Source organism: Nomascus leucogenys, chromosome 15, assembly GCF_006542625.1.
Source record: "Nomascus leucogenys isolate Asia chromosome 15, Asia_NLE_v1, whole genome shotgun sequence".
In the NCBI taxonomy this organism is placed as follows: Eukaryota; Metazoa; Chordata; class Mammalia; order Primates; family Hylobatidae; genus Nomascus; species Nomascus leucogenys.
The window spans coordinates 31,962,900-32,082,251 of NC_044395.1; the positions used below are offsets into that span (position 1 = coordinate 31,962,900).

At 39.2% G+C, this 119,352-nt stretch overlaps 3 protein-coding genes, 1 long non-coding RNA gene and 2 pseudogenes across 5 annotated transcripts; 4 read left to right on the forward strand and 2 right to left on the reverse strand.

Moving 5' to 3' along the window:
* Positions 1 to 6,853: 6,853 nt before the first annotated feature.
* LOC100591001 lies at positions 6,854 to 7,418 on the reverse strand (annotated as a pseudogene).
* Positions 7,419 to 12,894: 5,476 nt separating this feature from the next.
* On the forward strand, positions 12,895 to 24,742 carry MMP12 (matrix metallopeptidase 12). The gene is made up of 10 exons (XM_003253054.3): positions 12,895 to 13,042; positions 14,721 to 14,968; positions 15,873 to 16,021; positions 16,106 to 16,231; positions 19,778 to 19,939; positions 20,456 to 20,579; positions 21,401 to 21,534; positions 21,913 to 22,072; positions 23,588 to 23,694; positions 24,642 to 24,742. The coding sequence occupies exons 1-10, from the start codon at positions 12,941 to 12,943 to the stop codon at positions 24,740 to 24,742; spliced, it is 1,413 nt and encodes a 470-aa protein (XP_003253102.2). The 5' UTR covers positions 12,895 to 12,940.
* A 26,295-nt stretch (positions 24,743 to 51,037) lies between these two features.
* Positions 51,038 to 58,836, forward strand: MMP3 (matrix metallopeptidase 3). Its single transcript, XM_003253051.3, has 10 exons — positions 51,038 to 51,205; positions 51,733 to 51,977; positions 52,070 to 52,218; positions 52,353 to 52,478; positions 54,030 to 54,194; positions 54,371 to 54,515; positions 55,380 to 55,513; positions 55,913 to 56,072; positions 57,226 to 57,329; positions 58,415 to 58,836. Exons 1-10 carry the CDS (start codon positions 51,101 to 51,103, stop codon positions 58,513 to 58,515), a joined length of 1,434 nt encoding a protein of 477 aa, XP_003253099.2. The 5' UTR covers positions 51,038 to 51,100; the 3' UTR covers positions 58,516 to 58,836.
* On the reverse strand, positions 57,876 to 116,541 carry LOC105737593. The gene is made up of 8 exons (XR_001113286.2): positions 116,153 to 116,541; positions 106,391 to 106,507; positions 104,432 to 104,508; positions 101,536 to 101,637; positions 63,843 to 63,921; positions 61,743 to 63,183; positions 61,081 to 61,193; positions 57,876 to 58,203 (listed from the first exon to the last, which is right to left on the reverse strand). It is a non-coding gene; the product is annotated as an uncharacterized LOC105737593 (long non-coding RNA).
* On the forward strand, positions 91,792 to 92,763 carry LOC100584075 (annotated as a pseudogene).
* Positions 101,498 to 110,138, forward strand: MMP1 (matrix metallopeptidase 1). Of its 2 annotated transcripts, none has more exons than XM_003253049.3 (10): positions 101,498 to 101,559; positions 102,198 to 102,401; positions 102,495 to 102,643; positions 102,868 to 102,993; positions 104,049 to 104,204; positions 104,365 to 104,482; positions 106,918 to 107,051; positions 108,554 to 108,716; positions 109,242 to 109,345; positions 109,527 to 110,138. In XM_003253049.3, exons 2-10 carry the CDS (start codon positions 102,250 to 102,252, stop codon positions 109,634 to 109,636), a joined length of 1,212 nt encoding a protein of 403 aa, XP_003253097.2. In that variant the 5' UTR covers positions 101,498 to 101,559; positions 102,198 to 102,249; the 3' UTR covers positions 109,637 to 110,138. The 2 variants fall into 2 exon arrangements, with proteins under 2 accessions (XP_003253097.2, XP_003253096.2); XM_003253048.3 differs by having other exon boundaries at positions 101,504 to 101,673; positions 102,157 to 102,401.
* Positions 116,542 to 119,352: the final 2,811 nt, after the last annotated feature.

The following is a 119,352-nucleotide window of genomic DNA, read 5'->3' on the forward strand; positions in this document are numbered from 1 at the left end:
CTAGTTGGTTGGCCACAGCCAGTTATTAGGATGCTTTGAGCTTTGTGTTCCCTAATACCAACACCTCAGGGTCATTATGAGCTTGAAGAAATAATGTGTATAAAGTGTCTGGCCTACTTTTTGCCATACAAAATGCCCTCATTCATCTCATTCATGTGAGGTCCTCATTTTCTCCAATTTCCTTATTTTACACTTCACCAGCTTTTTTCTTTTTTTTTTTTTTGAGACTAGGTCTCACTCTGTTGTCTAGGCTGGGGTGCAGTGGCATGATCACAGCTCACTGCAGCCTCAGCCTTGACCTCCTGGGCTCAGCTTCCTAGTAGCTGGGACTACAGGCGTGAACCACCACATCTGGCTAATTTTTGTATTTTTTGTAGAGATGGGGTTTTGCCCATTGCCTAGGCTTGTCTTGAACTCTTGGGCTCCAACAATCTGCCCACCTTGGCCTCCCAAAGTGCTAGAACTACAGGTGTGAGCCACCGCACCTGGCCTTTCACTAGCTTTCTAGGTCTGAGTTCCTAATAAAGTCAAAGGGAGATACTGCTGGACCCGATGCACCCACCAAAGGCTGAAGAGCAGAAGACAGAACATCTGTGCCTTCAGGAGGAGCCAGTGCCCTGGGACTCCTGAGTAATAGGGAAAATGCGAAAGGATCCGTCATAATTGAAACACAGCCAAACACTGCTGCTGAGGTGCCAATGATAATACAACGATGGGCAGCTGAAATTACAGGATTTGCTCACTGTGCAGACTTTCCCCACAGAAACGTAGAGGGGTAAGTCAAACAGATGGCAATATGAAATATCAAAACAGTGGGTTTTCCCAGGGATGATTACAGCAGGGAATTTGGGTTTACTTTTTGGTACCAGTCTTACAGGAAGAGTTTGGTTGACTCATTAAAATCCAATCAATGGCTCTTTTCGTGTGTGCCATCTTCTGACACAGGATTTGGGGAAATGGACATATTCTGCTGTCAGCAGCATGTGGTGTTAACTTGCTTTTCTTAACAAAGTTTCTATTCTGAGTTTTCTATTCACCCTAGTTTGGTGCCACCGAAGGCAACCTGATCAATCAATGCTCACCTAGCAAGAAAATTTCCATGCTCTAAAACTTCCCCTGGGTTACTCCCTCTGTGGCTCAGGAACCCACCTGTTCATTCACCTCTGCCCTTGGGTGCCTGAGGCGGCACTGTGTGGTGCTAATGTGGTTACCGCAGGGATCCCCTCCATGTCACACATCATTGATTCAGTGTTCCCCCATTAACATCCCATCTCTTTAGGGTAGGAGGTTCTGGTTTCCATGCATACCGTGCCACCTTAGACACATGTGGGTTGTATTTTGTTCTTTGCAGATTTCTGTTTTTCTTTTCTTTTCCTTTTCTTTTGTTTTCTTTTCTTCTTTTTGACACAGGGTCTCGTTCTGTCCCCCAGGCTGCAGTGCAGTGTTTCAATCACGGCTTACTGAAGCCTCAACCTCCTGGGCTCAAGTGATCCTCCCACCTTAGTCTCCTTAGTAGCTGGGACCTCAGGTGCACACCACCACACCTGGCTAATTTTTTTTTTTTTTTTTTTGAGACAGAGTCTTGCTCTGTTGTCCAGGCTGGAGTGCTGTGGCACAATCCTGGCTCACTGCAACCTCCGCCTCTTGGGTTCAAATGACTCTCCTGCCTCAGCCTCCCGAGTAGCTGGGAATACAGGCACCTGCCACCATGCCCAGCCAATTTTTGTATTTTTAGTAGAGATGGGGTTTCACCCTGTTAGCCAGGCTGTTCTCGAACTCTCAACCTCAAGTGATCTGCCCACCTCAGCCTCCCAAAGAATTTTGGTATATTTTGTAGAGACAAGATCTTTCTATGTTGCCCAGATTGGTCTTCCAGGCTCAAGCAATCCCCCTGCCTCAGTCTCTCAAAGTGCTGGGATTTCAGGTGTGAGCCACCAGCGCCCAGTTGTTCTTTGTGAGGTTTCTTAAATGTAAAGTAACAATTCCATCCACCTGTCACTTAAATAAGAGGACATTTATTGTTTAAAACTACATATTAAACAAAAAGCTACTTGCTCCAAATGTGACAGCATATGTGTGGTTGGGTGACAAGGTTCCAGCCTTGGTTGAGCAGAACATCTAATATTGTCTGGTCCTGATGTCTTATGGTCTTGGGCTTCCCTCTGACTTTCAGGGGACAGTGATGAATGAGACACAGATGTAGGAGCAGTGATATATGGAGTTTGAGTCCCTAACCTCAGCATCTCCAGCCCATTTCTTTATTATTACTACAGAAACAGGTGTGGCACTTAAAAAGGTTTCTGTTCTCTCGCCCCTCAGTCTGAGCATATGACATAACTGCTCTTCCTACCCTATGAAGGTGGGAACAGACAGGGGAAGACTGCTCTTGGCTCGGGTTTGGGACTGATTTCTGCCCTTGAAACATAGACTCACAGGCAAACATAAGGGGTGTAGGGAGTTAAGACTGCATGCATCATCCAAGGAATGATTACACCCATTATTTCTATAAGATTGAGAACTGGCCAGCCCGGCATGGTGGCTCATGCCTGTAATCTCAGCACTTTGGGAGGCCGAGGCAGGTGGATTACCTGAGGTCAGGAGTCTGAGACCAGCCTGGTCAACACAGTGAAACCCCTTCTCTACTAAAAATACAAAACTTAGCCAGGCGTGGTGGTGCACGCCTGTAGTACTGGCTTCTCGGGAGGCTGAGGCAGAAGAATAACTTGAACCCAGGAGGCAGAAGTTGCAGTGTGCTGAGATCGTGTGCTACTGCACTCCAGCCTGGACAACAGAGCAAGACTTTGTCTCAAAAAAAAAAAATAAAAAAAATAAAAGAGAACCACTGCAACATTAACAATGGCAAATGGCAAGCTTATAAGTCAAGTGATATATGAATGATAAGCACTTGATAATTATGTGACATGTAGGTTGACAATCACTTCCATATTGGCCCTCAAACTCACCCAAGTGAGGAGGTAAAGAAGGAATGTGTTCAGTGGACTGTGAAGTGCCTTGTCCTTTCTACAGAGAAGGGTGTGGACAATTGTGGCCTGGTTTCACCTTCTCAGCTGCCTGCCTTTACCATGCTGAGTCCATAATCTGTTATGGATCATCATGAGGAGGAAGAGTTTTGGAAATCTGGGGGATGATTACAACCATAAAAGAATCTTCTTTGTTGTGCAAAATTTTTCTCAAATTCAGGAAGTTCTCACCTAGGTTCAAGGACACTAAAATTACATGCAGTTCTTAAAAATGTCAGTACATTTTTGGGGAGAGGTTTGATCACTTCCATGAAATTTTCAAAGGGACTCATGATCTCCAAAAGATTTTGAACCATGGCACCAGTCAAGTCACTTGACAGTGGGACAGAGAAGAAACAGAAAATTACCTTAGCAAATCTTCAAAAGTGAGATAAGAAAATTGCTACAGTAGAGTAGACTTAAGATTTCCTTTCTATTGTGGAGGTAAAAAACTGGAAACAGTATATGTTCATCAATGCAAAAAGCCTTAAATTTTATGGTATATTAAAACTATGAGATTAATAATGAAGATATTTTATTAGGATGAAGACATTTATTCTATACCAGTTGATTTGTAGGATTTTCCATGCTGTGATCAAAAAGTGAGAAGAGCAAGAATCAGAGAAGTCTTTGTAATGTAATTCCATTTTTATAGAATAAATCATGACGAGCTTCCTTTCCCCTTACGTATGTGTATATGTATGTGCATGTGTGTGTGTGTACATACAATACAAACAAGGAGAAAAAATCTAGAAGACCAGATATCAGATTGTTAATGAAGGGGAACCAAGAGCAGGTGAGGGTGAGTTATTCAGTTAAAGGAGTAAAGGAGAAGGGGGATGTGTATAAAACAAATGAACAAACAAGCGAGCAAATAAATAACAGCAAAAAGACCCACTATATTGAAAAAGGAAGACTTATAATAAGAACTGCAGACATGATAGGAACACAGTTATATAAAATTAAATATATGTACATATATGCATAAGGAGAGGCATGGAAGAATGATGATTCAAATGGTGGTTATCTCAGAAAGAGAATAGCAGTTGATATTTTATTCTGTTTCTCATATTTTCTGATGTTATCTCAGAAAGAGAATAGCAATTGATATTTTATTCTATTTCTCATATTTTCTGAAGTTGATTCATTTATTTTTTATAATTTTTTTAAAAATAAATAGAGACGAGGGTCTCACTATGTTGGCCAGGTTGGTCTTGGACTCCTGGCCTCAAGTGATCCTCCTACCTCGGCCCCCCAAAGTGCTGGAATAACAGACATGAGCCACCATGCCTGTCCCCTGAAGTTGATTCTTTACTCTTTTTCTTCTTTTTCTGTAATTCAAGTATTATATGACTGATATGTATTATTTATATAATCAGAGAAAACTTAAAATTTGATGGTGATAAAAATTATTTTTATTTCAGGTGGCATTTTTCATTCTCTGTTGACATTCATTATTTTCAGAAATGAAACATGGAAAGCACATAAGTCGTGATTTCTGTATCATGCACCCTAGTTGAACAGATTTGGCAAGGATGTGGCATGTGGGTAGGTGCCAATGTGAGTGGCACCAATGGAGTAGCCTAGTAGTTGGGAGGAAAGAGACCCACTAAATTCAGTTCAGTGGATTTAGGCTCTGGGAAAAAGGTCAGAATGTGAATATTCTGTTTAGGGTCACAAATGCTGAGGCAAGAAGCACAGAGCCTGCTAGCAACTTGAATGGGGCTTCAAGTGAAGGAGTGGGCCATGAGATAAGGCTTCATGGGAGTTACCATACCAGATGTGGGCCTGGGAAGACAGACTACACTTTGATTAATGAGAAACAGGATCAAAGTCCTTCCAGAAACAGACATGAACATGGCTAAAGACATGAAAGATTTTCTTGAACTTCTTGAACTATGCCGAAAACACAGTTGTTTAGACATATTTGTCACTCACCATGAGATATTTTGCATTTACAAAATGAATTCTAAGAATGATTCACTCTTCTTTACAGGGCTTACTAATCACCTGATGGACTTGGTATTAGAAACAAGGAAGTTCCTTGCTCTCTCCACAGTGTGGATGTTCTCAGAGCTGACTTGGGTTGGAAAATCCCAAGAGATTTGTTGTTCATAATGAAACTAAGATGTGGAACTTGAGCTCATGAAATGCCCTGGTGCTAAGGAAGGACCTCTCTTTTTCATCTGTATATCTAAGATATGTTAGATGACCACTTTGGGCAAAAAAGAATTCTACTTCGATTTGATAAAGCTATGCTCAAGTGACTTCATTGCGTTCCTCTCTCTCTCTTTCTCTCTCTCTTTGTGTGTGTGTGTGTGTGTGTGTGTCTTTTACTTTTCTCTTTCCCTTCCCTGAATCACCCGCCTTCTCTTCCTCTGTATGAGCTCATCTGATTCGCCAGCAGAACATGCATGGTTTATTTTTGGTCAAGACACTAGCAAAAGCAGGCAACCTGGGATAATAACAGGGCTTCCAGTGCAAGAGTCCTCGCTCAAAAATCTTTTTTTAAATCTCCATTCTTTTCTTTTTTTTTTTTTAAGTTAGTGGTGACTTCTTCTTCTTTTTTTTTTTTTTTTTTTTTTTTTGAGATGGATTCTAGCTCTGTCATCCAGGCTGGAGTGCAGTGGCTCACTGCAACCTCCACCTCCCAGGCCCAAGTGATCCTCCCACGTACTTAGGACTACAAGTGAATGCCACCATGCACAGCTAATTTTTTTGTATTTTCTGTAGAGACGGAGTTTCGCCATGTTGCCCAGGCTGGTCTTGAACTCCAGAACACAGGCAATCCACCAACCTTGGCCTCCCAAAGTGCTGGGATTACAGGTGTGAGCCACTGCGCCTGGCCTCAAGAACTATCTCCCTTGCAAACTAGCCATGATGCCCCCAAGACCTCCAGCAGACAGTCCATGCATGGCTCTCCACATTTTTCCAGTAGAGGGTCTTACTTCAATATTTTGAATTTATGTCTTTCAGAGTTGTCTATGACAATGAAAATGCCCACAATATGGGTATCTCTTTAAGGAGCCATCGAACAATACTTTGTGTAAGGATTGACTGAAAGGTACCTGAGACAGGGCATGGTGGCTCCCGCCTATAACCCCAGAACTTTGGGAGGCCAAGGCAGGTGGATCACTTGAGGTCAGGAGTTCAAGACCACCCTGGCCAACATGGTGAAATCCTGTCTCTACTAAAAATACAAAAAATTAGCTGGGTGTGGTGGCAGCTGTGGGTGCCTGTTGTCCCAGGTACTTGGGAGGCTGAGGCAGGAGAATCACTTGAATCCCACAGGTGGAAGTTGCAGTGAGCTGAGATCGCACCACTGCATTCCAGCCTGGGCAACAGAGCAAGACTCTGTTTCAAAAAAAAAAAAAAGTCAGCTGAGAGAAAAAGAGGCTTCTGAGAATGCTGATTTATTTGGAAAGTGGACTACCTGCTGGAGAAAAGTGAGCATGTGCCTGTACTAGCCAGTGATAACATCTCCATGCTTTTGTTTCAGTTTATTTAAAGTCTATTGCCTCTTTATTAACTGTCTAGTGGTACGATTTTTTTTTGCAGTCTTTGAAGGCTAAAAAAGGGACTGCAATCCATGAAGTTTATATACTTTCTTGAAAAATGAGGCAAAACATACTATGCTTAAAATATACTAATAGTAACCATAATAAGAATAATATTAATGATAATACAGCACACCTACTATGTAGAAAGTACCATGTTAAGTATCTCTCCTGTGTATGTAGTATGTGTGAATCTCAGTCCAGCTGTGCCACATATATTGCATTTTCTTCCCTAAAATTATTTTTTTATAGTTTTATTTTCATTTTTTTACATTTTTATTTATTTTTTATTTTTTTGACCCTTCAAAACTTCAGTTGTTTGTTTCTTTTAATTAACATGTAAGTGGATTACACATCTTCTATAATTATAACATGGAAATGTATATGAACAAAATATACACATTTTTTGGTGAATGTCTAGAGAAGAATGGTGTCAGTCAAGTTCATCCAAGGTTTTAAGCAGCAGCATCCATGCAGCCAGGGCATGGTCAGCATTTGGGGACAGAGGTAAATATCTATAATCCATGCATCCCTTTGATTTCTTCTTTTAGTGCCTGATTAACCATGCAGTACTGCTAAACAGTTCTCTTCTGCTTAAATTCTTCTGATTCAATTTTAATTTCATTTTCAATTCAATTTAAATTAATTAATTAAATTAAATTTCTATTTAATTTCAACCCCCTGAAATGTCGGTGACTTTGATCACTGTAGCTCAAGGAAAATTTTCTTTGAGAATTTGGGTCACTTTGAGCTCCCTTTCATTCTGGGAGGCAAATATCCTATGGACATAGTGGATCCTGCAGAGCAGAGGTGCTGCCGTGGCCGGGCTTCACGCCACCATGTCTGGCTGACACCTACATTTTAAAATAGAGACAAAGTCTCATTATGTTGCTTAGGCTGGTGTCAAACCCCCGGGCTCAAGCAATCCTCCCTCCTTGGCCTCCCAAAGTGCTGGGATTATAGGCATGAGCCAACAAACCTGGCCAAATTTTATTTTCATTTTTAAAAATAAAGATAAGGTCTCCCTTTGTTGCCCAGGCTGGTCTTGAACTTGGCCTCAAGCGATCATCCCACCTCTCCCTCCCAAAGTGTTGGGATTACAAGAGTGAGCCACCATGCCCAGCCACTTCCTGAAAATTTAACTTCTATTCTGAGCCTCCATCCCTTTTAGTTGGAAGGAAATTCAGCCGTAATCATGTGGAGTTCCATCTCCTCCCTACTGGTCCACCCAGCCTGCATATCTTCTCAGTTCTGCTCACTGCTGCTTTTGTGGCATACTTGGTTCATGGAAGTTAGAGGCACCAGGCCCTGCATCTCACTTCCCTGCAGCATCCTGTGATGATTCCTTCTGTGGTCCCACCACATCCTTGCAGTGCGGCCATAGAGTGGGGCTCAGTTCTTCCTGGCACCCAGAACCCATGGACTCTCCCACCACTCTATTAACTCACTTCAGGAGAAATTACTCCCTTCTTAAACTGTATTCACTTTAGTGGATTTAGGCTCTTGGAAAGAAGTAAGAATGTGAATAATGTGCTCAGGGTCATAAATGCCGAGGCAAGAAATGTGACTTTTCCCCAGCATTTCTCTGAGGCTGGGACTCCAGGAGAATAATTCTCTTCTCAAGTAGAAGAAAAAGAGGCCCTCTGCATAGTCCCTGGCATCCACCTGCAAACCCTACCTTTTTAAGTTCTGTGATCTGACCTCTAGGACCCTCTGGTGTTTCCTTTGATAATGAGGATAATGGCTGGGTGTGGTGGCTCACACCTGTAATCCCAGCATTGGGAGGCCACGGCGAGTGGATCACCTGAGCTCAGAAGTTCAAGACCAGCCTGGCCAACATGGTAAAACCCCGTCTCTACTAAAAATACAAAAGTTAGCTGGGTGTGGTGGTGTGTGCCTGTAATCCCAACTACTCGGGAGGCTGAGGCAGGAGTATTGCTTGAAGCCGGGAAGTGGAAGTTGCAGTAAGCCAAGATCATGTCACTGCACTCCAGCCTGGGCAACAGAGGGAAACTCCACCTTTTAAAAAAATAAGGATAATAACCTTTGCCTGTGCTGGTGCACACATGTAGTTCCAACTACTTGGAGGCCGAGTTGGGAGGATCACTTGAGCCTAGGAGTTGTAGTGAGCTATGATCGTGCCTCTGTACTCCAGCCTCAGCAATAGAGTGAGACCTCATCTCTAAAAAAAAATAAGTAACCTTTGTCTCTTTATGCTTTAGTGATGATTAAATGAGGCAATGTATTATAAATACTAGGACATACTATTGCTGCTCACTAATATTTATTCTCTTCCCCTTAGCCCGAGAGGAGAACATCGTGCATCTAAGTCTGCAGCCAGATGAGATTCTGGTTCTCCACCACTGTATTCCTGGTGCCTAGAACTACCTTGAAGTTAGTAGGTGCTCGGTTAACATGCATGAATGAATCTAGCAAGACAATAGGGCCCAAAGGACATCAGGAGTGAACTTCCCTTGTGGAACAGTCATTACAGGGAGGATGTGTTCCTAAGACTCACTGAAAGCAAGAACTGGCCTTAAACACGCAGGAAGGAACCTGTTTTTGGAAGATTGGCGGGAAGTCTCTTGAGAGAGTAGTAGGATGCAAGATACAGAAAAAAAGCTGCTAAAGATACAAAGAAGTGAAAGAATGTCCTCATTGGAAATAAAAATAGGATATTACACTCAAATTTTGATTCTCTCTAGGCCTTGACTTACCAACTGTCCCAGATAGTCAAGTATGAGGAGATCAAGACCCCTTGGGCAGCCATGGAACACTGAGATGGTTACAAACTAAGGTCGTGGAGTCAAGATGACCACTTTGGGCAAAAAAGAATTCCACTTCGATTTGATAAAGCTATGCTCAAGTGACTTGCTTAATAAAGCTATGCTCAAGATGACTTGCCTTGGAATCTTAGCTCCGACATTTTATGACCTTGGGCAATCACTTCAAGCTCTTTATCACTTAATTTCTTCATTTGTAAAACTGGAATAATAATGGTAGCTACTGGAAAAGAGTTGTTACAATAATTCCATTAAATAATAGGGAAAAGTATTTAGTCTACGGCCTGACACACTTTGAGGGGTCAATGATTGCTATCTTCCTTTACTGCACTCTTAGGTAAGCCTCTAAAAGAGGTTGGTAAAGGGAATGAGAAGGGAGATCAACTATCTGCCCAGATCTCTCTCCTGTGGTAGAAAGGAGCTATGAGATGATTCTGACATAGGCCCAGACTGGAAGCTGCGGGTCCCAGCAAAGACATGGCAAGAATCAAGGGATCATTGTCAATGCTCTGTGTGAAGAAGAGCACGTTTATGAAAGTGTAGAAAGTAGCTGACTTCAGAGTTTCTTGTGAGAAAGCGCTGAGAGCAGTTTCCTTATCATAAGGCAGATTTTGTAGCACCAACCTTCCAAAAGCATCTATTATGTTTTTCCTTCTTTAGCCAGACAGACATTCCAGGATATATCCCTGATACAATCACCTGAAGTCATTTGTGGTATCATCCCCAGGAATCCAGAGGCAAATCTAAGTATGTCATCAGCAAGGACCAGAAGGGAAGAATTCTTCCAAGATATACAAAGAAATCCCTTTCACACGCCAAGAGTCTGTCCATGGAGGAAGAAAACTTCAGCTAGTTCACCTTTTCCTTTTATGGATGAAGAAATGGAAATTCAGAAAAGGGAAGTGAATTGCTTAAGGAGACATCTGGGAGGTCTCCTGACCCTATCCTGACTTGTTGCTACAACACATTTCATTTTGTCATTTTGATTTTTTTTCAAATTTGGGTCTTCTTATGAATATCTTTCTTTTTAAAGACAGGGTCTTGCTATGTTGCCCAGGCTGGCCTCAAACTCCAGGGCCAAGAGATCCTCCCACCTCAGCGTCCTGAGTAGCTGGGACTACAGTTGTAAGCCACCCTTCCAAGTTCTATGAGTATCTTATTACTGCAAACACTACAAAAACAATACTGTGATACATACTTTCTTGCTTTTTAGTTAAAGCCATGCTATCCCCTTTGCTCTTGCAGGTGCCAGGAGTAAGCAGACAGTCCTAGCAATATTGTAGGTGGATCTAGGTTCCCCAGGGTGGTAGCAGTTCTCGTCTGTTCTCTGGAGGATAAACTTCTGCCATCTCCTCCCCTGCCATGGCCTGAGCAGTGCCCTGCTGCTAAGGTGCCTTCAGCTGCTAGGGCTCCCCAGGAATTGGCCCAGAGCACCTCTGAGGAGCATAATGTTTGGAGCCATCTTAGCCAGTTGTGTTGACATAGACAAATTAACTTGTCCTATGTGTACATCATAAGGTAGAGACAATGTGATGACATATACATATGTACTGTTAGTGATTTGTTTATTTTCCTGTTCTTACTCTCCAGCAACAAGGTAAATATCTGGGGGCAGAGAGAATGACTCAAGCATCTCTGAACTGACTTTGACTTTGCAGCCTGGTTTAATGGAAGCAGAAAGGCTTTGGAAACAGATTTGGTCTCAAACCTCAGCTATGCCACCTACTAGTTGTGTGGCTTTGGGTAAGTTATTTGAGTTCAGTTTCCTCATCTATAAATGACTATTGTGAGGATTAAATAAGATGGTGCATGAAACTGCTGGCAGCTGTTACAACCTCTCCATAAATTTTAGTTCTGTTTCCTTTGTAATACATAGATCGGGGTTTCTCAACATTTATTACTACTCCTGGTAAAGAGGCTTTGTAGACACTTTAGAGATTTCCCCCATAAAAATTTAATAGCAGAGATAAATTGTATATCTGCTCATGTGCTGTATGCATATCTGTCTTTTATACACACAAATATATTTTTTTGCCTTTGATGACCAATTTTTCACCCAGTTGGGGTGATATCGCCCCCATTGAGAATGGACATCTTAATGGAGTAGCCTGTAATCTACACTAGCAGATCAGTAAGTGACCCACGACACCAGTTTCACCTGGTCTGATGTGGCATCTCACCAGAGGATTGATAACAATTTTCTGGAAAACATTTATAAAACCAAGTGATCTGGATTTAGAGATACTATTTAGATCACAGAAGGCAAGTCTGTTAAACTTTGTGTCATTAAAAAGTGACATTCTCACAGCAGAATGAGCAGCTGTATTTGTAGGTTGGATAGACACAGAGAAAACAAATCAATGGCTAGAGAGAGGAGAACAGACCAGCAAGAATCTGCATAGTTCTCTGCAAGAGTGCGGCAAGATAATTTTTAAATTGGAAAATTATTTTTTTCTATATTTTTCTCCTTTTCTTTAAGCCTCACTCAAGCAGCCAGCAGACTGTTTCCCAGGCCACTGAGGCGGGTAAGAGCAATGGCTAAATCTTAACACGCTTTTACGTGCACCCTACCCCACCGTCCAGACCGTCCCCATACAATCAGGAGGCAGTGAACTTATCATGTGATTTGAAGGGGTGTTGAGTAGAATCTACCCTCACACTGCAGCACCACTGCTTGCAGTTCTACCTTTGAAATTTTATTCCCTGACTTGTAAAAGTTTTTAGCGCTTAAATATTCTCTATTGAGTAAGAGACAGATTCTGTGCAATGGGACAATTAGGTCAAGAGGGAAAGAAGCTGAGGTGATAGGCAGATAGATTCCAGAGGCAAACTTTTCCCATCTGCTAATGTTGAAAAGAGTTAACCCACATCCTACCAATGCTAGACAATCTAGGATGTAGGGAAAGTTTGCCTCTGGAATCTATCCAGGTACCCAGTTGGGACTGAGCTTCAGCTTAGATGTCTGAAGATGTTAAGTTACAGAATCAGGATCTGAGCCATACAACACATGGAATAAACAATGAAGTATCACGATATTACAAATTTTTGTTTTGCTACATATAAAATCTCTGTATCACATTTCTCCAGGGAGCTGGATTCCGTTTAGAGAGCACTCATGTACTGCAGCAAAGGGATTTTATCTAATCTTTCAACATTTACTTTAAAAACTTTTTTTATCTATACTGAATATAAGGAAAGTATTATAATGAAAATCGAGAATATCAGGCTTTAAGAAAATATATTTTAAGTTCTCCTTCTCTTTTAGTTGCTTGATATTTCTTTTACAAGGGCTTATTTCGTAGGATAGGTGGAAGTAGGGGCCTATTTATAATTTTGAAGGTACATACTCTGAATTGCTTGAGTGATGGACTAGATGCTAATTGATCCATTGTCGTCTAAATAAGGTCATGCTTTTGTTTGCATGTTTTTGAGATAAATCAAGGGATGATATCAACTATGAGTCACTCATAGGATTCATATTCACAGAGCCTGGACTAAGGGCTATATAAAGAGGAACGGTTCAGGAACTTAGGCTAGAAAGGAACAGAGTAAACTGAGTTGATCCATTTAGAAGTTTACAATGAAGTTTCTTCTAATACTGCTCCTGCAGGCCACTGCTTCTGGAGCTCTTCCCCTGAACAGCTCTACAAGCCTGGAAAAAAATGATGTGCTATTTGGTGAAGTAAGTATGGACACTACAGTATTTATCGAGCTTGATGTTTGTCTTTAAGATTTAATTGCATTAACCAGTTTGTTTGTTTGCTTTTAAGTATCAGCTGAAAATTGCTCTAGGAGGCTGTCTGCTTTCAGTATTAAGTTTTTCTTTGCCAAAGAGGAATATTAAAAAGAGGTATTGGTTTTGAAGGAGTGTTGTGAAATTGGCAAATTAACTTGTTTCTTCTTCTAAAAACCTTTGGCCAAGAAATTTCCATTCAATATAATTGGAGTTCACTTCTGTTATGGTATTTTACACTAATCATTAAATGCCAGTTAATAATCTGAGATCTGAACAACGGCAGGATTAATATAACCACTTCAGGCTTCCATGATAATTTAAGCATATTCTCTTTACCCTCAGTCATCTCAGATATATCTTTATAGCTTTTCTTTTTCTTTTTTATGGGGATGGGGTTCCACTATGTTGCCCAGGCTCATCCACAATTTCTGGGCTCAAGCAATCCCCCGCCTCAGGCTCCCAAAGTGATAGGATTACAGGCGTGAGCCACCATGCCAGGCCCATCTTTATAGCATTTTTTATGGATTTTTTTTCAATTCTTAAATTCTTTTCCTTAATTAAAAGAGTTTGGTCTCCATATTTTCTAAGATTATTTTAACATTGAATTTATCATAGTTGTCCATTTTGTTTAGCTTTGAGTTTTTAAGCAAGAAATTTGTGTCCCAACTTATATTAATAACATTAATAATTCATGTATCCTTTTATTTCCTTTTTTTTTTTTTTTGAGACAGGGTTTTACTCTGACACCCAGGCTACAGTGCAGTGGCATGATCTTGGCTCACCGCAACCTCTGTCTCCTGGGCTCAGGTGATCCTACTGCCTCATCTTCCCAAGTAGCTGGGACTACAGGCTTGTGCCACCAATCCTGGCTAATTTTTGTATTTTTAGTAGAGACAGGGTTTCACCCTGTTGCCCAGGCTGGTCTCAAACTCTGGGGCTCAAGCAATCCTTCCACCCTGGCCTCTCAAACTGCTGGGATTACAGGTATGCACCACTGTGGCCAGCCTGAGTGACCAAGAGAAACTCCTGTCTCTTAAAAATGAATAAATGACGTTTTAAAAAAGATACTTCCACTGGGATTCCGGGAATAAATCTAGCTAATAGTTTATGACATGTCTTTGTTTTTTTCTTTTTTTTTGAGACAGGGTCTGTGTCTGTCATCCAGGCTGGAGTGCAGCGGTACAATCACGGCTCACTGTAGCTTCTATCTCCCAAGCTCAAGTGATCCTCTCACCTCAGCCTCCTGAGTAGCTGGGACTACAGGCATGCACCAATGCTCTGGGATAATTTTTGTATGTTTTGTACAGAGGAGGTTTTGCCATGTTGTCCAGGCTAACCTCGAACTCCTGGGCTCAAGCAATCCTCCTGCCTTAGCCTCCCAAAATGCTGGGATTACAGGCCTGAGCTACTGCTCCTGGCTGACATGTCTTTGATAGTACAAAAAATTAAGATTTTTTTCCTGATTATAATTAATTGTCAAACAACAATAATCTAACCTGTAAGTAAGATGTGCAAAATTCCTGGTCCAAAAGCATCAGTGTGCAATTGAGTCATATATGTGGAGCTCCCAAAAGAAACTTTTCTGTGCATAATTACGCATTGCTGAATGTATTTTTTTTTCCAGAGATACTTAGAAAGATTTTATGGCCTTGAGATGAACAAACTTTCAATGACAAAAATGAAATATAGTGGAAACTTAATGAAGGAAAAAATCCAGGAAATGCAGCAGTTCTTGGGGCTGAAAGTGACTGGGCAACTGGACACAGCTACTCTGGAGATGATGCACGCACCTCGATGTGGAGTCCCCGATGTCCATCATTTGAGGGAAATGTCAGGGAGGCCCGTGTGGAGGAAACATTATATCACCTACAGGTAATGTTGGTGTATGTCGCCCTGTATTTTTCTACTTTCCCATAGGTCTGACTTCTAACCTGAACCAGTTAGACAGCCCTAAATCTGGAAGTAGATAAAGTAACCTCCCTCAGTTGTTAATGCTATCTCTGTTAAAATTCATTTTCTCTAGAAGGAAGAATTGTTCACTCAGGGGAGAATTGTTTGGCTTGTCAGTCCAAAGCAGATCTTAAAAGCTGCAAATAGGCCAGGCACGGTGGCTCACACCTGTAATCCCAGCACTTTGGGAGGTTGAGGTGGGTGGATCACAATGTCAGGAGATCGAGACCATCCTGGCCAACATGGTGAAACCCTGTCTTTACTAAACACACAAAAAAATTAGCTGGGCATGGTGGCGGGCACCTGTAGTCCCAGCTACTCGGGAGGCTGAGGCAGGAGAATGGCGCGAACCCAGGAGGCGGAGCTTGCAGTGAGCGGAGATCGTGCCACTGCACTCCAGCCTAAGTGACAAAGTGAGACTCCATCTCAAAAAAAAATTTGCAAATAAAAGGAGAATTAAGCTAAAGTTACTATAAATAAGATAATTTACTATAAATAAGAGACAGGGGGAAGTTTATAGAGTAGCCAAGATGGATAAATGCAGAACCTGGGAGCAGGAGCAAAAAGCATAACTTCTATGAAAGCAAATCCTTCACAGTGATGATCTGTGAGTTTTAAATAGGAAGAAATTAAGTTAGATTTTGGTTAAGGAGGAAGCTGTCCATGAAAAAATGTTTCTGTACTTAATGAAGCAAGTTTTAAAATCTGGACTCTTGATTTATGAAATGATCCATTTTCCAATTGTGCTAGCAAAAATGAAGTATTGTGGTAAGACAAAATTAACACTGCCTTCCATACATTTTTCTCTCTCTTTTTGCTGATAAAGAATCAATAATTACACACCTGACATGAACCGTGAGGATGTTGACAACACAATCCGGAAAGCTTTCCAAGTATGGAGTAATGTTACCCCCTTGAAATTCAGCAAGATTAAAACAGGCGTGGCTGACATTTTGGTGGTTTTTGCACGTGGAGGTAGGGAACTTGTACTTCATCTTCGTCATTTGGCATGATCTATAGGATGTATAGAAGGACTAATTTTCTTTCCTTTTCCAAAAGCTCATGGAGACTTCCATGCTTTTGATGGCAAAGGTGGAATCCTAGCCCATGCTTTTGGACCTGGATCTGGCATTGGAGGGGATGCACATTTTGATGATGATGAATTCTGGACTACACATTCCGAAGGTGGGCAAAAAAAAAAAAAAACCACAACTAAGCAAACAGGAAAACAATAAAAACCCTAACAAATTCAAAATTCTGGTTTCGAGAGATTACATTCTGACAAATGATTATATGATGGAAAATCTTGTTCTGATTATAATTTTGCCTCTAAATCAAATTTAACACTTTGTATGGGTCTCAACTTCACCCTCTGTAAATTGAGGATATTAAACTAGATCATCTTGAAGATCAGCTCTAACAATTTATGAGGATGCTATGAACTATGAGCTAGTTCATTAGCATAAGCTCATAGGAACCTTAAGAAGCATAATGTGAAAAGGTAAAAGCTGTTAATTAGGTGGTAAGTTTTATTTTTTGAGACAAGGTCTTGCTCTGTCACTTAGGCTGGCATGACGTATCATGATGCTAACTTACTATAGCTCTGGACTCCTGTGCTCAAGCAAACCTCCCACTTCAACCTCCCTAGTAGCTAGGACCACAGGTGTGCGCTACCCGCTGGGCTAATTTTTTAATTTTTTGTAGGGACAGGATCTTGCTGTGTTGCCTCGAGATCCTCCTGTCCCAGCCTCCCAAAGTGTTAGGATTGCAGGTGTGAGCCACTGTGCCCAGCCTAGATGATAAGTTTTTGACCTAGTGAAATCCATAAACTCAAAAGCAAACACATACTAATTCTGTGTGTGCCAACAATTAGAGGATAAGATCGTCATCTGTATGATTCATAATATGCTGACAACTTCTTAAATTCATAGTGACCAAGAAAGAAAAAGTTATAGAGAATCTAGGTATCCCTATAGAGAAACACAAGATTATACAGTCATGTACTTTCATGTGGTCTTGGGATAAAAATTTCAGAATGCCCAACTGAACATTTAATACCTTGGGGGCATTTACATAATGACTGTAACTTACCATCCCCCTCAGATAGTTGACATGGGGTTAATTAAACTCCCCTGTTATTTAGGGGAATCACTAGCATGGGAAAACCCTAACCATCATGACAGTGCCTTCTTAATTTTTCTATTGGAAATTTTAGATTCTATGACTCCCTCGTGTGGAAAGTAAATGAGGAGAAAGTCATCAATAATATTCTCTACTCAGCATCCTCCTCTCTAGCTGATATTGCACAAGTTGGATGGCAATACTTTTATAAATACTATGTCCACCAGAAAGACCATTTGTTTTAGTCTAACACATAGCCTAAGGCTTATAAAGTTTTTGATAAGAAGAGGACTTTTGTATTGTCAAAAGAGAGATCATGTAGGATTAGGTAGTTGTTGAACAGCAAATCCTCAGTCAGACATGTTATATGTGCCTAAATTTTATCCAAGGTTATTTGGGGTATTGTAATTCCTTCATCTAAAATGGGATATGTGTGCTAGTTAGCCTCAAAAAAATGTTTTGGAATTCTAATGGACCTTAGAAGAGTAATTTAATACAGCTTTCTGTAGGTAGAGGAAATTAAGACCAAGAGAAGGTTAGTGGCTAGTTTGTGGTAAAGCTGGGCCAGAATATGCATTCCTACCTCTTAACCCAGTATTTTCTATCTGTCCATATTGCCTTATTTTTTAATTGGATTGATTCAATGCTTTCAAAAAGTGAAGTTATTTATGACAATTATAACTTAAAAGGCTTATTTTCAGCCGTTTTTGTTGTTGTTGTTGGTGTTGCTGTTATTTGCTTTTTTTTGAGATGGAGTCTTGCTCTGTTGCCCAGGCTGGAGTGCAGTGGTGCAATCTCAGCTCACTGCAACCATTGCCTTCAGGGTTCAAGCAATTCTCCTACTTCAGCCTCCTGACTAGCTGGGATTACATTACAGATGCTGGCCACCACGCCCTGCTAATTTTTTTTTTTTTTTTTTTTTTTTTGGTAGAGACGGGGTTTCACCATGTTGGCCAGGCTGCTCTCAAACTCCTGACCTCAGGTGATCTGCCTGCCTTGGCCTCCCAAAGTGCTGGGATTGCAGGTGTGAGTCACCGCATCCAGCCTCAGCCTGTTTTCTTTCACCCAGTAAATCAAATAAACAAATAGGTCAATGCTTGCTGACCTATTCTATTATGGTATTGGGTGATGAGGTTACTTGAGTACAGAGATGAAAAGGACACAGTCCAACCCCTGAGCACACAATCTAGTGAGAAACAGAATACAAACATAAACCCATTATTTCCAGATGAGGATCAATGGTGGTGGCTCATAGGCATATTATAGGAATTGAGAATAGTTCAGGTTAAGGCTAAATTGTAAAAACTTTGCTTACTCTTCCCACTCTTGCTGGGAAGGTTACTGGACCCATGATACAGAAAATTCTTGAAGGATTTGTATCTAGACACTCCCCGAGAGAGGTGTAGACTCTTTGCACTTGGGTATGGGACAGTATTCCGAGGCCAGGCTCTGCAGCTAAGTGACGTGTGACTCTGGGCAAGTCAGTTCTTCTGAACTACAATTTTGTCATAGAAAAAGACAAAAATGAAGGCATTGGACTAGGAAACAAAAATGTTAGTTAGGAATTTAAACTATTCTGCAAATTGAGAAATTTGAGAGAAGGGACACACCCCTCTCTCTTCTCTTACCTACAAAGGTGCATTCTCTAGGACATAACACAAAAATGAACAAGGATTTCTTATGGGACTCAAAAGAAAAGACAGATACAAAACCAGACTATTTTAATCACAGATAAAAATGGTGAAGTCTGAATGGCGCTCAAAAAAAAAGACAGGAAACACTGTAACTTGGTAGTCCAAATATGTCTAAATTACAAGTATAAACTTTTAAGAATTATTTATTTTTTCTCTTTTTTGTTTTTTATATTCTTTCCTTGAGTCATATAGACTCTTTAATTTTATTTAGAATCATGTGTAGTAAAAGCAGAAACATTAATCTTGGCTCAAGCATTTAATTTGATTAATCTTATAAATACTCTTTCCTCATCCGTAATGGAGAGCACAGTGGCTTCCTTTCAATTGTATGATAATTAGACATAATGTGTTACATTTCTCAGTGACTCACAGTACCTGAAACTTAATGATAGCCTTATATTTGGGTTTACGAAAAGACGGTTGCTAAAGACATTTTTTTCTATATCTAGTAAAGCTTCATGAAGACTAAAAACAGAATTGAGTCATGAAAGTTGAGAATTATTTAGGAGCAATGAAAACTGTTGAACGCAGCTGTGAGTTATTCTAGGAATTTTTACAACAGAATATATTTCATTTGTCTACTAGTGCAGAGGTCCTTAACCCGAGGCAATTTTGTCCCCAAGGAGATATTTGACAACGTCTGGAGACATTTTTTGGTTGTCAAAACTAAAAAGGATTTGCTACTTGCATTTAGGGGTAAAACCTGAGATTTCTAAACAACTATAATGTACAGGACAGCCCAGACTACTGGCCTATAATGTCAGAAGTGCTGAGATTGAGAAACCCAATTCAAAAGGGTAGAGAAATAAGTAAAAGATTGTCAAATCTTTCTTTTTCACTGTGTCAGATATTGTGTTATTGTCCAAGATGATAATGCATTTCACAGCTTTCTGTCTTTTGATCGGTTTCTTCTTAGGCACAAACTTGTTCCTCACTGCTGTTCACGAGATTGGCCATTCCTTAGGTCTTGGCCATTCCAGTGATCCAAAGGCCATAATGTTCCCCACCTACAAGTATGTTGACATCAACACATTTCGCCTCTCTGCTGATGACATACGTGGCATTCAGTCCCTCTATGGTGAGTTGAATTTCTTTATCATTTTGCCATATAAAGATATTCACTTTTATGAATAGTCTAACAATATCTATATTTGGATAAAATGATAATATCTGTCTTTATTTTAAGCCGCTTGAGAACCCTGTGTGGCAGGTGACACAGGTATTATCTTCATTATACAGATGAGAACAAGAGACCTAGTATGTTAATGTCAGAGCCAGAGGCAGAACCAGAGGCCTCAAGTCTGGTATTCTTTCTATCCAAGATACCATGGCCTTACTGATGAAGGCCCACACATTAAACAATCTATTATAACTGGAAAAGGAAAGTAAAGATAATCAGATTTTCTTCCTCCACCATATTGCAACCATATGGAAAAAAAACCTTACTTTATACTTCCTGTGAATGTTATAGAAAGCTTAAAATGATTTTGATGCAATGTTCATTAAGAAAATTGAGTATTTAAAACATAACAGTTCCTCCTCTGAACTAAAATGCAGATTTTGTTTACTAATGCTTCTTGAAATGTATTTTCAGGATACCCAAAAGAGAACCAACCCTTGCCAAATCCTGACAATTCAGAACCAGCTCTCTGTGACCCCAATTTGAGTTTTGATGCTGTCACTAGAGTGGGAGATAAGATCTTTTTCTTCAAAGACAGGTAGGATCATTTTCATATCTAATCAATATTAAAGTTTCTGCCTTAAATTTTTTTTGTCAGAAAACAGTAGAAAATAATTGAAAATGAAGTAGATGAAACTTGTAAGCAGGAACTTGGACTCGATTCTGTAGGCAGTGAGGAGATCTTAAAGGTTTTGAAGCAGGAGACAGGTGTAATTACATTTGTGTTTTAACTAGAAAACTGGTGTGTAAAAAACGATTTGCAGTAGGAATCTGGGATGGGGATTTAGAAGACAGGAAACAGAAGCCAGACTATTTTAATCATAGATAAAAATGGTGAGGTCTGAAACCAAGACTGTAAAAAGAGTTCCTATGCAAGAGACTTGATTTCCTGGTTATGGAGGAGAGAATTCCAGGATAACTTATGGTATCTTTCTTAGAACGCAGACTAAAGCAGATATTGGTGGTAAGGAGGGGCAGTTGGGAAGATTAACATTTGTCAAGTAGGACAAATATTTCCCATTTTTGAGATTATAAGACTGAGACACTTGAGGATAGTGACTTCCTTGAGGTTACAAAACTGGCGAGTGGATTTTAGGGTCAAACTAGAAGCTTAGATCCCTGGATTCCAAGCTCCAGGGTATTTCTGTATACCAGATTGCCTGTTAAAGTCATTGTTATTATCAAAGAGTTGATTGATATTCTTTTCTTGTGGATCCATGAACATCAGACATCCATGGAACAGAATGTGAAGACAATGGAAAGAGACATTGGGTCTTTTCACAGTTCCCTCCCATTCACATGCCATGGTTCTTGAGTCTACATTGTTTTTTAACATGTGTCAAATGTCTTTCATGTCAGGTTCTTCTGGATGAAGGTTTCTGAGAGACCAAAGACCAGTGTTAATTTAATTTCTTCCTTGTGGCCAACCTTGCCATCTGGCATTGAAGCTGCTTATGAAATTGAAGCCAGAAATCAAGTTTTTCTTTTTAAAGGTAATTCTAATCTTTAGTTTTGCCATTGAGTTTACTTCAAGGAAGAGAATAAATTGAGAAGAGACTAATATTTTTTAATAGATATAGACCAAGAAAGCACTCTTGATTTTCTTAATAGTGGCTCGCTCTGAACTGTAAACTAAAATAGCCTAAATACCTAAGTAATACATACAACTTCTGGGAAAAGTTTGTAAACTATAAAATAGTAGTACTTGTGAAAAAAAACCATAGGAACCATAGAAAAGAGACTATGTTTAAGATCAATAAGCAATACATTTTATAACTGTTGGAAAGGAATTATGTTGTTTATAGTAAATCAATATTTTCTTATTACTCTTTCTATTTAATTCAAATTACCCTATTTCTTTGTCTTTACAGATGACAAATACTGGTTAATTAGCAATTTAAGACCAGAGCCAAATTATCCCAAGAGCATACATTCTTTTGGTTTTCCTAACTTTGTGAAAAAAATTGATGCAGCTGTTTTTAACCCACGTTTTTATAGGACCTACTTCTTCGTAGGTAACCAGTACTGGAGGTGAGTTTTAATGGCTGGTCATTTGACCCCTCAGATTGTGAAACAGGCATGGAGTGAGGTTTTCTAGAAGGCACATTTTCTGTGCAAGTTCCCAAAGCTCCTTGACCTTCCAGGGAGAGAGATTAAGAGAATATAGGACTGAAATAGTTATTGTCAACCTAGTTCTTTGTGTTTTTGGTTTCTGATACATGAAATAGTAGATAATGTGTGTTTTTTTTTTAAAAAAAAAACACTTTAAATGTCATCTTATTATCATAGTGGAAACACATTGGAAAATAGTGTCATAGATGTATGAGACCACGTATTTAATCCGCAGTCAGTTTCGAGGGTTATGGATTTCCAGATTCCTTTCTGTAATCACTGGATTCAAAAGACAAAATGAGAAAACCATCCTCTAAATGACAGGAGGTCAGGAGGTCCTGCAAGGTCTTCCTTAAAAGAAAGTCATATGGTCAAGTGAGGATAGGAGCTCATTTGAGTGTCTGCCTCTGTTGTCTCAATTGTCTACATTTTGAAGAGGGAGGGGATTCTTTATTCCTTCTTCTGAGTAAGCCAGTCATTTCCTAGATTGCTTGCCTGGTTGACATGAGACATAACATATATGTTAAGCTTACATTTACAACTATTATTTATTCTTAAGCATTTAAAACTCAACATCTAATTCCAGTTGAATACTGGATGCTTATGACTTGAATTTGTCCACCAGCCCTTAGCTCTGTTTGAGAAACAAAACTTGATTTTAGCAAATAACACATTCCAAAGAGCTCACAAATGGGCGTAGTTTGCTGTAGCCTGTTATTATGAACATTGGCATTTCAACTCTGAACAGTGTTTCTGTTTAGTTTTCTGCTCCTACTTGGCCCAGGATTTTTCCCTTAAAGGCCATTGAGAGAGTGCTAAGCAAGCCATAAATATTTAGAGAACCAAATTGATAAAAACAAGGTAACAGTTAGATTCAGTTGCCACTTGGAAGTCTAGAGAGACACAAAGCTCTTTTCACTTGCTGGTAAAAGAGAATTTAAGAGAGAAACTAGGATATGACCATATAGCCTAGAAACAAAAGTGTTTATTTTCAATTTCTCTCAAACATGTGTGTATAAAACCCTTTGGTTCCCTGGCTCTTAGCCCCTTGACCTGTTTATTATCTTCTTAGGGGAAATGGATATTTTTGTCTCAGTGAATAGCTTTGAAAAGAAGGCAATGACAGGCAACTGAAGAATTGGTCACTGGGGCCTGTGCGGTAGCCAAATCACCTTCTATGCCAGACTCGATAAAGCAGGACCAAGCACTAGTGGAAGTATTATGGGAAAAAGACTTAACCAGAGTCAGGAAGCATAGGTTTGAGTCCTATAGGGACTTAGAGGAAATCAGTGAACTGTTTAGGTCCTTGGTTTTCTTCATCAGAACATCTTAAGTCCTTTGGGGAAGAGCTCTTCAGTAGAGAAGGTGGGTTGGTGGTGCATGTCAGGAAAGCCACTTTCTGATTGAGTTCCTGCTGGTTACTTCTTTGCTCAGGTATAATGAAAGGACACAGATGATGGACCCTGGTTATCCCAAACTGATTACCAAGAACTTCCAAGGAATTGGGCCTAAAATTGATGCAGTCTTCTACTCTAAAAACAGTAAGTAGATGAGGAAACCATGAAGATACTGGAAATAACATTTCAAAACTATAAATCCTCTAAGATTAGAGAATAGAGCTCCAAATTGGAAAGGGACAGGTCTCTGCAGTTCCTCACAGGGCCACAAGGAAAAACTCACACTGTATGTGGCTCTGAATAGGAGAGCTACAATGAGCAGGAGCTGGTGGCACAAGTGGTATATTCCCAGGGTTGTCTGGCAGACAGAGGGAATGTGATTGTTCCTATTTCTCATGTACCTGAGTCTCTGGAATTTCCTTTTACCACATCAGCCACACAGTATGTGCAAGCGAGCACACGGCAGCCAAGACTCAGGCAGTCTGGAGTCTCACCCTTTCCTACACCTTGCACTCTTGACCTTTCCTGTGGTCCCTTCTGCCCTTACAGGCCCTCATGGACTGGGGACTGAGGGTGGGTTAAGAAAAGCTTGAGTTTGTATCGTATGTCTTCAAACAAGACCAGCCTAAGCAACTGTTCATGGGGCCAAGATTTTTTGTTTGTATTCCCTCCCCTCCCCAGTGTTGTTTCCTCCATCAAAGCCCCTGTGTGCCCTAGCTGGGTCCAATATCCTGTCTCATGAGTCCTCCACTTGGAGTATGACTGGCTGTAGGTAGATGTTTTGGGGGCATGACACCAAGGGCCCTCAACATTTATATTCTCGAATCACATCTCATCTTTTTTTTATTTGTTATTTTTTGATTAAAAAATAGAGATGGGGTCTTGTGATGATGGCCAGGCTGATCCCAAACTCCTGGCCTCAAGCAGGCTTCCCATCTCAGCCTCTCAAAGTGTGTAGTTAAGGGCATGAACCACAGCCCATAGGTCATCTATTATAGATAATCTATGAGAAGAGATTTGTGTTGTTGTTTTTGTTGTTGTAAAGAAATACAGGGAGGGAATTAAACTATTTAATTTGTTTTCATTTTCAGAATACTACTATTTCTTCCAAGGATCTAACCAATTTGAATATGACTTCCTACTCCAACGTGTCACCAAAACACTGAAAAGCAATAGCTGGTTTGATTGTTAGAAATGGTGTGATTAATGGTTTTTGTTAGTTCACTTCAGTTTAATAAGTATTTATTGCATATTTGCTATGTCCTCAGTGTACCACTACTTAGAGATATGTATCATAAAAATAAAATCTGTAAACCATAGATATGGTTATTTTATATATATATTTTATATATCAATGATTATATAAAATATATAATATTTTTCAATTTTGAAAACTCTAATTGTCAATTCTTGCTTGACTCTACTATTAAGTTTGAAAATGGATACCTTCAAAGGCCAAGAGAATTCTTTTTGGAGCATGCTCTGTAAGTTGGTTCCTAACATCCTTGGACTGAGAAATTATAATTACTTCTGGCATAACTAAAATTAAGTATATATATTTTGGCTCAAATAAAAAAACTGAAAAAAAAATCATTTGGTTTTTAATATATTTTTCTTGAGAAACAGAATGTGTATTTTGAAAATAACTCTGAACCTACTCCTAAATAAAAACAAGTCTCTCTGACTGTATCAAGAGATGAATAGAAATATGGCAAGTAGAAAAAAAAAGCTTAGATTTCTTTTGGTCACTTGGGTAACACCACTTGTGTCCTTGGTCTCAAGGCAAAAAAACATCCTCTAGGCTACACATGACCCCAAGGAGTACTTATAGAGTATAGACACAAGACTGGAGAGAAGGGATGAAATGGGAATTTCCCGTTCTGGTAAAATCCAGTCAAGTCTCACAGTGTAATTGCTGTGTGACCTTAACAAGCAATTAAATCTAAGCTTCCTTAAATTTAGGAGGAAATAAACTTAGGTGGTACCCACCTCATAGGTTTATTGTGAAAAACCACACAATGCTTGGTAAGCACATCATTCTGGCAGTGTGGCCTGTCTTGTGTCCATTTTCTCCACTACCCTGACACATAGTTCCCCTATTTTCTGGGTTGTATACATTGTAGAGCTCTCACTTATAGCTTACGGGTTTGTGGAATGCTTTCAGTTTTCAGTTCATTGGTAAATCATTGCTGATTGATGTACTTAAGTTTGCAGAAATGGCCAAGTCCATTTCAAGCTGGATGATCATTTTTGGCTAGTGAAATGAACTGAAATTAGGGGAAATATGAGGCTCAGAAAGTATCTAGAGGGAGATAGAGCTCTTTGTCTTTCATGTCTCAGATCTTTTTTTTTTTTTGAAACGGAGTCTCACTCTGCCACCCAGGCTGGAGTGCAGTGGCGTGATCTCGGCTCACCGCAACCACCGCCTCCTGGGTTCAAGAGATTCTCCCACCTCAGCCTCCCGATTAGCTGGGATTACAAGTGCCAGCCACCACGCCCATCTAATTTTTGTATTTTTAGTAGAGACGGGGGTCTTACCATGTTGGCCAGGCTGGTCTTGAACTTCTGACCTCAAGTGATACCCCCAACCTAGGCCTCCCAAAGTGCTGGGATTTCAGGCATGAGCCGCTGTGCTCAGATCCGTTCTTAACTCAAGTATGTGCTCCTTCAGTATTATTAGAGTTGTCTTTGCAAAGATTAGAATCAATTCACCACTATAAGAAATGTTATTCCCCACAGGTTACTAAATGCTGGATTTCCCTCAAAAGAAGAAAATTCCCTCCAGAATCAGCATCAAAAGAAAATTGAATGGTATCTGCGTGAATTGTCTTTGGCCTTAGGTAACTCAGGAGGGAGGCATTTCTCTTAAATGACGACTGAATAGGAATAAAAGTCCAGAGTCGCTATCATGAATGTTCATAAATATGTCTTCAAAGACTTAAATGTGAACCTTTCTTCCTTTTCTTCTACCCGTGGTGTACTTTCGAATTTTGTTAAACAAATCCTTATAATGTTAACCATGTGCCAGGCACTGTTCCAAGGCTGTATATATACAAAATATAAAATGAAAATAGCTCATTTAATCCTGATTACAAACATGAGGTAAGTATCGTCATTCTCATTTTTCAGATGAGAGAACTAAAGCATCAACAGTTTCTACCTTGCTCTAGGTCAGGTAGCCTTGGAGCTGTGATGCACGGTCAGGCAGCCTGACACCAGAATCTATGTTATTAACTACCACAAGATTGTGCCTTTTAGATTTATAAAGTGGAAAAAGTTAAAGCTAAAACTTCTGGCATTTCACTCTATAAAGGTTTGCATTTTTACTTTTCAATTAAAAGTCTTCAAAATGTCTTAAGAGTTGCATGTATGTCCCTTCTGGGGAATATCACTTTTTCTCTGGGAAATGGAGGAGTATTATTTCGTTGATGTAAGGAAAGAAAATGTTCAAGACTTGGAAATTACAGGTGTCTTTACAATTAAGGGCTGCACAGTGTGTAGCTAATATTCTGGAGTAACTGATTTTATGAGGGTATGCATCTTTGACTTTTTATTGGGTAGAATAGTTTATAAACCTTTAAGGGTAGAAATAGAGAACTGACAGTTACATGAAAGGTTCTATATCAATGCAAATAAACCTTACCTGTTAGGGATAAAATTGATTTGTGCCAGATAGAAGAGATACTCTCAAACATTACATTTTACTGTCCTATAAAGATATTACCTATTTATATCATTAGGAAATTTCTTTCAGCATTCCTTACTGTATATATATATCTGTTCTTCAGGCCCTTCTTTGAACTGATTCCCTCATTACTAGTGAGTTAAAGAATATCTTTAACAAGTTCATTTCATACTTGCATAAAATCATATTTTTAGCCTTAAAAAATTATACTTTAGCACAAATCAGTCAACAAGGAAGAGAACATGACTGTCTACCTTGTGGACTACAAGTACAAAAAACATTAAATTAGTGGACAATTTCTCAAGCCTTCCAGAACTGTAGTTTCGTCTTTCTGATTCTGCCTCTCCCCTTATCCTGTAATAGGATAGTGAGGAACCCTGTGCCTTTACAGAAGAAAGGAAAGGATGTACCATGTTTGGACTGCATAAAGTTTCCCAGATTCACATTTTTGATGTTGATACTAGATTTGAGTCACTGTGATAGGCATGGGGGATTCAAAGATGACTGGGAATCTATGTCTTCAAAGGCACAAAATATGGTAAAGACAAACAAGACATATAAACAAATTATAATGCAATATAATAAGTAGATCAATAGAAGCATTTGCAAAATAGAGGTGTAATTATATCTCTGCAAAAAGATTTGGGGGCCACAGAACATTTCCTATGGGAAACAACATTTGAGATGTGTTTTTAAAATATGGGAGGGAATTGTTAGGTGGAGACGTAGCTAAAGGGATTCCAGGTGGAAATGGAGCCTCCTCAAAGACTCACTAAAATAATATTTTTGTAAAATTGGAGCATAAAATAAAAAGGGAAAAGAGGAGAAGGAGATACCAGGTCATTAACAAAATTTATTGTCATGAAACTTTACGTTTATCTCATAAATGATATGGCTTTATTGAAAGGATTTTAACAGGGATAAAGACCAAATTGCATCTTAGAATATCTTTTGAATGGAAATATAGAAGATAGGTCAGAAGTAATTAAGGCAATGTGCAGAGAAGAACAACTACCATAGTACTGTACTAGTCCATGCAAAAAATACCAGAAACCTAAATTATAGATGTGGGGAAGACATGTGAGCAACAGCTAGAAGGGAGAAATAACAAGATTTGGTGACTGCTTTGCATATGGAGTATGGCTGAAAAGGAATAATATAGGGTGATTTTTTTAAGCATCTGGTTTAAGAAGTGACTTTGAATAGAGAAGAAAAATCTGGTTGCAGAAGAGATGGTGGTGTGATTGATGGAAAGGAAATAACTAGGTCTATTGAAACTGGGGAGCCAGGGGGAGATGTCTAGTAGGTAATGGGATGGGGTCAAGGCCCAATAAAAGTGTCTGAACCAGAAATTAAAATGTTGGAGTGTTTAGTGTGTAGGTAGAAGGTCGCAACTTGGAAGTTAATGGGATATCTTAGGAGGACCATAAGTAATAGTCTTTCCAATATGTATCATCTCTGGGGTGATTTTCTAGATTATAGCATTATGGTATAGGAACACCAAAATATTTTAAGGAGGTCATAATATACCACAGAAAAAGGATTTACTGATTTATGCAAGACAGCTCCCAGTCCATGAGGATTAAAATCTAAGCTCTTGTCTCTTTTTGTGTTAGTATATAAATATAATATCCCAGGATCACTTTCGTTTCTGGTCATATTGCAGTAACTAGTACTGGATTTTGCTTCTTGCTGTGATTAACTATAAAACTGAACAAAATGTATGAAAAAGATGGTTTCATTCGTTGAGCACTAGGTAGTGTAGGAAATAGTCCAGGAAGGAAGAAAATTGATGGTGCAAGCCCCCAAGTCTTCCCTGCTTTCTACCTGTAGGTAATTTCCAGGACACAGCACAGGGGAAAGGAACCAAGCAGAATGCAGTGGTCTCACTGAGTTGAGAGATAGAGATAAAGTTCAGGGAGGAGGAGGTGGCTATAATTTTCAGGGAAAAGTAAGGAAGAGGAGGAAGTTACATAGAGAATGCACTCCAGAAATTGGGAGAGAAGTCCCCTTGAGTCTGCTGATGAATACTAAACTGCATATGCACCACCAAGGAACTGCAGACTGAACAATTCCCAGAGATTACATAGGGCTAGGAGAGGTTTGAATTTCATCCAGCCTGAATGGCAAGATATCTTTTAACACCTGGGGAAATCAGTGAAGCCACTTTAATAGTAGGACTCACTTAGTCCTACAGTTAAGGGTACACTAGACCCACCCTAAAAAAAACTTAAAATCAAACTTTGAAAAGATCAAACTGATCTGTAAATCACTTGACTAATCCCAATACTTTGGGAGGCTGAGGTTGGAGGATGGCTTGAGCCCAGGAGTTTGACACCAGCCTAAGTAACATAGGGAGACCTTGTCTCTACAAAAAATTAGCCAGTAGCAGTGGCACACACCTGCGGTCCCAGCTACTTGGGAGGCTGAGTTGGGAGGATTGCTTGAGCCTGGGAGGTCAAGGTGAGCCATGATTATACCACTGCACTCCAGCCTGGGTGACAGAGCAAGACCCTGTCTTATATATAGAGAGAAATATATTTATGTATAAATATATTTCTAAAATATATATATTTTAGAAACATTTATTGACTTTTTTCTATATATGTAGAGAAATATATATATACTTATAGAGATTCATTTATATTTATAAAATGTAATCTTATATAAACATAATCTTATTAAACATTATAAAATTTATATAAACATTTATATTTACATAAATAAACCTCTCTCTCTAAATATATATATATATTTACATATCGAGAGAAGACAATGGAGTGACACATTTAATATGTTGAAAGAAAAAAGGCATTATCAATTTAGAATTCAATATCTAGTGAAAATAACCTTAAAAATAAAAAATGGTGCAGATGTTTTCAGACAAGCAACAATTGAGAGAATTGATTGTCAGAAGACAAAGCACTACATGAAATATTAAGGGAAATTCTTCAAGTAGAAGGAAAATGATAACGAATGGTAACATATCAATACAAAGAAACGAAGAGCATCATAATGAGTAAATATATAGGTAAATATAAAAGGCAGTTTTCTATGTTTAATTATTAAAAATAACTATGTGAAGCAAAGAAAGAAAAATGTGTTATGGAGTTGACAGAATATATACAAGTAAAATAAATGTATGACAACAATAGCACAAAGGATGTGAGGAAAAACATAGATGCGAGATTCTTATAGGTATAATTGAAGTGGTATAATTCTGTATGAAGGTAAACTCTGAAAAGATAGAGATAAAAATTTTAATTCTAAAAAAATCCACTAAAAATAGACAGAAGTATAATAAGCCAATAATGTTAATATAATGGAATACTGAAAATTATTCTATTAATCCAAAAGAAGATACGAAAAGAGGAAAAAGGAAGAAAGAACAGATGGGACGAATAGGAACAAATAGCAAGCGAGTAGATCTAAGTCCAATCATATCTATAATTACATTAATTATAAATTGTCCAAACACTCTAATGAAAAGAGATTGTCAGACTGAAACTATTTCCTGTCTCTAAGAAAACCACTTTATATATAATGACATTTATGTTAAAAGTAAAAGGATGAAAATAATATACCATGCAAACACTAATCATAAGAAAGATGGAGTGGGTACCTTAATAACAGCTAAATTACATATGAAACTGGTTTTCCTAATGTGGTTCCTTATCCAGGAGCATCAACAAATCAGGAACTTATTAGAAATGCAAATTTCAGGTTCCATTTTAGACTTACTGAATCAATTTAAAATTGAATTACAGAAGTCTGTTTCATCAAGCAAGCCCTCCGAGTAACTTTGATTCATGCTACAGTTTGAGACTCACTGTAGAAAGACCAAAGTATCCAAGATGAATTTGGATACCAGTGCTGCTACTCATCTGACCACCTCACTTTGTGAAGGTCACTTAATCTGCTGAATCTTGGTTTACTCATCTGTGAAGTATGGCTATTAAATGCTAGAGATTTCATATAATATATGTATGTATCTATATCACTGACACATAAACAGTGACTGATAAATGTACTGTTAGAGTTGTGCAATGATTTGATACGTTTGTATTGAATCTCTCCTGTCATACCAATGGCCCCCTCTGCACATTTGCTCCTCATGTCTTTTCTCCTTAACTGTTGCACTCTTGGTCTTATATACAAATCCTAACTACCTTTCTAGTCACAAGCAAGTCCAGACTTCACTGGTCTTCATCTCCCCAGATGTACTTTTTATATCTCATATTTTGGTTCTTAAGTAGATAATAGTTCCTCCCTTTAAAAAATTCATATATATTTTATTTTTGTAATATTTGATAATACTAAGTATAGTTGTAGCATTTTATATGTTTGAATGCTTAATAAAGTTATAAAACATTATATGAATATACTACAATTAATCCACTCTACTGTCCAATGACCATCTGGGTTATTTCTGGTCTTTTGCTATTACAGATGAGGCGGTAGATTTCCGTCCAACTTACAAAACATAAATGCAAGAGTTTCTCTATGGTATATTCCTAAACGTGGAATGACTACATTTTGGAATTATCAAATGTTTAACTGTTCAGGCAGCTATGATGTTAAACAACTACTGCTCATTGTTTTTGACAAATGACCTGGGAAAATGTTGATTGCACTGGGTGTGTTCTGAGTCAGATTAAATAAAAACAAGCCTTGTGAGTGGTGTTTTCCAGGAAACCAGCAGACAGGTCAAATAATGACAGTTCTTCGGATAGGGCTTTGAAAGAGCTCTTACCTTATTTGGACTCCAGCAGCTGCTAGGTTGCTTGTTTTCATTGTAATTGTGGGTTGTTGGTTTACAAGACCACCATTGAGCAGCTCTCTGAACATTCAGCCACTTTTTTTGCTGCCAAGATTGTTGTACGCAGTTGATTCATTTTCAGGATTCTGAAAAAGTTGATTTTGACTTTTTTTTCTGCCAATGTTCTTGTTTTTATGGAAAAGGACATTTTGAAGGTCCTTACTCTACCACCCCAGCTGACATCATTTGAAATTAATTTTGATGTCCTTAATCAGCCTATTATTCTACAGTGCCATGTTTAAGAAGTTCTTTTCTGTCACAGGCTGCTGAAAATATGGCAAGCTGACTTTCTGGAGAAATTCTGATGATACATACAAGCTCTGCAAGAGGATCTGAAGATTGCATTATAGTCAAGAATGTACAATGAAATTACTGTATGCAGCAGTGTAGAAAAATTCCTTTTTAAAAGAATTATAAAACCATAGCTTTATATATCAGTGGACAGTGGCTTACAGAAAGCACTATCAGATATGTTTACATCACATCTTATCCACTTTTTTTTTTTTTTTGAGATGGAGTCACCAGGCTGGAATGCAGTGGCATGATCTCAGCTCACTGCAGCCATCACCTCTCAGGTCAAGTGATTCTCCTGCCTCAGCCTCCTGAGTAGCTGGGACTACAGGCACCCGCCACCACACCTGGCTAATCTTTTATTTTTAGGAAAGACGGGGTTCCACCATGTTGGCCAGTACGGTCTCGATCTCTTGACCTCATTATTCACTTTTTTTTAACGGCTCAAATGCTTTGGCATTGCTATGTTCATATTTGTGTATTCTTTTTTGTAGCTCTGATAGCTTTAATTTTCTAAGCAGTCTGTCTATCAGATATGCACATCTACTGTGCTTGAAGTATAGTGGAACTCATCAGTAATAATGTGTACTAGTTATGACTTGTTGACATTTCCATTATAGACTTTAATTTTGCATTGTTTATGCATTATAACTGTGGATTTCTATAGTATTGGGCTGAAAGTTGACAGGATTTCAGCCACCACTTGTGAATATTGATTTAGATTCATTATGTGTATCAGAATCTTTTTTTAAAAATAAGAGATGGAAAGCATTTCTTCTAATATGCTCTTTAACAAAGAATATTTTTAAAAATAGTTTGCTGGGCAGCTAATAGTGTGAACCAGGTCATTTTTGTATTAAATAAAAAATAAAACTTTGAGCAACTTGAATTTTAAAAGTAATGACAATGCTTAGGTTAGTATTATTTGTAATTCGAATCATTTACATCTAATAAGAATGTTAGTTGAGAATGTTTCCGTAAAGTTTTATACCCTATAAATGAAGGCCCAGGAAAAATAATGTATAAAATGAAACAGCAAACGCTTAAAATTCCTTCTTATTTTATTAGATAAAAGTAATTTGAGTGCTTACCTAATTAAAAAAAAAGACTGTAGTTGTTTTATGGTGAAATAGCCTTTCAGAATATATCGTCTGCTCTATTGCAGGAAGTGAAGGTGTGGCTTGTCTCAACCTGTTGCAAATATCCTGAAAGGCAGAGTTCTGGGCAGTGACTGGTTATACAAAGTCCACAATTTTGATAAGTTAGAAAATCTGCTCTGTGACTCAGTGTGTGATCTTAGGCAAGTTATTGACCTCTTTGACTCTCAGGGAAAACAATATCTGCCTTTTAGATTTGTTCTGAGAATTAAGTAGGTGAAGCCTCTGACACTTAGTAGGCTGAACTAAATAATGAAATAAACTTATTTCTTCACATCTCAACTTCTTCTGGACCCAGAATTTCCCAGTTTTGCTGCTCTCCTCCTGAGTACATTCATCCCCTAATAACCACTCTGACTTGTCGAGAAGGAAGAGAACTCATGTGGTCACTCTTCGTTTTCCCCATATTGCCCTCATTCCCAACTACTTAAGCCCATCCAAAGTTAGACATACCTCATTTTTTTTGCCCTCTTTCTAGCTATCTAATTGCTATGAATAATCATGTTTATTATTTTCTGAGAAGTTCTCACATAATTTGTTACCTATATCAAGCCCATAAGATAGACATTTAAATTGCCATTTTAAGAGTGAAGAAAAAGGGGCATAGAGAATATAAGCAATTTGTGAGGTGGAGACAAGATGGCCGAATAGGAACAGCTCCAGTCTACAGCTCCCAGCGTGAGCGGCACAGAAGATGGGTGATTTGTGCATTTCCGTTTGAGGTACCGGGTTCATCTCACTAGGGAGTGCCAAACAGTGGGTGCAGGACAGTTGGTGCAGTGCACTGGGCACGAGCCGAAGCAGGGTGAGGCATTGCCTCACTCGGGAAGTGCAAGGGGTCAGGGAGTTCCCTTTCCTAGTCAAAGAAAGGGGTAACAGACGACACCTGGAAAATCGGATAAGTCCCACCCTAATACTGTGCTTTTACAACGGGCCTGGAAAACGGCACACCAGGAGATTGTGTCCCACACCTGGCTCGGAGGGTCCTATGCCCACGGAATCTCCCTGATTGCTAGCACAGCAGTCTGAGATCAAACTGCAAGGCAGAAGTGAGGCTGGGGGACGGGCGCCCGCCATTGCCCAGGCTTGCTTAGGTAAACAAAGCAGCCAGGAAGCTCGAACTGGGTGGAGCCCACCACAGCTCAAGGAGGCCTGCCTGCCTCTGTAGGCTCCACCTCTGGGGGCAGGGCACAGACAAACAAAAATTCAGCAGGAACCTCTGCAGACTTAAATGTCCCTGTCTGACAGCTTTGAAGAGAGTAGTGGTTCTCCCAGCATGCAGCAGGAGATCTGAGAATGGACAGACTGCCTCCTAAGTGGGTCCCTGACCCCTGAGCAGCCTAACTGGGAGGCACCCCCCAGTAGGGACAGACTGACACCTCATTCGGCCAGGTACTCCTCTGAGACAAAACTTCCAGAGGAACTATCAGACAGCTGAATTTGTGGTCTCACGAAAATCCACTGTTCTGCAGCCGCCGCTGCTGACACTCAGCCGAACAGGGTCTGGAGTAGACCTCTAGTAAACTCCAACAGACCTGCAGCTGAGGGTCCTGCCTGGTAGAAGAAAAACTAACAAACAGAAAGGACATCCACACCAAAAACCCATCTGTACATCACCATCATCAAAGACCAAAAGTAGATAAAACCACAAAGATGGGGAAAAAACAGAGCAGAAAAACTGGAAACTCTACAAAGCAGAGCACCTCTCCTCCTCCAAAGGAATGCAGTTCCTCACCAGCAATGGAACAAAGCTGGATGGAGAATGACTTTGACGAGTTGAGAGAAGAAGGCTTCAGATGATCAAACTACTCTGAGCTACGGGAAGAAATTCAAAACAATAGCAAAGAAGTTAAAAACTTTGAAAAAAAATTAGATGAATGGATAACTAGAATAACCAATGGAGAGAAGGGCTTAAAGGAGCTGATGGAGCTGAAAGCCAAGTTTTGAGAACTACGCGAAGATTGCAGAAGCCTCGGGAGCCGACGCGATCAACTGGAAGAAAGGGTATCAGTGATGGAAGATGAAATGAATGAAATGAAGCAAGAAGGGAAGTTTAGAGAAAAAAGAATAAAAAGAAACGAACAAAGCCTCCAAGAAATTTGGGACTATGTGAAAAGACCAAATCTACGTCTGATTGGTGTACCTGAAAATGACGGGGAGAATGGAATCAAGTTGGAAAACACTCTGCAAGATATTAGCCAGGAGAACTTCCCCAATCTAGCAACGCAAGCCAACATTCAGATTCAGGAAATACAGAGAATGCCACAAAGATACTCCTCGAGAAGAGCAACTCCAAGACACATAATTGTCAGATTCACCAAAGTTGAAATGAAGGAAAAAATGTGAAGGGCAGCCAGAGAGAAAGGTCGGGTTACCCACAAAGGGAAGCCCATCAGACTAACAGCTGATCTCTCAGCAGAAACTCTACAAGCCAGAAGAGAGTGGGGGCCGATATTCAACATTCTTAAAGAAAAGAATTTTCAACCCAGAATTTCATATCCAGCCAAACTAAGCTACATAAGTGAAAGAGAAATAAAATACTTTACAGACAAGCAAATGCTGAGTGATTTTGTCACCACCAGGCCTGCCCTAAAAGAGCTCCTGAAGGAAGCACTAAACATGGAAAGGAACAACCGTTACCAGCCACTGCAAAAACATGCCAAATTGTAAAGACCATCAAGGCTAGGAAGAAACTGCATCAACTAACGAGCAAAATAACCAACTAACATCACAATGACAGGATCAAATTCACACATAACAATATTAACTTTAAATGTAAATGGGCTAAATGCTCCAATTAAAAGACACAGACTGGCAAATTGGATAAGGAGTCAAGACCCATCAGTGTGCTGTATTCAGGAAACTCATCTCACGTGCAGAGACACACATAGACTCAAAATAAAGGGATGGAGGAAGATCTATCAAGCAAATAGAAAACAAAAAAAGGCAGGGGTTGCAATCCTAGTCTCTGATAAAATACACTTTAAACCAACAAAGATCAAAAGAGACAAAGAAGGCCATTACATAATGGTAAAGGGATCAATTCAACAAGAAGAGCTAACTATCCTAAATATATATGCACCCAACACAGGAGTACCCAGGTTCATAAAGCAAGTCCTGAGTGACCTACAAAGGGACTTAACCTCCCACACAATAATAACGGGAGATTTTAACACCCCACTGTCAACATTAGACAGATCAACGAGACAGAGAGTTAACAAGGATATCCAGGAATTGAACTCAGCTCTGCACAAAGTGGACCTAATAGACATCTACAGAAATCTCCACCCCAAATCAACAGAATATACATTTTTTTCAGCACCACACCACACCTATTCCAAAATTGACCACATAGTTGGAAGTAAAGCTCTCCTCAGCAAACGTAAAAGAATAGAAATTATAACAAATTGTCTGTCAGACCACAGTGCAATCAAACTAGAACTCAGGATTAAGAAACTCACTCAAAACCACTCAACTACATGGAAACTGAACAACCTGCTCCTGAATGACTACTGGGTACATAATGAAATGAAGGCAGAAATAAAGATGTTCTTTGAAACCAACAAGAACAAAGACACAACATACCAGAATCTCTGGGACACATTCAAAACAGTGTGTAGAGGGAAATTTATAGCACTAAATGCCCACAAGAGAAAGCAGGAAAGATCCAAAATTGACACCCTAACATCACAATTAAAAGAACTAGAAAAGCAAGAGCAAACACATTCAAAAGCTAGCAGAAGGCTAGAAATAACTAAAATCAGAGCAGAACTGAAGGAAATAGAGACACAAAAAACCCTTCGAAAAATTAATGAATCCAGGAGCTGGTTTTTTGGAAAGATCAACAAAATTGATAGACCGCTAGCAAGACTAATAAAGAAGAAAAGAGAGAAGAATCAAATAGATGCAATAAAAAATGAAAAAGGGGTTATCACCACCAATCCCACAGAAATACAATCTACCATCAGAGAATACTACAAACACCTCTACCCAAATAAACTAGAAAATCTAGAAGAAATGGATAAATTCCTCGACAAATACACCCTCCCAAGACTAAACCAGGAAGAAGTTGAATCTCTGAATAGACAAATAACAGGTTCTGAAATTGTGGCAATAATCAATAGCTTACCAACCAAAAACAGTCCAGGACCTGATGGATTCACAGCCGAATTCTACCAGAGGTACAAGGAGGAGCTGGTACCATTCCTTCCAAAACTATTCCAATCAGTAGAAAAAGAGGGAATCCTCCCTAACACATTTTATGAGGCCAGCATCATCCTGATACCAAAGCCTGGCAGAGACATAACCAAAAAAGAGAATTTCAGACCAATATCCTTGATGAACATTGATGCAAAAATCCTCAATAAGATATTGGCAAACCGAATCCAGCAGCACATCAAAAAGCTTATATACCATGATCAAGTGGGCTTCATCCCTGGGATGCAAGGCTGGTTCAACATATGCAAATCAATAAATGTAATCCAGCATATAAACAGAACCAAAGACAAAAACCACATGATTATCTCAATAGATGCGGAAAAGGCCTTTGACAAAATTCAACAACCCTTCATGCTAAAAACTCTCAATAAATTAGGTATTGATGGGATGTATCTTAAAATAATAAGAGCTATCTATGACAAACCCACAGCCAATATCATACTGAATGGGCAAAAACTGGAAGCATTCCCTCTGAAAACTGGCACAAGCCCTCTCTCACCACTCCTATTCAACATAGTGCTGGAAGTTCTGGCCAGGGCAATCAGGCAGGAGAAGGAAAATAAAGGGTACTCAATTAGGAAAAGAGGAAGTCAAATTGTCCCTGTTTGCAGATGACATGATTGTATATCTAGAAAACCCCATTGTCTCAGCCCAAAATCTCCTTAAGCTGATTAGCAACTTCAGCAAAGTCTCAGGATACAAAATCGATGTACAAAAATCACAAGCATTCTTGTACACCAATCTCAGACAAACAGAGAGCCAAATCATGAGTGAACTCCCATTCACAATTGCTTCAAAGCGAGTAAAATACCTAGGAATCCAACTTACAAGGGATGTGAAGGACCTCTTCAAGGAGAACTACAAACCACTGCTCAATGAAATAAAAGAGGATACAAACAAATGGAAGAACATTCCATGCTCATGGGTTGGAAGAATCAATATCATGAAAATGGCCATACTGCCCAAGGTAATTTATAGATTCAATGCCATCCCCATCAAGCTACCGGTGACTTTCTTCACAGAATTGGAAAAAACTACTTTAAAGTTCATGTGGAAACAAAAAAGAGCCCGCATTGCCAAGTCAATCCTAAGCCAAAAGAACAAAGCTGGAGGCATCACGCTACCTGACTTCAAACTATACTACAAGGCTACAGTAACCCAAACTGCATGGTACTGGTACCAAAACAGAGACATAGATCAATGGAACAAAACAGAGCCCTCAGAAATAATGCCGCATATCTACAACTATCTGATCTTTGACAAACCTGACAAAAACAAGCAATGGGGAAAGGATTCCCTATTTAGTAAATGGTGCTGGGAAAACTGGCTAGCCATATGTAGAAAGCTGAAACTGGATCCCTTCCTTACACCTTATACAAAAATTAATTCAACATGGATTAAAGACTTACATGTTAGACCTAAAACCATAAAAACCCTAGAAGAAAGCCTAGGCAATACCATTCAGGACATAGGCGTGGGCAAGGACTTCATGTCTAAAACACCAAAAGCAATGGCAACAAAAGCCAAAATTGACAAATGGGATCTAATTGAACTAAAGAGCTTCTGCACAGCAAAAGAAACTACCATCAGAGTGAACAGGCAGCCTACAGAATGGGAGAAAATTTTTGCAACCTACTCATCTGACAAAGGGCTAATATCCAGAATCTACAATGAACTCAAACAAATTTACAAGAAAAAAACAAACAACCCCATCAAAAAGTGGGCGAAGGACATGAACAGACACTTCTCAAAAGAAGACATTTATGCAGCCAAAAAACACATGAAAAAATGCTCGTCATCACTGGCCATCAGAGAAATGCAAATCAAAACCACAATGAGATACCATCTCACACCAGTCAGAATGGCGATCATTAGAAAGTCAGGAAACAACAGGTGCTGGAGAGGATGTGGAGAAATAGGAACACTTTTACACTGTTGGTGGGACTGTAAACTAGTTCAACCATTGTGGAAGTCAGTGTGGCGATTCCTCAGGGATCTCGAACTAGAAATACCATTTGACCCACCCATCCCATTACTGGGTATATACCCAAAGGATTATAAATCATGCTGCTATAAAGACACATGCACAGGTATGTTTGTTGCGGCACTATTCACAGTAGCAAAGACTTGGAACCAACCCAAATGTCCAACAATGATAGACTGGATTAAGAAAATGTGGCACATATACACCATGGAATACTATGCAGCCATAAAAAGTGATGAGTTCATGTCCTTTGTAGGGACATGGATGAAACTGGAAACCATCATTCTCAGTAAACTATCACAAGGACAAAAAACCAAACACCGCATGTTCTCACTCACAGGTAGGAATTGAACAATGAGAACTCATGGACACAGGAAGGGGAATATCACACTCTGGGGACTGTTGCGGGTTGGGGGGAGGGGGGAGGGACAGCATTAGGAGATATACCTAATGCTAAATGACGAGTTAATGGGTGCAGCAAACCAACACGGCACATGGATACATATGTAACAAACCTGCACATTGTGCACATGTACCCTAAAACCTAAAGTATAATAATAATAATAATAATAATAATAATAAAAAGACCAGAGAGCATACAGGAAAAGATTGATAGATTTGACCATATAGAAACTTAAAACTGTATTGATATTTTTTAAAAAATTCAAGCTGGAAAAAGAAAAAAGAGAAGATAAGCAATTTGTTTGGTGTCAGAGCTACTGAGTACAGAAACTAGGATTCTAACTGGGGGCTATTTAACCCCAAAACCCATGCTTTTTCTACTATAGCACTTAGATTCTTTTGGCTGATAATCTTCTAGTTAACAAGGAATATGTTTTGATACTATTTGGCCCAATTATTAGGTACAAAATGTAAAAGTTGGCAAATTATCAACATCTTCTGTAATTTTTGGAGCAGTGAAGTTACCATGAAAATACTAAGAAAGATGTGAACGTAAGTGAGGTTTGAGGAGACGTTTTTCCACTTATACTCTAAATTCATGATCTTGAACAGCATGTTCCCATTTATAATTGAATAAAATATGACTTTCAAAACAAAAAGATTGTGAAATGTGTATCAAACCACAAAGGTACTGGATTGGACGTGTATGCTCAGAACCTTAGAGTTGGATTTTGTTGACGTTGACGAGTGCTTACAAATTCACAGCCAGTAAGATTTTGTTCTTTTCCCAGGATTTAGAACATTTACCAATCTTCGTGAATGAGGAGACTTTGTATTTTTGAATCATAGTGACCCATAATGACTGCTCATAGACTTGGGTCCTAACTGGGTCACATCTGGGCAGCACCAGTGGAAGATGATGGGCAGAAAAGACCAAGCTTAAAGAGAGGGGAAGGAAGTTAGAAAAATGATGAGAGGTACCCCAAAAATTGATGCTAATTATCCATTAGACAGTGAGTTAAGAGACATTTCCAGGTTTCAGTTTTCAAGAATATGAAAATTTGAAAGATAAAATTTATAGAAAGGGTTAAGTCCAGGCCAAGAGAGTGTTATAAACATTTAAGAAGCAGGAGTTGAGATAAGTCTAAAGACTGCAAACTCTTAGTTCTGTTTGTTCTGGTTTTGATTGGACAATATTTGTACATCTCTGCTGCTTACTGTCCATGTGGACTTGAATAAACCTTTTGACTTTTTCTGATCTTCAATTTCTTTATATGTGAAATGGAGATACTAATCTTTACCTTGCAATGTGGGTGTAAAGATTAGACATAATGTATGTAACGTGTTGGGTACACAGTTGATGATCAATATATGGTGGTTGTTTTCCTCTTTCTTAAAGGACAGTTGTATATGCATATAACTTGTGTGTGTATGTGTGTGTGTGTGTGTATATATATATATGTTGGGCATGGTGGCTCATGCCTGTGATCTTGGCACTTTGGGAGGCTGAAGCAGGCGGATCACTTGAGGCCAGGAGTTCAAGACCAGCCTGGCCAACATAGTGAAACCCTGTCTCTACTAAAAACACAAAAAATTAGCCTGGAATAGTGGCACATGCCTGTAACCTCAGCTACTCGGGAGGCTGAGGCATGAGAATCTCTTGAACCCAGGAGGGGAGGCTGCAGTGAGCTGAGATCCTGCTGCTGCACTCCCGCCTGGACAACAGAGTGAGATTCTGTTTCAAAAAACAGAAATAAAATGAAATAAAAAATAAGTTATATATATATTTATGTTCTTAAAGTTATATATATATATATAACTTGTGTGTGTGTATATATATATATAGTGCGAACCAGGTGGGTATATATATAGTGTGTATATATATTATTATATATATAGTGTGTATATATATTATTATATATATAGTGTGTATATATATTATTATATATATAGTGTGTATATATATTATTGTATATATAGTGTGTATATATATTATTATATATAGTGTGTATATATATTATTATATATAGTGTGTATATATTATTATATATAGTGTGTATATATATTATACTATATATAGTGTGTATATATATTATACTATATATAGTGTGTATATATATTATACTATATATAGTGTGTATATATATACTGTGTATACATATTATAATATATACTTTGTTATATATAATATATACTGTGTATACATATTATAATATATATACTGTGTATACATATTATAATATATATACTGTGTATACATATTATAATATATATACACAGAGTATATATAATATGTATACACAGTATATATAATAATATATATACTCTGTGTATATATATTATAATATATATACACTCTGTGTATATATATTATAATATATATACTCTGTGTATATATATTATAATATATATACTCTGTGTATATATATTATAATATATATACTCTGTGTATATATATTATAATATATATACTCTGTGTATATATATTATAATATATATACTCTGTGTATATATATTATAATATATATACTCTGTGTATATATATAATAATGTGAACCAGTTCATTTTTGTATTAAGTAAAAAATAAAACTTTGAGAAACTTGAATTTTAAAAGAAATGACAATGCTTAGCTATATATATATAGTGTCCTTTAATAAAGGAGAAAACTATCATGTATATATGTACATGTACATGTACATGTATGTGTATATGTGTGCATGTATGTGTACACATATGTAGCTATATACACACATATATATGTCTGTATATACATATACAGACATATATACACACATATATGTATGTATATAAATGTATATATGTCTGACCACATTACACACTCTGAGAAGATTCAAAGTCATTAATTACCTAAAATTATAAAATATAATGAAAGTTTAGAACCCTGGTTCCATTCTTTCCACCGCATGGGTTTAATGTGGAATAAGCTGGCTCACCAACAGCAGCTCTATGGAGTTGTATGAGTGAGCTCTGCCTTGGTGTACATCCAACCTTAATTTTAGCTGTTACTACAACACAAACTTTCATTCTGTCATTCTTACATAATGTGACCCATTCAAAGGATGTGTCAGCATTCATGAAGTCGTGACTCAGAAGATGATGAGCTGTGTCAGAGCTGAGGTGAAGCAGCGCCTAGGACAATTACCACAGATTTGTCAGGGCAATGAGCATTACTGGTTATAACTATTTGAAGAAACCTAACCTCTGGAATGAAGCACTTATGAATTCCAGGGTTTAAGCAAAAATTATGTGGGTAGCAAAAGAAGAGGTCATTGAGCCAAGGAAATACCCAGGACTCATCCATTACAGAGATACTTAAGCCATGGAATTAAGAGACAATTTTCCAGTGAGAAACTGAATGTACAAATGGACAATTGCCAGATCATATATATATAACTTTGACCCACAACCTGTGGCAAACTACCCAGGAAACCAATCCTCTTGTCTATAATAAATAGCCGAATTTATTGTCTACAATAAATAGGCCAGCCTGGTGCAAGTCAGATTTGCACACTGCCAGATTGTTACCTCTACTGACAATCCAGGAAGCCAAACAATAATTTCTACCACAATTGGCCCCAAATGACCAAGAGTTGATTAACAACTGACAGTATCCCTAATTTTTGTCCCTGCTTCCAACTTAGAGAAAGATATGCACTCCTAACCAATCACACAGGATGCCTACAGCTAGGTAGCCTCCAGTTTATCCCTCTTTTTTTCCACTATAAAGCTTTCCCTGTCCTCCACCTGTCTTTGAGTCTCTGCCAAAACACAAGGAACAGTAGCTGACACCCTTGCTATGGCAAGCTCTGAATAAACAGCCTTTGCTTCTTCCTATTTAGTTGGTGTTTGTTTATTTCCACACCAGACAAAGATCTGCCAAGTCACCAAGAAAGGACCCCAACCTTAACTACAGACTAGCTCATTCCAATTCTTCCCAATTCACAAGCCTCGATGGCAAGCCATGCCTTTCTCATCTTGCCTGTCCTTTTTCTGCCTGTAATATCACTTTCCTTTCTTAATTCTTTTTACTTATATCTGCAGTCCTTCGGGTTGCCCTTGTGCCTCACTTGGAAGATTATAACAGCCCCTGAAATAGTCAACTTCACTTGCTTCACATTCTAATCCGTCTCAATCACTGCTACCAGATAAATCTCACAGAAGCACAGTTCTGATGTCACTTATCTGATCAAGAGCAATACATAGAAAATTTTCAGTTAAAAGGACAATTCCTTAGGAGCCACTGAAGCAGCCCTTCCCAAACTTGCACTAGAGCACATAAAATGAAAAGCTTTTTTTAAGAATGATTTTTCCAGTTTTTATAAAAACAGTGAAGTTATATTAGAAAAAATATTCAGAAGCCTGTCTATGTTTGTCTTACTAAACCTGAAGAACCTCTTGTCATCTGAAAGATCTAGAAAGATATTTGTTCTCAGGGGCCAGGACATATATTTTTCTATCACCTATAATAGAAAACATTGAAGCTGTATCTCTACTGAACAGGTTTTGATTTTGGAAGACAGAAAAACAATTGTGAACTGAGTTTCATATTCACCTAAGATATTTCCCATAGGATATTTTTTAAAAAGACATGCTCAGACATGCTGGAATCAGTAAATTTCACTCCTGAACCACCTTTGGAAAAAATTTACATAAAGACATACAATTGCCAGCTGGCCAAAAATGAACAATTCCAGAATGCATACGTCAGGCTATGAAAAGCTTAATGGAGCTACCTTTACTAAACTTGTTTGAAAAAGTCTGTTTTCTGATTGAAAAGTGTCTTTTCAGGTGGATTTGATAGACTGGAGTTAAGCTTTATCCATGATGTTTTTCATACCTGTTCTCCTGCTTCCAATCTAATCCTCATATGGGAAAAATTGTTTATTAAGCATCATTATTTTACCCTACAACCAGATGAAATATACTGCCTGTTGGAGAACCACTGAAAACTTTATGTTACTCTGTTTTACATAACTGGAATATTTGTGCCAAGAATATTGCAAAATGCTCTTTCCCTCCATAAAAACAGAGTTGCCTGGAGCCATGTAAAAGCTATTGTCATTCCCAAAGAATTTAAGTGATAGATTTTGACATTTTTACCACTCATGTGGAGTGATCTGAGTCATTATACTTTTATAAATGAAAAAAGACTGAGCCATCACGTGCAGAAATTACCTGTGCCTAATCCCTTTTCTATTCTAATTCTCCTTCCAACTAGAATGTTCGAAAGTTTCTATGGCAAATAGGCATAAAAATCAGAATATATAGTCTGATTTCAACTATGAAAAGCTATGTGATACGAAAAAGTGCTCAACGTCACTGATTATCAGAGAAATGCAAATCAAAACTACAATGAGATATCATCTTACCCCAGCAAAAATGGCTTTTTTTTCCCCAAAAAACAGGCAATAACAAATTCTGGCAAGGATGTGGAGAAACAGGAACCCTCATACATCCTTGGTGAGGATGTAAATTAGTACAACCACCATGGAGAACAGTATGGAAGTTTCTCAAAAATCTAAAAATAGACCTACCATATGATCCAGCAATTCCACTACTGAATATTTATCTAAAGGAAATGAAATCAACATGTCAAAGAGATATTTACACTTCCATGTTAACTGCAGCACTATTCACAATAGCCAAGATTTGGAAGCAACCTGTGTCCATCAACAGATGAACTGATGAATAAAATATAGTACATATACACAGTGGAGTTCCATTCAACCATGAAAAAGAATGAGACCTGTCATTTGCAACAACACTGATGGAACTGGAGGACATTACGTTAAGTGAAATAAGCAAGGCACAGAAAGACAAACTTCACATGTTTTCACTTATTTGTGGGATCTAAAAATTAAAACAATTAAACTCATGGAGATAGAGAGTAGAATGAGGGTTACTAGTAGCTGGGAAGGGTAGTGGGGGGTGGTGGGAGTGGGTATGGTTAATGGGTACAAAAATATAGTTAGAATGAGTATGTATAGTATTTGGTAGCACAACAGGGTGACTACAGTCAACAATAATTTATTGTACATTTTAAAATAACTAAACAATAAATTGGAATGTTTTTAACACAAAGAAATGTTTTTAACACCTCAATCACATTGAGGTGATGAATATCCCCATTCACCCCAATGTGATTGCTACACATTGCATACCAGTATCAAAATATTTTATTGTTAGGCATAGTGGCTCATGTCTGCAATCCTAGCACTTTGGGGGGCCAAGATAGGCAAATCACTCAGGCCCAGGAATTCGAGACCAGTCTGAGCAACATGGCCCTATAATTCAGATGGAATATGTTGCCTTATTAGTACTTCTGTCCAGCTAGTGAAATTCAAAATTGTGGAAAATATAAATGAAATTTTATAAACTCCCATGATCAGCATGATGTGAAAAACAATACACAGGTATAAAAAAATTAGAGGAAATACATAGTGAATAGTGTTAGTAGTGTTTCTCTTTTTGGGTCAAGACTATAAAAGATTTATTTTCTTCTTTGTACTTTTTTATCTATTCTAAATTTTCTATAATAAACATTTAACATTTTATTTAAGTATGTAAAATTTATTTAAAATGTTTTGTAGAAACTAGTGTATTAGTTTGTTTTCACACTGCTGATAAAGACATACCAGAGACTGGGAAGAAAAAGAGGTTTAATATGGACTTACAGTTCCATGTGGCTGGGAAAGCCTTGTAATCATGGCAGAAGGTAAGGAGGAGCAAGTCATGTCTTACATGGAAGGCAGCAGGCAAAAAAAGTGCTTGTGCAGGGAAACTACCATTTTTAAAACCATCAGATCTCATGAGACTCATTCACTATCATGAGAACAGCGCAGGGAAGACCCACCCCCATAATTCAATCACCTCCCACCAGGTTCTTCCCATGACACGTGGGAATTGTTGGAGTTACAATTCAAGATGAGATTTGGTTGGGGACACAGCCAGACCATATCACATGGCTTTCCACCAACAATGGAATAAACTCTAAGCACCTTAGCTACAGACTAATGGTCTTCTATGACTGGACTCCAACCTATCTTTTCACAACTTTATTTTTTATTTTTCATTATTACCTTTCACATACCTTTTATTTCAATAAAAAGTAACTCTTGACTCTGCATACTTGTATACTCTGTTACTGAATTTTCCTCCATTTCCACCCTAGTTCTTAGCCAAAAGGCCAAGAAGTGATTTTTCCTCCATTTCCAGATCATTCCAAGCTCACTTTATCTGCTACTTTATCTATGAGTTTTTCTAAAGGAAACACCTAAAGTAAGCAAGCACCTTCTGCTTAATTCCTGTACAACTTTTTACTTTTTTTTTTTTTTTTGAGACAGGGTCTTTCTCTCTTGCCCAGGCTGGAGTGCAGTGGCCTATCACAGCTCACTTCCAGGGCTCAAGTGATCCTCCTGCCTCAGCTTCCCAAATAGCTGGGACTACAGGTGTGCACTGCCACAAGTGGCTAATTATTTTTATTTTTTTGTGGAGCTGAGGTCTCCCTATGTTGCCTAGACAGGTCTTCAACTTCTGGGCTCAAGCAATCCTCCTACCTCAGCCTCCCAAAGTGCTGGGGTTATAGGCAGGAGCCACCATACCAGACCTATTTCTTATAGAATTAATTATGTAGGGGATTCTTTCCTTGGCTAGGTTATGTTCCCTTTTTCCCTCCTTCCCTCCCTGTCTCCCTCCTTCCCTCCCTCCCTCCCTCCTTCCTTCCTTTCTTCCTTCCTTCCTCTCCCTCCTTCCCTTCCTTCCTTTCTTCTTTCTTTCCTGCTTTTAAATAGCTAGTTTGTTCACTTTTTTTATTTAATTAAAATTTTCTAAACTTTATCTCCAAATCTACACTCTTAGTTTGGGTATTCTGAAGCCCTTGAGACTCAGACACTTGATAAATGAATGTATAGCTGAAATAATGATTGTGTCAGTTATCAGCTAGAGGTAGCAAGGATCCTGCACAATCATGTCTGATTAGTCATGGAGAAGTGTGACAAATAGGAAGACAAATGTGAAAAGTTACGAGATAGAATATTACCTGGGATCACTGCCAGTTTTTAAATCCAAGGATTAGACTGAACGTAAATTTAATTCTAAGCCTCTGATCCCTAGGAGGTCAGATTTATAAAACTAGCCATTATCTGACCCTTGTATTTATTTAATCATATAACAAATGATTGTTCTGTGGAACAGTCATTTTCATTTCTTGCTGGAAATGCCCACTTTTTTCCCCTGGTATTCAGTTCCTCCCTCTACACCTGGAGTGTTTTCTCTCCTCCTCCCCTCACCTCCTCTTCCTCCCCACTTCTCTTCTCCCTCCTTCTCCCTCCCTTCCTTCTTACACTCAGTTGCTCTTTAATTTTACCTATTCCTTCTCGTTACGGCATTGGTTATTAAAACATACTCTACAAAATGCAATTTGACTATCTCATGCACGATTAGAAAACTACAAGATTAGTTTGAGTGTTATGCAGACATATGAATGAGGACTTCAATTATATATTAGAGAGGCTTTAGATGATAGCTTGATCTTTTCTTGTGGAAATACAACTTTTTAAAAATTTAGTTTTTAGAGTATTTAGTATATATGACATGTAGAATCTGCAAATCTAGAAACATCTGCATGATTTGTGGATTTTTTGACTTTTAATTTACCTGTTTGACATTTGCTGTGAGCCTTTCACTCGTAACTAATATATTATTAAATTCTCTAAGTAATTTTTGGTTACCTACTATGTATCAGATACCATGCTAAGTACTGGAAGTACAGAATCAAATGAGGCATGGTCCATACCCTCAAGTAGCTTACATTAGAATGAGAGAGACAGATAAACCATTTCACTACAGTTCAGTGTGGAAAATACAGTAGCAGAGGCAGGTACAAGGTACCATTGAACAATAATTAATGACTCTTCCTGGGACTTGGGAAACATCTTCCAGGGAAGTCATTGAAGCTGTTTTAAAATATGGCAAACTTTTGTATTTAGTTCAGGAACAGCATGGCCCATTTTGCCAATCACATCTTAACAGTTGGAAAAGCAAACACATTATCTATCAGGCTTTCCTCTAAACTTTAAATATGTTTTATAAGTTATAACTCCAGAGAAAATTTACAAAGGATAAACCTTAATCTAGAAGGAATTAGAGCTGCCACAGCTCCTACGCTTTTAACCTCTCAATATTTTATCTGTTGGGCTCCACTGTTTCTTCCTGGAATTCACATCACTGCCACCACTCTGTTCTCCTTGTCCTCATATCAGTGTGGCCAAATATTTTCCCTTTATTTCAATCAGGACAAGACATGTTCTTTTTTCCCCCTCAAAGGAATGGAGAACCATAGGATACTAGTTTTAAAATGTCTTTAGGCAAGGTGCAGTGACCCATGTCTGTAATCCTAGCACTTTGAGAGGTTGAGACAGGAGAATCACTTGAGCCCAGAGCTCGAAGCCAGCCTGGGCAACGTAGTGAAACCTCTGTCTCTATTTTTTAAATAAAATTTGAAAAAGTCTTTAGACAGAACTTAGTCTAAAAATGAAGGCTTAAATGTGATGTATAGCCCCCTGCCAAGTGGCTATCACCTGTGTGGGCATGTTCAGTCATAGGGATCTTATTGCCACAGAGAAATCCCTTTAAACTTATTGGGTAAAATCTCTCCAATGTTTATTAAGAAACACACAAAAAATAAAGCAAAGAAGAAAATGCAAAAGAGATGTAAATGAGAGGAAGCAAAATGGGGACTTATTAAAGGTCTAATAAATGCACATTTGTATCCATCATTCTACTGAGTTCTTACTCCCAAGATATTCTTCCCTTTAGCAAACAAATAAGCAAGTCAGCAAAGAAAGAAAGAACAAACAAAATGTGATCAGGGAAGCGTTGAGGAGATGGATGGTGGCAGGTGGCAAAAGGACTATAAAAGTTTTACAAAATGTCTTCCTCTGAATATGTTTAGAGTCTTGCGTTCAAGGATTTATTACACACCAATAATGTGAGCAACACTTTACTTGACAAAGAAACAGAATAGAAAGGAAAGGAAGAAAACAGAAGAGCTTGAGGAGAGAATTTAGGATGGATTCTGTTCTTTAACTTCAAAGCATCTGCTAATTTGAATTTAGGGAGGAGGGGAAAAGATTGAAAGAGAATAAGACACGTATAGAAGACAAGGACAGAGAGAATTTCAGTCCAGTGAGCAATGTAATTCATTTCAATTCTACAACTATTTATGGAGCAGCTACATGGGCCCATCACCCATTAATAAATTGGGTACAGAATTAAAACCAACCCAAAGGGAATATACTTCCTTCTTTTTCACAGACCCTCTTTGTTCTATACTGCCCATGAGGTTTTCCTCCTCAAGAACCAGCAAATCCAGCCACAGTCAATAGCAGGCATTACAAATCAGATTCAAAAAAATAAATCACCCCTTCTAAATTTCTTCTAGATATTATCTTCTATGTTTTGAGTACAATTGTATACAGTACAGACTATAGCTATATATGTACACTTTCCACTTCTTTTATTTGCTTTTATAATGTCTTTCTTAAAATAAAACTGCTTTTAGAAGTTCTGCACAATTCTGATTTTTACCAAGTCAACCTACTTCTTCTCTCAAAAACACAAACATAAATTGTCTAGTGAATTCCAGTCAATTTTTCCAGAAGAAAAAAATGCTCCAGTTTTCTCCTCTACCAAGACAGGAAGCACTTCCTGGAGATTAATCACTATGTTGCCTTGCAAAATTGGGAAGGTTGAGAGAAATTAGTAAAGTAGGTTGTATCATCCTACTTTGAATTTGGAATTTTTGGAAATGGTCCTGCTGCCATTTGGATGAAAGCAAGGATGAGTCAAGCTGCGGGTGATCCAAACAAACACTGTCACTCTTTAAAAGCTGGGCTCCCGAGGTTGGACCTACAAGGAGGCAGGCAAGACAGCAAGGCACAGAGACAACATAGAGCTAAGTAAAGCCAGTGGAAATGAAGAGTCTTCCAATCCTACTGTTGCTGTGCGTGGCAGTTTGCTCAGCCTATCCGTTGGATGGAGCTGCAAGGGGTGAGGACACCAGCATGAACCTTGTTCAGGTAATTAACACTAACTGATCTGGCCAGGTGGGGAGCTTCCACAGTAAGCTCAAACCATTCCATGTGTCTTAAAACCCACACAGAATGGTTGAGCTTACTGTGTAGGAACAGTTCAAGAATAGAGTTATAGGGTGTTGGAAGTGGAAAAGGTCTCATTATCACACCATTTGGGCTTCTCCTCTTATGTAGGAAGAAACAAAGGCCAGAAATGTTAGGTGTTTTCTTAAGATCACACAACACCATAGCAGTAGCAGCACTGGGGCTTAAGGCACATGAATAACAAGTGGAGAGTGGATGAACCATATCTTGCTTTGGAACAGCTTCAGTTTTTTTTTTTTAATGCAACGTAATTTTAGCTAAATATTTATGTTGCTAGTATCATATTATAAAATTTGGCATTATTTCAGCAAACTAGAGAAATACTCCAAATAGATTAAGAAAAGTGAGCAACTGCAAAAACTTATTATAAATAGACAGCTACAGTAAAAATTGTAAGAATGACCTAAAAACTATACTTATTCTGTTAGAAATATCTAGAAAACTACTACGACCTCGAAAAAGATGTGAAACAGTTTGTTAGGAGAAAGGACAGTGGTCCTGTTGTTAAAAAAATCCGAGAAATGCAGAAGTTCCTTGGGTTGGAGGTGACGGGGAAGCTGGACTCTGACACTCTGGAGGTGATGCGCAAGCCCAGGTGTGGAGTTCCTGACGTTGGTCAATTCAGAACCTTTCCTGGCATCCCGAAGTGGAGGAAAACCCACCTTACATACAGGTAATGGTTCAGAGAGGTTTTCACATAAGATTGGAATTTTATAAACTATATCATAGGAGAAAATAGCATCCGCTTCAATTTTTCTCCTACAGGATTGTGAATTATACACCAGATTTGCCAAAAGATGCTGTTGATTCTGCCATTGAGAAAGCTCTGAAAGTCTGGGAAGAGGTGACTCCACTCACATTCTCCAGGCTGTATGAAGGAGAGGCTGATATAATGATCTCTTTTGCAGTTAGAGGTAAAAAAAAAAAAGCAAAACAAAATAAAAAATATGTGAAGCATATCCATTCATCTATCTGGTGGTGGTGTACTGGAAAAGGCCCAAAAGGGATCCTCATTATGTATCTTTCCAATAAATTTTTTTCCTACTAGAACATGGAGACTTTTACCCTTTTGATGGACCTGGAAATGTTTTGGCCCATGCCTATGCCCCTGGGCCAGGGATTAATGGAGATGCCCACTTTGATGATGATGAACAATGGACAAAGGATACAACAGGTTAGTTACACATCTCTCAGAATGATTTTGGCATTAATTTTTTTATATGTAGAAATCTCTTAATAACCAAGAATGCTCAAGAAATGAGATGTTCTGGATTTTCCAGTAGATCAGAGATCAGCAGAATATATTTTTGTTTTAATTATTATTGAAAATATTTTCAGATGCTTTAACAGTTTTCCTACATTGGTAAGCACAATATAGGAAATATCATTAAGTATTTCTTTAATGACTGTGGATCTTTGTGATCTAGGGGTAACCATTATTAAGAAAAATTTCTCATATCAAAATGCAAACATTCAAGGGATAGTATATTGCACTGAATCTACATTAAAATGTGCTCTGGATGTTGCTTATGTAATTTCCTCCATTTACTTCTTTACTCTTCAAACCAGAAATCAGAATTAAATTTCAGAAACTGAGATTCTCTTTTTTTTTTTCTGGCTGAGGCATTATTTTAGTACATTTAGGTTAAAAGAAAATTATGGGCTTGTTCTGAAGGAAAAGACTGACTCTCAAATACAACGTTCAAACTGTTTAGGTAGAAGAATGTTGCTCAGTTTGTAACTGCATATTTTGGGGAATGACATCCAAAGTTTTCCAAAAAATCAGCTAAAACAATTAACACTACTTCCAAAAAAATAGAAAAACAATTAATACTATGTCTGAGCTTTAATTGGGATTTATAATGAAAATGTAAACCTCTGTAGGACGTACAAATGTGAGTTTAGTCCTGGATAAAATTCTTGATTTGGTTAACGAATTCTTGTAAAGAAACCTTCCTGTAAACTCTCAAATGAGATTGTTCCTAGCATCACAAGTTACACAAGTAATACTAGCAAAAGTAATATAGATTTACTTACTATATTGATCATAATTACCCAAGGCCTCCCAATTTTAGCATTGCAGGTGTTTTTAAAAAATGGAGGAAAAAATTTTGAATAAAGCCAGTGTTTATGTATTCTAAATCTGTTGTGTGACAAATGCTAGACATGATTGGGCATACTGTGTTTTAAACCAATTTTGCAAATCCTATGACATATATCTTTATTCATGTTTTTAGTCTCAACATGTACTTCATGATGATGAGGCTGAGACATTATGAATTAATATGAATATAGTTTCCTTTAACTGAGACTGCAAATGGCAAATGTAAATATATTAAAACTGTTTAGCTTTGCATTGACAAATGAAGGTAAATATTTGATACGCTAAACAAGTGGGTTCATTCCATTCCTGAGTACAAGAAAAGGGACGTGGTTCTTCTGGAGTTAATATGCTCGTGAGGCTGGGGGTGGGTTTGGGGCTGTGGGGGGCAAGTGGATGTAACTGGGAAATCAATCTCAAAGATTGATTTCAGGTATGAGTTTTAAAATACACTTAGCTTTCCATTAAGTGTGTAATTAGTCAATTGTTCAATTAACCAACAAACAAGGCGTAAAAGGCCCTGTGTGGTTCCAAGAAGTAAAATCCAATACAATGCACAGCAGACCTGTATAATGTACATGTATTTAAAAAATAAGTAACTATTGTTTTTGATTTCTTAAATAGGGACCAATTTATTCCTCGTTGCTGCTCATGAAATTGGCCACTCCCTGGGTCTCTTTCACTCAGCCAACACTGAAGCTTTGATGTACCCACTCTACCACTCACTCACAGACCTGACTCGCTTCCGCCTGTCTCAAGATGATATAAATGGCATTCAGTCCCTCTATGGTGAGTGACACTGGGGAAATCAGCCATTGTAGTTTTGCAACGATGGTCTTCAGAAGAGCTTTCAAATGCTACATAAAGTATTTATGATTTAGTTCAAAGCACCGTGAGAATGTTTGGAAAGCATACAAATGGGCATATATTGAAACATATCACATTTCCCCTAATGTTCGCTTTAGGACCTCCCCCTGACTCCCCTGAGACCCCTCTGGTACCCACGGAACCTGTCCCTCCAGAACCTGGGACGCCAGCCAAGTGTGATCCTGCTTTGTCCTTTGATGCCGTCAGCACTCTGAGGGGAGAAATCCTGATCTTTAAAGACAGGTCAGGTTGAAAAATTATATTTTCCTACCATTTTAATCTACAATGATTAGAAAGGAAAACATGCAGAAACTTGATAGAGATTCTTAAACATTTAAAACAAAAACGTTTCTTCTGAGCTTGGGATCATTTAGATCTGGTGCTGCCTTTTCCCACATTTTCCTAAAATTGTCAGGTTCATTTTTGAAGGCACAGGCTGATCTGGTTCTTATCTTCTAATTGCTGTTTCCAAATGTCTTAAGTCATGGTTACTTTTCAAAAGGCATGAGTAGATCTTTCGAATAATAATTTTATTTTTACTGCCTTTAAAAATGACATCAGGATCAACATTACATTTAATCAAGTAATTTACTTACTGATGGATCAATATGCACATGACAAACATTCAAAGAGCACAAATGAGAAGAAAATTAAAAATTTTAGTTCCCAGTTCTCCCTGTATTCATCCAGAGCCAAGACTCATTGTGCATCCTTCCAGAATCTTTCTGCACACATACAAGAATATATTTATACAGCACATACACGTATACACACACTGCCTAGCTTTTGGAAGAGGGTATAGCACACACACTGTTTTGCACACATTGCAGGTAATTAAAGCTTATGCTGGGCTAATTCATTTGCACGATAGAATAATTTTTCTTTCATAGAAGACATTACTCTGGAAATCTATGACAGGAGACTCACTGCAGTCTTCTGAAGAAAAAGGAAAGAAATTTTCTAATGGCAGTATACCTGATTTCTATCTGTCATCCAGCCTAGAAGATGAGAGAATGGGGGAAGCTGGGTGAGGCAAGACGGTGAGGAAAATATTCTAAAGGTGAAAGACTGTTTTTCAATTTACATTTCTTTTTACATATATTTTAGGCACTTTTGGCGCAAATCCCTCAGGAAGCTTGAACCCGAATTGTATTTGATCTCTTCATTTTGGCCATCTCTTCCTTCAGGCGTGGATGCCGCATATGAAGTTACTAGCAAGGACCTTGTTTTCGTTTTTAAAGGTAATTATTGTATCATCATTTGTTTAACTTGCCAAAGTAAACCCTCTCATAAGAAATTGAACAACACTTTAATTTTCCCTACTACAAGTTCTGACTAGTACAGTAGTTAAAGGTAATGAAGAAATAACCAGGGCTGATATCATTGTATTTATATTTTATAGATGATAAAAATAAAGACAAGAAGATAAATTACCCCGAGTTGTAAATTCTCTCATTTGACCTTAGATCATTCATTCAGTCTGCAAATTTTTGTGAAAAGCCCACTGTGAGCTGGTGACTAAATCTAAAATTTGGGCTACTACTTTACCATGAAAATCAAAGATGCTAAAGTGTATTTCTAAAGCTAAAGGGCTTAACTGTTATAGTTCAATATGACTGTGAATTATTTATATTTAACAGGAAGTCAATTCTGGGCCATCAGAGGAAATGAGGTACAAGCTGGATACCCAAGAGGCATCCATACCCTAGGTTTCCCTCCAACCGTTAGAAAAATCGATGCAGCCATTTCTGATAAGGAAAAGAAGAAAACATATTTCTTTGTAGAGGACAAATACTGGAGGTGAGATGCAAGAGAAACGACTTTGTATGGAGCCTAATTAGGGAAATTAGTTTCTTTTTCTAAGGAAATCCCCCACCCCAACCTTAGGCCTGCTTCTTTCTTAGTAGGAAGGATGGGACTTCAGACAACTGTGGGAAAGTTCTTACTTTAAAACAGCAGCACCTTAGGCTCTCCTGCTTTCAGTCCCAAGTGCAGTTGGCTGGTGCTTCCCTTGGTGCTGTCACCCCACCTGCCTGCCTGGAGCCCCCTCTTCTCTCCTCAACCTATTCAAATCCTGCCCATCCTTCAAGTCCTGGCTCAAGTCTCATCACCTCCATGCAGCTTTCTCTCGTGGACTTTAGACCCATTGGGAAAATGTTCTGAGAACCCAGACCACCATTTAGCATTCCCTTCCCATTGTCTTATAGTTTGGCTCACTGTCTCACTGTGTGTTTGTCACTGTCTCATTGTGTGTTTGTTTTGTCTTCCTAACACTACTATATGATTTTCAAGGGCTACCTCGAACCTCACCCATTTGTTACCTCTACCTGATAATGATGGCACATTTAAGAGATGATGATCAATAGCAGTCCGGTTTATGGATACAACCCAACACTCACAGACAGGTTGATTCCTGGGTCATTTGGCCAGACTTTGAGACATCGAGGCCGACCATCTGCTATCCAGCCAATGGGCTAAAAACACACTTACTGTGCTTTGCTTCTAATCCTAATCCCTTTTCCCAGGAGGCCACCATAGAAGACTTAGATGTGCAGGGGAGGGGATGGCAGGTATATATGGGCCAATTGTGGTAGGGAATTAAAATTGCATTTTAGATATTGATTCAATTCACTTTATATATATGTTCACACTTTCATGTCTTTGTGACAGAAAGATGATTAAGGTTCTTTCTGTCCAGGCTTAAGAAATATGATGACAAACAGCATGTGCTACATACAGCAGGACGCTGCCCCTGTTCCGGATGGAGATATGGCTTTCAGAACTCTTTGCAGTACCATTAAAGTCACATATTTCTATAGTCCCAAATATGCTTGGCATTTATTTGCAGTACTTATAAAGTTTAGTAAAATTGCACATTAAACCTAACATGATCTAAGATGTTTGGTAACATGGCCTCTATGCAATGCTGAGCTGTTTCTTTTACTTGGTACAGATTTGATGAGAAGAGAAATTCCATGGAGCCAGGCTTTCCCAAGCAAATAGCTGAAGACTTTCCAGGGATTGACTCAAAGATTGATGCTGTTTTTGAAGAATTTGGTAAGAGGATACTTACTGTGTTGGCCATAGAGCACTTGAAACATTTTATATCAGAGGGAAGAGGAGCATTGAAACTTTTTAATAACAAGTGTTTCTTAGGGCCAGTTCCCTCCTCAAAATTTTGATTCGCCTACATTTGTACTCATTATAGAACTACTTCACAAAATAACTTGTTTGGAACCATAAAGATAATTACACAAATCTCGCTACTTTATCTTATACATGCATATAAAACCGTGCATATAAAATCAAAGTACTCGAGTGTCACTTACTCACATCTCGAGCTAACAAGTGAAGTCAAGCTCGACTTTCAGATTACCATGTTAGCATAAAAATCCCATCAAGTGGTGTGGCCAGGTTTAATATTGGTTAGCTGGCCTTCTCCTCCACCCCATCTTATTGCTGCTACTAATTCCCAGGGAGATTTTTTGTCTGTCTTTCCTGAGTTGTCAGTCATTGCCCATGCCAGTCATTTGCAAATACTTACCTTTCCATGTGCCCAAAGTTTAAAAAAAAAAAAAGATTTTGTTTCTACTCAAGGTAAGTAAGTGGAGGCTGATGATCTTTATTGAAAGGTAACCTGATCACCATGTTTGCAGAGCACTAAAGTGTCCTCTGGTGTTTTGAAATAGTTGCTGTGCTTCCTAGGCTGCAATGCAGGGAAAAGGGAGGAGGATTTTTGGGGAAGAAAGAAATAGGTGATTAGAGTTTCCAAGCAAGTGGAGAATTTATCTGATTGGAAGCAGAATAACCTTGTAACCTGGAACCTGTCTCTGTTGTCAGACAGAGCTGGCACGGAGTGCTGTCTCCATCCTTCCTTGCTGAGTAACCTTGAGGAAGCATCAAAATCTGTCTAAACCTCAACTTGCTCAATCTGTAAATGGAGTTAGACATACAACCTCATAGAGTTGTTGCAGAAATAAATGAAAATAAATTCACGTAACAGGCTTGGCATAGTCCCTGACATAAAGTAAAATTCTATAAACACTTTCTATTTTTAGTTCTCTATGATTCTGAGTTTTGTATATTGTCAAATGTCTTTATTTGGAAAAATATCTTACTATTTCCCTTGTCTGTATTTGCAGGGTTTTTTTATTTCTTTACTGGGTCTTCACAGTTGGAGTTTGACCCAAATGCAAAGAAAGTGACGCACACTTTGAAGAGTAACAGCTGGCTTAATTGTTGAAAGAGATATGTAGAAGGCACAATATGGGCACTTTAAATGAAGCTAATAATTCTTCACCTAAGTCTCTGTGAATTGAAATGTTCGTTTTCTCCTGCCTGTTCCGTGACTCAAGTCACACTCAAGGGAACTTGAGCGTGAACTCTGTATCTTGCCGGTCATTTTTATGTTATTACAGGGCATTCAAATGGGCTGCTGCTTAGCTTGCACCTTGTCACATGGAGTGATCTTTCCCAAGAGAAGGGGAAGTACTTGTGTGCAACAGACAAGTGACTGTATCTATGTAGACTATTTGCTTATTTAATAAAGATGATTTGTCAGTTATTTTATCTTATTGTTGTGTTTGTTTGTTTCAAGGGCAAGTTGTTCTCATAATTTGGGCACATTATGGGCTGAGCATGCTCAGCCAGTAGACTAGAGTCTCCATGGCTTGGGGTTCACAATGGGTTCCAGAACTGCAGAGAATCTACCAATTGCCCTCCTCATGAGCCCTGCAAACAGGATGCTTATTTCTACCACCTAGACATTTTATGTGTCCTGACATGCCTAAGGCAAAAAATCTAGAGGGGTTGTGACATTGTAGAGCAGGCTCTAGGAAAAACTGTGAAGGGAATCTTGTAATTATAGCAAATTGCCTCATTTGCACACCTCATTTTACAGGGTGAGGAAATCAAACTTGTTTTTCATATTTTCCTTTTACTTATAAATTCCCTCAGTACATGTCCCTCCCCTGACCTAGCAAGCAAACTTCCTCATATCTACCCAATTCACATGGTAAAATATACTCTTTTACTCATTTTGTATCTGCCTGTGCCTGGAGGTAAATGCCCATTGGCAAATGACGATTCTAACATTGGTTTATCATCCATAAGTAATGTCTCTAGCACAATGCCTGGTACATGGTAAGAGCTCATTCCATTTTTAACTTATCCATTCATCTGAGAGTAATTTACAAATCATATTCCATATGCCAGGCATTATGCTAGGTTGCAGGCATAAGAACTTGAAAATAATGGACACAGCCCCCTGCCCTCATTGAGATTATAATCCAGCAAAAAGAACACATGCAGATAACCACAAATATAAATATGCAATTGTAAATTTCATGAGAGTTATAAAGGGAAAAAAATAATAGGAGGATCTATTTTGAACCAGATGGTTTTAGAACTTTTGAGGGAATGGCACTGAAGGAGGTTTTGAAAGGAGGTGTGGAGACTAAGTGGGGAGATGATGGCTTGGACCACATGGGCACACTGGAGAGTTAGGAATGAGAGTAGACTCTATAGATATGAGATAGATAACAGAACTGGTGATGGATTAGATATGCAATTTGAGAGAAAAGGAAATGTTCAAAGTAAATCCTAGGTAGCTTGCTTGAGCATAACAGCTGATGGTGACGGCATTTACTGAGATGGGGAAAGACTTGGAAAGAAGAAAGTTTGTGAAGGAAGGGCAAGAATTAGGATGAATTTTTTATGTTTGCCGATTTTTGAAATGTGTTGGAGAAATTCAAGCACCCATAAGCTAAAGGAATCTGAAATGCAAAAGAGACACACACATATATATGAAACATATATGTATATGGAAGGTTTCAACATTGAGATAATTCTTAAAGCCAGAAGTATGGGAGAGATCATATGGGGAGAGTTTAAGATAAAACTAATGAACAGCAACATTTGGTCAAAATTTACAGCATTTCTTTGTTTTTAAAATTACCTAATTTTATTTATTTCTAATAGTTACTACCTTAGCCACAACACAAAATCCAAAAGTTAAAAGACATTATGCAATATAAACAATTTTCCTCCCACCCCTGTTTCCAACATCTAACTCCTTTTCTCAGAGGTAACCAAGCAGATCTTTCTTGAATCCTTCCAGAGCTATTTTATGCATACCAAGCATTAATATAATCTTTCAAAATAAAAATGGTACCATGCAAAATTACGCTGTCTTGCTCTTTGATTTCTTTCACTTAATATATCTTGGCAGCTATTCCACATTAGTACATGTAGAATTGCTCTATTCAATCTTTTTTTTCTTTAGGTGCACTTAATTTAATATCAAGAACACAATACAAAAGGCCCAAATACAATGAAAAAACACATTTGTCCATTAACACCAATGATAATGCTCTTTTAGCACATGCCTGCTGAATGGAATGGGGATTTAATAAAGTTCACTCCTGAAAAAAATAACCCAGTGAGTCTCACCACAGCCAACATCCTTAACTAATCTGGTTGTGAAATGAATGTTTATAATGCTTCAAACAGCTTAAACCTGAAGTTTGATACCACACCTTCATGTTTGCACAGTTCTCAATAAGATTATCTACAGTATTTACAACCATTCAAAGGCAAACCATTGATTAAAACCACATTCATTTAAGACTCAATAATTCCCATAAATAGGTACAATTATTATGTATCAATAAAAAAGAATCAAGTAATATAGAGCCTCAAATTAAATGGTTAAATATATGAACTGCTTACACTGACAACTAATATTTGATTTTCTGTGTCTATTTAAGGTTGGTTCTTAGCAAATAATCCCTTTAAAGGCAAAATTCACCTTTTTTGAGTTTTGACCCAGCATTTCAACAACAATGATTAAGTCCACAGTCTTACTGGCAAAACCAGTATGTTGAAAAGTCCTCATTTAATGTCTAGATAAGTTCTTGGAAACTGTGATTTTAAGCAAAGGGATGCATAAGGAAACCATTTTTACCATAGGCTAATTGATATAAACAAGAGTGAAATTTCTGTGGCAAATTTCTAAGTCACAAAAACATCACCAAACTTTTAAATAAAGACCAAAACACTTCTAAATAGTAAACACTGTAGGCCCAGCACAGTGGCTGACGCCTGTAAACTCAGCACTTTGGGAGGTCAAGAAGGGCAGATCACTTGAGGTCAGGAGTTCAAGACAAGCCTGGCCAACATCGTGAAACCCAGTCTCTACTAAAAATACAAAAATTAGCAAGACATGGTGGCATATGCCTGTAATCCCAGCTACTCAGGAGGCTGAGGCAGGAAAATCATTTGAACAAGGGAGGCAGAGGCTGCAGTGAGCCAAGATCACGCCACTGCACTCCAGCCTGGGCAACAAAGTGAGACTCCGTCTCAAAAAAAAAAAAAAAAAAAAAAGAAAAGAAAAAGTAAACATTGAAATAAATGTGAGTTATGCATGTATTTAAGAAAAATTAATAAAAAACAAGTAAGATAATTATTTACCTTCTTGTTCCAGTTCAGAGTGTTGAGTGGCTGGAGCCCATCCTGGCAGTGCTCAGGCCAGCCCTGGATAGGACTCCATTCCATCATCGCAGGGCGCGCTCACACCCACTCACACTCACCGGACTGCGACCATGTAGACAAGCCAGTGAGCCTCATGTGCACAGCTGTGGGACGTGGGAGGAAACCAAGTACCCAGAGAAAATCCGCAAAGACACAGGGAGATCTTGAAAACTCCACACAGACCATGGCCCTGACCGGACATGGATTTTTTTTCTCTTCGACGTCATAACTAACCCATGTTATTTGAGGACCTGCTGTTTAGAATTTCTAAGTCACTATGCTCAGGGGTAAGAGCAATGCATAGTCCATTTTCCATTTTACTGGAATTTATGTTCAATACATGATTTAAAGTCTCCAGGTTTTCATTTCTCCAAACTGTCCAAAGACATTGTGTGCCTTAGGACCTTGTTTCTCCCTCAATTGCTTCAAACAGAAACATTTCTCAAGTATCTACATGTTCCCAAAGAGGAATTCTTCAGAGGTGGCCGCTTCTTTGGGATGGTGCAAGCCTACCAGGCCTCTGAAGCAAAGCGGATGGGGAGGGAAAGAACTGAAGTGCAAGGTTCATTGGTAAGTTTCACATTAACCATTAGGAGCTGGGGAGTATAAGAATGTGGCTTTTTTTCTTTCCTCTCAAAAAGTCTGAGTGTTGGTGTAGAAACGTGTACTTGGCTGTCCCCCCAGTGACTTTCGAGTAGTGGGACTGTCAGGGAAGCCTTGACTGAGAATATGACTGGAGAGTTTACCTACCAGGCGTAAACTTCCAGGCACTCTGTTCATTTTGGGCTTGTTCCAGTTTGTCTTCAGTCAGGGCCAGATCACCTTTCATTTTTAGGAAAACAAGTTGATGGCTTGGTCTACCATAGTTGATCGGGCCACGCTGGGCCACAGATTTGCTGGAGGTACTAAATTCGGGTAGGGCGCCTCGTATCTCCTGCCTCTTGTCTGCTGGTCGCATCGCAAGGACGTTTTCCCCGCGCAGACTCTTGCTGCTGTTGCTTTAGTTTTCACTGAGGTTAAGGTCAGCGTTCTTGCCTCCAAAGCTTGCGCATGTGTTTCATATTGTTTCCACTTTAGAATTCATTTATCTCGTGCCATCCATTTGAAGTTTCGCTCAGTCTAACCCTTTGGGGAAGAGGGTTTTTTGTTGGTCGTCTTGAATCCGAAGAGTCGCCTTCCAGATGCGGCCATGGTCACCCACCGCCAGCCCCACCAGGGAGGAAAGGAGAGGGGGCAGGTCGCCAGCGGAGCCCGATTCGTCGGACCTCGCCCTGGCTCTTCCCCGGAGTTTGGCGCCCCTCCGCGGCCACGGGACTCTGCGAGCTCCTGCTTATTGCACCAGCTGCGCTCAAAGGAAGAAATACGCAGCTCATTCAGTCACCTACTGGTGATTCAATAAATACATTTATACATTAAATAAATGCAAAAACCAAATAAATAAAATGTTAAAATAACAAAAAATAAAATTAATCTGAAGTAAGTGTAAATATTAAAAGAAAATAATTTTATAACATTTGAATATATTTATATAATATTTAAAATTAAAATATATTTAAGATAAAAATAATAAAACAAATCAAATAAAATTGTGTGCATCAGTAGATTATTTTCAGTATTCAGTGTATCAGTAGCCTGTTTTTTAATATTTTGCTGTGATATCCAACGCTACAATGAATATCCTGAAGCACACTTACATATTGGATGGAAAGTCTAACCTTCAAAGGCTGAGCAGAGACAGAGGAGCAGGAAAACTATGTGTTGGATTCTCCAACATGAGGGCCACTGATGCTCTTTATAACAGCAGCGTTGGTGAAGTGACGGAGCTGAATTCTGATTGAAGCTGGTAGAAAAGTTAGCAAGTTAGGTAGGGCGTTTTGGGCTATAGGTAGCAGAAAATCTCAACTGATTTAAAAATAAGGAATTTTCTGGTTCATATTACTGAAAAGTACAGCACTAAGGCAGGTTTTAGTTTCGGCACGATCAGAGTTCTGGCTCCATCACTTTGCGGTTATCTTGATTCTGTCCTTGTGTCAGTTTTACCTTGAGGCTGGCTTTCCTCACGGCAGCAACACAGCTATGTTGTTTAGTGTCCAGGCAACGCACCTTCTTAAATCACCACCTTCAAACATGAAAGGACAGTTCTGAGTGTCTTCCTGCTTGGACCATCCCTTACCATATGATCATCCTAGACCAATCACCAAGGCAAGGAGGATCAATCGATTTCACTGCAGTCATGTTTTTGTTACACAGTGAGGTGAAGGAAAGACATTGAGTCACCAATCTCTGTCCATCTACTACAAAGACAAACTGGAATGGGAGAAAGTCGAAATAACAGATGCAAATAATTCTTAGGAGACGTCGTGCTGAGAAGGAAGTGGAAAATATTTTCTCTGTGCTGTCAGACCTGATTCATAGTTCTTATGCATGTCTTAACTGTTAGGCTGGTGGTTGATCTCAATAATGCAGAAATATAAGTTTAGAGTAATTCAGTAGCATTGCCATAATCACATAGCAAGTACATAGCCAGGATCCAATTTCATATCCTTCTAGATTCAAAGATCATGTTCTTGTTTTGTCTAGGGACCCAGACAATAAATCAGCCTGGTTGCATTATCTTTTTAGTTTTGAGTCCATTGTAAACTAGGGACTCTGCAGTGTCATACGGCATGACCACATTGGGGCTGGATCTTCCTCAATTCTGTAGTTTAATATCCCCACAGCCCAAAGGCCAGGGTTATTTTGAGTCTGATATCTAGCCCTGCTAAATTTCTTTGTGCTGTCCTAAATTGTAATGAACAATGGAGAACCTCACACCAGCTACTTGTCTGTGAATTTCCCCAAGCAATCTTGTTCCAGAAATGTTTGTTTGTTCCAGGTATGTATTTTTGTGCTGACAAGCCTTTCACCTAAATTTGACACTGACCAGAGGCTAAGCCCCAGGGACCAGACATGTAGCCCATGTCAGGACAAGACCAGCCCTAATGGTGACTGATGCTGAATCCCAGAATGATGTTTGATAGCTGGCTCAATTCCTCTTGCTTCAGGCAGGTTTATTGGAGTACGTTTGCATTTACAGGAAATCAGGTAGTGACACTAGACTGGGGGAGGGACACTAGACTGGGGGGCAGGGGAGGAAAGCAGAAGCTGGGAATCTGGTTTGGACTCAGCAATAAACCAACAGAAATATGGGTTTGACACAAATGAGAACATAAACGATTAAGTACAGAATCTCACCAGTTAGTGAGCAGATGGGTTATAATGGCAGAAGCATTTAAGAAGCCTATTATCACAAATCAAGCAATATGGAGATTAGTGGTGATCCTATTGTGAAGGAGCACAGTGGGAAGAGTGCATTGAAGCTACTCAGATCTGGCAGGAATAACTTGTGAAAGCAGTTTTGTGTAAAATTGAAGAAGCTGGCAGGGTTTAATTATGAGAAAAAGTACAGCTTGCTAACCTGGGATTTGGGTAGAATCATTCTGGAAGCAGCACAAACATCCTTTGCCTTGATTTATAATCACTGATAATGATCTGTGTGTAAAACTTTAGTGGCTGTAGAGGACCTAAAATAGTAATTATCTTTTCTTTGGTTGGGAGCAAATTAGCTACTTCTGGAAGGAATATATGTATGTACATTATGTATAATGTATATTATACATAATGTATGTAATGTATATTATACATAATATATTATACAAGATAATCTAATATAATATATGAAAATCTATTACATTATGCATAAGGTACATTATGCATAATGTACATAATGTATATTATGCACAATGTACATAATGTTTATTATACACAATGTATATTGTATATAATGTATGTATACTATATAACATTTTTGTGTATTACATATTTATACAATGTAGATCATATATAATGTATGTTATGTATAATATATATTTAATAGAGAATGAATACAAGTGAGACTTTTGTTTAATGAATGTTATTATGCTGTGTAATGTTTTGCAGTCACTGCTATTTTGAATGTTTTCTGTTTTTAAGGTGTTTGAAAAGTGTATGAGAATTTGAGTTAAGTGAGTCAATTGATTGATTTATTAGATTACTAAGCATTACTGAAGTATTTAGAAGTATCTGGCTTGTTGAGTTTTAAGTCTGCATAATAGACTTGCATTATCTGAAAAAATTAGCTACATTGAAATTGTAATTATGATTTGAAGTGTTGATGAAAATATTACTTATGAATTCAAATAGCATTAAATGATTAAGGATAATTTATTATTTTTACTGTACAAATCAATAAATATTAATCAAAGCTAGTGAAAATGATTATACTCATTTTTATACAAATATACTAGATTAATAAACAAGATTAGAAAGCTGAACTTAAAATATTAAGAAAACTTAGGATTTAGCTCTTTAATAAATGGAATATTATTATAATAAAAGTAAAACTCTATTAATAGGCATGCAAAAAAGGCCCCCTTAGACATTAGCAAATCCAACTGAAAGGCAAACGTATATTACTATTGCTATCTTAACATAGAAGGGAAACAAATACTTTATATATACTATCTCATTTAATTCTCACCTATGAAGAAGATATTATTAAACCCTTTTACAAATATAGGGATTTATAGAGAGATTGCACAACATCCTCAAGGTCATACAGATAGTAAATGGCAGAGCCAGATATCTAATCCATCTAGTCTGACGCCAAGCTTATGTTACATCCACTTTGCTGCCTCTCTATTCTTTAAGTTAACATGAATTAACCTATGATATGGTTTGGCTGTATCCCCACCCAAATCTCATCTTGAGTTGTTGCTCCCATAATCCACATGTATCATGGAAAGGACCTGTTGGGAGGTAATTGAATCATGGGGGTGAGTTTTTCCCATGTTGTTCACATGAGAGTGAGTAAGGCTCACAAGATCTGATGGTTTTATAAAGAGCAATTCCCTTATGCATGCTCTCTTGCCTGCCACCATGTAACATGTGCCTTTGCTCCTCCTTTGCCTTCTGCCATGATTGTGAGGCCTCCTCAGTCATGTGGAACTGTGAGTCCATCAAACCTCTTTCCTTTATAAATTATCCAGTCTTGGGTATGTCTTTATTAGCAGTGTGAGAACAGACTAATACAGTAAATTGGTATCAGTAGAGTGGGGTGCTACTATAAGATACCCGAAAATGTGGAAGCGACTTTGGAACTGGGTAACAGGCTAGGATGGAACAGTTTGGAGGGCTCAGAAGATATGAAAATGTGGGAAAGTTTGAAACTTCCTAGAGACTTAGAGGGCTCAGAAGACAGGAAGATGTGGGAAGTTTGGAACTTCCTGGAGACTTGTTGAATGGCTTTGACCAAAATGCTGACAGTGATTTGGACAAAAAGGTCCATGCTGAGGTTGTCTCAGATAGAGATGAGGAATTTGTTGGGAACTGGATTAAGGGTCACTCTTGCTATGCAAAGAGATTGGTGACATTTTGCCCTTGCCCTAGAGGTATGTGGAATTTTGAACTTAGAAGAGATGATTTAGGGTATCTAGGGGAATAAATTTCTAAGTGGCTAAGCATTCAAGAGGTGATGGAATCCAAAAGTTCTGAAAATTTGCAGCCTGACAATGAGATAGGAGAGAAAAACCTTTTTTTCTGAGGAGAAATTCATACCTGTTGCAGAAACTTACATAAAACAAGGAGCCAAATGTTAATCACCAAGACAATGGGGAAAATGTCTCCAGGGCATGTCAGAGACCTTCATGGCAGCCCTTCCCATCCCAGGCCCAGAGGCCTAGGAGGGAAAAACGGTTTTGTGGGCCAGGGCCAGGACCCCCCTTTGCTGTGCACAGCCTTGGGACTTGGTGACCTGCGTCCCAGCTACTCCAGTTGTAGCTAAAAGGGCCAACATACAGCTCAGAGGGTGCAAGCCCCAAGCCTTGGCAGCTTCCATGTAGTGTTGGGCCTGTGGGCACAGAGAAGTTAAGAATTGAGATTTGGGAATCTCTGCCTAGATTTCAGAAGATGCATGGAAATGCCTGGATGTCCAGGCAAGAAGTTTGCTGCAGGGGTGGAGCCCTCATGCAGAAACTCGCTAGGGCAGTGTGGAAATGAAATGTGGGGTTGGAGTACCCACACAGAGTCCCCACTGGGGCACTGCCTAGTGGAGCTGTGAGAAGATGCCCACTGTCCTGCAGACCCCAGAATGGTAGATCCAATGACAGCTTGCACTGTGCACCTGGAAAAGCCACACTCAATGCCAGCCAGTGAAAGCAGCCAAAATGGGGGCCATACCCTGCAAATCCACAGAGGCAGAGCTGCCCAAGGCTGTGGGAGCCCACCTCTTGCATCAGCATGACCTGGATGTGAGACATGGAGTCAAAGGAGATCATTTTGTAACTTTAAGGTTTAATGACTGCCCTGTTGGATTTTGGACTTTCCAGGGGACTGTAGCCCCTTTGTTTTGGCCAATTTTTCCCATTTGGAACAGATATATTTACCCAATGCCTGGTACCCACATTGTTTCCAGGAAGTAACTAACTTGCTTTTGGCAGAAGGGACTTGCCTGTCTCAGATGAGACTTCGGACTGTGGACTTTTGAGTTAATGCTGAAATGAGTTCAGACTTTGGGGGACTGTTGGGAAGGCATGATTGGTTTTGAAATGTGAGGACATGAGATTTGGGAGGGGCCAGGGGTGGAATGATATGGTTTGGCTGTGTCCTCACCCAAATCTCATGTTGAATTGTAGCTCCCATAATCCACATATGTTGTGAGAGGGACACACTGGGAAGTAGTTGAATCATGGAGGTGAGTTTTTCCCATGCTATTCTCATGACAGTGCATAAGTCTCATGAGATCTGATGGTTTTATAAAGAGTACTTCCCATACACATGCCCTCTTGCTTGCTACCATGTAAGACATGCCTTTGCCCCTCCTTTGCCCTCTGCCATGATTGTAAAGCCTCCTCAGCCATATGGAATTGTGAGTCCATTAAAACTCTTTCCTTTATAAATTCCCAGTCTTCGGTATGTCTTTATTAGCAGCATAAGAATGAACTAATACAGCCTATAAATGTGATTTATAACAAAAGAGATAGAGCAAAGAACAGCCTGAGTGACATAATAGGGCAAGAATTGGAATAAAGAAACAGCTGGAATAGAGGAAGTGGTTGGCTCTTTGTAGCAGGTTGAGTCAAAGGGGTAAGTTTAGGTGACCAAGAATGGATGTATAATACAGACATTCAGAAGTGGGAGGTTCATAATTTTGATAAGATCCTTTAAGTGCCATTTTATATTATTTTTCTATTAATAAATAAACCTTAAGCCTGCTAATGAAATATCTTATGTGCACCCAAGGGCCTATTTCTAAGTAATGTAGCTATTCCATAATTCAAAAATAGCTGATAATTTCTCCATTAGGAAATGTCCATTACAAAATCACTGCAAAATCTGATGCCACAGGAGAAGCTTGAGTGACTCATAAAAGAGTACTGTGTAGGACCTCTACACTCCTGGAACAACATGTGATATCTGAGACTACAAATGGATTCTTAAAGGCATGGAAATATTTTATGCATCTGCTGCAGAATACTGAACCAATATCGCTAACAAATTTATCTGAAAATGACAATCTAATCTTAAATTTTTCTGTGTGTGAACTTCCTTTGAATTATTATCTCTCAAGTCCTAATGTGTTACCCTTTGACTGTCAGGTAGATGAAGTAGTCTTTTTCTCAATGTTCTGAGACCACATCCATCTTGTGATTAATCAGATGAAAATTCCATCCTTGTGAATGAGTGATCAACTTGCAAAAAGAGTCATAACCACAAGACTATAGTTTGCAGAAATTTAGGTCAAAATCCTGCTCTGCTAAGAAAGGACAAAAATGCTTTCTACATTTTGGGAGCTCACAATTTGGGAATTATACCACTGATGTGGAGATACATAAAGAGCAGACAGGGTAGGAGATATTAATTTGCTTTTTCATTCATTCATTCTTTTGACAATATTCACTAAGCACTCATTATATGCCAAGCACATTTCTAAGCGCTTTGATAAACCAATGTATTAGTTCGTATTCATGCTGCTGATAAAGACATACCCAAGACTGGGCAATTTACAAAAGAAAGAGGTTTAATGGACTTACAGTTGCACATGGCTGAGAAGACCTCACAATCATGGCAGAAGCTTAGGAGGAGGAGTCATGTCTTACATGGATGGCAGCATGCAAAGAGAGCTTGTGCAGGGAAAGTCCCCTTTTTAAAACCATCATATCTTGTGAGACTTATTCACTAGCATGAGAACAGCACAAGAAAGACCTGCCCCCATGATTCAATTACCTCCCACTGGGTCCCTCCCACAACATGTGGGAATTCAAGATGAGATTTGTCGGGGGAACACAGCCAAACCATATCAATCTGTGAAAAAAACAAAGATCTTTGTCTTCTTAGAACTTGCATTGAAACAAGAGAGACAGATAATAGCAAATAAATACCTTATGTCATATATTAGAAGGAGATAAGTACTATGGAAAATAGAAAAAGTAGAGTGAGGTTGGGATTGCAAGTGAAGAGGGCTTGGGGTGGTGATGGTTGCAGTAGGGTGCTCAAAGCAAGCCTCGTGTAGAAGGTGATATCTGGACAAAGACTGGGAGAAGGCAAGAGAGCTTGCCAAGTGAATCTAGGAAAAAAGCATTCCAGCCTGGAGAACAGCTAGAGGGGAGGATCCTAAGACAGAGTGTGATCATGATGGTCAAAAGACAGCAAGAGGACTACTTACAACAATAAAATAGGTGGGAGGGGAGTGGAAGTGCTAGAAGATAAAGTCCCAGGGATAAGGGTTGAGGTGGAAGCCAAAGTGTGTGGGGGTATTGGGCCAATATAAACACAGGCTTTCACTGTGAGTGAAATGGGGGTGGGCATTGGAAGGTGTGGAGCAGAAGAGCCCCTGGTGTTCTGCTAGATTAGATTGTATGGGAGAAAGGGTAGATTCACAGAGACCTATGAGGAAGCTACTGCAGTATTCCGGCCAAGAGAGGATGGTGACTCCAATCAGGATGGGAACAGTGGAAATGGAGAGAAGGATATATTAGAGGGTAGAACCAGCAGGAGTTAATGACAGACTGGCTGGGAAGTGTGAGAAAGAGAGAGGAGTTTAGGATGACTTCAAGCCTTTTGGACTGAGCAACTGAAAGGACAAAGCTGCCAAGTTGCCATCACCTGAAAAGTGGAAGGCTGTGGGTGGATCAGGGAGTTGGGGGAAGACTAGAAGTTCCATTTTGGACACATTGTGTGTTTGAGAGGTCTATTTGACATCCAAGTAGAGATGTTGGATATATGAGTATGCAGTTTAGGGAAAAGGCCTGGATTGGAGACATAAATTTGGGAGTTATCAGCACATAGATGATTCTAAGGCTTGAGAATGGATTCTTACTACAATGTAGTAAGAATAAAGAAGGGAAGAGATCCAAGGACTGAGTCCTGAGGCATTTCAATACTGAATTAGAAAACATCTACAATATAAGTTCACATTTTGCCACTCTTCCTTTGTACTAGAATGCAACATCACAATCATTAATGAAATAAAGCAGGATAGCATATATTATGTATAATCTATATAACCTATATATAGATTATATGTGTATAATCTATAATTACAGGTTGCTGCTTGTTGATATTTGTGAGAGTCAACACTAGGAATTATAATATTTATATATATATATACATTTATATACATGTATTCGATGTTTATATACACGTCATGTGCTGGTAAGATGGACAGTTTGGGGCAGAAAAGTGTGAACTTTACATAGATGCTCCTAGAATGCACAGGTGATGAGTGGAGGACTGTTTAAGCTTATTTCCTTCTCAAGGAAGGAAATGAGGGAGAAGTGATTGGAAAAGAGAAAGGATTAAGATGGCAAAATACAGAATGACATTAGGAAACTAATCTAGATTGATCATGTAGGAAGTGGGCAGGTGTATGGGACACCTCATACAGACGAGCTCCGGCTGGCATCTGGCACAATCATGGCAGAAGGCAAGGAGAAGCAGTCATGTCTTACATGGATGGCAGCAGGCAAAGAGAGCTTGTGCAGGGAATCCCCTTTTTAAAACCCTTCTTGATTGCCCAGGCTTGCTTAGGTAAACAAAGCAGCCAGGAAGCTCGAACTGGGTGGAGCCCACCACAGCTCAAGGAGGTCTGCCTGCCTCTGTAGGCTCCACCTATGGGGGCAGGGTACAGACAAATAAAAATTCAGCAGGAACCTCTGCAGACTTAAATGTCCCTCTCTGACAGCTTTGAAGAGAGTAGTGGTTCTCCCAGCATGCAGCTGGAGATCTGAGAACAGGCAGACTCCTAAAGTGGGTCCCTGACCCCCGAGCAGCCTAACTGGGAGGCACCCCCCAGTAGGGACAGACTGACACCTCACTTGGCAGGGTACTCCTCTGAGACAAAACTTCCAGACAAAACTATCAGACAGCTGAATTTGTGGTCTCACGAAAATCCGCTGTTCTGCAGCCACCGCTGCTGACACCCAGCCAAACAGGGTCTGGAGTGGACCTCTAGCAAGCTCCAACAGACCTACAGCTGAGGGTCCTGTCTGTTAGAAGGAAAAATTAAAAAACAGAAAGGAGACCCACACCAAAAACCCATCTGTACGTCACCATCATCAAAGACCAAAAGTAGAAAAAAACTACAAAGATGGGGAGAAAACAGAGCACAAAAGCTGGAAACTCTAAAAAGCAGAGCGCCTCTCCTCCTCCAAAGGAATGCAGTTCCTCACCAGCAATGGAACAAAGCTGGACAGAGAATGACTTTGACGAGTTGAGAGAAGAAGGCTTCAGATGATCAAACTACTCCGAGCTACAGGAGGAATTCAAACCAATGGCAAATAAGTTAAAAACGTTGAAAAAAAATTAGACGAATGTATAACTAAAATAACCAATGCAGAGAAGTGCTTAAAGGAGCTGATGGAGCTGAAAGCCAAGTTTCGAGAACTACGTGAAGAATGCAGCTCAGTAGCTGATGCGATCAACTGGAAGAAAGGGTATCAGTGATGGAAGATGAAATGAATGAAATGAAGCAAGAAGGGAAGTTTAGAGAAAAAAGAATAAAAAGAAATGAACAAAGCCTCCAAGAAATATGCGACTATGTGAAAAGACCAAACCTACATCTGATTGGTGTACCTGAAAGTGACAGGGAGAATGGAACCAAGTTGGAAAACACTCTGCTAGATATTATCCAGGAGAACTTCCCCAATCTAGCAAGCCAGGCCAACATTCAGATTCAGGAAATACAGAGAATGCCACAAAGATACTCCTCGAGAAGAGCAACTCCAAGACACATAATTGTCAGATTCACCAAAGTTGAAATGAAGGAAAAAATGTTAAGGGCAGCCAGACAGAAAGGTCGGGTTACCCATAAAGGGAAACTCATCAGACTAACAGCTGATCTCTCGGCAGAAACTCTACAAGCCAGAAGAGAGTGGGGGCTGATATTCAACATTCTTAAAGAAAAGAATTTTCAACCCAGAATTTCATATTCAGCCAAATTAAGCTTCATAAGTGAAGGAGAAATAAAATACTTTACAGACAAGCAAATGCTGAGAGATTTTGTCACCACCAGGCCTGCCCTAAAAGAGCTCCTGAAGGAAGCACTAAACATGGAAAGGAACAACCGTTACCAGCCACTGCAAAAACATGCCAAATTGTAAAGACCATTGAGGCTAGGAAGAAACTGCATCAACTAACGAGCAAAATAACCAGCTAACATCATAATGACAGGATCAAATTCACACATAACAATATTAACTTTAAATGTAAATGGCCTAAATGCTCCAATGAAAAGACACAGATTGGCAAATTGGATAAGGAGTCAAGACCCATCAGTGTGCTGTATTCAGGAAACCCATCTCACGTGCAAAGACACACATAGAGTCAAAATAAAGGGATGAAGGAAGATCTACCAAGCAAATGGAAAACAAAAAAAGGCAGGGGTTACAATCCTAGTCTCTGAAAAAATACACTTTAAACCAACAAAGATCAAAAGAGACAAAGAAGGCCATTACATAATGGTAAAGGGATCAATTCAACAAGAAGAGCTAACTATCCTAAATATATATGCACCCAATACAGGAGCACCCAGATTCATAAAGCAAGTCCTGAGTGACCTACAAAGAGACTTAGACTCCCACACAATAATAATGGGAGATTTTAACAACCCACTGTCAACATTAGACAGATCAACGAGACAGAAAGTTAACAAGGACACCCAGGAATTGAACTCAGCTGTGCACAAAGTGGACCTAATAGACATCTACAGAACTCTCCACCCCAAATCAACAGAATATACATTTTTTTCAGCACGACACCACACCTATTCCAAAATTGACCACATGGTTGGAAATAAAGCTCTCCTCAGCAAATGTAAAAGAACAGAAATTATAACAAACTGTCTCTCGGACCACAGTGCAATCAAACTAGAACTCAGGATTAAGAAACTCACTCAAAACCACTCAACTACATGGAAACTGAACAACCTGCTCCTGAGTGACTATTGGGTACATAACGAAATGAAGGCAGAAATAAAGATGTTCTTTGAAACCAACGAGAACAAAGACACAACATACCAGAATCTCTGGGACACATTCAAAGCAGTGTGTAGAGGGAAATTTATAGCACTAAATGCCCACAAGAGAAAGCAGGAAAGATCTAAAACTGACACCCTAACATCAAAATTAAAAGAACTAGAAAAGCAAGAGCAAACACATTCAAAAGCTAGCAGAAGGCTAGAAATAACTAAAATCAGAGCAGAACTGAAGGAAATAGAGACACAAAAAACCCTTCAAAAAATTAATGAATCCAGGACCTGGTTTTTTGAGAAGATCAACAAAATTGATAGACCACTAGCAAGACTAATAAAGAGGAAAAGAGAGAAGAATCAAATAGATGCATTAAAAAATGATAAAGGGGATATCACCACCGATCCCGCAGAACTACAATCTACCATCAGAGAATACTGCAAACACCTCTATGCAAATGAACTAGAAAATCTAGAAGAAATGGATAAATTCCTCGACAAATACACCCTCCCAAGACTAAACCAGGAAGAAGTTGAATCTCTGAATAGACCAATAACAGGCTCTGAATTTGTGGCAATAATCAATAGTTTACCAACCAAAAAGAGTCCAGGACATGATGGATTCACAGCCGAATTCTACCAGAGGTACAAGGAGGAACTGGTACCATTCCTTCTGAAACTATTCCACTCAATATAAAAAGAGGGAATCCTCCCTAACACATTTTATGAGGCCAGCATCATCCTAATACAAAAGCCTGGCAGAGACACAACCAAAAAAAGAATTTCAGACCAATATCCTTGATGAACATTGATGCAAAAATCCTCAATAAAATACTGGCAAACCAAATCCAGCAGCACATCAAAAAGCTTATCCACCATGATCAAGTGGGCTTCATCCCTGGGATGCAAGGCTGTTTCAACATACACAAATCAATAAACGTAATCCAGCATATAAACAGAACCAAAGACAAAAACCACATGATTATCTCAATAGATGCAGAAAAGGCCTTTGACAAAATTCAACAACCCTTCATGCTAAAAACTCTCCATAAATTAGGTACTGATGGGACATATCTCAAAATAATAAGAGCTATCTATGACAAACCCACAGCCAATATCATACTGAATGGGCAAAAACTGGAAGCATTCCCTTTGAAAACTGGCACAAGACAGGGATGCCCTCTCTTACCACTCCTATTCAACATAGGGTTGGAAGTTCTGGCCAGGGCAATCAGGCAGGAGAAGGAAATAAATGGTATTCAATTAGGAAAAGAGGAAGTCAAATTGTCCCTGTTTGCAGATGACATGATTGTATATCTAGAAAACCCCATTGTCTCAGCCCAAAATCTCCTTAAGCTGATAAGCAACTTCAGCAAAGTCTCAGACACAAAATCAATGTACAAAAATCACAAACATTCTTGTACAGCAATGACAGACAAACAGAGAGCCAAATCATGAGTGAACTCCCATTCACAATTGCTTCAAAGAGAATAAAATACCTAGGAATCCAACTTAGAAGGGACATGAACGACCTCTTCAAGGAGAACTACAAACCACTGCTCAATGAAATAAAAGAGGATACAAACAAATGGAAGAACATTCCATGCTCATGGGTTGGAAGAATCAATATCGTGAAAATGGCCATACTGCCCAAGGTCATTTATAGATTCAATGCCATCCCCATCAAGCTACCGGTGACTTTCTTCACAGAATTGGAAAAAACTACTTTAAAGTTCATGTGGAAACAAAAAAGAGCCCGCATTGCCAAGTCAATCCTAAGCCAAAAGAACAAAGCTGGAGGCATCACGCTACCTGACTTCAAACTATACTACAAGGCTACAGTAACCAAAACAGCATGGTACTGGTACCAAAACAGAGACATAGATCAATGGAACAAAACAGAGCCCTCAGAAATAATGCTGCATATCTAGAGCTATCTGATCTTTGACAAACCTGACAAAAACAAACAATGGGGAAAGGATTCCCTATTCAATAAATGATGCTGGGAAAACTGGCTAGCCATATGTAGAAAGCTGAAACTGGATCCCTTCCTTTCACCTTATACAAAAATTAATTCAAGATGGATTAAAGACTTACATGTTAGAACTAAAACCATAAAAACCCTAGAAGAAAACCGAGACATTTAGGACATAGGCATGGGCAAGAACTTCATGTCTAAAACACCAAAAGCAATGGCAACAAAAGCCAAAATTGACAAATGGGATCTAATTAAACTAAAGAGCTTCTGCACAGAAAAAGAAACTACCATCAGAGTGAACAGGCAGCCTACAGAATGGGAGAAAATTTTCACAACCTACTCATCTGACAAAGGGCTAATATCCAGAATCTATAATGAACTCAAACAAATTTACAAGAAAAAAACAAACAGCCTCATCAAAAAGTGAGCAAAGGACATGAACAGACACTTCTCAAAAGAAGACATTTATGCAGCCAAAAAACACATGAAGAAATGCTCATCATCACTGGCCATCAGAGAAATGCAAATCAAAACCACAATGAGATACCATCTCACACCAGTTAGAATGGTGATCATTAAAAAGTCAGGAAACAACAGGTGCTGGAGAGGATGTGGAGAAATAGGAACACTTTTACACTGCTGGTGGGACTGTAAACTAGTTCAACCATTGTGGAAGTCAGTGTGGCGATTCCTCAGGGATCTAGAACTAGAAATACCATTTGACCCACCCTTCCCATTACTGGGTATATACCCAAAGGACTATAAATCATGCTGCTATAAAGACACATGCACACGTATATTTATTGCGGCACTATTCACAATAGCAAAGACTTGGAACCAACCCAAATGTCCAACAACGATAGACTGGATTAAGAAAATGTGGCACATATACACCATGGAATACTATGCAGCCATAAAAAATGATGAGTTCATGTCCTTTGTAGGGACATGGATGAAACTGGAAACCATCATTCTCAGTAAACTATCGCAAGGACAAAAAACCAAACACTGCGTGTTCTCACTCATAGGTGGGAATTGAACAATGAGAATACATGGACACAGGAAGGGGCACATCACACTCTGGGGACTCTTGTGGGGTGGAGGGAGAGGGGAGGGACAGCATTAGGAGATATACCTAATGCTAAATGACGAGTTAATGGGTGTAGCACACCAACATGGCACATGGATACATATGTAACAAACCTGCATATTGTGCACATGTACCCTAAAACTTAAACTATAATAATAAAAAAAAAATAAAAAAAATAAAACCCTTCTCACCCCTGTGGGATGAAGCTTCCAGAGGAAGGAGCAGGGAAGAGAGTAGTGTCTGGGGAGAATATTCAGAGTCCCCTGGTTGGGACCAGAGAATCTGCAGGAGGGTCTTCATTCCTCAAGGATTAGAGGCTGAGAGGGCTTCAGTCAGTCTAACTAAGAAGCAAGGCCAGGCTTAACCTCAAGCAAGGAAAGGGATACTTGAGGTTGCTTGATTTGTGTCCATCTCATTCATTCATTGATGTATTCATTCCTTAAACAGGACATTTATAGAATGTCTATGATTGCCAGGCACTGTGCTATGGATATAAGATATATTCAGACAAGATTCCTGCTTATACCTAGCAGGAGAGACAGAAAAGTGAATAGGCAAGCAGGATACAGGATATGAGTACTATTTAGTGCAGGCACACAGAGCTGGGAAAACACATAGCAACTAACCAGGCTTGGGAGATCAGGGAAGGATTTTCGAAAAGGTACATTTAAGCTGAGACCCAAAGGGCAAATGCTTAGTAAGTCAAGGAAAGGAGGGGTGGTATCTCTTCCAAATAGATGGTATAGGATGTAAAAGCCAACAAAGGAGAGAAAACCTGACTTTTTATCTACTTTGACTCCTTAGCAGGGTATCAAAGCCCTTCGTAATTCCCGCCCTGGTTACTGCTCCATCTCATCTCTTATTATCTCCTACCCCAAATGCTACACTCCAGCCATTCTGAACCACTTGAAGTTCCCTATATGTACCAAGCTCTCTTCTTTCTCCAGCCCTCAAGGTCGCTGTACCCACTGCCTGGAATATTGTGAATGATATATTAGTTATGCATGCCCATTTGTTTTTCCATCTCTGACATGTCCTCCAAAGTCCCCATGGATATGGCAGACCTAGACAATAATGCTTGTACCAGCAACCTCACCACTGTGGCTCTAGTTGATTAGATTAGAGATGAACACAAGAATAAAGCAGAGCCTGTCAGGTGCTCTTTCCCAGAATTAGAAATGATAGACCCAGAACACATGTCCATGATCAAATTCATAAGATGAACTAGGATTGGAACCAGAATTAGAACCATAGCGAGTCCTAGTCACACACAGGCTGATGTTACGGAGGGGGAGCATCACTTTGAAGGGGCCTACAGAAAGAAAAAATAGCAAACATTCAGGTTAAGTCTATGTAAGAAAAAGAGAGAAACACAGAGAAGGCAGAGGGATGGGAGACAGAATGACAGAGACAGAGACAGAGCTTGTAATCTTTCCATTTCTCAAGAAGGCTGTCCTGAGATTAGATTCCATTAGAATCCTCAAGTTTCTTACTATAAATCCCCTGTAAACGATCTCCCAACAAAAAGATTTTAGGCTTAGACATAAATTAAAAGTGGGTTGGCAAGCTACAGACCCTCAGAGGAAATGCGGAATTGGTGGTGGGGGTCCCAGGAGGGCAGCGTAAAACACTATGTCAAAGCGAAGCCAGTACTTGAGGAGGGGGGAATATCAGCTGATTACCTGCCATCTGTATTAAACTGTGTCCTGGAACCCAAGCCATGGGCTTCCTGAAGGTGAAGTTTTAAGGTCTTTGGATAAAAAGTAAATGTATTTGAAGGTGTTGATTATTCCTCATCATCTAAAGTCTATAATGAAAGGAACATGTTATAATCCAGATTTCCTTACAGAAAATAAGTAAGTAAGTAAAATAAGTCAAAAAGTAAAGAAGGCCTGAGACTTAGAGGCAAGATGGCCAAATAAGAACAGCTCTGGTCTGCAGCTCCTAGTGAGACCAATGCAGAAGCTGGGTGATTTCTGCATTTCCAACTGAGGTACATGGTTCATCTCATTGGGACTGGTTAGACAATGTGTGTAGCCCACGGAGGGTAAGCAGAAGCAGGGTGGGGCATCACCTCACCTGGGAAGCACAAGGGGTTGGGGAACTCTCTCCCCTAGCCAAGGGAAGCCATGAGGGACTGTGCCGTGAGGGACTGTACCATGAAGGACTGTACCATGAGGGACAGTGCACTCCAGAGCAGATACTACGCTTTTCCATGGTCTTTGTAAACCACAGACCAGGAGATTCCTCTGGTGCCTACACCACCAGGGCCCTAGGTTTCAAGCACAAAACTAGGTGGCCATTTGAGCAGACACAAAGCTAGCTGCAGGAGTTTTTTTTTTTTTTGTACCCCAGTGGTGCCTGGAACACCAGCGAGACAGAACCAGGCACTCCCCTGAAAAGGGGGCTGAAGCCAGAGAGCCAAGTGGTCTTCACAGAGCATCCCACCCTCACGGAGCCCAACAAGCTAAGACCCACTGGTTTGAAATTCTCACTGCCAGCGCAGTAGTCCAAAGTCGACCTGGGACGCTCAAGCTTGGTGCAGGGAGGGGCGTCCACCATTACTGAGGCTCCAGTAGGCGGTTTTCCCCTCACAGTGTAAACAAAGCTACCAGAAAGTTCGAACTGGGTGTGAAACCAGTGCGGCAAAGCCACTGTAGCCAGATTGCCTCTCTAGATTCCTCCTCTCTGGGCAGGGCATCTCTGAAAGAAAGGCAGAAGCCCCAGTCAGGGGCTTATAGATTAAAACTCCCATCTCCCTGGAACAGAGCACCTTGGGGAAGGAGCAGCTGTGGGCACAGCTTCAGCAAACTTAAGCATTCCTGCCTGTCAGCTCTGAAGAGAGCAGCATATCTCCCAGGACAGTGCTTGAGCTCTGCTAAGGGACAAACTGCCTCCTCAAGTGGGTCCCTGACCCTCATGCCTCCTGACTGGGAAACATCTCCTAGCAGGGGTCAACAGACACCTCATACAGGAGAGCTCTGGCTGGCATCTGGCAGGTGCCCCTCTGTGACGAAGCTTCCAGAGGAAGGAGCAGACAGCAATCTTTGCTGTTCTGCAGCCTCTGCTGGTGATAACCAGGCAAACAGGGTCTGGAGTGGACCTCCAGCAAACTTCAGCAGACCTGTAGAAGAGAGCCCTAAACGTCAGATGAAAAACTAACAAACAGAAAGCAATAGCATCAACATCAACAAAAAGGACACCCACGTAAAAACTGCATCCAAAGGTCACCAACATCAAAGACCAAAGGTAGATAAATCCACGAAGATGAGGAAAAAACAGCACAAAAAGGCTGAAAATTCCTAAAACCAGAATGCCTCTTCTCCTCCAAAGGATCACAACTTCTCACCAGCAAGGGAACAAAACTGGACGAAGAACGAGTTTGATGAACTGACAGAAGTAGGCTTCAGAAGGTGGGTAACAACAGACTCCTCTGAGCTAAAGGAGCATGTTCCAACCCGATGCAAGGAAGCTAAGAACCTTGATAAAAGGTTACAGTAACTGCTAACTAGCATAACCAGTTTAGAGCAGAACATAAATGACCTGATAGAGCTGAAAAACACAGCACAAGAACTTCGTGAAGCATACACAAGTATCAATAGCTGAATCAATCAAGTGGGAAGAAAGGATATCAGAGATTGAAGATCAACTTAATGAAATAAAACATGATGATAAGATTAGAGAAAAAAGAATGAAAAGGAATGAACAAAGCCTCCAAGAAATAAGGGACTATGTGAAAAGACCAAACCTACGTTTGACTGGTGTACCTGAAAGTGACGGGGGGAATGGAATCAAGTTGGAAAACACACTTCACGATATTATCCAGGAGAACTTCCTCAACCTAGTAAGACAGGCCAACATTCAAATTCAGGAAATACAGAGAACACTACAAAGATACTCCCTGAGAAGAGCAACCCCAAGACACATAATCATCAGATGCACCAAGGTTGAAATGGAGGAAAAAATGTTAAGGGCAGCCAGAAAGAAAGGTCGGGTTACCCACAAAGGGAAGCTCATTACACTAACAGTGGATCTCTCTGCAGAAACCCGACAAGCAAGAAGAGAATGGGGGCCAATATTCAACATTCATAAAGAAAAGAATTTTCAACCCAGAATTTCATATCCAGCCAAACTAAGCTTCACAAGTGAAGGAGAAACAAAATCCTTCACAGACAAGCCAATGCTGAGAGATTTTGTCATCACCAGGCCTGCCTTACAAGAGCTCCTGAAGCAAGTACTAAATATGGAAAGGAAAAACCAGTACTAGCCACTGCAAAAGCATACCAAAATGTAAAGACCATCAACACTATGAAGAAACTGCATCAACTAATGGGCAAAATAACCAGCTAGCATCATAATGACAGGATCAAATTCACACATAACAATATTAACCTTAAATGTAAATGGGCTAAATGCCCCAATTAAAAGACACAGACTGGCAAATTAGATAAAGAGTCAAGACCCATTGGTGTGCTGTATTCAGGAGACCCATCTTACATGCAAATACACACATAGGCTCAAAATAAAGGGATAGAGGAATATTTACGAAGTAAATTGAAAGCAAAAAAAAAAAAAGCAGGGGTTGCAATCCTAGTCTCTGATAAAACAGACTTTAAACTAACAAAGATCAAAAAAGACAAACAAGGGCATTACATAATGGTAAAGGGATCAATACAACACGAAGAGCTAACTATCCTAAATATATATGCACCCAATACAGGAGCACCCAGATTCATAAAGCAAATTCTTAGAGGCCTACAAAGAGATTTAAACTCCCACACAATAATAGTGGGAAAATTTAACAACCCACTGTCAATATTAGATCAATGAGACAGAAAATTAACAGGGATATTTAGGACTTGAACTCAGCTCTGGACCAAGTGGACCTAATAGACATATACAGAACTTTCCACCCCAAATCAACAGAATATACATTCTTCTTAGCACCACATAGCACTTTTTCTAAAATTGACCACATAATTAGACGTAAAACACTACTCAGCAAATGCAAAATAATGGAAATAATAAAAAATGGTCTCTCAGACCACAGTGCAATCAAATTAGAATTCAGGATTAAGAAACTCACTCAAAACCACACAACTACATGGAAACTGAACAACCTGTTCCTGAATGACTACAGGGTAAATAACAAAATTAAGGCAAGAATAAATAAGTTCTTTGAAACGAATGAGAAAAAAAGACACAATGTACCAGAATCTCTGGGATACAGCTAAAGCAGTGTTAAGAGGGAAATTTATAGCATTAAGTGCCCACATGAGAAAACCAGAAAGATCTAAAATCAACACCCTAACATCTCAATTAAAAGAACTAGAGAAGACAGAGCAAAGAAATTCAAAAGTTAGCAGAAGACAATAAATAACTAAGATCAGAGCAGACCTGCAGGAGATAGAGACACAAAAAACCCTTCAAAAAATCAAAGAATCCAGGAGCTGCTTTTTTGAAAAGATTAACAAAAGAGATAGACCACTAGCCAGACTAATAAAGAAGAAAAGAGAAGAATCAAATAGGCACAATAAAAAATGATAAAGGGGAAATACCACTGATCCCACAGAAATGCAAACTACCATCAGAGAATACTATAAATACCTCTATGCAAATAAACTAGAAAATCTAGAAGAAATGGATAAATTCCTGGACACATACACCCTCCCAAGACTAAACCGGGAAGAAGTCAAATCCCTGAATAGACCAATAACAAGCTCTGAAATTGAAGCAGTAATTAACAGCCTACCAACCATAAAAAGCCCAGGATCAGACAAATTCACAGCCGAATTCTACCAGAGGTAAAAAAAGGAACTGGTACCATTCCTTTTGAAACTATTCCAAACAGTAGAAAAAGAGGGACTCCTCCCTAACTCATTTTATGAGGCCAGCATCACTCTGATACCAAAACCTGGCAGAGACACAACAGAAAAAGAAAATTTTAGGCCAATATCCATGATAAACATCGGCTCAAAAATCCTCAATAAAATACTGGCAAACCGAATCCAGCAGCACATTAAAAACCTTATCCACGATGATCAAATCAGCTTCATCCCTGGGATGCAAGTCTGGTTCAACATATGCAAATCAATAAATGTAATCCATCACATAAACAGAACCAAAGGCAAAAACCACATGATTATTTCAATAGATGCAGAAAAGACTTTCGATAAAATTCAACACCAATTCATGCTAAAAACACTAAATAAACTAGGTATTGATGGGATGTATCTCAAAATAAAAAGAGCTATTTATGACAAACCCACAGCCAATATCATACTGAATGGGCAAAAGCTGGAAGCATTCCCTTTGAAAACCAGCACAAGACAAAGGATACCCTCTCTCACCACTCCTATTCAACATAGTGTTGAAAGTTATTGCAGTGCAATATTGAAAGATAGCAGGGCAATCAGGCAAGAGAAAGATATAAAGCATATTCAAATAGGAAGAGAGGAAGTCAAATTGTCTGTTTGCAGATGACGTGATTGTATATTTAGAAAACCCCATCATCTCAGCCCAAAAACTCCTTAAGCTGATATGAAACTTCAGCAAAGTTTCAGGATACTAAATGAATGTGCAAAAATCAGGAGCATTCCTATACACCAATAATAGACAAACAGAGAGCCAAATCATAAGTGAACGCCCATTCACAATTGCTACAAAGAGAATAAAATCCCTAGGAATCCAACTTACAAGGGATGCGAAGGACCTCTTCAAGGAGAACTACAAACCACTGCTCAAGGAAATAAGAGAGGACACAAACAAATGGAAAAACATTCCATGCTCATGGATAGGAAGAGTTAATATCATGAAAAGGGCCATACTGCCCAAAGTAATATATAGATTCAATGCCATCCCCATCAAGCTACCATTGACTTTCTTAACAGAATTAGAAAAAAACTACTTTAAATTTCATATGGAACCAAAAATAGCCAAGACAATCCTAAGCAAAAAGACAAAGCTAGAGGCATCATGTTACCTGACTTCAAACTATACTACAAGGCTACAGTAACCAAAACAGCTTGGTACTGATACCAAAACAGATATATAGACCAATGGGACAGAACAGAGGCCTCAGAAGTAACATCACACATCTACCACCATCTGATCTTTGACAAACCTGACAAAAACAAGAAATGGGGAAAGAATTCCCTATTTAATAAATGATGTTGGGAAAACTGGCTAGCCATATGCAGAAAAATGAAACTAGACCCCTTCCTTCACCTTATACAAAAATTAACTCAAGATGGATTAAAGACTTAAATGTAAGACCTAAAACCATAAAAAAAACCCTAGAAGAAAACCTAGGCAATACCATTCAGGACATAGGTGTGGACAAAGACTTCATGACTAAAACACCAAAAACAATGGCAACAAAAGCCAAAATTGACAAATGGGATCCAATTAAACTAAAGAGCTTCTGCACAGCTAAAGAAACTATCATCAGAGTGAACAGGCAACCTACAGAATGGGAGAAAGTTTTTGCAATCTATCCATCTAACAAAGGGCTAATATCCAGCATCTAAAAGGAACTTAAATTTACAAGAAAAAAAAAACCAACCCCATCAAAAAGTGGGCAAAGGATATGAACAGACATTTCTCAAAAGAAGACATTTATGTGGCCAATAAACATATGAAAAAAAGCTCGTCATCATTGGTCATTAGAGAAATGCAAATCAAAACCACAATGAGATACCATCTCACATCAGTTAGAATGGCGATCATTAAAAAGTCAGGAAACAACAGATGCTGAAGAGGATGTGGAGTAATGGGAACACTTTTACACTGTTGATGGGAGTGTAAATTAGTTCAACCATTGTGGAAGATAGTGTGGCGATCCTCAGCATTTCAGAACCAGCAATACCATCTGACCCAGCAATCCCATTGCTGGGTATGCACCCAAAGGATTATAAATCATTCTGCTATAAAGACACATGCACACGTATGTATACTGCAGCACTATTCACAATAGCAAAGACTTGGAACCAACCCAAATGCCCACCAATGACAGACTAGATGAAGAAAATGTGACACATATACACCATGGAATACTATGCAGTCATAAAAAAGAATGAGTTCATGTCCTTTGCAGGGACATGGATGAAGCTGGAAACCATCGTTTTCCATAGACTAACACAGGAACAGAAAACCAAACACCTCATGTTCTCATTCATAAGTGGGAGTTAAACAGTGAGAACATATCAGAGCACAGGGAGGGGGACATCACACACCAGGGCCTGTTGGGGGGTGGGAGGCAAGGTAAGGGATAACATTAGGAGAAATATCTAATGTAGATGACGGGTTGATGGGTGCAGCAAACCACTATGGCACATGTATACCTATGTAACAAACCTGCATGTTCTGCACATGTATCTTAGAACTTAAAGTATAATTAGAAAGGTAGAAAGAAGGAAGGAAGGGAGGAAAGAAAGAAAGGAAGGAAGAAAGAGAGAAAGAGAGAGAAAGAAAGAGAGAAAGAGAGAGAGAGGGAGGGAGGGAAAAGAAAAGAAAAAAGAAAAGAGAAAAGAAAAGAAAGGCCTACAATCTGTTATTCACATTCAGACTACCCAAGATGTGTCTAGAAATTAGTCATGTACCTGGCTGAATTGCAACAATTGAATGCTCTGCCCCACCCAGATGGTAACAGGAATGATAGTGTTCTGAGTGGTGAGAAATGAGTTAGAGACCAGTGAGGAAAGCTGGTGGAGGGTTCTAAGAAATCTAACTCCACTTGCCCAATGCCTCCCTTCAAAGTGCTTCTCATTAATGGATTCCATTGGATTCCTCTGATTCTTTAAAATAATCCTCCCTTTAATTCAGTTTGGTGTTCCAACCAAATGGAAGGACTGCCTTCCAATCAAAGGGGTTCCTGATGAAAATGATCACACTGTTCTATTTGTCTTGCACTTGAAGACACAGCTCAGGGGTTACCATCTTTGGCGACATTCTGAGACCTTGCCAACTCTGCCCACTGGCTGTGTTCATTCCTCCTCTTATGTGCCTCCATTCACACACAGCACACTGTAGCTGCCCACTCAAATGCACCCCACATGGGCACATTGGACCATGCCCAGCATCAAGCCCCTGACTTAGTCGATGCTCATTAAACTTTTGTTGAATGAATGAATGAATAAGTTTGGCAAGGCAGCAATGCTTGATCCTGGGTGTGAAGAAGTAGTAGGAGTCTATCAGGCCAAGTGTGAAGAGGAAAGGAAGAGCATAGGCAATGGCATTAAGATATGACAGAACATGTCATATCTAGGAAATTACAGGGTTTGACTACAGTAGGAAATATGGTCTTTTCTGAGTTATAGTGTAGAGGGAAGAATATGAAGTAATTTTCTAATTATGAACATTAAATTTCTTTAAATGTAACAATTGTGAAAATTATCCTCAAAGCCCATTAATCAATTAGTTCTGTCAGTGAATAATTATTCAGTTGCAGCAGCAAATCTATTTTGAAAGTAGTCAGGCTATCAACACCAAATTAAACTGTTAACACACCTTGCTAATTTACCCTGCACAAAAAGTAAATGTCTAAAGCATTTCTGAAATAGATTAAAGGTGCTTCATAAAGGGGCAAAAAATATATGGCTATAAACACCCTGACCTTTCAAGAATTTACCAAAGAGAGGTACGTGAGGATCCACATACGTCACGTAATCCCTGTAGGTCAGTAGAAAAAAGAGCTGCTCTGGGGAACATTCCACCCTGGGGTACGGTCCTCGTAAGTGACAGATCACAGCATAACAGGAAGCTGATTCTTAATATAACTATATTCATCAATAATCCTCATGATTAAGGGGATATTTTCACTTTCCTAAGATAAAACTAAAGGTGGGAATTATGATGCATGACTTCCTGGCGATGATTTATGCAACTAAGGAATCTGCTGCCTTTGCATTTATTCTTAGAATCACATTTAGCTCATGGCAATGAAAGTGATGATGATAATATAACACTTTATCATATGGCTGCCTCTCAGGCAAGATTCCAAAATTATTAAAGAAGGTAACTCATTGTGTTGGTTCGTGATGTACATTTAACAGAAAATTATATTCCAATGGACTTGCTTTACCTCATTGCATTATAACAATTTCCTCAAGAATCATACTTAATTTACATTTTAGAAAATCATTTAGTTATCAATATTTAGTGTGTTGAAATATTCTAACCAAGACACTTGAGCCATAGTTCCAAAAGTTATGCTCCCAATGAAATAAAAACAAATGAAAATTTAGGGGCTCAGTTTCCTCATCTGCAATGTAAGAGGAATAAAGTAGGTGATTTTAGGTGTCTTTCCACTCTAAGAGAAATTAATATTTATTGAGCTGCTATTATGTGACAAGCATGATGTACGTTTGCATTTGGGGATTTAATTATCCTCAAAACTGTCATGGTGGATATTAATATTATTATTTCCACTGTATAGGTGAGAAAACAGTATTAGAGAGGTTAACATACCCAAGGATATAAGTCTCAAAAGTTGCAAACTCAAGTTTTGAATCCAAATCTGCCCTATACAAAAATCAATTTTTTCACTCAAGAATGCTGTTTCCAGTTCTACGTTCTGTTTCTGTGTGCATCTGGTAATTCAACATTTGTAATCAAGCTGCGTGGAGTACTAGTGAATGAGAGTACATAGAATTTGTAATACCTGTATACAGGTAGTATTTTGATTAATATTCTAGAGACAAATTTCTTTTTTTAGTTCAAGAAAATGCCATAGACTAAGGAAATGAGTTATATGTCTGTGAATTCCTGTTTACCTTTTATTGCTGTGTAGTACCTGATCATGGGAAACAGTCTTAAAGGTCAGAAGGTAGTAAAAACAACATATGTAGTCATTCAACTTGCAAAGTACTTATCAGTTCAATTACATCATAAATAAATGGTATAAGCATTATTATTTCCTTTTTGCAGATAACACCCAAGATTGCTCTGCTGTGATTCAAACCTGTATCATTTAATTCCAAATTCTGCACTTTGTCTATCACATCCTTTGGAGAATACTTGAAAAATAAATCCCCTACACATCCCCCTTCCACATACGAGATAACTATCTTCACTCACTACAACTAAAAAGCACTGAGATTGGAACGTGCATTGACTTTGGAATGAGCCCCGGGTTTAAATTTCCATTCTGCCACCTACTGGAGTTTTGGAGAAGACAACGTATGAGTTTCCATTTTTCCTCACTCACACACTCTAAGGATCCAGATCCGCGGGATCCTGCCTCCTTAGGCCCGCCTCACAACTACCCCCAGGAGTTTCCAAGGACCTAGAAGTAGAGTAAGGGTCTTTATGCCTGGTGGAAACAGCCCAGATGTTCCTCTTTCCAGTTTAAGGAAACCTCTCCCTCTCTCATGCCTCCCTGAAACCTTTTTCCTTTCCCCTCTTAGTTGAAGACATCTGACAACCTCTTCCTATGAGCTCAGGCTTTTCCAAAAGTTGAAAAGAGATACTGCCTTCATGTAGGTTTCAACTGAAGTCCTGAAGACACCTCTGAGACTAGGAGATACATAGTTCTTGGCAAATTCAGGGAAAAATATAGAGGAAAATATAATTTTAGATCTCAGTATATTATCCTATGACATACTCTGTCTATAGAATTATATGTATATATTATTTTGCTGGGACTGTGTTAAATACACTTATATATGTATAGTTACATAAACAGGTATATTTACAGATATTGAGTCATAAAGATCCAAATGTGTGTAAGTAAAATATGTAACATGCACTGGTACCTTTTTATAGAAAGACTGCACTAACCTTCCATGTAAATAGTATGTAGATTTGCTCTTATAACATAGACAGCAGGGCACTAGGAGAGCTCGGTAGCAGAAGACACTGGGGGACCTCATGGGGGCTTATGACCTCAAGCTGAGCCTTAAAGCCAGGGAAGAAAACAAACAGAAGCTCTAGTTGTGTAGCTTTTAAGACAGAGTTTTCTGAGGGGTTCTGGCTATAATCCTGAGAGAAGATTTCTATAAAAACTATTTTGTCCCATGCATTCTATCTATATACATTCTTCCACTCCACCATAGGCATTCTATTTTTGAAAGCTGTGTGGCCTGGAAACCTAGTTTTCTTTCCCAAGACCCCAGAGGAGAACTAGGCTGTGCCTAAAGATAGGGCACTGTCTTTTATCAGCTTCGCTGCAGAACCCACAGAGTCTAGTTGCAGGGTGATAGGCTGAGGCTATCTCTGCATTTTACCTGAAATTGAATTTAGTTGGGAAAGCACACACAAAAATAAAAATAATAAATATAACTCTTATTTAGCATGTACTCTGCTATTTTGTGTCAGAAACTCTTTTCATTGCATGTGATTTAAATGGGAAATAATACATTTATATTAGCCTAACTTCAAGGACCACTAATACGAAATAGAGAAGCAGAAGTTGATTTCCTTTTCAATTGATCTCTAGGATTAAATTTTTTTATGAGACAATTCGGAGAGTAGGTAATTTGGTCTCCTTTCTGAAATAGAATGAATCTCCAAAATTCTCCACAATGCATTATGTGATTCTGAAACTGACTAGCTGCATGTCCTCAGCCTTAGGCCAAATCCCAACAAATACCTACTCATGTTTTGGTGTATAAAATGGCTTAAGAATCATTCAATTTTCTCAGCTCCCCAAGACTCAACAAAGGACCCTCGCAGGCAGGGCTTATTGAAATAGTCCAGACAGCTGTCTAACCACACAGATCCTTTAAGTCCCTCTCCAATTACCTCTCCAAGAGTGCCCAACAGATATTAGTTATGCCAATATGACAAGATCTATTATCAGTAGGAAGAAGTGCCAGAACTAAAAGAGTAGTAAAAAATGACTTTGATTAAATTTGTTTTGGCCATTAATAGATTTCTGGATAAATTGCCTAGGAAGCACATACTTGCATTTTGAATCTTATTTTCCCTGTCTTCCATAATATTTTTGGAGATATATACCACATAAATATTCATTGGCATAATGGGAATTTACACCTAAGATTTTAACAGCTACTTGAAGAAATAATAATTTATGCAATAATTAGGCTGCATCCATTTCATGAGCGAATTAACTTCTAAGAGCTAAATTGGTGTCTGATTATTTTTGCAATTTCTAGCCTTGTAGATCAGACGTGCTTACTAAGTGGGAGTGAGTTCAGTCTTTCAATTTGTTCATACAAAAGTCCAGGGGATACTTAACTACCGTGTTGTCCACATATACTGAGACAGTCTGATAAATGTATTTTCTTTGAGAGTTCACTATGTTTTCTTGGGTTTAACCATGTATTAGTCTGTTCTCACGCTGCTAAAAAAGACATACCCGAGACCGGGTAATTTAAAAAGGAAAGAGATTTAATTGATTCACAGTTCCACATGGCTGGGGAGGCCTCATAATCCTGGCAGAAGGCGAATGAGGAGCAAAGTCAGGGTCTTACATGGTGCTAGGTAAGAGAGCATGTGCAGGGGAACCCCCCCTTTTTAAAACCATCACATCTTGTGAGACTGATTCACTATCACAAGAATAGCACGGGAAAGACCCGCCCACATGATTCAATTACTTCCCACGGGACCACTCCCAAGACATGTGAGAATTATGGGACCTACAATTCAAGATGAGATTTGGGTGGGGACACAGCCAAACTGTATCAAACCACTTCAGCATACCTAGTCACTATGCTTTCCCTCAGACTTGCAAAGTGAAAGAACTCTTACTGAAAGAAGGGACACTTACCCTCAAAAGTACTAAGTGCCACTTTTTCTATTCTATTGCATGTAACCTAACATTTCCCCTGTTGAGCAAGTTTCTACAAAGCAGCTGGTAAGCCTTGGAGAATGGGCAGGGACACAATGAAAACATCAGCCTTTTTTCAACGAATTACCTTCCATTAAGAGAATGAGGTGAAGATAAGGAAAATATGAAAAGGGCTTTAAGAAAGTGTAATGAGCTAAGAAAATTCAGAGTGAAACTATTGGGCTGGAGCTGGAGTAACAAGACGGCGGCGTCGGCAGAGGGACAGGGGTCCTTCCGGGCTGGAGCTGCTGGCAGTGGTGGCAATGGTATCCCTGCCCTAGCTCACCGCACCCCTTTTTCCAGCCTGCACATAGCTGAGACAGCAAGGCAGTGGCGCCGCCCAGAAACAAGTGGCCCAGCCTTGTAACTGCAAGAACCCTTTCACAAACTGCAGCCCGGCAACAAGAAACCTGACTGAGCAGCGGTGATCAGGTTCTCCCTCAGCTGATTCTGGGCCGCGAATATGAGGGAGGCCTCCGTGTTCCATGTCCCGTTTCCTGCCACCTTCCGCCGTGGAGGAGCCCCAGAGGCCCCCGTCCTCCTCTCAGAGGCGTCTGGACTTGGCCTCAGCCTCCGTCTTCATCTCTCAGGATGGCGAGCAGCAGCGGATCCAAGGCCAAATTTATTGTTTGAGGGAAATATAAACTAGTAAGGAAGATCAGTCTGGCTCCTTCTGGGACCTTTATCTGGCCATCAACATCACCAATGGCGAGGAAGTGGCAGTGAAGCTAGAATCTCAAAAGTCCAGGCATCTCCAGTTACTGTAGGAAAGCAAACTCTGTAAGATTCTTCAAGGTAGGGTTGGCATCCCCCACATACCGTGGTATGATCAGGAAAAAGACTGCAATGTACCAGTCATAGACCTTCTGGGACCTAGCCTCGAAGACCTCTTCAATTTCTCTTCAAGAAGGTTCACAGTGAAAACTGTACTTATGTTAGCTGACCAGACGATCAATAAATTGAGTATGTGCATACGAACAATTTTATACACAGAGACATTAAACCAGATAACTCCCTAAAGGTATTGGGCATCACTGTAGTAAGTTATTCCTTATTGATTCTGGTTTGGTCAAAAAATACAACAACAGCAGGACAAGGCAACACATACTGTGCAGGTAACATAAAAATCTCACTAGCACTGCCCGATGTGCCAGCATCAATGCACATCTTGGTATTGAGCAGAGTCACAGAGATGACGTAGAATCCTTAGGCTGTTTTGATGTGTTTTAACAGAACCAGCTTGCCATGGCAAGGACTAAAGTCCGCAACAAAGAAACAAAATATGAAAAGATTAGTGAAAAGAAGATGCCCACTCCTGTTGAAGTTTTATTTAAGGGGTTTCCTGCAGAATTTTCCATGTGCTTAAACTATAATCGCGGACTACACTTTGAGAAAGTCCCGGATGAGGTGTATCTCAGACAGCTATTCCGCATTCTTTCGAGGACCCTGAATCACCAATACGACTAAACGTTTTATTGGACAATGTTAAAGCTGAAAGTAGTGCAGCAGACAGCCTCTTCCAGTGGGCAGGGTCAGCAGGCCCAAACCCCCACAGGTTTCTAAGCATGAGCTGAGGAACAGAAGAAGCAGAGCAGATGATCTGTTGCTTTTGATCTGGCATTTGTTGCTGCTAGAAATTTTATTTCATACGTACACTAGCCAATGGTAGTTGCAACCATCTACTTGGTGTTAGGAACTTAATATCAGTATGAACTGACTCTGGGCAGCACAGGTAATGCTGCATCCTGAATTGCAGCTGCTGTAATTGTGAATATTAACTGAGATAGTGAAACATGGTGTCCAGTTTTCTATTGCATCTTTTTCAAGTAGGAAAATTAAATGTTTGACTCACACAAATTAGTGGAGAAATTAGGCATATGTCAATTTTTTTGTTAAAACCTTTTGTTTTGAACTATACTACTTTGAGATCTCATTTAAGAAGAAGGAGATAAAGTCTTCAGCCACAGTCGTGATGGTTGTAAGTGCTCACAATTTTGCATTCTTAGCATTTTTCCATCCCTGGGGTTTGCAAGTTCTTCACTTAAAACATTCTTAAAATGGTTGTCTTGTTGCTTGAAAGCCAATTGATATGGTAGCAACCAAATATTCCATTGTTTGAGCATATGAAAGACTCTACCTGCTCACCCGTGCTAGAAATAACAGCATCCAAAGTGAAGATGTAAGAAAAACTAAGTGACTACTAGGTTATTCTCAGGACTCTGCATTAATTTTATAAAGTTCTTGTTATTTAAAAAAGCATATTTGTCACAGAAATTTAGTTAACATCTTGCAACTAAACATGTATGTATGTTGCTTAGATAAATGTAATCACTGTAAACATCTATATGATCTGGGATTTTGTTTTTATTTTGAAATGGGAACTTTTTTTTGTTTACAAGTTCATTGAAAGCTAAAAACTTTCTGTAAAAAAAAAAAACTATCTCACAAAGGGAGAAAGGTAATGGAGGAAATTATCAGTGAATTAATATTTAGACTGAGCCTTGCAGAATGGGTAGACTTCTATTAAGTGGAAATAGAGTAGAATAAAAAATATAAAAAAGCAGGATAGGTGCAAGGCACATTTAGGAAACAGTGTAATTCACTTTGCTTATAAGGGGGTAGGATGAGAGGGAAGTGGGACCGGTAAGTCCTTTTTAGACCTGAGCATGGAAGGTCTTAAGTGCTAAAGTTAGTTTATATCTGTTTTGCTTTTTTAAAATTAATTTTTTATTTCTATAGGCTATTGGGGAACAGGTGGTGTTTGGTTACATGTGTAAGTTCTTTAGTGGTGATTTGTGAGATTTTAGTGCACCCATTACCTGAGCAGTATATATTCAAATTGTAGTCTTATCCCTCACCCCCTTCCCACCCTTTCCTCCTGAGTCCCCAAAGTCCATTGTGTCATTTTTATGCCTTTGCATCTTCACAGCTTAGCTCCCACTTATGAGTGAGAAGATATGATGTTTGATTTTCCATTCCTGAGTTACTTCACTTAGAAGAACAGTCTCTAATCTCATCCAGGTTGCTGCAAATGCCATTAATTCATTCCTTTTTATGGCTGAGTAGTATTCCATCGTATATAATAGTATTCCATCATATATAATATATATACTATATATAGTATATATTATAGTATATGCAGTTATTATATATATCATATAAATAGTATTCCATCATATCATATCATATATACACACATATATATATCACAGTTTCTTTATCCACTTGTTGATTCATGGGCATGTGGGTTGGTTCCACATTTTTGCAATTGCGAATTGTGCTGGTATAAACATGCACATGCAAGTATCTTTTTCGTATAATTTACTTCTTTTCCTCTGGATAGATACCCAGTAGTGGGATTGCTGGATCAAATGGTAGTTCTACTTTTAGTTATTTAAGGAACCTCCACACTGTTTTCCATAGCAGCTGTACTAGTTTACATTTCCACCAGCAGTGTAGAAGTGTTCCCTGTTCACCGCACCCATGCCAACATCTACTGTTTTTTTATTTTTTGATTATGGCCATTCTTGCATTATTAAGATGGTATCGCATTGTGGCTTTGATTTGCATTTCCTTGATCATAAGTGATGTTGAGCATATTTTCATACGTTTTTTGGCTATTTATATATCTTGAGAATTGTCTGTTCATGTCCTTAGCCCACTTTTTGATGACATTGTTTGTTTTTTTCTTGCTAATTTATTTGAGTTTGTTGCAGATTCTGGATATTAGTCTTTTGTCAGATATATCAATTGTGAGGATTTTCTCCCACGCTGTGGGTTGTCTGTTTACTCTGCTGGTTGTTCCTTTTGCCATGCTAGACAATGGACACCGCTGAAGCATTTTATTCATAAAAATAATTACAAATATTTTGTGTGTGTTCACTGTGTGCCAGTCATTGTACTAATATATTTTATATGTATTATTTTAGTCTCCAAACAACCATCTAAGGCATGTGCTGTTATTATTTCCATTTTTCAGATGAGAAAATAAAAAGGTTGAATAATTGGTCATGTAGCTAGTAATTGGCAGAGTTGGCATTTGAACCCAGGTCTGTGATTTAGCAAGCTGTGCTAGGTAAGAAGTATATAAGGAGGAATAGGAGTCTTGGTTTAAAAGAAAATGAAACCAGATCTATCCAGATGGAAGTGTCCTGGTGGCAGTGGAAACTATGCGACAGGAGTTCAGGAAAACAGTAGGGCTCAAGTTTGGCATTTTTGTGGGGATGTTGGGTGAAGTTATGGGAATAGATGAGACTGTCCTGGAGAAATAGTGGTCAGAGATTAAAAGTGAAGACTCAAAACAGGACATTGGTGAATGGCTAAATTCAGGAGGAAGGGAAGGAAGGAGACACCAGCAAAGGAGGGGAAATAATCAGAAAGGTACAGGGAGAAAAATAAAGTGCAGAAACTCCAAGCTAAGGGTTTCCAAGACTGAGCATTGAACGCTAAAAAGGACTGATGAAAATGTGAACTGAAGAAAAGCCATCTGACTTTTTTAAAATGGTGGATGTTAACAGTAATGTTTGAAAATGTACTACAAGGGGGTGAGGTCAAGGTCAAGATCCAAGTTAGGTAATAAGGCTGATGATAAAGAGAAAAGTGATGCTCAAGGAGTTACGGGTTGCAACAATTGTTAGGGTTGTGCTCCTTCATGTATTTCACAGAGCAGCCACGTTCACAGGATGAGGGAAAGAATCTGTGCCAAAAGCAAGAAACACCCTTGAGAGAGAAGGGTACAATTCACAGGAGAAGATGTCGGTTTAAGCAAAAAGGGACTGTGCAGTCTTACTGGTGGTTTCATCAATAATTTTCTATTAGAACTAAAAAATGCATCTCAGTGTCAAGTATCAAAAGATGTCTGAAGGGATTAATCTTTTGTATTCAGAGCTGAATTACCTGGTTTTGCAGCCAAAGACCTTTTTCAAGTTTCTGTCTCTACTATTTGCTAGAGGAACCGTCTTGGACAAAAGATTTAGTCATGGAAAGTTGTCCCAGTTTCTTCATCTATGAAATAAAAATAATAGTATCCACCCTAACTAGATTATTGTGAGGATAAAATAGTTTTGTATGTTAAAGGTATAGAGAGCCCAGTAAAGGTTAAATGTTATTTCTTTCAGTGAGAACTCATAAGAATTGACTGATTCTTAGACAGGCATGGTGGCGCATGCCTGTAATCCCAGCCACTTGGGAGGCTGAGGCAGGAGAATTGCTTGAGCCTGGGAAGTGGAGGTTGCAATGAGCCAAGATCATGCCACTGCACTCTAGCCTGGGTGACAGAGTGAGACTCTGTCTCAATAGGAAAAAAAAAAAAAAAAAGAATTGACTGATTCAAGGAAAACCAGCTGACCAGCCCAATGGTCATCATAAATGATTATAACTTTAGGAGGCTGAGGAGGGAGGATCACTTGAGGCTAGGAGTTTGAGACCAGCCTGAACAACATAGCAAGACCCTGTCTCTACAAACATACTAATAATAATAATTAGCTAGGTGTGGTGGCATACACCTGTAGTCCCCCAGTTGCTGTATGAGAGCTGTAGTTCCAGCTACTTGAGAGGCTGATGTGGGAGGATCACTTGAGCCCAGAAGGTGGAGGCTGCAACAAGCCATGGTTATGCCACTGCATTCCAGCCTGGGCAACAGAGCAAGGCTCTGTCTCAAAAAGTATAATAATAAAAAAATAAAGAAAGAATTATGGCTGAGGCATGAGTAGTTAAGAGTAATTAAAAAGAACTGGGTAGTAGGCTTACAGAACATTTCACTTTGTGAAAAACAGAAAAATTCTGCAACAATGGAATATAGTTTGAATTCTGAACAATGGACTAAAAGCTCTGCAGGCCACACACGTGTGTATGTCACAGACTCCAAACAAGCAAGTCACAGTCTGGGCACATGATCAAAATCTCACAGGAAGCTTCCTCACATATTTCAAATCCATCTCAAATTCATATTCACAGATATAAGAGCTGAGAAAGGATGGTTTTGACAGGGCTGACCTGAGCTGTGGTACAAGTAACACTCATCCCCAGAAAGGCTCTTGGTTTGAATTTCCTTTAAAAGGAGCTACAGCTGCAAAAATCTGTTTCACAGATGTGCTAACTATAAGCATTTTCCACAGTGTTTAACAAACTATGCAGATAAGAAAATATTATTGACAAATTAATAAAATGCTCAAAATAATCTGATACTAAATGCTTGTAGCATGGCATGCAAATCACCAAAAATAAATGTGCTATGCTTCATGTAAAATTTCCAGTAAGGCTGGGTGTGGTGGCTCACGCCTATAATCCCAACACTCTGGGAGGCCGTGGTGAGAGAACTACTTGAGGCCAGGAGTTTGAGACTAGCCTGGCCAACATAGTAAGACCTCATCTCTACAAAAAATTTTAAAAATCAGTGGGACATGGTGGTGAACATCTGTAGTTCTAGCTACTTGGGAGTCTGAGGCAGGAGGATTGCTTAAGCCCAGGAGTTTGAGGTGCCCAGCCCAGGAGTTTGAGGTCCCTACATTCCAGCCTAAGGGACAAAGGGAGACCTTGTCTCTAAATAAATAAATTAGTTAATTGAATTTCCAGTTAGTTGATATATCCAAATTCTTCCCATGGTAATTTTAAAAACTTTAATCTTAGGAGAGTAAAAGTCATGGGCATAAGACTTCTTATAAACAACTCAGCCTAATGAGAAATAGACCCTTTATTTAAGTGTCATTTAAGTATCTATTTCTTCATTGATCTATTCATTTGTTAAGGCATGTAACAATCATTTGCAGACACTTACTATGTTGAGGTAGTATAAACTACAAATTCAACAAGTTTGGTAAGGGAAATAAGAGAGATTGAGTGACAGCTTGAAGGGGAAGATTCTTTCAGGCCTGTGGGACCGGGTGGTGGCATGGAGACATTATTGTGGACTTGAGGGAGTTAATGTGACAGTCCTCGTGTCTCCAGACACTTTCTCTCTGTTAGGGAAGCAAGATTTCTATCCCCAGAGTATGTATGTGTCATGTCTGGACTGCAGTGGCACAGAGCTGTGTTCAAGGAGTGACTACCACTCTGCTGTGTGCCCTGGGACTCGGGGTTAATTCATCAATCATTTCTACCCAGAAGGTAACCATGAGGACTGATGGAACCAGTGTGTACCAAGTGTCTGTTAAGTGTCTGGTCAATGGTTATCCATAAAGCTACTGCATGGCCATATGTAGGAAGAATATAGACGGTGGTGCAAATTTTTCCCATGTGTAACTCTCACAACAAAATAGCATTAAATACTTAATGTTTCTGGCTAAAGACCATTTCAAGACTTGCAGGACAAAAAATGGAAAAAATATCTGACACTCAAATGGAGTTACAAAATTAAAAAGGCAGAATTCCCAAGCATTAAAAAATATGAAGCAAGACTGAAATTTCAAGACTAAGTTTAATATGGAAAAATACAAATATGTTTGAGGCCTTTCACAGAGCAGCCAGCATGAAGCAACCAAGAAAACCCTGGAAATAATTTGCCTGCCTGGAAACAGTCTGGAGTCAGCTGACACAGCCACACGAGAGCCCTCTTATGCTTGTCATAAGGGGTAGAGGAATAATTTCAGAAAATTACATTTAAAAGAGAATTATGGGGGAAGAAGATGCTCCCAGAGGAAACAAATAATATGGATGTGAAGAGCAAATACAAATTTAACATGTTTTGAGCTTCTTGGAAACTATGCTAAGTCTAGGCATTGCTAGGATTTGGTATGATTTAATCCCCAGCTTTCTGTTCTAAATTTTTGTTTTCTTTTTTACTCTCAAATAAATCACACGCTAGCACTAGCTGCAAAGTTACATATGTTGCATTAGAAGATCTTCCATGAATACCTAACTGGAAATTCCAAGATTCAGGGCCATGTGAATCTAGGCTGGCTGCTTAACCGAAACTTAATTTTTTTTTGTTTATTTTAGGGAAAAGAAATTAACGAAAAGCTGTTTCAAGCAACCAGTTTCCAATCCACGTCAGCAACTATGACATTTAATGAAACACCGTGAGCATTTAGCATGAGAGCTCTGGACTCAGATGCAGGGAGCTTTGCTAGAGAAGGGAGGACAAAGCAGGCATGATGTGGCGGGTTGTGGGGGACTCTAAGGCTCTATTTCCAACTTCCATCAGAGAACTTCTGTTTTCACCTGGTTTTCAAATTTGCTTTCCAAAAGGGATTTTGTTTAAGTAAAGGACACAGAAGTTTATAAAAGTTTGAAAACTTCTAGATTGTAGGATGTGCAGGCTCTTGCCAGATGGGACTGTGTATGAGACTCTTCCAGGGTGACGTCTTAGACAATTTCCTGTCCAATCACAGATGGTCATGATGCTGCTTTCCTGAGTCAACCTATTAACTGACCCTTGTTTCCCAGGCCTCAGTGGAGCTAGGGTTGTCACCTCTTCACACTGACTAGATTCCCTCACAATCGAGTATATCTGCCACTCCTCGCCTTTTAAAACATAGTCTATGTTCACCCTCTAATATGAAGAGCCCCTTTCACTATTTTCTTTGTCTGTGCTGGAGTCACTTCAGTGGCAAGTGTTCTTTGTTCTCTGTCCCCACCCTCCCTCTGATGATTGTGAGAAGAGGATTTTATTTTCGTGAGAACTTCTTCCCATTCCTCTTACCCTCTTGAACTCACATGTTACTCCACTTAGATGAGGAAGTTGTAGTTAAATAATTAGAGAGGATATGACTTGTTTCAAATCAATCCAAGATATACTGAAGTATTGTTTATGAGTAAGATACCAGTCTTGGCGCAGAAAGGAAACAGGAATCCATAAGGTGAGGAAAGTCTTGAAAAGCAAACCTGATACAGTGGGAAAGGTGGGAGACACCAAAAAGTGCTGAAGTGATAAAACAGAGGCCAGTGTTTCTCCACTGTATGTTTTCAATAAATGCTTCCAAGGAAGGAGAGTGGGGCATGAGTAGGGGAGCTACAGAGATAGACAAACTTTTCTCACCAGGAATGCTACAGATAGCACTGGTAGTACCCAAGACAATTTAACATGGAACATAAGTACAGGAATACACACCTTTCATTACAGAGCCATGTGTTTATTTTCATGGCCAGGAGATGCAAAATAAGATCTTTTGAATGGAGGAATGCATAAATATATGAATGAATGCATACATGAAAGAATAAATAAATGCTGCCTAGCACCAAGGAGAAAAGATAGACTCATATCAAGGGAAACAAGTATGATTAAAAATAAGACCCCAGAGTCACACTCAGTCTCTTTCCAGCCTTTTCATCGTCGGGTACATTCAGACAAGTTTCAGGGAAGGATCCTATTTGTCCCATGATAATGATGGGCAAGGCCTACGGAGGGTGGGGAGTTATCTCATACTCCACCTGTGGATGAGGGGTCTTCTCAGGTAAGGCTCTTAAATCCTAGGCCTGAGTAAATTTTTTCAAATTTTATTTTAGACAGGGTCTCTCTGTTGCCTAGGCTGGAGTGCAGTGGCATGATCACTGCTCACTGCAGCCTCAACCTCCCAAGCCCAAGTGATCCTCCCACCTCAGACTCTTCAGTGACTAGGACTACAGGCGCATGCCTCCATGCTTGGCTAACTTTAAAAAATGTTTGTTTGTTTGTTTTTTGTAGAGATGGGGTTTCACCATGTTGCCCAGGCTGATCTTGAACTCCTGGGCTCAAGTGATTCCGCTGCCTCGGCCTCCCGAAATTCTGGGATTATAGGCTTGAGCCACCATGCCTGGCTCTGAGTAAAGATTAAGGGAAACCACGGTGCTATCGCAATAGGGTACCAGGCAGCTTAACAAAGGCAGAAGGGAATCTCAGAGAACCCCAAAGAGTCACCATAAAGTGAGTGCTGGAGGAGCTGAACTTCAGTCAGTAGAGATGCTGAACAGCCATAAGGTACACAGTGTCACTAATTCCACCCTCTGCCCTGGGAGCAAGGTGTGTGGAGAAACCTGTAGCACTTTATGACCATCAGAATCAAGTCTTTTTCAAAAAGACCATGGAGTACTCTTTGACCTGTGTATATAACAAGAGCCTTTCTCAGACAGGAAAGAAATGAATTGCAGAAAACCACTGTTTACATGGCAGAGTGTGTCTCCTTCACACACCTCTTATTTGAAGTTAATCATGACATTGCAACACCAAGTGATTCCGAATAATCTGCTAGGAGTCACCATTTCTAATGATTGCCTAATGTATTCATAGGTAATCAAGAGGATGTTATGAAACATGAGTCAGACAGCCTCTGGCTTTCTAGAAGGGCAAGGACTCTATATATACAGAGGGAGCTGCCTAGCTGGGATATTGGAGCAGCAGAGAGCTGGGAAGCCATCACTTACCTTGCACTGAGAAACAAGACGGAGGCCAGTATGCACAGCTTTCCTCCACTGCTGCTGCTGCTGCTGTTCTGGAGTGTGGTGTCTCACAGCTTCCCAGCGACTCTAGAAACACAAGAGCAAGATGTGGACTTAGTCCAGGTAAATGCTTCATTGCATGTGACAATAATGCAAATCTTTAGTTTGTATTTTTCCGCAGTAATGTAATAGAGTTTTTTAAGGATACGTTTCCTATAAAGAGATTTTTTTTTTTGCTAGAAATGGCACCCTCCCCCCAAAACGTATCTATCCATGCATAGGCTCTCCTTTTCCAGTTGGAGGTGAGAGTGAACTAAAGGAACAGCATCCAAACCTCTCTCCACAAATTGTAGACTTGTAACAGTATGCAAATCTTGCTCTACAAAAATTGCTCTGCTATGAAGTTCTTACTTCACAATAACTAATAGTAGGGACATTTCTACTCTGAAATTTCATTTCTCACCAAAAATAAGGATAAAAGCAATTGCAAAATCTAAACACAAGCTTTAAAAGCAGTTCTCTGTTTTGGCTAAAACTTAATGCCATGATTTTTAGAATAATGAGAAAGATTTCCTATGCAGTGTTTCAATAATTTTCTTTTGTCAGAAATACCTGGAAAAATACTACAACCTGAAGAATGATGGGAGGCAAGTTGAAAAGCAGAGAAACAGTGGCCTAGTGGTTGAAAAATTGAAGCAAATGCAGGAATTCTTTGGGCTAAAAGTGACTGGGAAACCAGATGCTGAAACCCTGAAGGTGATGAAGCAGCCCAGATGTGGAGTGCCTGATGTGGCTCAGTTTGTCCTCACTGCGGGGAACCCTCGCTGGGAGCAAACACATCTGACCTACAGGTAGGCAGACTGAGGGCCAGAGTGAGAGAGCTATTTCCCATGACAGTGGTAAGAAGTCATGTCCAATGTGTCTCTATTTTGTTTCATTCTAAGGATTGAAAATTACACGCCAGATTTGCCAAGAGCAGATGTGGACCATGCCATTGAGAAAGCTTTCAAACTCTGGAGTAATGTCACACCTCTGACATTCACCAAGGTCTCTGAGGGTCAAGCAGACATCATGATATCTTTTGTCAGGGGAGGTAAGTTCTTCTTACAGCACTTTAACCTCACCTTTCCCCTAAATCTCGTAGCTTTGCAACTGGAATTGCTTGTTTAAGAGGAATGTTGATTTTATGGGCTCAAAGATGGAAACTACATCACATCTGATGGAAGTCTATTGGCCTCTTAACAAAGCTAATGCTTGCCTTTCTGGCTTAGCTTACATAAGAACCACAAGGAATCTTTGTTGAATTGTTTCTTTCAGATCATCAGGACAATTCTCCCTTTGATGGACCTGGAGGAAATCTTGCTCATGCTTTTCAACCAGGCCCAGGTATTGGAGGGGATGCTCATTTTGATGAAGATGAAAGGTGGACCAACAATTTCAGAGGTAAGCCAATCAAATTTGCCTCTTTCAATTCTCCCACCCCTTCATGTTTCATTGTAATATTGGTTGATTTAGTTGAAAGAATTCATTCGTAGAAGTATATATTTTTCTATTACCACTCAGGAAATTAGTGACACACTTAGAAAAGTGAAAGAGAGGTATTTTCTGCTAGCTAACAACATCTTAGCAGTGACAACTAGACCACTCTAAAATTTTTATTAAGAAAATGTTGAAAACTTTAATGTTTTAATTGTGGGCATCAACATTGAAACTTTTTCAGTAGAAGAAAACAGCGAAATTTAACAGTGGTCATAAACTTATGTGGAAATTAAAGAAAAGGAAGGCTTTTTGTGTTTTCCAAAATTTTCAGCAGTCAACATTTATCAGTTTTGTAAATAAGAAAAGTATTAAATATTAGGCTGGGCACAGTGGCTCATGCCTGTAATCCCAGCGCTTTGGGAGGCCGAGGCAGGCAGATCACAAGGTTAGGAGTTCGAGACCAGCCTGACCAATATGGTGAAACCCCGTCTCTTCTAAAAATACAAAAATTAGACAGGCATGATGGCACATGCCTGTAATCTCAGCTACTCAGGAGGCTGAGGCAGGAGAATCGCTTGAACCCAGGAGGCAGAGGTTGCAATGAGCCGAGATCATGCCACTGCACTCCAGCCTAGGTGACAGAGTGAGACTCCGTCTCAAGAAAAAAAAAAAGAAAAAGAAAAATATCAAATGTTAATAGAACATTTTGCTTCTCTGTAAAATAATAAGTGTCATTTAATCATTGATAATATTGATTAATCTGTGGCACACTTTCAGTCAGCTGAGTTTGTCTTTTAATTGTATCAGTGTAATCATAAAGTTTAGGTTTCAACATGTCTCTTCGTTATTAATAAATGCATGCCTTCTGCCTTCGGAAAAAAGATATACATGCATATATTTCAAAAGTCACTGATAAAATAGTAACATTAGTCCTTGTAGTTGTAAATTATTTATTAGTTAAATGCCTCAAAACTGAATACCTTTCAAATAATTACAAATTGATTTATTGGCCTTTTTAGAGTACAACTTATATCGTGTTGCGGCTCATGAACTCGGCCATTCTCTTGGACTCTCCCATTCTACTGATATCGGGGCTTTGATGTACCCTAGCTACACCTTCAGTGGTGATGTTCAGCTAGCTCAGGATGACATTGATGGCATCCAAGCCATATATGGTGAGTATGGAGAAAAACATTACGGACAAGGGCCTGGTGGTCTTTATACGTATTTCAAATAAAATAGCCATTAGCTATATCCTTGAAGAAGCTGTCTGCATTGTTTATGTAGTTTTCTAATACTAGGCAAAACTAACACCAGGTATTTTATTTTCCTTAGGACGTTCCCAAAATCCTGTCCAGCCCATCGGCCCACAAACCCCAAAAGTGTGTGACAGTAAGCTAACCTTTGATGCTATCACTACGATTCGGGGAGAAGTGATGTTCTTTAAAGACAGGTAAGATGTCAGTTCTTCTTTGTGACCTGCATTTGTAGTAATAACGACATTCACCACTATAGTTAACTATTATGCTTCACGTGTTACTTATTTCACGCTGATTTACATCTATAATCATATGGTAGCAACCGCATGCATTTGTACAACATAATGCACTTGTAACAACTTTGTTTTTCTACATGTATTAGGTCATCTGATTCTCAGAAAATATAGTTGATTTAGAAAATCAGTATGTATGATCTTTTTTTACAGATTAGCAAAGTAAGTCAGAGAGAAGGAAAGATATCTTTTGGGGGCATAGAGCTCATTGGTAGCAGAGCAGTTATTGGTCTTCTGTCCCCTACTTCAGGTCTCTTTTCATTATGCCACTCTTTATGGTGATAAGTATCATAGGACTTTCTTAGGAGAAAGTGGTCCTTTCCATAGCAACATCTCACTGTTGAGGCTTGCATAGCCATCCTTTATCTCCCCTGCCATCCTGGAAAAATGGCCCTCCCAAAGCCTTTTATCTTGAAGGGTCTCTGTTGCCCCCTGGAGGTCCAGAGAAGAAGAGGAGGGAGGGAGCCAATGCTGGGAAAGTCCCCAAGAGCTGATGAAATCCCTCCTGGGACAGATATGGGCAGCCATAAGGTGGTGCTTCCCTCTTCAAAGAAGAATCCTAGAACTCCCTCTGCAGCATGTGGACTCAAAAAGGTTAGGGTCATCTCACATGCAAGGAGGAGGCCTGCTCTCTGTACCATAGTGATTCCTAAAGGATCAGGCAAAATAATAACACGCTCTTTTGGTGTGTTATTGCACACTGCATTTGGTAAATGACGCAGTCCACAGAAAGATCAACACATAGAAATTCAGGGTGGTCTGAAAGGCTCGTTCTCGGCAGCCTCTCAAGTGCTGTGGCACTGTTTTACTACTCCGTAGTCGCATCTCTCCTGGAATTCAGGGCACTGGCTCATAATTCTTTCTGCCCTCTCTTTACTTTTTAAGTGTAAAAGATAAGGCTGGAGGTAAACTATACAGTGTGTGGTTCAATGCTGGGACAAGTTAAGAAAACACATGGTTTTAAAGGAAACCTCTCAGTACAGCAGGACACACCTATCAAACCAAATATTACTAGGTGGAACAGGACCAATTTGAAGATTTGCCAGAATTGAAAGGACACAGAGATCATTTAAATGTCGCCACGTCGAGGAGACATGAAAGGCTAGAGATAGAGATAGTAACTGATTTGCCTAAGGCATCACAGCCAGGCAGAGGCAGGACTGGACCTAGAAGTCAGGTTTCTGACAGCCAAAGCCATAGGCTTCCCTGTGGCTTGTAATCTGGAGCTCTTCTGTGTCAGCCCACATGACAGTCTATGCTGTGCTCTTACCCTAGTCCCTATAAACTCTATAATCCACTTTGTGTAAGTACTACTAACCAAGGGACAACAAAGGGAGTGGCTGCCAGAGCTGAGTTTAAAAATCAACCTTAGCCTCTTACCAGCTGGGTGGACTTAGACACCTCCCTTAGTCTCCCCGACCTCAATTTCTCATCCTTAAATACTCTCTTGTAGTGTCCTTGTGATAAGGTCTGATGTAAGGAATGGGCCTGGTGTGTTGTAAGTAATCACTAAATAATAGGATATTAGAGTCATAGTCCAGCTGGTAATGTGCACAGCCGATCCCTAATGGCTCACCAAAGCTGACTGTTAAATTTTGAAGAATTCTGCAAGCTAGCTGTGAACCATAGCCATTATTAAAAATTAAATTATAGGCCAGGTGCAGTGGCTCACACTTGTAATCACAGCACTTTGGGAGGCTGAGGTGGGGGAATCATTTGAGATCAGGAATTCAAGACCAGCCTGGCCAACATGGTGAAACCCTGTCTGTACCAAAAGTACAAAAATTAGCTGGGCGCGTTGGCCTGCACCTGTAATCCCAGCTACTCAGGAAGCTGAGGCAGGGGAATCCTTGAACCTGGGAGGAAGAGGTTGCAGTGAGCCAAGATTGTACCACTACACTCCAGCCTGGGCGACAGAGTGAGACTCTGTCTCAAAAAAGTAAATAAATAAAAAATAAATAGATAAAACTTAAATTATATAAACAAAATTAAATTGCATTAAAATAAAAGGTAATAAAAATAATCAAAATTCATCAGTTTGTCATAATTTTTACTGCATTTTTCTACTTATTTATGTTTTTAAAGTTACTTATGCCTATTTTATTTGTATGCTATACAATGGTGCTCCACTGAGACTCTTGAAATTCATCATAATGGGAGTGTTTCAAGCTAGTGAAATCAGCAAATGCTATGAACCAACCCTCCTTTGCAGAGCTGAATGTTATACATTTACCAGCACACCACTAGTGCCAGCAACAAGAAGGAGCTAGAGCTGGATGTCAGCCAGAGATTATCAGAAATTAGATGGAAACTTTTCTTGCTTTTTTTCTAATCAGATTCTACATGCGCACAAATCCCTTCTACCCGGAAGTTGAGCTCAATTTCATTTCTGTTTTCTGGCCACAACTGCCAAATGGGCTTGAAGCTGCTTACGAATTTGCCGACAGAGATGAAGTCCGGTTTTTCAAAGGTAATCCTTCTAATTATTTTTCACTGTTTTAATAAATCACTTTTTCATTCCCTTTGGGGCTGCGATACAAGTGTACTAGCTACATTCTCTCCAGGGACTTTTGAAAATCTCAGTCTCACCAACGAAATCAATGAAAGTCCATCAACTTAACTAAACAGTGCATAGAGCATTTTGGAGTCATTTTAAACAAAAGGCAAATAACTGGAGATAGAATGTTCTGGCCTTTTTAATGAATCTAGATTTACAAAAATGTTTTCTGCACAAACTATGTATTTAGAACCCCCTCCATATTCCTGGGAATACTCAAAGTAAAACTCGAGACTTGGGCCAATCCTACAGAGGATGGAACAGAAAGATTTTGTTTGTATAATTTCCTAGACTCTATTTCAATACAAACTACCCTCTTGAGAATGGGAGAGGCTCCAGTAGGCAGCTAAGACAGGGGATGCCGAAGCCAAGATAGGGGATGCCGCTGCCCTGCTGTAAGAGTGTGGTCCTCAGACCAGCAGCATTGGCATCACCTGACAGTCTGTTACAAATTCAGAATCTGAGGTCCCGCTTCAGATCTTCTTTGATAGAATCTGAATTTTGACAAGTTTCCTGGGCAATTCATATGCACATCAAATTATGAGAAGTTCTGAATACTGTGAATTGAATGGGAGAAACTTCTTCAATTCTGTCAGAATGAAACACAATCCAATGATCAGCTCCTGGACTTTGAAGACACTATGCCATGCACCAGTATTTCTGCAAACGTGTTTAGCATAGTACAATGAGTAAGACATTTGACTCAGCCATACACCCAAGGCAAAGAATTAAATGCAGGGCAGATGAGCCAAATGCTTTGAAACAGGATTTCTAGGCTTTAAATTATGGAATTAAATGGATGTTAGAGACAGAAAGTTTCAAATTCCTTTTTTGTGAGGGGTAAATAGCACGTGCGTACAATAAGAGAAATCTTGGCTTTAGTATATGAGACCAGCTTTATGTGATGAGGGGCTTACTGAGTATAAACATGGAATCTGGACACAGCATTAATTCAAGTATTTGGAACTATCTTCTAGTCAAATGCAGTGATTCGAATCCAGGATTGCAAATCCTTACAGGTTGTGAGTCACTACACCACTTCACCCTTTATGATACAAATGGTTTGAACTTCCACAGTCCATGAGAAAACCTGGAGAACCGAAGTTTATATCACCAAGGTGGTATAATTAACTCTTTAGTCATTTGAACATCTGACTTTGGAAAGAAGCCCCCAACCCGATAAGCGAGTCATTCTCAAAGCTTGTTGCAGATTAGAATCAACTAAGAAGCTTCCAAAGATAGACACATTTAATTGGTCTGGGATAGGGTCCTGGCATCAGTATTTTCAAAAATCTCCCTAGATGATTCTAATCTGCAGCCAGGGCACTGCACTAGCATGTGAAACTAAGAACTTAGCTGGAAATTCACTTACTGCCCATTGAAGTCTTAGGCAATCACTCTTTCTTGATTGGCAGGGAATAAGTACTGGGCTGTTCAGGGACAGAATGTGCTACATGGATACCCCAAGGACATCTACAGCTCCTTTGGCTTCCCTAGAACTGTGAAGCGTATCAATGCTGCTCTTTCTGAGGAAAACACTGGAAAAACCTACTTCTTTGTTGCTAAAAAATACTGGAGGTAAGTTTAAGTGCAGAGAATGTTAGGGCCTCAGTTCCTTCTACATAAAAAGTTCTAGAACAGCCCATTTCAAAGTGAGTCTCAAACTGCCTTGGCCAGCATCCTTTTCTTCAGATGGCTGGTGCCAATCTATCATCTACTTAGTCTGTTGACCAATAATCATCACACAATGCCTGCACTGGGAATCCAGAGAATGTAGGGGGATGAATTTTAAAGGGATGTAGAATTGAGGACATTCATCTTAACAAAGCTACTTCTGCCAAAATTACTTATCTTCCATAGTATGTTACCTCAATAGGACATAGCATAGAACCTACTGGAGAATTCGATGTTGGATTTCAGAGGGGCCTTAAAGACCTTTTAGTTCACCAGACATTCCACCTTACCCCATCCACTCCCCATTTCACAAATGATCTATAAAATGAAATAGTCTGGTTAAATTCCTCATGGTGTATTTTCTGTAACGATTTTGAGAGTGTACATGTTTAGCAAAAGGTCTGACACTCTTAACTCTTTTCTGACCAGGTATGATGAATATAAACGATCTATGGATCCAGGTTATCCCAAAATGATAGCACATGACTTTCCTGGAATTGGCCACAAAGTGGATGCAGTTTTCATGAAAGATGGTGAGCGAATATACATGTATTTCCTCCATTTCATTGCCATAGCAATAACATCATTATTGTTAGTTGGAACAGCAAATGCCAAAAATATCTGTGCTCACAGATGAACTGGTTTCTCAAGAATTCAAGTTAAACCTAGAAACTACTTGTATAATGCAGTAAGTCTCTTTTGTTTTATTTCTAGGATTTTTCTATTTCTTTCATGGAACAAGGCAATACAAATTTGATCCTAAAACGAAGAGAATTTTGACTCTCCAGAAAGCTAATAGCTGGTTCAACTGCAGGAAAAATTGAACATTACTAATTTGAATGGAAAACACATTGTGTGAGTCCAAAGAAGGTGTTTTCCTGAAGAACTGTCTATTTTCTTAGTCATTTTTAACCTCTAGAATCACTGATGCACAGAATATTCTTATTTATACATCATTCTGCATATTTATTTACTATTTAGAATGTAGCCCTTTTTGTACTGATATAATTTAGTTCCACAAATGGTGGGTACGAAAAGTCAAGTTCATGGCTTATGGATTCATATAGGCCAGAGTTGCAAAGATCTTTTCCAGAGTATGCAACTCTGACATTGACCCCAGAGAGCAGCTTCAGTGACAAACATAGACAAAACAAGACAGAAAGAGACAGGAGACATGAGTCTTCGCCGGAGGAAAAGCAGCTCAAGAACACACGTGCAGTCACTGGTGTCACCCTGTATAGGCAAGGGATAACTCTTCCAACACAAAATAAAGTGTTTTATGTTTGGAATAAAATCAACCTTGTTTCTACTGTTTTATATACTTTCTATGATATTTATTATTGTTATTTTCTGATGACAAAGCCACACTTAAAGAGACTGCTTTTCAAATTTGAAATGGGTAGTAGACAACATAAAAAATATTCATGTGGGAAATGAGGATATACAAAAAACTCAAATATTCTCTATTCACATGGAATTTATACTATATAAACTGGGGTGGGGGAGGGAAATCCATTTCCCTTGCCCCATGTATGGATTCCAAAAGTGGTTTTAAGTAAAATCAGTGACATCATGGTAGAGTGTCCTAGGTGTATGTCATTTTCTCTCTTCTGAACATATGGAAGGGTTCCATTTTCCCACAGTCCAACTCTTTGCAGAGTTGGGTGGTGGGCAGTGGGGCATCTGACTACTTCTAGCCAGAGGGTTGAGTGAAGAAGTGACCAATATCATTTTCAGACTGGAACATTTAATTGCTGGTGGAAATTTCTCTAGTAGTCTACTCCTTCTGTCCTTCTGTGGTAGAAGTACATCATGAGAGAGTTTCCACAAGACAGAACAAGCTGAATTGCTGGAGATAACTGTTCCAAATAGTTACACAAACCTCAGTAGACTTTGCTTAAGTAGGAAATCAAATTTTAGGCTGGCCATGGTGGCTCACACCTATAATCCTAGCATTTTGGGTGGCTGAGACAGGAGGATTGCTTGAGACTAGGAGTTCGAGACCAGCCTGGGCAACATAGTAAGGCTCCGCTTCTACAAAAAAAAAATTAAAAATGAGTATAGTGGTACACACCTGTAGTCCCAGCTATTCAGAGGGCTGAGATGGGAGGATCACTTGAGCCCAGGAGTTGGAGGCTGCAGTGAGTCATAATTGCACCACTTTATTAGTCCGTTCTCACATTGCTATAAAGAATTACCTCAGACTGGGTAATTTATAAAGAAAAGAGATTTAATTCGCTCATGGTTTCACAGGCTGTACAGGGAGCATGGCTGGGAAGACCTCGGGAAACTTATAATCATGACAGAAGGTGAAAGAGAAGCCGGCATATCCTACATGGCTGGAGCAAGAGGAAGAGAGAGAGCAGGGGAAAGTGCTACACACTTTCAAACAACCAGATCTTGTAAGAACTCACTCACTATCACAAGAACAGCAAAGCGGAAATCCACTCACATGATTCAGTTACCTCCCACCAGGTCCCTCCTCCAATGCTGAGGAATTACAATTCCAAACAAGATTTGTGTAGGGACACAGAGCCAAACCATATCACCACTGCACTCCAGCCTGGGCTACAGAATGAGATTCTGTCTCTAAACATATATACAACTTTTATTTCCTAAGCCACTAAGATTTTATATTTGGTTAATGCTGCATAATATAGTTTGTCAAGATAATCACTAGTTTATCGTGACTAATTTGGGAGGCAAGTTTATATAGGCAAGAGTCTTGCAAGTAGCTTTACATAGGCAGAAGTAGTACCTCCCTCTTGCCCAAGGAGCACAAACTACGCTTGCATGGAGAATTGATAAATACCTCATTTGAGACAAAAACCTCACAAGATAATGCTTGCCCTCCTCCCAAATTGCTCTTCCCTCTGCTCATTATTTTCAGGCAAATGACTATGATCAGGTCTCAGCATAGTTCAGATCCTAGCTTTGGTAGGAAATAGGTTACTAACCAAAAGAATTATAGGACCTGGGCATTAAGTATCATCAGAAATCAAGGAAACACATATGGGAATAAATCTGAAAGGCATCGGATTAAGTTGGGGGATGTAAGGCTGGAGAGGGAAGAATTTATTGACCTCAATACACATATTCTTGACTTGGGAATCAATTTTCTGGAAAGGAAACCAGGAGCTTGTCTAATACTCTGCTGACATGGATTCTCAAATCTTGGACACAATGATGTCCTGTGGTATATGAGGTGGAGATGCCAGAATTTCTGTGGCATGATTTTGAGGAAGAAGTCACAGAGAGATTTGAACCTTAAAATGAATCTATTACATGAGATTGAAGAACGCACCAGCATACTCTGTTGCCTGGGAAGGCCCAGAGGGCACTCCTTTCATTGGCTTTCATTGAAGCCATAAGGACCTCACTAGTGAGGGTACACTCTGGCATCTCAGAGATACCTGGTGGTGGTTGTTCTCTGTGGGGTGAGTTAAGAGTATGAGGTGTTTCTGGGGAATTGGCCTCTCTAGTATCATTAAAGATGATGGGATAGCAGAATGGCAAAAGTGCATACATAAGGAAGTATATGTATATACATGTATATACATACACATCCATATACATATACATATATACATATGCATGTATACATACATACATATATCTCCATTTATACACATACATATACTATATATACATATACATACATATATACAAATCATACTTATATGTATGTACAAATAATACAAAACATGCATAATATGTATACGTTATCATATGTATACAAAAATCATACAAAACATACATATATGTATGTATGTTTGTGTGTGTATATATATATATATGTGTGTGTATATATATGGAGAAAGAAATCCTCCTTCAAGGGGACCTAGTCTCTCTCTTTGTCTCTGTCTCTCACACACACATCTTAGTAACTGTGATGCCACTATATACCAAGGATTACATATGTCTTTTACGTTATCCTCCTAAAGATACCTATGGCCATCCCCCAGGGTAACTGTGCACTGGGGAAGAAGAGTACTCAGATTTTGCAAGGACAGGTGGATACCAGATCTGAACTGACCTGGTATCAGAGGTCCCAAAATGGTATCATGGCCTTCCAGTTTAGAAAGTATGCATATGAGGGAAAGTGATAAATAGGGTTCTGACTCAAGGTCATCTCACAGTGGGCCCAGTGGGCCCACAAACAATCTTGTGGTTGTTCCCTGACTTCTGGAATAAGATCCTTATGGTAGGAAGGGCCAACTAGTAGCCCCTGAAACTGCTCTTCCTAAACTCTGGCCAAAATAGTAAACCAAAAGCAGCAAAAAAACCCAATGTCACATCCTGGGAGGACTGCGCAGACTGGTTACACTATCAGAGATTTAAAAGCAACAAGGAGGGTAATCCTCTCACAACCTCACTCAATTAATCCTTGGAGCCCTTGCATAAACCAAATACATCATGATGGTGGACTTACCTAGTGGGTAACTACCTAGTAGGTAACTTACCTAGTGGGTAATTACCATTACAGCTACTATTTCAGACATGATTTCTTTACTAGAGCAAATTAACACAGCTTCAGAAACATGATACAGAGTGATTCAAGAGGAGTGTTTAGAGATTTCCCCTATTGTCTTTGAGCCCAGAAATGCACTAGAAAGTAGGAGATTTGCTTGTTTGGGTTTTGTTTGGGTTTTAAACGAGGCTCTAGCCTTCCAGTTTGAATCCTTTTGGAGAATTTAACCCCAAACACCACTCTAAGGGGAAGTAGTAGCTTTTTTCCAGACCCATACCATATGTCTTAAAGAGGCAGTGTTCTGGCCAATGAATTGCAGTGCAAAGCTGCAAGATCTGCTCTGCTACTCAACTCTTTGTGACCTTGACCATTCTGAATCTTCGTTTCCTTTCTGTGGTAAAGGGAAAGTAATACTAACTTCCAGGATTGTCGTAAAGATAGAAGAGGTTAGATCACCTAGCACAGTGCCTGTCATGTTGAAAATATTCAACAAATGATAATTGCTCTTTTCTTTCGCATGTTCCCCTAAAGCCAGAATTTTTCTTCAGTGCTTCTTTACTCCCCAATGAGGGTCTTCCCACCAGAAAAGCCCACTGCACCAAGGAATCAACAGAGCAACTAACATAACACATTGTTACTGTATTTCCTACACATTGGAAATACTGTATTTCCTACACATTGGAAATACTGTATTCCCTACACATTGGAAATACTGTATTTCCTACACATTGGAAATACTGTATTTCCTACACATTGGAAATACTGTATTTCCTACACATTGGAAATACTGTATTTCCTACACATTGGAAATACTGTATTTCCTACACATTGGAAATACTGTATTTCTTACACATTGGAAATACTGTATTTCTTACACATTGGAAATACAGTAACTACATTCATAGACCACTATTTTATGTGTTTAGGTATTGTTAAAATAATAATGGGTATTATAGGACACAACATAAAATTATGCTTTCTAATATTCACAACACTGAAGTCATGATTCTGAGGTCTGTCTAACCCCTACTCTGATATTTTGCCTCCTTCTATTGATAGTATTTTCTATAGCAAGCATAAGTGACCTGCAATATTTGACTAAACTATCAGAATAGAGAAAAAAATGAATATAAATCTAACAATAAACTGTGTTCCCATTGTGAAGCAGTCAAATTGGAAATAAAAGCACAGGAAAGAGGTGAACTTTTCACTTGTTATGAGTCTGTGTAAAAACCAGTAATTTCCAACGAAAGAAGTTGCAAAATACTGAAGTCAGTGTCATGCCATGGTTGATGCAGGATTATATGTATATGTGTACAACCTTAAAATCAGAGGTCTTTGGGTATTGAAAATTAATAGCTAACCAGTTTTCCCAAGAATTGGATAAACTGGAAGTGAAAAATCGTTATGCATTTCTCAGTCTTAGTTACTGAAATTGCAATGGATTGTAGACCTGCGTTCTGTCTGGATCACATCAGTGCAGCACAGGCCAAGAGGAACTGCCAGTGACAGAACTGGTAAACATAGATAAATGAAGTAGCTGTGTTAGCGGGATGATCAGAGAGTTGGGAGAAAAGAACAGACGCTAAGGAGATAAATTGAAGGCATGTACAGGCGTGAGTTCAAGAATGAGAGATAGGCTGGGTGCGGTGGCTCACGCCTGTAATCCCAGCACTTTGGGAGGCCGAGGCTGGTGGATCACGAGATCAGGAGATCAAGACCATCCTGGCTAACACGGTGAAACCCTGTCTCTACTAAAAATACAAAAAATTAGCCGGGCGTGGTGGTGGGTGCCTGTAGTCCCAGCTACTCGGGAGGCTGAGGCAGGAGAATGGTGTGAACCCAGGAGGCGGAGCTTGCAGTGAGCTGAAATCGTGCCACTGCACTCCAGGCTGGGCGACAGAGCGAGACTCCATCTCAAAAAAAAAAAAAAAGAATGAGAGATAAAGAACAGTGTCAAGACATAAAAGAAAAAAAGTTGGGGAAGAACCAAGGTCCATGCCAAGAGGTTGTTTTAAAACTTTTGTTATTACTATTATTTTAAATATATTTGGGGGGTACGAGTGCAGTTTCGTTACATGGATATATTGCACAGTGTTGAAATCTGAGCTTTTAGTGTAACTCTCACTGGAATAGAAGACATTGTGCCCCCATTGGATAATTTCTCATCCCTCTTTTCCCTCCCACCCTTCCACCCTCCCTAGTGTCCAGTGTCTATTATTCCACACAGTATATCTATGTGTACACATTATTTAGCTCCCACTTGTAAATCAGAACATGCAGTATTTGACTTTCTGTTTCTAAATTATTTCACATAACATAATGGCCTCCACTTCCATCCATGTTACTGCTAAAGACATTATGTCATTCTTTTTTATGGCTGCATAGTATTCCAAACAGTATGGAGATTTCTCAAAGACCAAAAAAATAGAATTACCATTCAACCCAGCAATCCCACTACTGGATATCTACCCAAAGGAAAAGAAATCATTATGTCAAAAAGATACCTGTACTCGTATGTTTATCGCAGCACTATCCACAATAGCAAAGATACGGAACGAAGCCAAGAAGTTTTTGATAAACATCCAAGTTGTAGTCATGAAGGTTTCTTCTGGCAGTTATGAATCTCTTCCCACTTGTTAGCTTTTGATTGTGAGCTTATTATTCAATTTTTCTAATCTCAACATTGTTGGGTTGTTCTGAAGTTTAAAAATAACTCACATTTAAGAAATGGCTACAGTGGAAGCTCAATACCAGGAGTTTCACCTTTCTTTAAGTACGAGCTCTGTATGCTTCCTTGCCTGACCCTATACGTACTTCAGCAGGTTTAACAAGTAATGAATTATTTAAAGACAAACATAGGACTCACCTGCTCCAGGTCATTAATTTCTTCCAGGTGTCATGGTTTAATGCAGGACAAGTTTAAACACTAACATCATTTCTGTGAGGCCTGTGCTACCCTACAGGCTCCCAATTATAGTTGTAGCTGTTACTACAATGTAAACTTTCATTGTATCATTACCACATAATAGAATCCATTAACAGGATGTGTCAACACTAATAAAGTTATGACTCAAGCTAGAATGGGCATCTCACAGCTTGTCAAATCAGTGCCTAGGGGCACTGTCATAGATTTGTCAGGCCAAAAAGCTTTGTCTGTTAAAGGTGTTGGAGTGAAATAAGAAGAGATTTGTTCCTCAGCATAAAGCATACAAAATAACCTTGTGAGTGCGGTTACATCCACCCCATTTTACAGATGACAAAATAATGGCCTGAATTAATTATACACAGTCACGTGCGACTTACCAATGGGGACACGTTCTAAGAAACATGTCCTTAGGCAATTTCTCCATTTGTGTAAACACCATGGATTAAACTTACACAAACCTCTATGGTACAGCCTACTACATGCCTAGACTATGTGGTATAGCCTTTTAAAAATTTTTTGGGGAAAGTGATCCTCACATCTCAGCCTTCCAAGTAGCTGAGAGTAGAGGTGTCAGCCACCATGCCCAGCAAGCCTATTACTCCTAGGCTACGAACCTATACAGCATGAAATTCTACTGAATGCTGGAGGCAATTGTAACATAATAATAAGTATTACTGTATCTACACGTATTTTAACATGGAAAAATACAACAAAAAGATGGTATTAAAGATAAAAAAGGGTACAACTATATAGGGCACTAACCATGAATGAAGCTTGCCAGACTGGAAGTTGCTCTAAGTGAGTCAGTGAGTGAGTGGTGGGTGAATCTGTACACTATGCAGACTTTATGAACATTGTATACCTAGACTACACTAAATTTATAAAAGCATTTTTCTTTCTTCAATATAAATTAACCTTAGCTTACTGTAGTAACATTTTTACTTTATAAACTTTTTAATTTTAAAATTTTTTTGACTCTTTTGTAATAACGCTTAGGTTAAAACACAAACATTTCACAGAGGTACAAAAATATTTTTTTCTTGATATCCTTATCCTGTAAGCTTTCTACTATCTTTAATTTTTTTTTATTTTTTAAACTTTTTTGTTGAGAATGAAGACACAAAACACACATTAGCCCAGGCCTACACAGGATCAGGATCATCAATATCACTGTTTTCTACCTTCACATCGTGTTCCACTAGAAGGTCTTTCAGGGCAATAACACTGATGCGGCTGTCATTTCCTATGATAATAATGCCTGCATAGGGCAGTAACCATGGAATACCTTCTGAAGGACCTGCCTGAAGCAGTTTCACAGTTAACTTAAAAAAAAAGAAGTACACTCTAAAATAAATGATAAAATGTATAGTAAATGCATAAACAGTCATTTATTACTATTATCAAGAATTATCTACTGTACACAATTGCATGTGCTACACTTTTATATGGCAGCACAGTAGGATCGTTTACACCAGCATCATCACAAACACATGGGTAATGCATTGTACTATGACATTATGATGGCTACAATGACAATAGCTGATGGGTGCTTATCAGCTCTGTATTAGCTTGTTCTTGCATTGCTATCAAAAATACCCGAGACTGGGTAACTTATAAAGAAAAGAGATTTAATTGGCTCATGGTTCTGCAGGCTATACAGGAACCATGGTGGCACCTTCTTCTGGGGAGGCCTCAGGAAACTTACAATCATGGCAGAAGGCAAAAGAGGAGCCTGCACTTTACATGGCCAGAGCAGGAGGAAGAAAGAGAGGGGGGAGGTGCTACACACTTTTAAACATCCAGATCTCATGATAATTCACTCACTCACTATGACAAGAACATCATCGATGGGATGGTGCTAAATGGGCATGAGAAATCCGCCCCCGTGAACCAATCACCTCCCACCAGGCTTCACCTCCAACACCGGGAATGACAATTCGACATGAGATTTGGGCAGGGACACAGATCCAAACCATATCAAGCTCCATTATAATCATATGGGACCACCATCATATATGTGGTCCGTCGTTGACTGAAACATTATACAGTGCCTGACTGTACTTGCTCAATGTCCAGCTGACTTTATTTGAGTCCAGTTGTCAGTCCTTCTCCCTCTGATATTCAAGCTGATGTCACCACACTGTAGAACAAACTCTTGGGCAACAGTAAGTCACAAGTTGACTTGGCTGGCTCAGTGTATATCCCAGTTTCTCTCCAACTCTGGCTTGGAAGTCTCAGAGCCTCTTGGTTCCTGGAAGTCTCACCTGTCCAGGCTACGCTAAGTAGGGTGGGGATGGTGGGTGATACGGAAAAGATCATTCCTACACACATTATTTTAATCTCTCATCACTTTGCAATTATATACTTCAGACATGGTAGAGTTAATTTATCTTTAGTGAGAGAAAAATACAGTTCTTTACTAGAATTTCAGGGTTCTTTATATTAATAGGTTAATTTGACAAAACAGTTATTTCAGACTTACTGTGTTACTGTGTAAAAAGCACTCTATTTGGCTGAGAAAACAAGAAAGAAAATACTATTCATGGGCAGGGGTGGATCGTTAGACATGTGAAAGAAACGGAGGATTTGAAATCATTTCCCATTACAGATCTCAATCTATCTCCTCCTTTGTACCTTAAGGGGAGAAAGAAAGGATGAAAAGAATTTTTAAAAGAAAAGAAGAGGAAGAGGGTAGGAGGACCATTTCAGTCTAACATGCAATTTAATTTTTTCCATTTAACAAGTTTTATGGAGCAGTTACTTTGAACATAATTATACACTGGGAAATGGAGAATGAGTGAACACCAAAGCTTCTCTCTTTCGATTCTTTTCTCTACATGCTCCATGTCCTTCTCACAGTACCCCTACTCCATGGCCAGTAAATCCATCTGAAAATCAGTAATAGTTGTTGTAAACAAGGACTCAAGAAGTGAAATACTTGTTTTAATATCTTTGTAGATAGCAACTCCTACATTTAGACCACAACTATATTTGGAATTTATTTCCGTTGACCTACTTAATTCTTATCTGCTTATATTTAAGTTTAAAACATAGTCTTCTTAAAAGAAAATTGCACTGATTTTAAAATGTCTAAACATTTGGCATTTTACCAAGCTTGTCAGCTCTCTTTAAGTAAATAC

Excerpts from the sequence above, each read along its gene's own strand:
- MMP12 (XM_003253054.3), top strand. The coding sequence starts at position 12,941 with ATGAAGTTTCTTCTAATACTGCTCCTGCAGGCCACTGCTTCTGGAGCT. Across the intron at positions 14,969-15,872 it reads AAACATTATATCACCTACAG|AATCAATAATTACACACCTG; the intron begins GTAATGTTGGTG and ends TTGCTGATAAAG. Across the intron at positions 16,232-19,777 it reads CTGGACTACACATTCCGAAG|GCACAAACTTGTTCCTCACT; the intron begins GTGGGCAAAAAA and ends GTTTCTTCTTAG.
- MMP3 (XM_003253051.3), top strand. The coding sequence starts at position 51,101 with ATGAAGAGTCTTCCAATCCTACTGTTGCTGTGCGTGGCAGTTTGCTCA. Across the intron at positions 55,514-55,912 it reads CCTTGTTTTCGTTTTTAAAG|GAAGTCAATTCTGGGCCATC; the intron begins GTAATTATTGTA and ends TATATTTAACAG. Across the intron at positions 57,330-58,414 it reads TGCTGTTTTTGAAGAATTTG|GGTTTTTTTATTTCTTTACT; the intron begins GTAAGAGGATAC and ends CTGTATTTGCAG.
- MMP1 (XM_003253048.3), top strand. The coding sequence starts at position 101,566 with ATGCACAGCTTTCCTCCACTGCTGCTGCTGCTGCTGTTCTGGAGTGTG. Across the intron at positions 102,994-104,048 it reads GTGGACCAACAATTTCAGAG|AGTACAACTTATATCGTGTT; the intron begins GTAAGCCAATCA and ends TGGCCTTTTTAG. Across the intron at positions 108,717-109,241 it reads GTTGCTAAAAAATACTGGAG|GTATGATGAATATAAACGAT; the intron begins GTAAGTTTAAGT and ends TTTTCTGACCAG.